The 126,277-nt window shown below is 53.0% G+C and overlaps 5 protein-coding genes and 3 long non-coding RNA genes across 18 annotated transcripts in view; 4 read left to right on the top strand and 4 right to left on the bottom strand.

The window, feature by feature from the left end:
* Positions 1-625, top strand: part of Gadd45b (growth arrest and DNA-damage-inducible, beta) — a 2,030-nt gene extending 1,405 nt beyond the window's left edge. The window contains 1 exon segment of the mRNA NM_001008321.1: positions 1-625. This exon segment is cut by the window's left edge and continues 50 nt beyond it. Coding sequence (NP_001008322.1) covers positions 1-64 — 64 coding nt within the window. The 3' untranslated portion in view covers positions 65-625.
* Positions 626-17,403: 16,778 nt separating this feature from the next.
* Positions 17,404-80,753, bottom strand: Gng7 (G protein subunit gamma 7). 6 transcript variants are annotated; one of them, XR_015624356.1, is made up of 5 exons: positions 80,669-80,753; positions 75,693-75,755; positions 63,349-63,403; positions 21,417-21,532; positions 17,404-20,536 (listed from the first exon to the last, which is right to left on the bottom strand). XR_015624356.1 is itself a non-coding variant. In XM_087558853.1 (4 exons), the coding sequence occupies exons 3-4, from the start codon at positions 21,498-21,500 to the stop codon at positions 20,411-20,413; spliced, it is 210 nt and encodes a 69-aa protein (XP_087414979.1). In that variant the 5' UTR covers positions 21,501-21,532; positions 63,349-63,403; positions 80,669-80,697; the 3' UTR covers positions 17,404-20,410. The 6 variants fall into 6 exon arrangements, 5 of the variants coding, with proteins under 5 accessions (XP_087414979.1, XP_087414980.1, XP_087414981.1 ...); XM_087558853.1 differs by lacking the exon at positions 75,693-75,755 and having other exon boundaries at positions 80,669-80,697; XM_087558854.1 differs by lacking the exons at positions 75,693-75,755; positions 80,669-80,753 and adding an exon at positions 66,518-66,666.
* Positions 56,288-65,524, top strand: LOC102553301 (uncharacterized). Its single transcript, XR_015625061.1, has 4 exons — positions 56,288-56,383; positions 56,881-57,238; positions 60,563-60,719; positions 65,033-65,524. It is a non-coding gene; the product is annotated as an uncharacterized LOC102553301 (long non-coding RNA).
* A 4,652-nt stretch (positions 80,754-85,405) lies between the features above and the next one.
* Diras1 (DIRAS family GTPase 1) lies at positions 85,406-90,261 on the bottom strand. Its single transcript, NM_001108987.1, is given in 2 exon segments — positions 85,406-87,262; positions 90,223-90,261. A coding segment is annotated over 1 exon segment (597 nt). The 5' UTR covers positions 87,208-87,262; positions 90,223-90,261; the 3' UTR covers positions 85,406-86,610.
* An 81-nt stretch (positions 90,262-90,342) lies between these two features.
* On the top strand, positions 90,343-91,262 carry LOC120093772 (uncharacterized). The gene is made up of 2 exons (XR_015625060.1): positions 90,343-90,477; positions 90,824-91,262. It is a non-coding gene; the product is annotated as an uncharacterized LOC120093772 (long non-coding RNA).
* Positions 91,263-95,060: 3,798 nt separating this feature from the next.
* On the bottom strand, positions 95,061-101,061 carry Slc39a3 (solute carrier family 39 member 3). Its single transcript, NM_001008356.1, is given in 4 exon segments — positions 95,061-95,970; positions 97,730-98,061; positions 99,155-99,242; positions 101,021-101,061. Coding segments are annotated over 2 exon segments (954 nt in total). The 5' UTR covers positions 97,940-98,061; positions 99,155-99,242; positions 101,021-101,061; the 3' UTR covers positions 95,061-95,226.
* A 6,364-nt stretch (positions 101,062-107,425) lies between these two features.
* Positions 107,426-124,140, bottom strand: Sgta (small glutamine rich tetratricopeptide repeat co-chaperone alpha). Of its 6 annotated transcripts, none has more exons than XM_087558929.1 (13): positions 123,654-124,140; positions 116,203-116,240; positions 115,885-116,016; positions 114,548-114,654; positions 114,294-114,381; positions 112,786-112,885; positions 112,244-112,348; positions 111,909-112,047; positions 111,493-111,555; positions 110,803-110,840; positions 109,559-109,648; positions 109,220-109,342; positions 107,426-108,373 (listed from the first exon to the last, which is right to left on the bottom strand). In XM_087558929.1, exons 3-12 carry the CDS (start codon positions 115,982-115,984, stop codon positions 109,225-109,227), a joined length of 948 nt encoding a protein of 315 aa, XP_087415055.1. In that variant the 5' UTR covers positions 115,985-116,016; positions 116,203-116,240; positions 123,654-124,140; the 3' UTR covers positions 107,426-108,373; positions 109,220-109,224. The 6 variants fall into 6 exon arrangements, with proteins under 6 accessions (XP_087415055.1, XP_087415056.1, XP_087415054.1 ...); XM_087558930.1 differs by having other exon boundaries at positions 114,294-114,378; XM_087558928.1 differs by lacking the exon at positions 123,654-124,140 and adding an exon at positions 122,417-122,619.
* On the top strand, positions 115,108-117,993 carry LOC120093771 (uncharacterized). The gene is made up of 3 exons (XR_015625059.1): positions 115,108-115,238; positions 116,304-116,594; positions 117,750-117,993. It is a non-coding gene; the product is annotated as an uncharacterized LOC120093771 (long non-coding RNA).
* Positions 124,141-126,277: the final 2,137 nt, after the last annotated feature.

Here is a 126,277-nt window from a genome sequence, read left to right as displayed (position 1 = left end):
TTACTGTGAAGAGAGCAGAGGCAATAACCAGTGGGTCCCCTATATCTCTCTGGAGGAACGCTGAGGCCCACTCTAAACACCTAAAGCAACTGTTGAGTTGCTGTCCCCTAAAAAAATTAAATAAAATACATATTTGACAGCGCCCCCTCATTCCCCAGAACAATCCCTCAAAAGCTACCCTACCCGTGATACCTTCCGGGAGGGGCGGAGTCACCGAGACTGAGACGAGGAGAGGGGAGTGTGCGCCCGCCCGCCCCCTGGGCTATGGAGCCAGGAGCCAGCACCACAGGTGGTCGCCAAGACAGGAAGGAGGGGACCTCAGGCTGGAGGAGACAGAGACTTTAGAGCCAAGGCCTGGCAATCATGCAGCCAGCCTCTGCACGCAGCTGCAGACGGTCTGGACACCGCCGCAGGGGTGGGGCGAGGCGTCCCCCACCCCGCTGGACAGTGAACTGTGCGTAACTCAGCGGAGGGCGGCGACCCTCGACGCGGGAGCCGGGACTCGAGCCCGGGACTTCGCAGCTAAGGCACATCTACTTTAGTATTGTGCTGAGCAAGACAGATCGCTTGCATATTTTTTAAAAATTTCTACTACAGAGACATTCCAATAAACTGGTTAAGCCTTCCTGTTCTCGTTGTTTTTCCCACTTGCCCACCGCCCCTTCTGGCTACCCTGTGTCGCGCCACCGGCCACCAAGCCGTGTTAGGAGCTCTGAGCTCCGCAGCTCCAGACGCTACTGCTGTCTGTTGTAGGCGCCACCACCCAACTCCAGCTTCATAGCAATTAAGACGCGGGTTTATTACGAAACCTGGCGGCCCATCCCCCACTGTTACCCACTGTGCTGAAGCTGGGGTCTGGGAACGCCGGGAAGATGGCTGCAATCTCCGTCACCACCCTACTGAGCGATCACCTCTCAAAGACCAGAGAGGTGCTGAGAACATCTGAAGTCGCTCAGCAGGGGCTTCTCGGGGAAGATTCCTGACCTCCCCTGGGGACGCACCCTAAGTTTCTTGTTCCTGGGATGGGCCCTGTGGATGCACAAAGGGAAAAGAATGCTTTTTCATTCTTTCCCCAAGCTTAAAATCAACAGTAGGAAACACCCTGGAAGCCTTGGCACTCGCCGCATCTCGCTCCAAAACAAAACCGTGCGGTCCTTCCCAGGGCTTCCCTTCCTCGCCAGCCTCAGTTTACCAGCGACCTTTCCACCAAACTCCTCGTGGGTGAAGAAAATCCCCGGGGTCGCCCTGGGAGTCACGCGCGGGGGGAGCCCCAAGGAGGGGAGTCCCCAGGGGCGGGGTGTAGGGTTTGGAGGAGGGGAAGGGTATCTGGGGTGCAGGGTGTGGGGGAGGGTAGGAGCTGGGCTGTTGCGTTTGCTAGAGCGCTAGCCATGGGGGCGGGGAGGAGCGAGTGAGGGGGATTAAAAGTTTTGCCACACTCGTCTTTGAGTGAGACCCAGGGACGAGGGTCACCTTGGGGGTCGCCCAGAGGCATTAGGATGCGGAAATGAACAGGTTAGAGCGGGAAGGAGTGAGAGGTGGGCAGGGGTAGGCTGGAGGGCACAGAAAGGATATGGGGTGTCGAGGTGTGGACTATTGAGAGGAGACTAAGCCTCGGGCTCCCAGTCTCGGCCTGCAGGCAATGGCCCCAGGCAGGTCCATGCTAGTTCTTCCCTTAGGGCTTGTAACCTGCGGTCCCTTTTCGGACCTGGTGGCCTCCTTGAACAAACAAGAGACCTAACACTTTTTTTTTTTTTTTTTTTTGCCTTGTCTCAGTTTCTCCCTCGGTTAAATGTCCTCCATTCCAAAGTTCTGAAGTTTTCCTGGCAGAAATCGCCTTGAATACCTGGTTCGCTGACTCAGCCATACCAGCCTAGCGTCTGCCTTCCACACTCAAAACTGCCCCAGCCTCATTTTCCCCCAGAAAAAGATACTGGCGCTCAGAGCTTAGTTTGCAGTCTGGAATTATGGGTGGGGGAGGGGGAAAACTCTAGCCGGCTGAGGAGAGACTCCATCCAGTCAGCAGGGAGAAGCTGTCCCAGGTCATCGAGCTTCGGTCCTGTCCTGGACTGCTGCTCCCCTTAGGGACATCATCCTGTGCCAGGAAACGTGGGTGTGTTATTGGACGTTAAGCAGGAAAAACTTGGCAATGCGGATTTCAGGCAGATGGGCGTGGCGCGCACGCACGCTCACGCATGCACACGCAGTCCCCCAGCACTTGGTTGTAGGAACACCAGCCCCTGCACTGAGCTACTTCCGGGTTTTACTCCTGTTCCTCTTGGCCGAGTTGCTCAACTTCTCTGAGCTGGCTCTCTGTGACACACGCAGCCCATATGAGCACCGGCTTGTACAAACAGGTATATGTTCACGCAGGCCGGTATCCCCTGGAATACAATACGACCTTCTTACAGATCCATGGCGGTCGAGGGACACTCTGCCTCAGTAGCGCCCGAGCTTCTGAGCCTCGCTTGCCAGGCACAGATGGTGAAGGTCCTGTGAACCTGTTCAGCTATACTAAGGGACCAGGCTGGGACAAGAGCAGGACAGATGAAGTATGCAGAGACGCTGGGGGAAATCATGAGATAGTTGGAATATTTCATTTCACATGGTTTGCAGGATGAGGATATGAGATGGCAGTGGTGCTAGGGGTTGGAAGGAAAAGAATTTAAGGCCTGAAAATGATCTTCTTGGGTGGGAGCTCCACTCTGACCACACCCCCAGCCCCTCATTGGGGGAGTCTAGGCAGACCACGCCCCAGCCCCCTCACTGGGGGGTTTAGGAGGGGCTCCACCCTGACCACGTCCCCAGCCCCCTCACTGGGGGATTCTAGGCTGGGTTTCCTCCCTGACCACGCCCCCAGCCCCCTCACTGGGGGATTTCTAGGCGGGGCTCCACCCTGACCACGCCCCAAGCCCCCTCACTGGGGCATTCTAGTCGGGGCTCCGCCACTGACCACGAACTCAGTCCATTTCCATTATTCTACTTTAATTCACTGACTGTTAAGGACATCCCCAGAATGTGGACACCATGATTAGTGTCCCTACTTCATAGAGAAACAATCCAAGGAGGTGGAGCCACCTGCCAGAGGTCCCATGACTGGTGACTGGTCACCTCTACAGGACAGGGTTCCCTAAACTGAGTGGTGTCACAAGACTTGGCTAGGACATAACATGCTGCAGGCTAACGTGAGTCCCTGAGGGACAAAACAATCTGTCCAGAGGCTGGGACACAGAAAGTCACCTATGCGTCAAACTCTCCTTTGATGTGACTTAATTCTTTGTGTCACCTGCATTTATGTAGCTCTGACTGTAGGCCAGGCCTTTCCTGCTCCTCTGGGAACATACAGCTAACACGGAGAGCTCAAGAAGCAATGGGATTGGCGATGCGGAGCTGAGTAGGAGAACGATGGAGCTAGAAAGGGGGTGGGCCTTGGCCAAGGGCTTCTGGGTGCCAGTATCTATGCCAGTAAAACCTGTCTAGAATCTGCACGTGCACCATGCGTGTTCCTGGAACAGTCAGTGCTCTTAACCTCCAGTCGTTTTTATTGTATTTGAGACAGGGTCTCACTATGCAGCTCTAGCTGGACTGGAACCCTCTGTGGAGACCAGGCTGGCCTCGAACTCAAAGAGATCCCAGTGCTGGCTTGGAACACTTGTGCTTGCTGTCACCGTTAGCTTTTTTTTTTTTTCCCCTTAAGAATTTTATTTTATGGGGTTGGGGATTTAGCTCAGTGGTAGAGCGCTTGCCTAGGAAGCACAAGGCCCTGGGTTCAGTCCCCAGCTCCGAAAAAAAGAACCAAAAAAAAAAAAAAGAATTTTATTTTATTTTATTTTATTTTATTTATTGCATGTGGAGGTCAGAAGAAAACTTGGTGGAGTTGATTATCTCTAGCGTGTGGGTCTTGGGGCTTGAACTCAGCATGGGCTTCCAGCCAAGCCAAGTTTACCCTCTGAACCCTCTATCCCATCCTGGCTTTCAATTTTTAATGACTTCAGACCGGCCTGGAACTCCCTGCAGATTCTGGGATCCCAGGCCTGTGTGTCACCAAGCCCCAGACAGTTCTGACTTTTCTCCCTGCTTCTCAGCTCTGGAAACATCATACGGGCCCCACCCAGTCCACAAAGGGGATCATTTCTCTCCTAGCACCACTGGGTGCTCACCCTGTCCCTAGGGGCTTGCCTAGCCCTGAAGGAGGAAGCAGATGAACTCAGATAGATAGATTTGGATGAATTGGGGTCCCCCCTATCTGGGTGAACCCTTTTCCCAAGCCCAAAGTCATGTCACATAGACTCCCTAGAGACTCTAACAACCCAGGATCACCTCCAAAACCCAGCACAACCTCCTCCCATAGCCCATGGCACACAGCCTGAAAGCCACCCCTCCACCAGGGCGGAGGAGACTTGGACTCAACCCCCCAACCAGATCCACAGTGCAGAATCCACAGGGGGGTTTCCTCTCTCTGCTCTCCCTGTTCTTTCCCTGCGCGATTCCCACCCCACCCCCTCTCCGGACTCTGCTGTTCTCAGGACCCGGGGAGTGGGTGGAGTGAGAATCTTCTGCAGCAGAAATGGAAGACCCTTGTGTGCTCCCATGGAGTGTGCGCTCCAGGTTGGACTTACGCACGCACACATGCACACGCGGGGTCGGGGGACAAACTTGAGATCCCGAGGGCGCAAGAGGACGTCGGAGTGACGTTTACGCCTTCGTATACACAGCAAGCATGGCATAAGTGCTTCTCCGCAGGCTCCAAGGCTGCGTGGAAGGGCAGAGCTCAGCTCGCCTACAGGAAAGGACGAAGGCCAAGGATTGAAGTTAACTCCTATCTCACACTGAGACGGGGAGCCCAGCTAGATGTGACTCAGTTTCCCCGCCCATGAAAGGGAAAGTGCAAGGGCCCTCCCACCTGGTAAGGTGAACTCCATGGCTTGCAGAGAGCTCAGCAAAAAGCCAGTTGCTTCCAGAACCCTCATTATGGCTTCTAGCCACCCCACCCTGCCAGACACTCTGGGGGTGGAGTGGGGCGCTGACCCAGACCCCAGGCGCCCCTCCCATCCTCCCCAGCAGGCAGGAGTCCCAGGTTCCCTGGTCCTTAAATTGGATAATTGGAGACAGAGGCGGTTGCTGGAGTCACAGACAGTGCTAGTGGGCGACTCTGCCGACGCTTGGGCTCCTCTGGCCCAACCTGGGGTCACACCGACCCATTCTAGGGCCGGTCTCGGGTGTGCCCTGAACGCACGCCGCCGACCACCTCTGGAGAGCGCTGGTGCCAGCCTCTCTCTGGTGCCCGCCTCTCTCTGGTACCCGCCAGGCCGGGTGTCTGCGGCCCGCGGGGGTGGGGGGTCCGCCCCGGCGGCGGGAGGCGGGGCGCTCGCACAGACCCTCCCTTTGTGAGCGGCGCCTTCCCTGGGCTGCTTGGCGCTCACCGCTGGGCAGAGAGCCAGTTCAGGAACCACCTCTGGACAAGCGTTCCAGCACCAACAGCTTAGCTTGCCCTGGGGCTGTCTGGGAAGCCTACTGTGTGCAGCTCCTGAGCGCGGACCGCGGACAGAGCCTACTATGTGCAGCCTTTCAGCTTGTGCAGGGCCGGTGTGCAGCCCCTGAACTCGTGCACCACAACCTACTGTGTGTGGTTCCTAAGGCATCCAAGGTGCAAAATCTACTTGTGCAATCCTAGTGTTCATGCACAACCTACAGTATGCATGCAGAGTGCAACAATTTACTCTGAAAATCCTGAGCAAATGCAAGGCCTACTGAGTGCAGTCCCAGAATGCTTGCAGAACCTGCAGTGTTCTGCTCCTGGAAATGTGTGACGTGACAAATCATCACAGGTGGTTTGCAGAGCACCTACTGTATTCCTGAAAAAGCCTGTGCATACAGCCCGCTGAGCATTGCAGGACCTACTGTGTGCAGCCCTTGAGCTCATTCCGAATCTGCTATGTGCATGCAGAGCCCACCGTGCATAGCTTCTTCATTGCATGCAACGTCTATTTGCAGCCATCCATATGCCAAGCTCAGTTCCTACTGTGTGCACACACTGACATGCTACACACAGCACCCACTGTGTGCAGGCATCTACATATATAAACGAACACCAATAGAGAGCAGATACACCCATTCAGGAGCTCTATTGGTTGCTGGGCACAGCAAAACAGCCATCAGCAGAGCCTCACACATTGGCCTGGCTGGACCAGGACTCGTCTATAAAAGCCTCAGGGTGTGCCCCAGATGCAACAACCAGGACAGAACTGGAGAGGTCTCTAAGTGTAACTGTCCACTCTGGCTGCTGGACACATGTGCATGCCTTGCAGGGGCCAGCTGTCCTTGAGTTCGGCGGAAGAAAAGAGTGCAGTCTTTGCTTTTTCCAGCGGCCTGCCGGCCTGCCGTTAGCGGCTCTGCTTTCCATGGGACTGCTTCTAACTTTGAGAGTTACTTCTAATTGTTGGAGATGTGACTAGGGAGGCCTGGCTATAGGCATGCTGGGTTGTGGGTGGGGGCTGGGCCTCCAGGGTTCTTCCAGGAAGTGCCAAAGGCAGGTGCAAGGGCAGGCAGTCTCCGTGGGCAGTGTGCCAGTCCTTGGCTTCCCTGAAACTGGGCACAGCAGCTGGGAGAGGTTTCCGGGGCCTGCCCAGCCCCACCTGGCCTGGGGCACTCTCGGGGATGGGCGGGGCTGGCAGGAGGCATCCAAGAGGCACCCGGCTCAGCCCGAGCACGTCTGCACAGGAGATACCAAGGCTGGAGCTGAGCATGTGCGTTTGAGGGGTCTGCTGGGGTGCGGTTGTTTGCCTTGCACCTTAGTACTAGCGCTCTCCCGTGCACACTTCTAACAGCCGTAGAGTGGCACAGTTGTGGGTGCCACAGAGTGGCAAAGACGTTTGTGTGCTTGGGAGAACCTTGCAGATCCCCAGCTCTGGATGGCTTATTAACACTCAGTAAATATTTGTTTAATGAACCACTGCAAGAATACACAGACATTTCAGTTTGTAAATGTGCAGTAATTATGGACCGGGCACTTGTACATCACAAACAAGATAAAAAAAAAAAAAAGCCCCTGGAACGAACAGTCTGAGCACGTAAGCGCCTACCTACACTGTCTCTGGCTGTCGGGGACTAGAGCAGGTGCGTGCACGGGACCTTCCCTGCTCATTCCTGCTGATCTTCCTCATGGGCGCCCCTTCCCTGGTCTCTCCCAAGGCCACTAAGCACCCAGGCCTGGTTTGGAAGAACATAAAGGGTGTGGTAACCCCATACTCCCTGCAAGTATTTTCATGACTTGAGATTTTATTTATTTATTTATTTATTTATTTAGTTAGTTAGTTAGTTAGTTTTTGCTTGCAGAACATTCCAGAAAACAAATGGGCATGAGTGGGGGTCAGAGCTGCTGAGTAGGCAGTGTACTGGGGGAACTGACATCCAGGCACCCTCCGAAGCCTCCTCTCCTTTCACAGTGGAAAAACTAAGGCCCATAGAAGGGAGGACCTCTCTGTCCCAGATTTTTAGGACCCTGCTGGGATGTAGGCAGTGAGGACTTGAGGGTGGAGGTGGGGGGCGAGGGACTGAGATCCAGAGAGTGGGGATGTAAGGATGGTTGTGCAGTCCGTCATTACAAACAAAAGAATACCTTTCCTTTCTTTCTCCCTTTACCTTAAATTTCGTATTCTTTCGGGAGAAATGCACAAGTGCCGCAGCGTGCTCATGGGTGGCTGAGGTGATGTGCAAGAGACTGTTCTGGCTTTCTCTTTCACCAATCAGCGCATGCTCCCTCTGTCTGCCAGGGACACGCACGCGGCAAACAGAAACGCAGATCCCTCAGCCATCCCCCACCGTCCAGGACCCACATAGAAATCCAACTGACCACACCAAGGTCATCCCAGACTCCACCCAGGCTCTCTTCTCCCCCACAGCCCCGGGAACTGACCCTGAAGGACTGTGGAGACGCAGACAGGCTGCAGACACACTAGGATGTGTTCATCTTTTCAGCCAGCCAGTCTCACCCTGACGGTAATTAGATCCCAGACTAGTGGGGAGACAGAGGACAGCCCAGCCCGCCAGTCATCACAGCGGCCCCGCCCACAGTCCACCACAGTCCGCCCACAACCGCCAGTCATCACGGGGCCCCATGCCCGCATGAGGCACCTGCAGGGTGTGTGTGTGTGTGTGTGTGTGTGTGTGTGTGTGTGTGTGTGTGTGTGTGGTCAGGGATGAGGTTACTTTGGGGAGCCCTCTCATGATTCTTGCCCCCCTTAGATCTTGAAAAATGAGATTAGGGCTTGGAAGGATCTCATGTAGCCCAGGCTGGCCTCAAACTCACTGTATAGCCTAGGATGACCTTGAACTCCTGACCATTCCACCTCCATTATCCTTGTGCTGGGATGACAGGCACGCACCGAGCTCTGTATACATAGTGACACCACCGAAGGCATTCAGGGATTAGTATCTACTGAACCGTAGCTCAAGTCTCAGAACTCGAACAGCCTGCGGGTGCACAGACCCTAATCTCACACATGCATAGCAAGCTGGATCATTCTGGGACGCCACGAAGTCACAGGTGCTTGCACGCACTGTGGGCATGCAGGCAGGCACTCAGACAGCAGCACACAGGATTTGCAGTGTGTAGAGAACGAGGCCACGCCCAGGCCGGCGACCACGCCCACTGCTCCTGGAGCCCGAAGACCTGCGCCGGCGTCACGGGTTTCCACCCGCGCCGGGATTCCCTGGCCCAGATCACCCGTGACGGTGGCGCCGTCCTGCGTGGGCCACACTGGAGCCAGGATCGGATGACATCAGCTCTACGTTTGATTCTGTGCAGGCCGAGCACATGGACAAAGAAAATGTGTCCGTGGGTTTTCGTTTGTGTGTTTGCGTGTGCATTTATAGAGAGTGCTTAGGATGGGGCTGGGCACGGCCTCGAACTATGTGACCTTCATTCCACGCATGGAGAAACTGAAGCTGGGTTCTGCCTGCCTTACCAGCTCGTGTCTGTGACAAGGTCTCAGGCTGGGGTCTCTGCACCTGATCCAGGCTTATTTAGGGCTGGAAGTATCTTAACTCTCAGTCCGTAGAACTGGGGCCAGGCACTGTGGGCCTTCCTGGGATGAAGGAACTCTGAGTTCTGTCCCCAGCATAGCATAAACCAGATGGCATGTGATACATGTCTCTCACTCCACTGCTCCTGACGCTGTGGTGGGATTGCTGTGAGCTTGAAGCCACGCAGGCTACATGCAAACCCTCGTCCCCAAAATACAAAAAATCAAACATCCTTCCCTCTAAGGGCTGGGATTGTAGCTCAGCGCACAGGACCCTGGCTCCCTTCCTAGCACCACACTCCCTGGATGTACTGGCACAGATAAGTCATCAGCACGGGAGAGGCAGGAGGGTCAGAGGTTCAAGGTCACCACAGCTGCCTGGTGAAAGTTCCGTCTGTTTTCCAAAAGACTACGGCAAAGATCTGTGCAGGGCAGACCCCTTCCCTCTGGTCACCCTCTGTCCACAAGTTGGCTCAGAGAGGTCTTTGGGTAACATAGCTACACACAGCACAGCAGGCGCCAAAGCCGCAGCCAAGTGTTCACTGCTTGGCATTCCGGCCTCTGCTGTGGCCTGAGGCCGTGCCCACACGGGAGCCAGGGCACCCGGCCGGCCGGCCCAGTCGGTTGGGGTGTGTCCCTGGCTCCTGCTGACTCCAAGCAGACAACACTCTAAATATATCCTGGGAGGGGCTGAGAACTATTTTTAGCCTGGGTGGCTTGGGCCCTCCCAGTTCCCAGGTCAGCAATCTTGAGGCCAGCCAGGACCTGGGAGAAAGGGAGGAGGTTGGCTTCATTTTCTGAGGTGCCTACATTCTGCAGCCTGGATGACAGGTGACCCTGAGGAGGAGACTCGCAGGACAGGAGGAAGGAGAGGGTGAGGGAGATCTTGGTGGAAGTGTCCAGGGGCACCTCTCTCAGACCCTCTGCTCTCTCCAGCCTGCCTGGCCTCCTCCTGGGCCAAACTGGCTGCTTTCTATTTGGAGACACAACGTACTTTCCGTGGTTATATTTAGCCGCTTTGGGGATCCCTCCACCTAGCTTGGCTGACCTGCTCCCCCTCCCCCTCCTGTCTCTCCCCCTCATCCTCCCCTTTCTTACCCTCCCTCATCCTCCCTCTCCCCCTCCCCCTCCTCTTCCTAGCTGACTGACCCAGCTTGTCTTACCCACCACACAGAACAGGCATCACCCCCTGACCTGCCACCAGCCTCAGGGGAAGGACAGCCACTGGTCTCTGATGGGGGAGTGGCATGTCCAGAATCTCAGTGAACAAGGCCTTCTGGCCTCCAGGAATCTATGACACCCCAGGACAGGGCAGGGCTTCCCTGGCTGTAACCTTTCACCTAGTTTTGGGAGTGTCAAGAAACCCAACACTTCCTTTGACTGGCGGGGAGGGTTACCTTGTCCCCACAGGTGGGCTGCAGAGTGAGGGTAAACTGAGGCATAGAAGATGCTTGGGGTAGAGGGAACGTGACCTTATTTCCACCAATACTATGTCTAAGTGCTGGGCCAACCAGGGATGGTTTATTTACTTCTCTGGGCCTCCTTTCAGGATATGTCCTGGGAATCACAATGAGGCACAGGATTTATCAATGAATGTGTTAGAGAACTTAGAATGGGATTCGCCTAGCGAACTGAGCCAGGGTCTCCAGGAGGAGGCAAGTTCAGGCATCGAAGTACCCAGTACTGGAGTACTAGTACTTAGCAATCTAGCACTTAGTACTCTATAGAGTGTCAGTACCCAAGCCCAGCTAAGGGGCTCCCAAGTACCCAAGCCCAGCTAAGGGACTCCCTCTGGTGTCTCTGCCCTTACATCCTGTGAAGCCCAGGCCTTCTGTTCTAGGACCTTGATGGGGGAGAACCCAGAGTACAGCACAGGACACTGAGGCCATGGACTGGGCTCTCGGATCTCATGATTGGTGACACACAGGCCAGCACATGCCCCTGGCTTCCCACTGGTGGTGACCTACACTTTATGCCAGGCGGCCTTGGTCATTCTGTAGCCCTGCAGTTGGATTAGCAGAGGCCTGTGTCTGTGGGCTCACTGTGCCATGGTGCTTTCTGACCGCTCCTCAGTGTCCACGTTCAAAATAACAGGATCTTGTTCTGTTTTAAGACAAAGTCCTGCTATGTAGCCCTGGCTGATGTGGAAAATACTGTGAATACGCTGCTGGCCTGCAGTTTGTGGCCATCCTCCTGCCTCTACCTCCAGAGTGCTTGGATGACAGGTGTGACACCATGACCTCATGAAGATATCAGAATTTGGGGGCTGGAGAGGTGGCTCAGTGGTTAGAGCACTGACTGCTCTTCCAGAGGTCCTGAGTTCAATTCCCAGCAACCACATGGTGGCTCACAACCATCTGTAATGAGATCTGATGCCCTCTTCTGGTGTGTCTGAAGACAGCTACAGTGTACTCATGTACATAAAATAAATAGGGGTTGGGGATTTGGCTCGGTGGTAGAGCGCTTGCCTGGGAGGCATAAGGCCCTGGGTTCAGTCCCCAGCTCCGAAAAAAAAATAAAATAAAATAAATAAATAAATATTTTTTTTTTAAAAAAAATCAGAATTTCAGTCAGGCATGGTGATGCATGCCTTTAATCTCAACACTCAGAAGGCAGAAGCAAGTAGATCTCTGAGTTCAAGACCGGCCTGCTCTACGAGTGAGTCTGGGGCAGCCAGGCCTGCACAGAGAAACTGTGTCTGGGAGAACCAAATTAATAATGATAATAGTAGTAGTAGTAGTAGTAGTAGTAGTAGTAGTAGTAGTAGTAATACTAGGTAGTAATTTGGCACAGGAATGATGCGGCTGCATTGGTAAAGGAATTTCTATGAGAGACACAAAAGCTAGGTGCAGCAGCACAGGAGGATCCCCAAACCCCGGGTTTAGTCTAATCTGCCTTCTGAGATTGTCCCTAGGCCAGCTTGTGGGTGTACCCTGATCTCTGAACTTGCCCCTCAGCAAGTATTAAAATTTCAATCCCTTTAAAATATCCAATCTCGGGCTGGAGAGATGGCTCAGCCGTTAAAGGCTAGGCTCACAACCAAAAATATAAAATATCCAATCCCTTTTAAAATGCAACGTCTTTTTACAATTCAAAGTCTCTTAACTGTGGGCTCCACTAAAAATACTTTCTTCCTTCAAGAAGGAAAAATATCAGAGCACGGTCACAATCAAAAGCGAAATCAAACTCTAACCGTCCGGTGTCTGGAATCCACTCATGGTGAAGCCCAAGGCCTTGTGCATGCTCTCAGCTCCTCACTGGGGGCTTCTGGGTAGGCTTTTCCCCTATGCAGGTGCCCTCTAAGGCCGGAGATGCTGGATTTCTTGGAGCTAGTCTGGGTGCTTGAAATCAAAACTGTGTCCTTGTAGTGACAAGTGGGGTTCACTGCTGAGGCATCTTTTAGTTCTTCCCTGATTCCCCGATTCCCTTCTCTGCTCTGTATGTAACCAGCACAAGCCTTACTTCTTTATCTCGGCCTATGCCCCTTCCTTGTTTGACCTGTTCTTACCCCCAGGTTCTGACTCCTTCCCTCTTCTGAACCGCCCCGCACACACCATTTTCACATTTAGATTTTATATACAAGATCAAACATGACGTAATTGCTTCCTGGCTCTGCCAGTGAGCGCCGCCATCTTCGCTTTTCCCCACCCTGCCCCCTTCTAAAGCCCCAAACCTAGCCAGGTCTTCTAGGCTTCAAAGCGGGGTGTGAGGGGGCCCGGGTGAGTTAAGACTCTGACTTCCCCATCTGGCCAGCAGCTTCCTCTGCACTTCCGGCCGTTTTCTCTGAAGATGCTCCATCTCCTGCCCTGCCAGGCTGCGCAAGGCAAGGTGAGCTTCCTTTCCTCGAAGCCAGGGCCCGGGGCGGGCGATCCAGCCCTTTTCTCTGAAGGAGCCTGGCCGGGCCTCAGCACCTCAACCTCCTAATCCTGCCTGATCCTGTAGGACTCTTAAAGTTATTTAGATCTCGGGGATGAGTAAGAAAGGACAGAAACACCTTGGGTGTGAAGTAAGGTCATGGGGACTGCAGCCTGAGAAGGCAGATGGATCCCGACGCCGGGCACCTGTTGCTTGGCTCGGCCCCCACGTCCCACTGGCTGGCCCGGTGTAGTCTCACATGAACAAGAGCAAGTTTCTTTCCCACCCTGAGCTTGGATTTCTTCCCAGAACGATAAATTCTGGTGAAACTGAGTGGGTGCATTCTCAGGCCATCAGCCAGAGCCGCATTCCGTCACTCTTCCCACAGTAAAACCTACTGCTTCCAAGGTTCGGGTCCCATGTGTCCTGGAGAGAGCTCACACACACACATACACACACACACACACACACACACGCACGCATACACGCATGCACACACGCACATATGCCCGCATGCACACACACATGCACTCACACACGCACACAGCCTGTATCCTTAGGTAGTGTGTTAATTCCATTTCTACTGAGGTGATAAATGATGCTGAGGAAAAGCAGCAAAGAGAGAGAGAGTTTATTTGGTTCTTGGTTCTGGTCTGTCACAGACTTTATCAAGGCAACAGGAAGTTAAAACAACCATCAAGTCAGCGAAGGGCACATGCTAGTCCTCCACTCAGTTTCTCCTGTTTGATACAGTTCAGGGCCAAGCCACATAGAGAATGGTGCTGCCCACGGTGGGCTGGGGTCTCCCCACATCAGTTAGTCAAGTAATCAAGAGGATCCCTCACTGACAGGCTCACAGATCAGCCGGATCCAGACAATCCCAGGGGACTGTACACTGTGACCAGGTCTTTGTCAGAGTCATCTGGACCTGCACTGACAGCTCCTAGGAAGCCTTAAAAATGCTTTTACTGGGGTTGGGGATTTAGCTCAGTGGTAGAGCGCTTGCCTAGCAAGCGCAAGGCCCTGGGTTCGGTCCCCAGCTCCGAAAAAAAGAAAAGGAAAAAAAATGCTTTTACTACATTTATTTGTTAAAAAATGTTTATTAGTGGCCCGAGACTTCAAATCCAGCTCTTACCAGACATAAGCAGGCAGATCTCTTTGAGATCAAGCCTGTGCTAGTCTATGTAGTGAGTTTGGTGTCAGCCAGAAAGACAGAGGGAGACGTTGCTTCAAAAAGGCTTTCTCATTTTTCATTTTTCATTGATTTATTTGTGTGCGAACCAAATGCGCTTACTGGGGCTGCTTACAGGAGCGTGGTGGTGTGGGAGCTGGTCACTGACAGCCCACAGGGCATGGTGAGGACTCACCAGAGCTGTACTGTTGGGGTTTGGGAGTGCCCTCCCCTCCTCTCACTCCACAGTTCTTTCTTGTTCACAGAAGCCCTGAGCCTAAGCTTTGTAAATGTCCTGCGAGCCACATGAGCCTGAAATATGTAATTTCCCCATGTCCTCTGGAAGAGCGGCAGGTGCTGTCGGGCTCTACCTGTTGAGCCATCTGCCCAGCCTTGAGCACAGCCTGAACACTCTGTAGTCCAGAAAGAACCAGCCCGGCCTATCATGCTAACACGGCCTGTCATGCTAACACGCCCTGTCATGCTAGGTTGCCCTCCTTTTATTCCTTTGAGACAGCATCTCTCCTGGAGCCCAGAGCTAGATGGCAGCCAGTGAGCCCTGGAAAGTCAACTGCACCCCCTGACACCATGCTGGCTGCCAGGTGTCCATGCCACAAGCTGCCGTTCACTTGTGAGCACAGGATTTGGCTCTGGCCCTCATTAGTGTGGCAAGTTCCTTTACTGAGACATCTTCCTAGCTCTTGCTCGTTTGTTTTTTATTGTTATTTAAAACAGTACATTTACTTACTGGTGGGATCCAGGTGCACATGCCAGGGAGTTAATTGTGGAGGTCAGAGGACAACTTTCAGGAGTTTTCCCACCTTCTACCATGTCCCAGGGATTGAACTCAGGCCCTTAGGCTTGGCAGCAAGTGTCTCCTCCTCAATCCCCCACCCTGACTGTACCTTTGGCCCTGTTTGCTTATTTAACTGTTTTCAATTACATCTGTACCTGCGCCCTATGGGTGCCTTTGGAGGCCAGAAGGGCACATTGTAGCCCCTGGCGCTACAGTTATGTGGGCTCTGGGAACCTAACCCGGATCCTCTGCAAGAGCAGCCATTACTCTCAACCTCTGAGCCAGCACCCTAGCTGCCTCCACACCGTTTTGTTTCCGTGTTTTTGAGGCCTTAAACTCACAACAATCCTCTTGCCTCCACCCCTGAGCGCTGGGATGACAGGTTGAGCCAGTCTCCACCCCTGTCCAGTAGACATTTGCCATAAAATGTCCGTGTAAAAGCCGCGGTGACCCTCGGGCCCTAGATGATCCAGAAGGCTCAGAACCCTCCTGCCAGGTTCTTTGCTCCTAAGCACGTGGACCAAGGCCCAGCCCCGTCTGTTTAGGTGTGGGTGTGTTTGGGGCTGTCGTCCTGATGATCACAGCCATCACCTGAGGGTCACCTGTTTTCCGTGGACTCCCACTGTTCGCCTTTCTGCAAAGCTTGCTTCCCTCAGCACAGTGTTCTCAAGTCACCCCATGCTAGCACCGTGTCCCTTCCCGTGGCTGAGTCGCATCCTTTGCTGTGAACATGTTTCCTTTCCCTGTGGCCAAATGCCTCAGATGATTCCAGCTTTTATCTCTAGAACCAGAGCCGCTCTGAACATTTCCTTTAAAAGAATCATTTATCTTGTTTTTAGTTATTTGTACTATGTTTGAGTGCAGTACCCTCAGAGACCAGAGGGGGCGTCAGATTCCCCTGGAGCTGGAGTCACGGGAGGTTGTGAGCCGCCACGTGGTTGCTGGGAATTGAAGCTGGGACCTCTGCAAGAGCAGCCAGTGCCTTAACTGCAGAGCCACCTCGCCGGCACCAGGTTCTGTAGCCTAGGCTAGTCTTGCACTCCAGATCCGCCTGCCCTGGCCTCCCAAGTGCTGCCCCTGTGTCTCTGTCTTGTGGCTGTGATCTGCCCCTGTCACAGGAAAGCTTCCACGGAGCCCTTTAGGACATTTAGGGTCTCTGAGAAGCTGTTCTGGAGGGTTTGTGGGACTGCAGAGCAGGGTGTGTGGCCTGTGATTCACGCACATTAGCTTGGTTCGGGGATGCGGCAGCATCGTCTCATACACAGCAGACACTTCTGGAAACCTGCCCTGTTCTTTTTTAACTCCTAAGCCTTCCTGGCCTGAGGCCCCTCCCACCGCCACCTTTAAAACTTCCTGCAGTTCCAGTCAACTTTGCTGTCCCGGGAAGGCTGGCTCTGTTTGGGGGAGAGGGTTATCACCGATGTCTCACAGTGTGACCTCATGTACAGAGAGCCGCTGGGAACGCTGTGCAGAGTGGAGCCCGGGAACCCATCCTCCCCTCCTCCGCCCGGAATCCCGGGTCTCTGCCCAGGTGAGTTTGTTGGCCATGGTCCCTCAGAGGTAACCACAGGCCACAGCAAGGGGTAGCTGAGTCAACAGCACACCCTTTCTAGCCGGCTCTCCCTCCCTCCTCACTGTCCCAAGTTCACCCTGGACCTCGGGTCACAGAAATGTCTGCCTCAAGCTCAGGCTCCATGGGCACCAGGCTGTAGGTGGCTGCGGCAAGCCCCAAGGACCCCCTCATCTGCACCCTCAGATGTCATGTCATCTCCCACAGCAGAGAAACGTTGCAGAGGGCCCTGTGCCGGGGACTGTCCTTGGTTATCCAGCACTTCCTGTCTCCAGTCTGGTCCTCAGGAGGCAGGTGAAAGGCAGGCAGACTGGGAGACCCTGCACTGCTGGCTGCAAAGGAGGCGGCTGGGGCTGCGGCAACTGTAAGGGACTAGTTAGGTACTTCCTGGAACTTCCTTGCTGTCCTGGACTACAGCCAAGGGATGCCCGTGTTTTAACATCTGATTGCACAAGTGTTTAGGAATAAAAGTGTTTAGGTCTATCCTTTATGGTGCTGGGATTGAACCCAGGACTTTTGCACACACGATGTGAGCTTTCTTTCACGGAGCCATGTTCTAAGCCCCTTGTTGGGTGACTCTAGGCAGGTATACAGTGTGCCTGGAAACAACAAAAAGTCCAGGGCAGGGGAGCACAGTGGGAGGAGCACTCACCCAGTATGAACAAAGCTCTGGTTCCCACCCCCAGCACTGTGGGGACTCAGCCATGCTGGCCACCCCGTCACACAGTACTCAGGAGTTAGAGGCAGGAAAGTCAGGCTAGCCTGCAATGTACAATGAGCTCGAGGCCAGCCTAGACTATGTGAGATGCTTGTCTCAAAACAAAACAGTTCAAAGAGCAGACCTAAGGTCCTCCAGGCCTGAGCCTCACGCCTCCCTCACCCCAGGTGTCCGATGGAGTCCCTGAGAAAGGGGGTGTGAAAGGCTGGGCACCATCCCTCACAATATCTGAGCCATCCTGTCAGGGAGAGAAAAAGACTTTGGAGTCAAGGCAAAAGGAAAAGAGAGGTTTTTATTGTGGAGGACTCGTCCTCCTGTGACCTCATTCCACACAATAGCAACACTGGGAGAGTGGGAATGGCACACGGGATTTTTTTTTTTTATTCAGAAATAAAAACCAGAGTCACAAAGCAGTGAAGAGGGAAGAGCCAGCCCTGGAGTGTGAAGGGGGAGGAGCCAGCCCTGGAGTGTGAAGGGGGAGGAGCCAGCCCTGGAATGTGAAGGGGGAGGAGCCAGCCCTGGAGGGTGAAGGGGGAGGAGCCAGCCCTGGAGTGGGGGCAGAATTGGAAAGTGACGTGTGACATCTGGCCGGTGTGTATGGCTTCTGTGTAGGATGCACCCCCATGCCCACCATCCTTCTTAGGTTGGAAGTCCCTCCTAGGTGGCTCAAGTTGCAGCAGGTCTGACAGATTTGGGTTTTTGTTTTGTTTTGTTTTTAGACAGTGTCTTTATAACCTTGGCTGTCCTGGAACTCATTCTGTAGACCCGGTTGGTCTCGAATTCACTGAGATCCGCCTGCCTCTGCCTCCCAAGTGCTGGCATTGAAGGCGTGGGCCACCATTCTTGGCTCCTAATTGCTCTGATGTGTTCTGGTTTCCCTAAGCGTCTCTAGGCCGAGGCAGGGCTCCAGTGCTTAGGACGTACACAGGCTACACCAGCACATCCTACCCTCCCTGGGAGCAAGAGGCCACTTTGTCCTTGGCCTGTGAGTCACCCGGGGAGGGGGAACTGGAGGTGTGGGCAGAGATGCAGATTTGAGTTTTTGTCCCAGAGCTGAGAAACAAGGCTGCGACCAAACGCAGGCTGGCCAGGCTGGCACAGCAGCCTCCAGAGGGAAACAATCAGGCGTGTTAGGAACATGAGAGAGCACACTGAGATTTCTGTCTTTGAGACATGGTCTCATGCAGCCCAGGCTAACCTTGAGCCCATCCTGTGGCTGAGAAAGACCCTGAAGTTCTGATCTTCCTGCCTCTACATCCCCAGTGCCCATGCCTGTTTTTTTGCGAGCTTGGGGTGGAACCCAGGTTTCTACCATACTGGCTGGGTGTTCTGCAGTCCCGGTCCCCAGAATGTATGTCCTTTCCTCTCTCCTCACTGTCCCCTGCCAGTGCAGCTGGAGACACACCTGCTGGGACCTGGTTCCTAGCCTAATGAAAGGTGGCTGCAGTTCTGGAGGGACACTGGCTTTTCTGATTCCACCACAGGTTCTGAGAGTCAGGCTCACCAAAGTCCTGGCCCTCTCTGACCAGTAATTGGGAGTCAGTGCACAGGAGGGGCCTGACCCTTGGTCTGTGCTCTCTGTGGCCCATGGAGGGGGAAACAGGGTCCTCTCTTAGCACCTGCAGTGCCCCTCCCCCTTAGTCACATCCCAAACTTCTTTCCCTGATTCCATCAAATGGACTGGGGAGGGGGGGGGCTGCCACCTTATCTAGGTGGTAGGTTGTGCCTAATAGGCTAGGAGCCAGATCTGCCAGCTCCATTCACTTTGCCCATGGGCAGTTTGAGCAACTGTCCAGGGATGAGCCTGGCACAGGGTTTGGGAAGCAGATTTCCACCAGAGCTGCAGGGAGTAACTGGACTGGCTTCATTTCTGCTCCCACACTGATCCGGCAGGAGAAAGAGGTAACTGGAGTCTCAAATGCTTGAGATGCCTTTGTGTATGGCTGCAGACCACACTGGCACACCTAAGCTGTGTCCTCCCTAGACCTGCCACTGTCACTGTCATAGACAGACGGTCTGTCATCTTCCGTCCAATCCGATGCCAGGCATGCAACACAGGCCTATCAGGTAGGTACTCCGGAGCCAGAGGCAGGAAGATCTCCAGTTCCAGTCCAGGCCAGCCTGGACTCTAGGGCTCTGCTCACACAATAGAGAAGATGCCCGCCTCAGAAGTGGAGTGCCATCTAGAATTTACCAGTAAGGGTCTGGGGGCGTGGTCAGGGTGGAGCCCCTTCTAGAATCCCCAGTAGGGGGCTGAGGCATGGTCAGAGGTGGAACCCCTTCTAGAATCCCTCAATGGGGGACTGGGGCGTGGTCAGGGGTGGAGCCCCGTCTAGAATCCCTCAGTGAGGGGTTGGGGGTGTGGTCAGAGATGAATCTCCCAATGAAGGAGTGCAGAAAATGGCCACAGTCCACACATTGAGGGACTTGGGTTCTAGTTAGTTAAAAAATAGTTTGACCCAGGAAGGGGGATCTGGAGGCACAGTCACGTGTGGGATGGAGAACCCCATCGGTCCTTCTCAATCACCTCAAGATAATTAAATCTGCACTTCTGCCCTCACAACCATCTGTGTAACTGGGAGAAAAACGAGGAGTCACCAATGAACACATGGATCTCAGGCTTCGGAGACAAAGTTACACACTCGGCCATACCAGCAAGTGCTTCCTTTGTATGGAGACCCAAATGCCCGTTTCTAGAATGGGCCAACTCTCTGGAGAAAGGGCATCACTGTCACCGTGCACACGACAGGGCCACTCGAGAATGACACTGGGTAGTACAGGGTGCATTGTGTGTGCCGCGTGTGGAGCCAGAGGTCAAGGCTGGGTATCCTCCTCTGCCTTGTGTTTGGAGGCATCGTTTCTCACTGTCTGGAGTTTACTGGCTGCTAGGATGCAGTCCCCAAGCCTCGGGGATCCTTCCATCTCAGCCTTCTGACACCGCACCTGCATGTTTTATGTGGGACCCGAGGACTGCAGCTATGGTCCGCAAACTTGCTAGGCTCGCCGTTGGCCAACAGAACCCTTTCCCCAGGCCAACTAAGGGGAGCTTAAAAACTGTCACATCAGTGGTTCTCGACGGGAGGGGGTGGATGAGGCTAAAGTTAGGCCAGGACGAACTCCAGCTAGGTCAGGAGGCTCCAGGCATTCACAATGGTTTCTGTTCCTTTAAAATTCAAAGTAGAAGGGATTCAAATATTTTTTTCTTACAGGAAAAACTGGACAATACCTTTGGGGTGGGGAGAAAGAGAGGGAGAGGAAGGAGGGAGGAAGAGAGAGAGAACTAGAGAATTATGCAAGGCTTTTTGTCTTTGAATGGATTTTCAGAGGCTGGTACACCAACCAGCAAGGGGTCATTCCGGGCATGTTGCTCACAGTAGCTCATCAGTTCTGACGAGGCCTTGGAGACCTGTGTAGCACAAGGAGGAGAAAGGAGAGGTCACATGGGACAGATAACCACAGCAGCCACAGGCAGGGAGAGCCCAGAGGAGGCCACACAAACTCTGTGGTACACATGCTGTGGAATATTACACAGTCATGATAAAGAATGAGGCTCTGACACAGGTTACAACACAAAGGGATTTTGAGGAACTTGTGTTCAGTGAGGGAATCAAACGCAGAAGCCACATAGTATATACTCACTCCATGATAAAGTATTTCTAGAATGAGTGAATCCAGAGATAGTAAGTAGAGAAATGGCTGCGAGGGAATGGGACGAGGTGATGGCTCTGTTAATAGGCCTTGGCATGGGCTTATGGTCCTGAAAGTGTAACAAGCAGTGAGAGGGCTGGGAGCGTGGCCATGGACTGGGTCCCACCCAGAATCCCCCCAATGAGGGGGTGGGGGCGTGGCTCAGAGTACAAATGTTCCAGGACCCTCTGGGCTCCTCTGAGGATTCTCAGCCCCTTTTTATTTACTACACGGTTCAGTTTTCTTTTGAAATGAAATGTTTCGTTTCATTTTCTTGTCATTTCAAGAAACGAAAACCATGCCAGATTGTGGAAGCAGCTGGACACCCATCTGCGCCATTCCTCTGTGTATATTTCCTGCTCCCCTCTGTGGTAACCGGAGGAAGACAAGAAACTGACAAGAGGGTGACCCGAGTCGCCTGCAGTGCCGGCCTGATGCGGAAAGCCACGTTCACCCCAGGTTCAGTCCCGACAGACAGAACACAAGCGGCTGTGGCTCGCTCTCAGGGTTACCCCTGGGTACACAGTCAGAATCTATGGCTGAGGACAGGTGCCCTCTCACAGGGTCCCCCTCACTCCCCACCCCCTGACGCAGCTCACCTTGATGCGTTCGATCCCAGCTTCGATGCGCAACTGCTCCACCAGCTTCCGGGCCTGGGCGACGTTGTTAGTACCTGACATCATCAGCCATGAGCGTGGACCTGGCGTCTAGAGAGCTGGAGAGCACAGACGGCCTGGTGTGAACCTGCTGCTTAGACCCTGTGAACCCTGACCCCTGACCCCGCTGGCCTCTCAGAGTGGCCCAGCTCTTGCGGCTGTCCATCCCTGCAGGCGGAGTGGTAAGGGGCAGAAGCCACAGGAGGCGTCAGGGTCATCCCAGCATCACCTCCCTTAGCCAGTCATACAATCACGCATTCACTCACGGAACGGGTCTAGAGAATTGTGACCGAACGGCCCAGGCCCGAGGGCTGATGATAATTCAACAAAAGGTTGTCTATTTGTCCTGAGCTAGGGGATTCAAGAACTGATGGCCTGGGCCTCGGCTGGGCTGCCTGGGTGTCGGGGCTGCCTGGGTGGGCGGGGCTACCAAGCTGGGTAAGAATTCTTGGGGAAGCCGTGGCTGAAGGGACTCTTCAGACAGCTCAGGTGGGAGGGGACTCGGAAGTGACTCCTCCTGCTGAGCCACACCCAGTCCCTCTTTTACATTTATTTACATATGTTGTTTGTGTGTGTGTGGGGGTGGGGGAGATGTTGGAGCACGTGTGAAGTCAGAGGACTGCTTGCAGTTGTGGGTTCTCTCCAGGCCTTGAAGCGAGTCTTGTAGCAAGTGCTTCACCAGCTGAGCCCTCTCAGCGGTCCTAGCGTTTTATTGCTTAAAACTATCTGTGTAGGCATGCCTGTTTGCACGTGCGTGTGCATGTGCTCGAGTGTGAGTGTGTGTACGCACGCACATTTGCATGCCTTACTGCACGCATGCAGAGGTCAGGGGACGGGCTGTAGGAGTCTGCTGTCTTCTTCCCTGTGGGTCCCTGGGACAACACAGATCCTCAGTTTTGCTGCAATCCCCTTTTCCAGCTGAGACCTCTGGCCAGCCCTCACCAGAGTTAATCAAATGCTCAGTGAAATCGCCTTATATTTTTCGTTGCAGCTTGCCATGAACTGACAGTGAGTTTTGTTTTGTTTTGTTTTGTTTTGTTTTGAGACAGAGTCTCCCTGTGTAGCCCAGGCTAGCCAGGAACTTCTGCCTTAGATTCTCAAGGTCTGGGATGATAGGCCTGGCCTAAGCCAACCATCTAGTTTAGCAATGTTCCTAACTAGTTTTCAGTTAGCGGTCATAACACAAAATCCTTTGGCCTTGCCTGGCTCCCTGGGGTGTGGGCAGACATCCAGTGCCCCTCCTGGGGACAGAGAAGCCAGCCTCTGCCTCGGTGTGGGCTGCAGAGAAATTACTCATCCGAGCTTCCAGGCAGGACATGGAAACCGCGTGGACTTCAGCCTGAGATTCCTCTTGAGCTAAATATAGTTGAGTAGAGAGAACAAGGACCAGGCACTTTTCCTGGGAAGCTGGGGAGTAGAGGGCAGGGGATGGGCCGGCTCAATCTCTGTGTGTGTGTGTGTGTGTGTGTGTGTGTGTGTGTGTCCACATAACAATGCATCCGAGTGCAGGTGTGTGTGCAGAGATCAGCTGCACAGATACAAGTGTGAGTGGGTCAGAGTCTATCTCCACATGTGTACTATGTCATGAGGATCTCTGCAGACAGGCACAGGCCATAGGCATGTCTGTATACGTGTGTGTGTGTGTGTGTGTGTGTGGCTATGTGCATGTTAAACCAAGGCTCTACTCAGGAGCCATGTCTCCAGCCCCTCACTGGGGGATTCTAGATCAGTACTTAATCATATACGCGCTCGCATGTGCATGCGTGCATATACACACACACACACACACACACATACACATACACACCTCTGCATACACACACACCCCTCTGCATACACACACATACACACACCTCTGCGCACACACACACACCTCTGCATACACACACACACCTCTGCATACACACACACACCTCTGCACACACACACACCTCTGCATACACACACACCTCTGCATATATACACACACACATACACACTCATACCTCTGCATATATACACACACACATACACACTCATACCTCTGCACGCACACACACACACCTCTGCATACACACACACACCTCTGCATACACACACACACCTCTGCATACACACACCCCTCTGCATACACACACACACCTCTGTATACACACACACACCTCTGCATACACACACACACTTCTGCATACACACACACACCTCTGCACACACACATACACACTCATACCTCTGCACGCACACACACACACCCCTCTGCACACACACACACACCTCTGCATACACACACACACACCTCTGCATACACACACACACCTCTGCATACACACACACACCTCTGCATACACACACATACACACACCTCTGCATATACACACACACCTCTGCATATACACACACACCTCTGCACACACACACCTCTGCATACACACACACCTCTGTATACACACACACACCTCTGCATACATACACACACACATACACACTCATACCTCTGCACGCACACACACACACCTCTGCACACACACACCTCTGCACACATACACACACATACACACTCATACCTCTGCACGCACACACACACACACCTCTGCACACACACACCTCTGCACACATACACACACACATACACACTCATACCTCTGCACGCACACACACACACCCCTCTGCATACACACACATACACACACCTCTGCATATACACACACACCTCTCCACACACACACACACCTCTACACACACACACACACACACACACACACACACACACACACCTCTGCATATCACCAGTATGGACATGGCTGCATTTGTCCACACATGAGTGGACATGCTTCTGTGTTCCGTGATTTTCCTGGTGTGCAGTTGGGTTTTCCTTGTGTCTGCTGACCTGAGTTGTGACCCTGAGCTATGCTTCTGCAGGCTGCTCTCTGCTCTCCAGCAGGGCAGCCAGTCCCTGACTCATACGCCAGCCCTCCCCCTCCCCCACAGGTAGTAATAGAGTCAATGCAGCCCACACCTTGAGCTGTGAGTCAGCTCTGCTCATTCCTCACAGGTAGCCGGCCACGAGGTGCAGCACGTGGCAGCTCTTGGGGAAAGACCTGTGGGTGGAGTGAGGCCTTCAGAGCTCTTGGCAGTGTTCACAGTGACCACAGCCGGATCTCGGGCAGCACAGGAGAACTCAGGGCATTGCCTGTGGTGACTGGGGATGATGACCTCTCAGAGCAGCCATTACTCTTGGCAAGGCTCTGACAGAGCATCCTGATCCTGCTAGAGTTGGAAGCCAGGGCTGGGGTTTACCTCCCCAAGTGGGGAGAGATATAATTACACCTCCCCAGTGCTGGGGAGGATGAAGATGGCCACCCCAGGACCATGCATGGAGAAGACAGAGTAACATAGAACTGAAGAAGCACAGGGATTGTGAAGGAATTCACCTAGTTACCCAGAATGCTCTGCATGGTGCCTGCCTCCACCATTCCAGCCAGGAGCTCCCCTATGACCACCACACAAGTCTCTGGGGGCCCCGAGGAGCCCTAGCATTCTCTTTTTGGTTCTGCAGATCCCAAGAGACTGCAACTTGGTCACCGGCCCTGCTGAGGCCATGGAACTCCACATGCTGAGAGGGGAGGGATAGAAGATGCCCCAGAAGCTAGGGTCCCCTAGGTGGACGTCTTTGGGGGTCTAATAGGGCAGGGATGCCAGGCAGGTGTACCCAGGCTCTGTGGATGATCCTGGACAGTTCTCTATGCAGCTGAACAACGATCACAGCCTTATACAACCCATCCCAACAACACTGGGGAGGCAGAGGCCAGCCCGATCTACACGGCAAGTTCTAGGATTACCATGGCTACACAATGAGATCCTCTCAAAACCCCTAAATAAACAGGTAAGTGATGAGGCTCTTGCTGACCACGGGAAGACGGAGCCACGGAAACCAGAGAGACTGGCCAGAGCTGCTCACACAGGAAGTTCTTACGGCAGACTAGAGGTGTGTGGCTTTACCCCAGCACTCAGAAGTTGGAGACAGAAGGATCAGGAATTCAAGGTTATCTTTGACTACATTGTGAGTTCAAGGCCAGCCTTAGCAACGTGAGTCCACATCTAAAACAAAGCAACACCACAACCACTAGCAAAAGCCAGAGGCGCCTGAGAAAGGGAGGTGTATAACAACGGCATTTGTGTTGGTTTGTGGTTGGGTTTGTTTTGTTTTTTGAGACAGGGTTTCTCTGTGCTGCCCTGGCTGGCCTAGAACTCACTGTGAAGACCAGGCTGGCCTTGAACTCACAGAGATCTGCCTACCTCTGCCTTCCTTCCCAGGGCTGAGATCAAAAGCGTGCGCCACCATGCCCAGTGAGAGCTACCGTTCTTGGACTCTGTTTTTTTTTTTTTTTTTTTTTTTTTTTTTTTTTTAAAGATTTATTTATTTATTATATATAAGTACACTGTAGCTGTCTTCAGATACACCAGAAGAGGGCATCGGATCTCTTTACAGATGGTTGTGAGCCACCATGTGGTTGCTGGGAATTGAACTCATGACCTCTGGAAGAGCAGTCGGGTGCTCTTAACCGCTGAGCCATCTCTCCAGCCCTTGGACTCTGTTTAATAACAAGGTTTCTATTAACAGTGAAACCCTTTTATGTTCCCAGTGGACAGGGTTTTAGAAGGACACACGGCCATGTGACAAGCCACCAGGACACAGGCCACTTCTGTTGCCCCAGCTACTGCACCGCACTGTGTCATGGCAGCTGACCTCAGTGACCTTGAATCCAGTCTCCATTTCCTTGTAGGCTGAAAATCCTGGAATCTCACACTGCCAAAGGCCTAGCCTTTCTCCCAGCATGACATTGCTTCCATTCACACACTCACGTGCTGTGATCTTTCTCAGGAGTGAGTAACAACCCATCAAGCACACACAGGCCAGAGACTCAGCAGGTCATGGTGCTACTTCCAAGTCTGAGAACCCGAGTTCAAGCCCTGGGACCACAGGGTGGACAGTAAGGATGGATTTCCTGAAGCTATCTGAGCTACACACACACACACACACACACACACACACACACACACACACACACACACACATACTCTATCTCTTTTGCTCCTGCTTTGTTTTGTTGTGACAGTCTCATGTATGTCACCTGGGCTGTCTCCCTCCTGTGCTCACTCACAGCTGAGGAAGACCTGGTGCCCCAGCTTCTGTTGTGCAGCACCAGGCTGACTGGCCTGGGCTTGTTGGAAAGTTTTTTTTTTTTTTTCTATTCTTTTTTTTGGAGCTGGGGACCGAACCCAGGGCCTTGCGCTTGCTAGGCAAGCGCTCTACCACTGCGCCAAATCCCCAACCCCTGTTGGAAAGTTTTACTCTGGCAATTACAAAGTCACAGGCCTAGGTGTGTGGCGCACATGCCCTAGACCACAGACGACCCCAACCTACGACACTGGGACCCCCTTCCCACTGCCCTCCACCTTGCCCTGGGCTGGTGAGCAGGGTGACAGGCTCATGGATGGGGCCGACCAGGCAGCAGGCTGCTGGGGTCCCTCAGGTACAGAGCATGCTGGCCTGACTCCCGAGCCCCACCCAGTGTTGTGACAGAAGTGACATGTTGCTTGGGGCAAAGTCTAGGTTTGGAGGACTCCCAGAGCAGAGAAACCCTGTGACCCCAACAGCTCTGTAGGTGAACTCTGATGACTTCACAGGACCAACCGTTTGATGGGACAGAGCCACCTCCAGCCAAGTCACTGTCATCACCAAAGGCCTCTGCTAAAAGCGCCTGCAGCTCAGCGGACGCAGCTTGCTCAGTAAGCTTGCAGCTGAGTTGGGAGAGCACACAGGAGACCCTGAATTCCATCAGATCACCCCATCAACAGGGTTGAGCACACTCAGCAGAGGATCGGGAGTTCAAGACCACCCTCAGCTACAAAGCCAGTTTGAGGCTATTGTCACCACGAAAACAAATCATAAAATATACAGAGTCCCTGTGTGGTTACAAGGGAGGACACAACGGAAGGGAGATGGATGGAGCCCACAGGCATAGGCAGAATGGTGGCAGGGAGCGTCTCCGTCTCTAGATATCCTGTGGGAAATCTCTAGGTCCCTGATCCAGGGGAAAGGGGACCTGAGCAGCCACAGCCATCCTGGAAAAACATGCACCATCTAGATCCAGGTCAGGATTCAGACGCAGCTCTGCCTTGAGCAGAGGTGACTGCTACCTGACAGCTGGGCCACCAGTGCTTCCTGCAAATGTGGCCAGTTTGATGCTTCTATTGAGAAACCGTGTGCAGGGTAAGGCCTCTCCCCTGGCCCGTCCTGTGTCCTGTGCAAAGTCTGTGCAGAGAAGTCACAGGTCCCAGCCAGGCCCAGGGGGACCTGGGAAAAGTCAGGGCCCAAACTGAGCCCAGTGGGCAGGGTACTTGCAGCTCCGTTAGCAGAGTGCTTAAAGCTCAGTTGCTATAGTGCTTGTGGCTCTGTGCTTGCCTAGATGAATGACATCTTAGGTGTGGAGCCCAGCACTGCATATACCTGGTGTGGTAGCACCCCTGGGGAGGTGGAGGCAGGAGGATTAGGAGGCCAAGGACACCCTGGGCTACAAGTTCTTTCCGTGAGCCGGTGTTACTGAGCTGCTTATAAATGGATAGAACTGTCCCCTGGAACTCCCGTTGTATAACTTCATGGCAGAGTCCACAGGGCGGCCAGGTTCCTGGGCACGACCACGGACCTGGCTTTGTCACAGGTCCATGCAAACATGGGTTTGAATAATACTCTGGAATCCCCTCTTTCCTGTGCCCCAGATTCGAATTGTGCCTTCTCTAATCGGAAAATAGTGGCTTTGAGATGGGGCAACAGGTCCATGCTTGTCCATCTGCACCCAAGGCAGGAACCCCACATCCATGACCTCTTTCTGTGGACTTTGAGGGAAATACTTGCGGCTCATCGCCTTACACAATCTGGTCAGATGATGAGCTCAGCTCACCTGTTTGTGAGCAGAGAATGAAAACATGTTCTGGGATGTGCTGGGGTTGGCGGGGGGGCCAATATGGTGAGAAGTTCACAGCCAGAGACATAGGGAGAACAATTTAGCCGACAGGGTGCTTGTAGCTCAGTAGGCAGGGTGTTTGTAGCTCAGTGGGCAGGGTGCTTATAGCACAGTGGGCAGGATGCTTGTATCTCAGTGGGCAGGGTGCTTGTAGCTCAGTAGGCAGGGTGCTCGTAGCTCAGTGGGCAGGGTGCTTGCCTGGCATGCTGAAGCCCTGGGCTCCATTTCCAGCATGGGGCATGGGGTTGCAAAATTGTCATCCAAGAACTTGGGAGGCAAAGGCAGAAGGATCAGGAGTTCAAGGATATTCTTGTCCACATAGGACGTTTGAGGCCAGCCTTGGCTACATGAGACTCTGGCTCAAGCAATACTACTACTACTACTACTACTACTACTACTACTACTACTACTAATAATAATAATAATAATAATAATAATATCATCCTTGCTCAAGTAACAACAACAACAACAATGAAGGGTCATTCTAGGGTGGCGAAAATTTCTGTGACACGGTTGGTCTCAAATTCTGCTTTGCAGTAATCCTCCCGCCTCGGCCTCCCATGTAGCTTGGAGTTCTTTGTGTGACACTGTCACCAGCTCATTTGTGTGTGTGTGTTTGTGGACACAGCTTTGCTCTTTCCTTCCAACAGTGGGTCCTGAGGAGGAGTGAATTCTGGTCATCAGGCCTGGCAGCAAGTACCTTCACCACTGAGCCCTCTCACCAGCCCTCTTTCCTCTCCTTGCCAGGCCGGGGTCTCATGTAGCCCAGGCTAGCCTTGAACTTCTGACTTGCTGGGATAGACCAGGGCTTCAGCGTGCCTAGCAAGTGCTCTGTACTGAGCCCAGCCCCAGGCATGAGTAACTCAATTCACCCTCTGCAGTATCTGTCTACCCAGATCCGGAAGCTGAGACAGGGGGATTGTCACAACTTTGAGGCCAGCCTAGTGTCATCAGTGAGACCGAGGCTCAAAAGAAAAACAAAACTGGAATTAAACCAACGCGCTGAGTGAACTCAGGCTGGGAGCGTTGACCTCGCACTTGATTGAACTCAGGTCCTTTACCCACAAGGCTGTTTTCCAAGCGCTGCACTTTGCAGCATTAATTGGTGATTGATTGAGACAAGGTTTCACCAGGTACCAGGCTGGCCTTGAACTCACACAGATCCTTTCGCCTCTAAGGAGATTAAAGGCACGGTTCACACTGGCTAAATTTTGTTTATGCAGTACAGTTGGCCGAAAACTCACGACAATCCAACTGCCTCCGCCTTCAAGACCTTGTGTACTTCCAGGAGAGGCCAGAGGGGGGCGTCGGGCCCCCTGGAGCTGTAGTCACAGAGGGGTGTGAACCCCAGGTGGGTACTAGGAACCGAACCTGAGTCCTCTACTGGAGCAGCCAGTGCAGTAACCGCTGCGCTTTCTCCCCAGGCTACAAGGGCTCTAAAGTAGAGTTTGAGGGGCCATTCCCGCCCCCACCCCCAGACACTTTAGGAAACAATGACTTTCAGACCCAAAAATGCTGGGGAACCTGTGGATGCCGGGCATAGCTCTCATAGCTGGGACACTGCCACTCCCACAGGCTGGGAAAGCACAGCGCCCCTCCCCTCCCGCAGTCTTCTCTACTGCCGAGAAAGTCCCAGGCCAGCTTGGAATCCTGTGTCAGGGGACAGGAATGTGGGGAATGCAGGGGCGGGGGCAGGGAAGGGGGGGGTTGCAAGCGTCCCGCCAGGTGGAAGGAGGAAGCCAACCTTGGTGAGGTCTCAGCTGGGAAGACATCCCCTCCCTCTCTCCCTTCAGGGCCTGGATCAGCAAACTGGAGGGAACTGGGCTGTGTGTCTGCTTTCCAGTGCAGCAGCCAGAAACCGCCAATCGAAAGGATTCTTTTTTTTTTTTTTTGGTTCTTTTTTTCGGAGCTGGGGACCGAACCCAGGGCCTTGCGCTTCCTAGGCAAGCGCTCTACCACTGAGCTAAATCCCCAACCCCGAAAGGATTCTTTAAGATCACAGCTTCGGTGGTGTGGTCCAGGTGGCTCCCTGGGACCCCCTGTGCCAGTCCCACCCCACGCCCGCGTGTTCATAGAGGGATGAGATGGCAGTGGCTGGGGCCCGTGCTTGGTGGCCAGTTTCTGCAGGCAGAGGCTGGAGGATGGAATCCAGGGTCACCCAGAGTGAATGTGAGGCCAGCCTGAGCTACACCAAATTAATGTCCAGACTGGGTCGGGTGAAGGTTAGAGGCTGGATAAGCCTGGGGTGAGGGGAGTGCTGGGGGGCTGGACCTGGGAGATTCTAGGCTCGATCTAGGTTGGAAGGAGTGGACCCTATCCTTGGCCACCCCCACAGCCCCTCACTGGAAATTCTAGGCGGGACTCCTCCCCTAACCACGCCCCCAGTCCGCTCACTGGGGGATTCTAGGCAGGGTCCACCCTGACCACGCCCCTTTTATTGTTTATTTTAAGACAAGGCATCCCAGAGCTACCTAGTTTGGCCTTGAACTCCGTTTTTTTTTCCCTCAGTCTCCTAGAGCAACATGTCTCACTCCTGTCTTCCTGTCAACATCCAGGAATCTGGTTCACTTTTCCCTCCCTGGTTTCTCGTTCTGCCTGCCAAAAAGAAGTTAAGAAATAAGTGGAAAACAAACACAAAACACAACAAAACCACGAGGCCGGATGGGCAGGAGGCAGACGCAGGACGTCTGTTCGCTCCCCAGCACACGGTGTTCAGAAAGGAGCTGTGTTTACAGAGCCCAGATCAGAAGCCAAACCAGGCTGATGTCCTGCGGCTGCGCGTAGAGCCTGGCTTTAGCCCCATGCACCTGCGCAGCCTAACACACACCACTGTATACAAAAACAGTCTCAGCCATGATTGCACACCACTGTATATATACACAGGGGTCCCAGTGATGACTGCACACCAATTCTGAATACAAGGTCTCCACAATGACTTCACACCACTGCATATACAAGTATCTTGAACACAATTGCACACCAACTGTATACACCAGAACCTTGGTGATGGCTGCACGTGCCTGGGGCATGTACACAGGAAGGAGCTCAGGATTGGGGAGGTGGGGGAGAGGGATTTCAAGTTGCTGGGTCATGTGGTTGATTGTACTTGGTTTGGCTTTTTTTCCGGAAATTGCCAAACTGCATTCTATGGCAGCTGTAACGTCTCCTCTCCTCACCCGTGCAGTTTATTTTTTCAATTTAGTTGTGCAATTGTTTGCACTGCTCTTTTGGCTTCTCCTGGCCTGTGTTCATTCAGTGAGTCCTGGCCTAGGGGCTCCCATCCAGGGTGACTATGACACTTGGGGAGCCCCTGGTATGGAGTGGGTGCAGCCTCTATAGAGAATGCTATAGAACAATGTCCCTAGCACCCATGGGGATCTCAGCTTGGCTTCATCTCCATAGAGACTGTGATGGTCACCACAGATGCTGGCCTTGGCCCTGAGCAAGCCTCTGAAGGACCACTCCTTTGTGCTTCTCCTGGCAGCTGTGATGGGGAACCTCACTGTGTCCCCTGACCCCAGGCAGGCTCTCCTGTCACAGGGGACACTAGAGAAGGCCAAGAGCCATGGATGGAGGTTGACACCCTCTGTCCAGCCATAGGAATGCATGCATGCTGGGATTCCCTGGTGACCCCTCCTAGGATGGATGGACCCAGCCTGTAGCTTCTCAGGGTCATGGCGTGGGGTTGGCCACGTGAGGACAGTGTGTGACCTCACAAAAGGACTCGGAGGAGGGGGGATGTATTTCCGAGGGAAACCACTGACCCAGATGAAAAACAGCATCTTGTGACTCTCTGTCAGCCGTGGCCCCTTTGTTCACAGAGTAAATGGGTCCCTGTGTGGCTATATTTAGAAAAGGGCCAAAGAACAGCCATGAGTAAAATGTCCACGAGAGGCAAAAACAGCCAGGCAGGCTCCTGCTCCCAGCACAGGCCCCAGAATGAGCTGATTTGTGATGACATGGGTGGGGACTGTCACCTTAGTGACAGGAACTGGAGAGAAAGGACCTCTGTTTACCCATCTGGCACTCTGGGGGCAGTGGGTAGTGGCCTTTGATCCCCTCTGACTCTCTGTGTGTGTGTGTGTGTGTGTGTGTGTGTGTGTGTGTGTGGTGTGTGTAGGGTGGCCACAATCATGTGAGAGTTTGTAACCTTGGGAGTGGAGGCTGGGCCCCGTGGCTCCTGTCACCCACTCCCAGCTTCCTGACCCTGAGGAAATGCTGTCACCCTGGATCCATGCCAGGGCACAGGGCAGCTCTGGTCTTGTGAGCCTGTAGCTTCTGGGCTGAAGGGAGGGATGGTTGGGTGGAGAGAGGAGAGGTCTATGCTGGGGACTCAATAAACTCCCACACGTGTCACTAAACCCCCTCTCTGTCTCTCTGCAGCCTCTCGGATGTTACTTTCCCACAATCACAGTGCAATCCCTCCAAGAAAGATCGACCACGTGCTTGGCTCGGTAGTGGGGGCATCAGGCACAGCACTGCTTCTCTGAACATCAGTCCCACACGGAAAAAATGAGGCAGACCCCCACCCCCAGGGGCTCCTGCCTATCCCAGCATCTACAGGCCTCACATGCCTTGGCCTGAGGCCCCTTCCTGTCTTGTCAGAGCCATCAACATGGAACTTCCTGGTCTCTCTGCCTCTGACCCCTTGTCTTGCTCTGAGGAAGACCACATGGAGACATTAAGTCCTGGATGATGCCGGGTGGCCCCCAGCTCATTTGGAATCTACTTGTTATGGGAGGGGACAGGCAGTCCCAGGCCTCAGATTTCACATGGACGTTTACAGAGCTACCCTCTCCAACACGTTCTAGAAGCTCGTATCCAGAGCTGGCTGGCACCGGACCGGTCGATGTCAGGGACAAACATACCCAACTCCAGGGACTCATTTTCAACCCTGCTTTCATTGAGCTGATTCTGTCCCCAGAACCGCTGTCTATCCCAGGACCGCGGCCCCACTGCCAGGTGCCTGGAGTGGAGCTCACGGCACACTCGGAGTTCAGTGAGTGCCACACATGGCCTTGGTTTGGCTGTGCAGGAGGTGACAGCCCAGCCAGAGAAGGGAACAAGTACTGGCCTCTGGTGGCTGCTCCTGTGCTGTGGGAACCTAGAAGTCCCCACACTGCCCTACAGGGCTGGGGTCTGCTCCCTCGGGGGAAGAACTCTAAGAGTCTCATGAACATCCTGCCGAGTGGCTCAGTGAGGCTTGCCCAGTGAGAGTGAGGCAGGAGGATAATAAACACCAAACAAGGGAAGGACTGGAGACATGCCAGGGGTAAAGCGCTTGCAGAGCAGAGCAGGCAGTCACAGGTTCAAACCCACATAAGGATCCAGGCCATGCAGTGCAGATCTGGGGTGTGTGCTGGGGGCAGAGACAGGAGGATTCCTGGGGTCACCCTGCCTCAGGAAACATGGGCCTCGGCTTGTGAGCCCACCCACCAATGCACGCACACACAAACAATAGCAAATGTATTTTAAGAGTGGATAGGGCTGGAGAGATGGCGCTGTGTCTATGACTACTGCTCTCGCAGAGGACCCAGGTTCAGTTTCAGCGCCCACATGGGCTTCACAACCCGTCTGTGACCCCAGCTCTGGAGAACCTGACGCCCCCTGCTGGCCTTCGCAGGTCCTACACTCAGGTTTACAGAATAGCATGAAGGCAAAATACACATAAAATAATTTTATGAGACTGATCCCCAACCTCCTGTGCTGAAGAGGCTCCTTCATAAAATAATTTTGTAAAAAAAAAAAAAAAGATAAGTGGTATATCTGTATACTAGTAAGTTAGACAGTTGGCCTAAAAGACAAAATATTAATTAAAAAAAAGACAGGGCTGGAGAGATGGCTCAGCGGTTAGGAGCACTGACTGTTCTTCCAGAGGTCCTGAGTTCAATTCCCAGTAACCACATGGTGGCTCACAACCATCTGTGATGGGATCTGATGCCCTCTTCTGGTGTCTGGAGAGCGACAGTGTGCCCATATAAATAAAATTAAAAATTCTCAAAGAAAAAAAAAAAGACAAACTGCTGAATCAGGCATGACTCAGGCGAAATTTAAGAGATTGATTGATTGATTGATTGATTGATTGATTTCCTACACGTATACACCCTGGGGCTGACTGACAGCCCTGGGGGTGCAGCGACCGAGCCGGGTCCTCCTCAGGAGCCACCAGGGTGTAACTGAGTCACTCCAGCCTGTGCTGCTGCTTTGGCCACATTCTTACACAGTAGAGCGGATAGGACCTACCCGCGTGAGGCAGAGCTGACCCACAGGAATCTGGATTTGAACTCCCAGCTCTGCGCCTACTCTGAGATGACAGAGGTCCCTGTGGGTCATGATCGAAGGAGAAGCTGTGACTTCTGTCTCAAGCGTTGCAAACCCAACCACACCTCACTGGCTCCAGCCAGCTTTGTCTTTTTCTGTCTGTCTGTTTGCTTGCTCTGGTTTTTAGGGACAGGGTTTCTCGGTGTAGACTTGGCAGGCCTGGAACTCACGACATCCGCCTGCCTCTGCCTGATGAGTGCTAGGACGAATGGCGTGGACTAACCACCGGCCCGCTCTAATGCGGCTTTTTTTTTTTTTTTCTTTTTTTCTTTTTTTCGGAGCTGAGGACCGAACCAAGGGCCTTGCGCTTGCTAGGCAAGTGCTCTACCACTGAGCTAAATCCCCAACCCCGTCTATTGCGGCTTTTAAAAGAGAAACTTTGCAACTTTGCTTAAAATAGTATCAGTCCTGTGACACAGGACCCTAACTCTGCTTTCCAGCTCCTGGGAATTCAGAGAGGTCAGGCGCTGCAGGCAAGGTGACAGAGGCCTGACACCCAGGCCTCAGAAGCCGAGGCAGGAGAGTCAGGAGTTGTGGCCCAGCCTGGGCTGTGTGAAATGCTGTCATAAACAAAGAAAACGAAACAGAGGAATGAATGAACGAAATTAAAGACAGATTGCATCCCTCCGCAGATGGGCACCACGATATTCTCATTTTGTCTTCCAGTTTGTTTTATCCCACAGCAGTCCCTGGAACTCCCAGCCAAGGTCAGAGTGCACAGAGGCACGTGCACCAGCTGAAGGAAAACAAAATTCCAGGGGCCTGTGGCTGCATGGAACATTCGGGAGGGCTGCCGGCTGCTTTGATGTGAGCTACTCGTGGTAGGGCGGGGAACTAGAAGTTAGGTTAAAGCCTAACCCAGGGCCCACAGCTGATAGGTGACCGGGACCAGGAAGCCAGGACGGCTGCAGGCTGGGTGGAGAGCCAGGGAAGTGGGACGCTTTAGGGGAGCACTGACTGTGGGCCATCCATCTTGGCAAGCTGTGGTATGTGTACACACCACACGCCCATACACATACACCACACGAACACACACGGGAACATGGCGCACACACACACACACACACACACACACACACACACACAGAGGAACACAAACCACACCACACACAGGAACATATGCACAAACACATGAACATGTACTCACTTATACCACACACATGACACACACAAACATGCACACACATGCACAGACACACATGAACATTTACATACACATGCATGTGCATGACAATACACGCACACACATTCAAACACACACACACACACACACACACACACACACACACACACACACACAGGGTCTTACTCACTATCCCGGCTGGCTGTGTTTTGTGTGCTCATGCACGTGAAGGCCAAAGGAAGCCCTGCCCTTCTCGGCTGCTGTCTGTCTTGTTTATTGAGAACAGTGGGTTGGGCGGAGCACTTCAAGCTTTAGGATCCTGTTGCCCTGTCTCTCTGGTTCTGAGGTTACACGGGTACTGGAGATCCGAGCTTGGGCCCCCATTTTGCACAACTTTACCAACATAGATGTCTCCCCAGCCCCTAGGCTGGCCTTGAACTTGGGCTCAAGGGCTGCCCCCTCCCGATCTGTAGGACACTGGGTGGAGCTGGGTTGGAGAGGGGACGGACAGCAGGGGTCTTGTCCTTCTGTTCAGGCCTTAGCTGGCAGATTTCTGGGGACTGACTCAAGCTGAGGTCCCTGGTGAGATCAGGCAGTTAGAAGCCGGTCATCACTCCTGGGGGATCCCCATCTCTGAAGCTGCTTCTGCAGTGGGCTGTCCCTCGTGAGGCCAACCCAGGGTGGACTTCCTGCCCAGGTTGGGCTGGTGGCTCACGAGGCAGGAGGCTGCTGCCCTCTGACTGGGACAGTCCCTGTGACTCCAGCCGCCCACCTCAGCCCCTCTTCCATTACAAACAGTGGACGTTCTCACATAACAACAGGGGTTTTCCACCCACACAATGGGTGGCTGCTTAGCCTGAGACCAGCCTTCTCTGCTGGAGAAGGAGGCTTAGGGAAGCCTGAGGCCTGAACCCTTCATTGTGGGGAGCAATATTCCTGGGCTCCACCCTCTCTATGGCCACATGCATAGACAGACATCTCTCGGGTACCCCAAATCACACAGTAGGGGCTGAGGCTCTAGGACATTTGTCACCTCACCTTAGATATGACTGACACCCAGATGCTGGAGGTGACTTCTCATCCCACAACCCCAAACGCTCTGCAGGGCGCCTACGGTGACCCCGATCCTACCTCTGGAGGATCAGGGTCTGGCTCCACCACACTCAGCTTCTCATTTTTTTTTTTTTTTTTTTTTTTTTTTGAGGCAGTTTCTCTGTGTAGTCCTGACTTGTCCTGGAACTCACCCTGTAGACCAGGCTGGCCTTGAACTCACAGAGATTCGCCTGCCTCTGACTCCAGAGTGCCAGGACTAAAGCTGTGCCCCCCACCTCCCCACAACCCACCCGTGCACCTTCCTATTTTGAAGTGCAGATTCACAGAAGCTATCCCTGTGCTGTCCCTGTGCCGGATGGTGTCGCACACTTGTGTCCTGGTCACCCTCAGTAAGCTGTGCTTCAGTGGGTAAGACCACGTGCTTTGCAAGGGCGAGAAACCCAAGTTTGAGTCCCAGGCATGGCTGTGTGGATCTCTAAAACAGAACTGAGGTCGAGATGAGAGTCTCACAGGCAACAAGCCCAGCTCCAGGTCCAGTGAGAGACCCTGTCTCAAGGTGACAGAACTTGACTTTCTCAGACCTCCACACGTGTGCATCTGCATACCACACTCACACACATGCACTCACAGATCGCCTGCCCCCAAGGTTCCCAGTACCTTCTCCCAACATGCACCAGGACACGGACGTAGTTGTGATCCCCCTCCTCAGTGCCTGAGGACACATCCCAAGACCCTTAGCGATAATGAAAAAGAAAACAGAACCAGACATTATAACCATCAATAAGAGACACAAAGTCAACTACAATTGTAACAAAATTACCACATCTCTACCAATCAGCACAGAGGTTCCTGCCTACCAGTCCCTGGCTCAGGAAGCTGAGGCACAAGGTGGCCATGAGCTTGAAAACAGCCTGGGCTGCAGAATAAAGCTGTCCTACTGAAGACAAGTGGGCAGACGGGAAAGAAAGGGAAAGCCACCGCGGAGGGTGAGGGCAGCAGGTAGCAAGGGGAAGACATTTTGCCTTTGGGGCAAGTTGATCACAGCAGCTCCCACTAATACCTTCAAGGACACCAAGCCTGCTGTGGTCTGAGACACTGTCTTGCTGTGGGGCTCTCCGACCATGACCTGGGTGAGCCATGGCAGCTGGACACTTGGTGCCAGGCTCCTCGCTCCTCTTTAAATACGGGGTGATCCAGAGTCTTCAGATACTCTCTTCCTGCCTCTTCACAACCAAGATTCCACTTAGGATGCAGGGAGGATGGAGATGCTTGCTTGGGTGACTGAGTGAGGGGGACAGAGTGGACTCTCTTCCCAAAGCTAAGACGGGCAGAGACCTGCTCTGACCCTAAGCAGCCTGGGTAAAATCTGGGAACGTGGTGTGTGCGCACGTACATGTGTGTACACACGCATGTGTATGTGTGTGTGCATGTGCGTGCGTGCATGTGTGTACATGAGTGTGTATACACACGCATGTGTGTGAGAGTGTATGTGTACATGTGTGTATGTGTGCCTGTGTACGTGTGTCTGTGTGTATGCATGAGTGTGTGCATGCAAGTGGCAGGCACACCGGGTGGGGCTTGGAATGGGAGGAAGCAGGGACTCAGCTCAGACCCACAGGCTCAGGCTCCACTGGGGGGACAGCTTCCTAGTTGACATTTCCATGTTGCCTCTGCCTGCTCCCCTCCCAGTCCCACCTCAAAGTCTCCAAGAGCCCAGACTCTGAAATGTCAGTGGGTAGCCTCCTGGAAGGATCTGAAAACAAAGAATCCTCACTTCTCTTTTTTCTGCCCCTCAGAAACAACCAAGGAAGCCAGCCCCGGTCTCACCAGCTCAGCAAGGGCATGGGAAACCCCCAAGACTTTTCCTGTGTCTTCTCAGGAGGAGGTCGGACGTGAGAGAAACTCCAGAGAACCTGAGGGGTTTTAGAGCTGGGCTTCTGAGTCTCCTGGGACCCAGGGCGGCTGGGCTTCCACCTTTTGTGGATAAGAGTCTCATGTAGCCCAGGCTGTCCTGGAACTCTGTGTAGCTGAGGATCTGTTTCCACCTCAGGAATCCTGGGATGGTAGGTGCCACTCCCCGGCTTGGTTTCTGGGTACTGAGGGTGAAACCAGGACCTCGTGCACACTGGGCAAGGGCCCTGCCCACTGAGCACCAGAAACGGGGCCATTTTACATAAGAGGAGGCAAGTTCATTGACTCAGAATTTACCGCTCAGAGCATGAGCATCCTGCCAGAGCTGAACAATGTTTGACCATACTAATTCCAGAACATTCCATCACCACAGAACTGGCCCTACTTCGATAAGCTGTTCCAATTAAGCCAGGTGCGATGGCATATACCCGTCATCCCAGCACTGAGAAGGCTGAGGCAGGGGGATTTCTGAGGGGGAGGTTAGCCTGGACTATAGAGTAAGTTCAAAGCTAGCACAGGCTGAAGAGTGAGGCAGCTTCGACCCAGAAACGAATCACAAAATACACATAAATAAACAGGCTAGACCCTCAGGTGGGCCAGGCTCGGGAGAGCCATTAGATTTCTGGTTTGACGACAGAACACACTCTGGCTAAACCTTCAAGCTTTACTTACTCCCGGGCTGGCAAGGTGGCTGAGTGGTAAAAGGTACTTGTGGCCAACCCTGACGTGATGACCTGAATCCCAGGTCTGCGTGGTGAAAGGAGAGAGCTGCCATCTGACCTTTGGCCTCCAAATGTGTGCCCTGGCTCGTGCCCACACATGAAAGAGATAAACGGGAGGAAAATTTTAAAGCAAAATCTTTAGTTCTTGCTTAGGCTGCTTGGGAGAATAGTAGGCAGCTATGAAAAAGGTCAAGGGTAGATGAAGTTCTGGGGTGAGGGTCATGCTGGATCAGAAGGAAGGGTCGACAGACATGTGGGGAGGGGAAAGTTCCTTATAGGGAAGCCAATGGAAAACAGGGACTCACCAACCCTGTCCTGGATTGGCTGTGAATCTGGGTAGAAGCTGTGTCCTTTAGAATTATCTGAACGTGACCTCTGCCTACAGGGGTAGGGTGGAGTGTGGTTCAGTGCGCTCCTTTTTCCCACGAGTCTGCCACACACAAGCTGCACAGATGCTGGGTGGAGACAGCCCAACCTTCCCTCCTTAGGGTCCTGAGCTCTCTGAGGACGTGCACATGCGGTCCTGTGCTGGGGTGACTGATTGGTTGGTAGAGTGATTGCCTCACACATGGAAAGTCTTGAGTTCTACCCCAGTGATAAGGGACCATGAAGTGTGGGCTCTCACTCAGTCATCCAGGTCTGCCTCAAATTCATAGTGGTCCCCCTGCATCAGCCTCCTGAGTACTGGGATGACAGGCATGAAATATGATGCTCAATTCAGAGAAATTAGCTTTGTGTTTGGAGACAGGGTCTCAGGTAGCCCAGGCTGGTCTAGAACTCAGTATGTAGCTGAGAATGACCTTGAACTCCTGATCCTCCCGCCTCTGAATCCTCAGTGCAGGGGTGACAGGTGAGAACCTATGTCACAGAGCATGTGTCCATAAGAGTCATCTATGTTGGAGCAAGCAGTAGAATGAATGCCCTTCACTTTTTATGGCTGAGTAATATTCCACTGTATGGACGTACCACCATATGGGTGGATGTTGTTTTTACTTCTCAGCTGTGAAGACGCATGTGCAACCACCTGTCCCCACCCTGGCTTTCCATTCTTCTGAGGATACAGCAGGGTGGAGTGGGGGTGAGGTTATTAGGAAATTCTGCACTCTCTTTAACAGCCAGCTTCCCTGTGTGAAGCTGCGAAGTTCTCTTAACTCGACAGACAACCCCACGCTCTCCTTAACCCTGCACCCTCCTCTGCTAAAGCGGCTCAGGGTCCGTGAGTCTCCCGAGTAGGCTGAGGTAGGGGTGCCCTGCTGCCTCTGCACAAATGGCTCAAGCTTCCTGAAATAGGACAAAGGTCACCGTGAGCCCTCAGGCGGGAAAGAAAAGCAGGCGGTGACTTTGATTTCTTTTTATTTGGCCTCGCTCCAGGATGCGTCTGGGAGGCTTCTGGGAAACTGAACTGCCCAAGAGAAGCAGAGCCAGCCTGAGACGTGCACGCGTGCAGCCACTAGCAGCCGCGCGCAGTTACCCACGTCTGTATGCTCTCTCGCTGCCCTAGGCAGAGACCCGGTGCACAGGCGCACAGGCGCACAGGCTCCCGTGACTTGCCGCAGGGCTAGCCAGAGACAGTCAGCCAGGTCACCTCCTGACGCACACGGGACACCACCATAGGCAAAGCCCCAGGGACTCCGCTGTCTCCGCAGATCTGCAGAACATGGGTGAAATCCACACATTCTGCAGACACCGGGCCTTAATTGTTGAAAATCCCAAAAGCCAAAAGCCAGGGTGTCACCTTCCTTGCAGGAGGGAAGCCTCAGTACTTGTCAGCAGGGTGTTTGTTTTGTTTTGTTTTACTGATAGTGACAGGGATGAAAGCCAGAATATCAGCCAGCTAATAAATCTAACCTGGCCTCTTCAACCCCTCTTTTTAAGAGTCTTGCTTATGTAGACCAAGCTGTCCTGGAAATTGCTGTATAGGTAGACCAGGCTGGCTTTACCTCCGAGCTAAGGGACCCGCTTGCTTTTACCTCCGAGTGGTTCACTACAAACAGCTCCCAGACCTCTTCAGTCTTTATTTTGAAACAGGAATTCACTGAGGATCTGGGCTGGCCTTGAATTTACAACCCTTCAAAATGTCATTCTTCAAAATGCTGGTGTGGCACATGTGTGTCAGCCACCCTTACCTTGGCTGTCCAAGGCAACCGTCAGTTTTCTGTCTGGGTTGCAGCCTGAGGTCAACAGGTTCAGTCAGAACCCTCTCCACCGCACATACCAGGTTCCTGTACCATAGACACACAGATACACACACACACACACACACACACACACACACAGAAACACACACATATAGACACACACACATAGACACAGACACACAGACACACATAGACACAGACAGACACACAGACACAGACACACACACACACAGACACACACATAACACACACACACACACACACACACAGAGGCCTGGTTCCCTGGGGACATTGGTTGGGGTCATTCTCTATGGGGTGCCCTGGGCCCTGCCCAGGAACTCCACCATCTTCTTGCAAGGGGGGTGGAGACATCGCTCTAAGAGATTTGGGTCACACGGCTGGTTGGGGTGATCAGATTCTCCGGTCTTTGTCTACAGGCTGTAGTTGGGAGGATTTGCACCTTGGACGAACTCCCACACGTGAAAAACCTCCGGCTGGCATGAAGCCAATGTCCCTGGCCTGTCTGTGACTCGTCTGCCTGAAGTCAGGAAATGGCTGGAGAGGCAGTGACTGTTAAGGAAAACATCCCAAGAATGTAAACTTCCCTTCTGCCGCTGGCTCCTGAGACAAGCTCTGGAAGGCTCCGCTCCGGCTCCCGGTGTTCCCAGCTACAGCCAGGCACCTGCAGGATTCACCGCCCGTGCAGGGTTCCAGTGACAGTTATCAAGCAGAGGCCCCTGTGGCTCACCTCCTAGGGAAGCTGGCTGTGGCACAGCTGGCTTCAACTGAGGCATGCGGGTGGGTGTGACCTCATCTGGCCATCAGGCGGGGCAGTGACAGGTGGGAGAGCATGTGTGGAAACACAAGATGCACAGAATGTGTGCTCTCACACACATACATGCATGTACACGCATGTTATACATACATACACACATGCACAAAACATGCACACATGTGCACACACATGCATACACCATGGACACACATACATGCACACAGATTATGTGCACACACACACACACACACACACACACACACACTGCTTGGGGCTTGTCTCCATTCCGCCTCTCAGGCCTCTAAGAGCCACTAGGGTGCAGGTGCCCTGATATCCTAAGTCTATGGGAGTCCCAGCTTCACATGGCCTGAGGTCTCCCCCACTAGTCCACCCTCTTCACCATCTTTCCTAAACAAAAGACTCCCAGTGCCCCCGAGTGACCATTGCTCACTGGTAAAAGACTGAGGAGGCTTCCTGGGAGGGGCAAAGAAACACGGGTTCTCACACAGCAGGACTGCAGGCCTAGAGGGGAGGGGTGGAGTGTGCAGACTCGGTGGCCCCAGGAGGCCAGTCAGTCAGATCTGAGCTCGAAACAAAGCTGCATCCATCCTGGGGTCCTAGAGCCTGTCTGCAGGGTCATGCAGTCACCTGGCAAGGCCTCTCTGCTCCGAATCCTGACACAGAATAGGGTGTCCACCTCCCTGGGCTACTGAGATGGCTTGGCAGATAAAGCGGCCTGCGGCCAAACCCGGCTACTGAGAATCATCCCTGGACACACAGAGTAGAGAGAGATCCATCTCCCACAAAAGTTTGTCTTCTCTGGGTTCGGTCCCCAGCTCCGAAAAAAAGAACCAAAAAAAAAAAAAAAAAAAAGTTGTCTTCTCACCTCCACATGCATACCCAGCCACAGACACACACAGCAGACACCATACCCACAAACCACACACACACAGCACACACCACACAGCACACAGCACACACACAGCACACAGCACACACACAGTACACAGCACACACAAAGTACATAGCACACACACAGTACACAGCACACACACAGCACACAGCACACACACAGTACACAGCACACACAACACACACAACATACACACAACACATACCACATACACAGCACCCACCACATAACACACACACATACCACACATACCACGCACAACACAACACACACATACCACACATAACACATCACACACCACATAGCACATACAAACTCACTCAGTCACAACCGCCTTGTACGATAGAATGAAATCCTGTCACTATGGCCTTTCCTCACTGGGGACAGATAGTGAGAATGTTTGGGAAGGAAAGGAAGGATTCTCCATCTCAGGCTCATTCGTAAACCAGCACTTGGTACCCAGTCTGAGATCCCAGCATTGGGAGGGTGAGGCAGGAGGATAGCATATTTGGGTTACTTAGAGAAGCTGTGTCAGAAGGAAGTCACGCAGCCAGGCGGTGCCTTTAATCCCAGCAGAGGCAGGCGTATCTCTGTGAATTCGAGGGCAGCCTGGGCTACAGAACAGCCAGGGCTACACAGAGAAATCCTATCTTTTTTTTTTTTTTTTTTGGTTCTTTTTTTCGGAGCTGGGGACCGAACCCAGGGCCTTGCGCTTCCTAGGTAAGCGCTCCACGAGAAATCCTATCTTAAAAAAAGAAAAAAAAAATCAAATTAAAAAGTATGCTACGAAAAGAAAAGACAGCACATCCACTGACATGCTGCAGCCTCATCTGTCCTCCGAGCACGGTTGACACCGAAGTAGACTTTAATGGCCAAAGTTTCAGCTTTCCTGCGAAAAGTTACATGCATGTGAGCGTCCATGTAGACATCTTACAGTGCACATGACTGGGAAAGCTATAGGTAGCTAAGTTTCCCTAGAACTATTTCAGGGCTGGTACGAGACACAGTGGCGCAAGCGCAAGGCCCTGTGTTCGGTCCCCAGCTCCGAAAAAAAGAAAAGAAAAAAAAAAAAAAAGAGACACAGTGGCGGTACAGTTGTAGAGCTCAGAAATTACAGCAATACTAGGGGTGTGGTCAAGGTGAAGCTCCCACTGAAATCCCTCAGTGAGCGACCTGGGGGCGTGGTCAGAGAAAGTCCCGCCCACAATCCCCGCAGTGAAGGGGTTGGAGGCGTGGTCAGGGTTGCACTCTGTTTTAGCATGAGGCATGATAGTTTCCTCTCCCATTACTGCAAAATAATAGCCAAAGCGAGCTAGGAGGTAACTCCATACACTTTGGAGACAACTAAGAGAATTAACGTCATGCAAATGTCTGCACAGCTGAGCGCGAATGAAGGAACGGACATAGCCTTTCCTGCAGCAGATGGCCAGCGGGAACTTCTAGAAGGAAATTGAAATTAGGGAATCATTAACGGATTGTAGCAGTAGAAAGGTCAATCCCGGGAGTCCACTCGTGCGCTTAGAGTATCTTCACACAAGTTACTGATTGACAGCAAGGGAAATGCAAGAGTAATTAAAGCTGAGGTGTGTCTCTGTATCCTGGAACACAGGACAGCAGGGACTCCTGATGCTGCGCATGTGCACAACGGTCTGCACTTTCTGCAGGCACGCAGCACCCAAATACAGAATCCCAGAACTTCCTGGGAGACATTAGAAAACTCCTAACTTGGGTGGTGGTGGTATTTGTACTAGCTGGTTTTGTGTGTCAACGGACACAAGCTGGAGTTATCACAGAGAAAGGAGCCTCGGTTGAGGAAATGCCTTCATGAGACCTCCATAAGGCATTTTCTCAACTAGCGATCAAGAGGGGGAGGGCCCAGCCCATTGTGGATGGTGCTGTCCCTAGGCTGGTGGTCTTGGGTTCTATAAGAAAGCAAGCTGAGAAGCCAGGGGAAGCAAGCCCGTAAGTAACATCCCTCCATGGTCTCTGCATCAGCTCCTGCCTCCTGACCTGCTTGAGTTCCAGTCCTGACTTCCTTTGTGGCAGTGTAAGCTGAATAAACCCTTTTCTCCCCAACTTGCTTCTTGGTCCTGATGTTTGTGCAGGAATAGGAACCCTGACTAAGTGTTCTTGTCTACAGTGAGTGGTTTGTCCCCAAGAGAAGGTTAGAATCAAGAATGTGAAGGGGGGGGTTGGGGATTTAGCTCAGTGGTAGAGCGCTTGCCTAGGAAGCGCAAGGCCCTGGGTTCGGTCCCCAGCTCCAAAAAAAAGAACCAAAAAAAAAAAAAAAAAGAATGTGAAGGGGCCAAGGACACGGCTCAGTGGGTCAGTGGATTTTACAGGCCTGAGTTCAAATTCCCAGCAGCCACAGAACATAGGCCTGGGGCTGTGCATGCCTGAACCCTGAACAATGGCACTCACTGCCTGCGGAGACAGGAGGATGGCTGGGCTGCTGATCCCTGCCCAGCTCCGTGAGTGAGGCTCTGCCTCATGGGGATAAGATGAACAGTGACGGAGCAGGGAACCCAAGTCCTCTTCTGGCCTCTGTGTACACACACTTACACACTCACACACTCACACTCTCACACACTCACACTCACACACCACACACACTCACACACCACACACACTCATACACTCAAACACAGACTCACACACTCACATATACCACACACTTTCACACATGCCAAGCACACTCATACACACACATACTCACACTGACACACACAATCACACTGACACAGAAACACTCACAGACACACACACATATACTCACATACACATACACACTCTCACACACTCACACTCATGAAAACACACTCACATACACACACCCAAACACACGCACTGACACACCACACACATACACTCACACACACTCACACACCACACACATTCTCACACACACCACATGCTCACACTCACAGTCTCACACTAATGCACACACACTCATATACACATTCTCACACACTCACACTGACACACACACAGTCACACTGACACACCAAACATGCACACTCACACACATTCACACAAACACACTCACACAGTCACACTGACACACCACACACACTCACACACACACCACACACACACTCACACACACACCACACACACACACTCACATACTCATACACTCACACACACAGTTGTGTGTGCCTGTTTTCTGAGCACTGAGGCGAAGGCAGGAGGATCTTGTTTTGAGATCAACTTGGAGCTCAGAGGCATAGAAAACCTAACAAATTAAAAGTGGAAAAGAAAGCAACTGCCCCTTTGCTGGGGAGGCCTGTCACCTGGGTGCTGTGTAGATCCCGGACTGGGTGAGCCCAGGGAGGGGTTCACAGTAAACAGAGGCCAGAATGACATGGGCCTAGGCCTCACAATCGCTGCCCAAGGGGGCTGGGACAGACTCTCACCAAGAAAGACAATGAATGGGGACTGGAGAGATGGCTCAGCGGTTAGAGCACTGACTGCTCTTCCAGAGGACCTGAGTTCAATTCCCAGCAACCACATGGTGGCTCACAACCATCTGTAATGGGATCTGATGTCCTCTTCTGGTTTGTCTGAGGACAGCTACAGTGTACTCATATACAAAATAAATATTTAAAAAGAAAAGAAGTCCTTCTCCCTCGACACCTCCGCCTGGCCAATGCCATCCCTATGCAACCTCACAGGGCCGGGCCTCAATGTCAGCATTACCATCACGGCTGTCTCTCATTCACCACGCAGTTAGGGAACAGCACTTTCTACATCCTCACAGGGAGCAAGCTGATGTCCAGTGTAGCAGATTCCACTGATCCTTCTACTGGTGCTATTCTGGGTAGCCCAGGGGTGGGGGGTGGGGGGTGGGGGTGGGGTGGGGGCTCAACTTTCCTAACCCTTAAACCATGAAAGGGGCAATACAAAAAGAGGGAAAAAATTAAAAAAAAATAAAAATAAATTAAAAAGGGGTTGGGGATTTAGCTCAGTGGTAGAGCGCTTGCCTAGCAAGCGCAAGGCCCTGGGTTCAGTCCTCAGCTTCGGAAAAAATAAAAAAATAAAAAAAAAATTTAAAAAAAACAAAAAAGAGGAAATAGGGCTGGGGATTTAGCTCAGTGGTAGAGCGCTTACCTAGGAAGCGCAAGGCCCTGGGTTCGGTCCCCAGCTCCGAAAAAAAGAACCAAAAAAAAAAAAAAAAAAAAAAGAGGAAATAAATACATTTTTTAAAAAGGAAGAAGACGAGAAAAGACAATAATGTCCAGAGAGAAGGCTCACTGAGTTAAGGTGCTTGTGGCTAAGTCTGACCACCTAAGGACCCCCGGCCTCCTCCTCCACTTCCATTAGGTACTGGTCTGGAAATGGCAGCCGATGTGATGGGGCAAGAGGGAGATAAATGCTAGGCGAATGGGGACAGAGGAGGTAAGGCTGCTTGTTAAAGGTCTCCTGGAACCTAAGGTCTGTGGTCCTGCAGAGGCACTGCAAGACATGGGTGGCTGCCTCAGGGCCATGGAGAAACAGCAAGGAGACAGCCTGCTCCAGGGCAGTAGGATTTGCATATTAATCAGATCCTCTGAGGAGGAAGAGAGGACCTCAGAATGTCAGTATCCCGAGGCAGGAGGGTCTCTGAGTTCAAGGCCAGCCTAGTCTACAGAGGGAGTTCCAAGACAGCCAGAGGAGCACAGAGAAACCCTGTGTCAAGAACAAAAACTAAACTAAACAAACAAACAAAAAAAGTAACAGAGACCAAAATATAGTATTCATGGGTTGTTTTCCCTCAAAACTGACAGCTGGAGACTTGCACAGAGCTGGGCTGGGGTGTGCCCAGGAAGGCTGAGGCTGGACGCTGGCCCTGTGGAACTTTCTCCTGTCAGCGACCATATTTCTTCTCCACCCTCCTCTGACCTTTGCTCTTCTGATGACGTAACTCTCCTTGGCCTCTCTGTGGGAACTCGAGTTCACAGTGACCGGCTTACACCGTGGCCTGGGTGACGCACCCATCTGAGCTCTCACGTTCTTCAGCCCAGGTTGGTTGGTCACACCATGCACTGTAGCACAAGTCACCTTCCCGGGGAAGCCAGCTTCTTTTCCAAGACCACCCTCCGGCCCAACCTTCTGATTGATTGATTGATTTTGTGGTCTGTTTGTTCAGGTGTGATTAGAACGCCATCCCTGAGATCTCAGGTTCCTGCCTCTTCTCAGATTTCTACAGTCTCATGTTTGGATGGGCTCCTCCACCTTTGTGTGGAACCTGTGACAAGAATCGGGAAGCCCCGATTCCACATCTACCTGTCACTGAGGGTGTCACCCAGTTTCTGCCACAGTGTGGAGGGGTCCTGAGGACATCTGAGACAGACACCCAGACACGAGGGCCACACCATGTGGACTCCAAGACAGGAACGCCGAGACAGGAAGTAGCTTTCAGAGTGTTGGAATGGAAGTGGCCGGGGACAAAGCGGGAACTTTGGGCTAGCTTAATATTCTGGGAATGGACCGGAAGGACAGGCACACAAGACTGTATAAAGTCTTTATCTTAATAAAGTTGCTAGAAGTAGACTTGGGGGCATAGCCTTCAATCCCAGGCAGAGCAGGCAGATCTCAGTGAGTTCTAGAGATCAGTACAAGCCGCACAGAGAGAACCTGTCTATATAAACAAGACACACCCACCCGAGTCTTCCATTCTCTCTTCCTGAAGACCTTGGATCATCCTATTTCCCCTTTCAGACTGCTGACCCAGGTGCCCTGGCTGTGCCTCAGGAACTCTTGGCTGCAAAGGAAACCGGAGACTTGAATTTGATTCCTGAACCCTATGAACCGTCCATCAACCTGTTTGGCCACCCATCCATCCATCCATCCATCCATCCATCCATCCATCCATCCACCCACCCGTCCGTCCATCCATCTACCCATCCACCAATCCACCCATCCATCTATCCATCCACCCATCCACCAATCCACCCATCCACCAATCCACCCATCCATCCACCCACCCACCCGTCCGTCCATCAATCCATCCATCCACATATCTGTCCATCCATCCATCCACCCACCCACCCATCCATCCATCCACATATCTGTCCATTCATCCACCCACCCACCTACCCACCCACCCATCCACCCACCCACACTTACACACATGAACACCCCATTTGTATAGCACTGATTCTTATTGTTTCTGGACTTTGATCCCTAGTTTCTCTTTCTGAGCTGAGTGAGATCACAAGAACTCTGACGCCTTAAGTCACCTAGCAACCGCACACATATCCTGAGAACAGTCAGGAAGCTTCTCGAACAAAGTGTAACTCACACTCCCGCACTCACTGCCACGGCAAAGAGAAGATTAAAAACCAACCTTCCCTCCGGTCTGACTGAGTCTCCTCCCCCCTTCCCGCCCCCACCCGGCCAGGGCAGGCTGAAGAGTGACCTGCAAGGCTGCATGCCAGGTGCAGGATTGGGGACCTACTAGGGTACAGGAAGCTGTGGTTTCAGCATCTCTGAGGACCAACTGAGGGAGCATTGTGTCAGGGCCAACTTGACCTCTGTGTCACTTAAAAAAGTCTGACCTTGAGCTGCTCTAAGGATTTCCCACTGTCTTTGTGGAAAAGTTTTGAATATTTTTTCTTTTTAATCAGCCAGGTGTGTGATGGCCATGAGGGTTATTCCAGAACTCAGGGAATATATGTGAGACCATCTCGAAAACGTGTGTGTGTGTGTGTGTGTGTGTGTGTGTGTGTGTGTGTGGTTATGTGCAGTGTGCATGCGATTGTGTGTGTGTGCACTTGCAAAGGTTAGACGATGACTCACAGAGTCACAGCTGCCCTTCCCCAGGCACTGATCTCAGGGGTCTGGCATGGGGAAGCCGCCTACCCACTGAGCTGCCCATCTTCACTTCTCACAAAAGTTATTATTTTTTTCAGGGAGAAATTATGCAAAAACTATGACCTTGAGTTTGTCTCTCTCCCTCAACTCCTTGCTAAAGATTTTCACCTAAAGAAGCAATGAAGGAGAACATTCTATCCCCAGGATTCAGACGGGAGGGACACAGATGAGTCGTAGAAGGAGCTAGACGGGTAAAAAGCTAGAAGAAAACCATCAATCACAGTGTCGTTTGCCTGTCAAATGTAAAAATGTAAAAATCGCAACAAATCAATAACAAAAATCCTAAGGAAATATATTCAGAGTTCTTAGGAAACCTGCTGAGGCAGTTAAGTGTGATAGACACACAGTCATCATTCGAATACTCCGGAGGCAGAGGCTGAAGGATCAGAAGTTCATGTTCATTCATCAGACAAACTGTGATTTTACAGGCCAGCCTGGGCTACATGAGACACTGTGACCAAAAACTCAAAAGTAAAACAAACTCACTTAAATACAAGCCAGGGACTTCCTTCTGTGATGACTGTTTCCGAGGGCAAAGATGGAGGCTGGGTGAGCCTACCATTCAGCCACCCAACACACGCACCTGCACACGCGCGCGCGCGCGCACACACTCAGACACGCGCGCGCACACGCGCGCTCACACGCACACGCACGCACCCATGCACGCACGCACGCAGCAAGTGTGGCTGCAGAGTCATGGGGTGGGACCTTATTCCTTAGACTGTGGGGTCTTACGGGGATATGACTTGGCCGGAGGGACGCCGACATTTATTTATGTACTCGGCAAGGTCTGATGTAAGAGAAAGTTCTAGAAGCCGAGCAGGATGCAGCCATCCTAGCGCTTAAACTGAGGCAGTGAGCTCCCCATTTGCTGCAGATTGGGGTATACAGCAAAACTCTGCCCTAGAAGCACAAACCTAGGGGCTGGGGTGGCGGCTCCGTGGAAGCCCTGCCCTGCAAGGATGAGGGTCTGTTAGAGGCACCAACCTTAATTTTCAAAGCTGGGTTTGGGGTCGTTGAGGTGGCTCAGCGGGTTAAGGGCGCTTGCAGGGCCAAGGCTCAAAACTCTGGGCATCAGGACCCACGTGGTGGGACTCCAATAGGTTGTCCTCTGACCTCCATAACACATTAAAAAATAATGGTGTAATTTAGGGTGTTTAAAAAATATTTTTGGGGGTTGGGGATTTGGCTCAGTGGTAGAGTGCTTGCCTAGCAAGCGCAAGGCCCTGGGTTCGATCCCCAGCTCCGAAAAAAAGAATAGAAAAAAAAATATTTTGTATATATGTTTGTGTCTTTGTGCACACGGGTGTGACAGGCCAGCCCCCACAGGGGTCGGATCCCGTAGAGCTAGAGTCACACGCAGTTCTCAGACCCCGACCCGCGACCTGGGTGCTTGGAATTGAACTTAAGTACTTTGCAAGCAAGGCTGGCTCGCTCAAACGTTGACGGGAGCATTACCAGGAGGGTGACAGAGGGCTTGGGCTGCGCGCGGCGGGGTGGGGGGAACCCCTAGCCAGGTTACGGGGGGGGGGGGCGGTACTCGTTCATCATTTCTTCCCTTTAAATGTCAGCCACAGCTGTTAGAGCGAGGGCCCGCAGGCCCAGCACAAAGAGACCCGGGGCAGCCCCAGGCTGTAGGAGCTGTGGCAGGGGCTACTGTCATTTGCGGAGAGGTGGCGGGTCCAGGCTCTGGGGTGCAGGGGTGGTGGGGAACAGAAAAGGCTGGCGGAGCCTTCCGGCTGCCACCGGTAACAAGCACATGGCAGGAAGGCCTCGGTTTTGAAATCTGGAAAAGGGTAACCAGGTTCTCGGGTGCCCCGAGGTGGAGCCTGAGCCGGGAAAAACCCGGAGTCCCCAGTGACGCAGCACATTCCAATCCGCACCCCAGCCGGGTCAGGTGACCCCCCACTCCGCTCTTCCCCGCGGGATTCGGCATCTGGGGCCACGGCGAGGTCTCCCGGTGCTCACCGGGACCCTGCCAGCCCGGGAGCGACCTGTTACTCTCCCCCAGTGACGCAAGTGCTTAATCCAGCAGCGGCTGGCTCACGTGTCCCTGAGCAGGTGCACCTGTGACAGCTTTGGTGCTGTCCCCACGCTACCTCACGGGACAAGGGACACCCGCAGGGCTGGACACTGCCGCCCTAGGGAGAGTCAGAGAGAGTCTCAGGGTCCCTGCAGGGTCCCAGCCAGCCCAGACTCATAATCTCAGGTACCGCCCTCGGGGCAAACCCTGAACAGTTTCTTTCGTGTGAGTTTTTTGTTTCGGTTTTGGTTTAAGTTTGCAGAGTACAAACGAGCCGTTTGTAGGCGCATGAGCCAGTGGTATTTAAGTTCACTCCCGACACTGTGCAAGCTCCAGTCCTAAAATACCACCCCAACCCCCCCCCCCGCAAAAAAACCCTTCGTCCTGGCTTTCACTCCGCCTCTATCCAGCCCCCCCACCCCACCCCTGGCGTCCACCAATCCACTTTCTGTGTCTAAGTTCCCCAGTGTGGGGCTTTGGTGTCTTGAGCATTGTGTCCTTAAGGTCCCCCAACATTGTGTGGTTATCAGAGGGTTGCATGTTTTTATCAGAGCGGTGCTCCTGTTTATGGCTGCATAATACTTCATGAAGTGAACGCTGGGAGCTGGCCTTTCCCACTTTTGCCTGTTGTGAATCTCTGTGTGAGCACACAGGCAGGGTTGAGCCTCCCAGGACCCTGGCCCTCCCAAGGTCAGGCAGAGAGTGTAAGGGGATCCCTGAGTCATTCACTAAGGGAGATGTATCTTATTGAAGTCTGCTGTTATTTTAGTACATTTGTTGTAGTTTTTGTCGTTGATGTTATTTCATAGACCCATGTAGCCCAGGCTGACCTAAAATTCCCCACATAGCTTAGGCTATCCCTGAGCTCTGATCCTCCGGCCTGTGTATTTTCATTACTAAGACCACACATGTGAACATGACTAGGGAGGACAGGAAGGTAGGGTGACCCTTGAAGAATTTCTGACCTTGCAGTGTTCCCATGAAGCTTTGGGAGCCTGCCAAGACCTCCTTAGGACACTGTCAGCTTCGAAGACAGCACCAGTGAGCACTTCCTGCTCTGGCCAAGGGTCACAGCCTGTCCAGCTGCCCGTGTGACCTGGACTGTGTGTGCCCTGCACCTCCCTGTCAGGGGTCAGAACAGGAGTAGGGTACAGGGCTCGGGCTCAGGGACTAGAGGCTGAAGTCTCTCCCATGTGAATGCTTTGACTCTCAGGTCCTTAGGACATGCTACAAAGGGAAGACAGGCAGGACTGGCTATCCAGGCTCTCTGAGGGCTAAGAGCGCAGGATGTGAGTCCCAGTGAGCTCCAAAGTAAGACTTTGTCTCCCCTGTGGTGGTGCGCACACCTTTAATGTCAGCACTCAGGAGGCAGAGACAGGAGGATGGCTGCAAGTTCGAGGCAGCCTGATCTACAGAAGAGAGTTCCGGGACAGCCAGGGCTACACAGAGAAACCCTGCCTCAAAAAATAAATAAATAAATAAATAAAAGACTGTTTCAAAAAGTAAAGAGATGGCTCAGTGGTTATAAGCGCTATCCTGAGTTCAATTCCCTGCAAGCACATGGTTGCTCACAACCATCCAGAAGGGGATCTGATGCCCTCCTCTGCCATGCAGGCATACGTGCAAACAAAGTCTCATATACATAAATAAGGGAATCTTTAAAAAAATATAAAGTAGAAAGAGGGCTGGGGTGTGGTCAGTGTGAGTCCCGCCTAGAATCTCCTCCTCCCCTGTGAGGGTCTGGGGGCGTGGTCAGCAGTACTGTGTGTCCTAATGCAAGGTCCCAGTCATCTCCTGGGTCCGTAAAAGTGTCCCTTTCCCTTTCTTCATTGTTTTGGATTTCAAGGTGCTGTGGTTGGAGCCCAGTGCCTCACCTCCTGCACTAGGCAGCAGACACTATGAAGCCACATCACAGCTCCAAGACACCTTTTCCTATTTGCATGGCCCAGGCCCCAAGGGAGCTGTGAGATTTGTCTCGAAGGCTTGGTTTCTGTCTGGCTAGGGCGCCCACAAACACCTGCTTCTAAACTGTAAACCTGAGTCAGGACAGGACAGAAACTCAGCCTGTCCCCAGCCCTGTGGCCAAAGAGGGAGCCTGAGAGTCCACCTAGCCCTCCATCCAGGGACCTCTTGGTCCTCCTGCCACACAGGACCTTGCAGAAGGCGGGGCACCTCTGTCCTGAAGTCTCCCCAAAGGCTCCCCAGCCCTCCTGAGCCCATGCATGGCCAGACAGCAGACTGGGGAGGGATGACAGGGCTGACTTCAGGGGAGAGGAATTCCGCCCAGCCAGTGTCTAGACTGTGGGACGCAGGCTGCAGGGACCCGGCGGGAGCAAGGCCAGCGGCGGGATGTGCTGCCACCTGGTGGCCACACCACGCACAACCTTCAGATTCAACACTGATCTCTGTCAGGGGTCCCAGGCTGTACGGAGCCCACGGAGAGTATCAAAAGAGGAAAACCTATATGTATTTCACAATTTAATGATGCAACTGATGAACGAAATTTTGGGGTCGCTGCTCCGTGGGTGGAGCCCGGGCTCGTCCAGAGCGCAAGAAGCCCTGAGTTCCACCCCCAGCATTGCAAAAACCAGGAGTGGCAGGTCACACGCCTGTCATCTTAGCATCCCAGATCCTCAGGCAGGAGGATAAGGAGTTCAAGCTTAGCAGGATGCTGAGCCCAGTCTCTGATGCTTACCCGTTCCGTGCAAAGAGCTCCTGAATGGGACAACCACATGTGTCCCAGACATCACCCACAGTCCCCACAAAACTGAATTAACCCTTTAGCCAGAGGATTCCATTACTTTAAGGGAATCTGTGGCCCACAGTCACCTAATCTAGCTCCTGAGGATCAAGCCACACTTCTCTGTGAAGGACTGGTCAGGACCACACCTGCCCCTCTGAGATCTCAGAACCCCGGGTCTGCAAACCAAGGCCTGTCTGTCTTTCTTCTTCTTCTTCTTCTTCTTCTTCTTCTTCTTCTTCTTCTTCTTCTTCTTCTTCTTCTTCTTCTTCTTCTTCTTCTCCTCCTCCTCCTCCTCCTCCTCCTCTTCCTCCTCCTCCTCTTCCTCCTCCTCCTCCTCCTCCTCCTCTTCCTCTTCCTCCTCCTCCTCCTTCCTCTTCTTCTTGGAGCTGGGGACCGAACCCAGGGCCTTGCGCTGGCTAGGCAAGCACTCTACGGCTGAGCTAAATCCCCAACTCCCTCCTCCTCCTCCTCTTCCTCCTCCTCCTTTTCTTCTTCCTCTTTTTTTTTTTTTTCTGGTTTCTTGAGCCAGTATGTTCCTGGCTGTTCTGGAATCGCTTTGTAGACCAGGCTGGACTTGAACTCAGATGACTGCCTCCTTCTGCTTCCCAAGTGTGCTGGTACTAAAGGCTAGTACCACTACTGCCCAGTTCTGTTCGTGCACTGATACAGGGTCTCATGTAGCTGAGGCTACCCCTCCTGCCTCCAAACTCCCAACTGCTGGGACAACAAGTGTGTCTGTCCTGCTATATCCAGTTTTCACGGCTCTGGAGACAGAAACCAGGGCCTTGGGCGTGCTGCGGGGCACTCTGCCCACTGACATGGAGGAGGACAGATACCAGGAGTCAGGCTTGGGGTTATCTAAATTTAAGTTTCAGAAGGAAATCTGCCGTGTACACAACCAGCTGCAATAGGGGAGCCCTGGACCCCTTGCTCAGCCCTGGGCTCCCATGTGACTGTCCACACAGACTAAGAAGTCCAGCTGCCGTGGGACCTCTGTCCACCCGGCTCTCTTTTGACACAGGGTCTCATGTAGCCCAGGCTGGATTTGAACTCCCCATTCAGCCCAGGATAACTCTGAGCTGACCTCCCTAGTGCTCTGATTCCTGTGGAGATGGGGGTGAAGCCCAGGTCCCCTGCCTGCCTGGCAGGTGCTCTGCCCTCCGAGTCCCACCCACATCCCTCTAATTTGCATCATTTTCTCAATTATCTTTTTTTTTTTTTTGACATCCTGTTGATCTGGTGGCTTGAGTAATTCCCACAGTTGACACTGTCCTGATGTGGGCTGAGGTTGGCTCAGGTCTGTGGTCACAGAGCATCACAGAAGAGGAGGTGAGGATACACCAGGCACAGGGACAGGATGGGGGTGATGTTCTGTAGGAACCGTGCCCAGAGGTTGGGTTTCATTTTCTTTTTTTTTTTCCTCCCCACCCCTCATTTTCTTAAAATCATTTATTGATCTTTAATTCCACACATCATAAAGTGGACTCGCAGTGGGTAATGTCACTTAACGGAATTGAACCCACTTCTCCCAAGACAGTTCAGGCTAGTCTTCCCAATACTCAGGAAGCAGAGGCAGGAGTTCAACTTCATCTGTGCCTCGGAGGGGGTGTGGGGGGCGATGGATTCTGGGAGGGGAGCCGAGCGCCGGGCTGTGGCTGGGAGGGTGACTGGGTCCCTGGTTACACGTGCATCCGAGGCTTCACACCCCAGGTGCAGCTACTGAAGTGTGCAGTTCGCCGCTCTTCACACAGCTGCGGGGGCGGCGGGGGTGGCAGGCGGCAGCTTGGTCTACCGATGTGTTCTCAGGCTCAGCCACTCCCACACAGGGTCCAATGCCCGGGGACGCAGGTATTGAGATGAGCCAGGAGTGGTGATCAGCAAGGGCCCTGGGAACGGGCTTACACTGGCGTCTCCATAGCAACGTGGTTCCCGGAAACCAGAAACCAGAGCCTAAAGTGTCCATCAACAGACATAGTCCATCCCCTCCGGACTCCTTGGTCATGAGAAAAAAGTCACACGACACTTGTTCGTGGAGGGATTTCAAGGCTCAGTGGCAGGAGCCGGACACACAGCAACACACCTGGGATCCACTCCCAGGATGCCGCGGGAGCCCTGGGACGCAGAGACAGGACCGGGGAGAAGAACTGGCCTGCGAGAGGAGGGCGGAGCTTCAGTCTGGGAATGGTAAGTTCCAGAGATGAAGGCAGCGAGGGCAGATGTATCCTTATAAATGATCTTCACGCTGCTGATCTAAGACGGCGGGCGGGCATGAGAGATTTTATGCGTTGTGTGTATTACCATGGATTTAAAAAGAGAAATATTGGGCTGGAGAGAAATAACCTCTGAGAGAAGGCTCAGAGGTTAAGAACACCTGCTACTCTTTCAGAGGTCCTGAGTTCAATTCCCAACAACCTTATAATGAGATCTGGTGCCCTCTTCTGGCCTACAGACATATATGCAAGCAGACCGTTGTACACATTATAAATAAATCAAAAAGAGAAATATGAAGCCCTGTGCTGCTGACACACACCTTTAATCCCACCACTTGGGAGGCAGGTGGATCTCTGTGAGTTCGAGGCTAGCCTGGTCTAGAGCTAGTTCCAGGATAGCCCGAGCTACACAGAGAAACTGTCTTGAAAAAATAAAAAAATAAAAGATAACATGGATCCCACATCCTCCACCTCACCCCGTTATCCAGCACGCTTAGCCAACACCTGTGGGTTCAAGGTGACTCGATGTCAGGGCTAAGGGAGAGCACATTCTGTCCTCAGTAATCTGAGAACCTGGGACAAGGGCACCCTTTAACCACTCTGAGCCCCCATTTCCTTGTTTTTCAGTCAGGAATGTTAGATTTCTCTCACCATAAGACTAGAATATCAATGTCACTTCCTCTAGGAAAGTCACCTTGAAGCTCTGGGGTCTGACCCAGGTTGTCTCTGCCTACCAGGGGACTCCAGATGGACTTCTAGGGATATTGTGGCTGTCACACTGGTGGAGTATCTACTTGGAGCTGCTCAGCACCCTGCAGGGCTCAAGACATCCTACCCTTGAGACCAAGTGGGTCCCATACACCAGGAGCAATAGGAGTCCCCATGCCTCTGGCATGGCGTCCCAGGACACAAGGGTGTGCTAGGAGTACCATAGCTGCGTCTCTCCCCATCTTCTCCGAGCAAAGCCAGAGTCTCTGACTTCAAGGATCCATGTCCACCCCTACCCTGTTCTCTGTCCCTCCTGCTCTTGCTGGACTCCTGGGCTCCCCGGGGTCATGGGGGCTGAGTGCCCAGCACAGTTCTGACTCAGCACAATGTGTCAGGGCGATGGGGACAGCATGTGGCATTCCAGGAAGCCGTGGGATCCTTACTCCTCCTTGGGGTGTGACAGGCAGGCTGCCCAGAGGCTCCATTCGCTCCCTGTTCTCAACACATCAGGTGTGGTCTTGCCCAGGGCCATGGGAGGCTCCTCAACCTTTTTCCTTCACCTCAGCCGTCAACTTCAGTTGCTCTGTGCCTTGCTTCTTCTTCTTCTTCTTCTTTTTTTTTCTTCTTCTTTTTTTTTTCGGAGCTGGGGACGGAACCCAGGGCCTTGAGCTTGCTAGGCAAGCGCTCTACCACTGAGCTAAATCCCCAACCCCTGTGCCTTGCTTCTTAAGACAGGGTCTCAGCCAACCTGAGGTTCACCTGTTAGGCTGGACTGTCTGGCCAGGATTCCAGGCATCCTCCTGCCTCCATCTCTCCAGTGCTGACTAGAACTACCACAGGTTCTGACTGTAGCCAGCTGTTTGCATTCATGCTGGAGACTTGAACTCAAGTCTTCATAGTAGCCCAGCCAGCAAAGACTATACACTGAGTCACCTCTCCATTCCCAGCTAGTAACCAGAACTCGTTGGTGGGTAACTTGGGATAAATATCAGGCAACTAGAGGACAGAGGCCCAACACACACACACACACACACACACACACACACACACACACACACGTACACACGTACACACATAGGCATGCATGCACACATGCATGCACACTGGGATGAAGCAGACACCCATGCAGACTGCAGGCTGGGCTCTCTGCGCTCAGCTGCTTGGAGCTTAGGATGTCCCTGAGCCATAGGGCAATGAGGGGAGGGTAAGAGGGTGGTGACACATCAAGATGTGTTATCCAGGTGGTGACCCAGCGGCCGCTGTGAACTAACTCCAAGAGCACAGTGGGGGCAGCGATGCAGGGCACCTTGGCTGGGGACCCTGGCTGGGGACAGATGGCTGGAGATGGAGGAGCCCTGACTGCTCTTGCAGAGGGTCCCACATGGCCACTCACGCCACTTCTGGCTGCTGTCGGTACTGCATGCCCTTCCCACACACGAGTAAGAATGACCTTAAACCAAGGCAAGGGTCTAGCTCTGCAGACGCTGTCGTGGACCTGGGGTGTTTTGGGATGCTTAACACCCACTTCGGGTGAGCTATGTCTAGCCTCTGCTGGCTCCCCTGTGTCCCTACCACCCTTGCCACATCATCATACACGCCTGTCACCCCCATGGGTACTGAGTCAGCAGAGGCTAGGGCCCAGCAAATCCAGGAATGACCTACTCCTGCATCAGCACCACTCTGGGGGAAGCTGATGCTTCAGGTGGTTGCTTAGCAACAGCATCCACCACAGAGGAAACTTCTAGCTCTTTCTGTGCAGACTTCTCTGGGTCTCCATTTTCAAAGGGTAAATTGGGTGCATGGGGTTTCAAGGAGGGAGCTGTTTGCTGGGGCTTGGGAGGGGACCAGAGGGCACTGCAGAAAATAAGAACAGTGATCCCGAGATGGGCGCGCAGCTCGGCCAGCAGGGTGATGGCAGCTCGGTTGATAGGTGTTTGTAGCTCAGATGCCTGTCATCCGTGAAGCCCTGAGCTCTGTCCCTAGCACGTGGTGGCACACACCTCTCAGAAAGCACTCAGGAGTTGCAGACAGGAGGATCAGGAGCCTGGGTCATCATTAGCTACATAAAGAGTATCTGAAGCTAGCCTAGGCTACAGGAGACCAAGTCTCAAACAACAAAGAGGCTTCCTCCATGGCTAGGTGAGATTTCAGTACAATAGGGGCAGTCCCCACCCCCAGAACTGTGGGTGTCTGGGGCTGGGCCATTCTTTGTCAGCGTCTTCATTAGCCACTCTCTATCTGTTAATGGTCTCCCCCAGTTCTGCTGGGCAGCCTGTCCTCAGCACAGATGCTCTGGCTCAGGGGTTCTCAGGAACCCTGGAGACTGTGCCACCCAGGCACCTGCTTCTACTGAAGTCCTGCTCACATGGAAATGCACACACTGAGCCATGAGGGAAGGAGCCTCCCCCACCCCGTGATCACCCTTGAAGTCCTCAATGCTCTGAGAAGTTTCTGGAATTCTGAGTTGCAGACTGTGCAAGGAGTCAGTTCTAGGCACTATGGGCGACATCAGGGGACACTCCTGGTGGGTCACAATGTGTCCCCTGATGACATGGTGACACGGCGCTGTCTGTGTTTGCTGTTCTGGCAGCTGCTGTGACCGTGTGAGCCAAGCACTGCATGAGGACCTGTATCGCGGTAGCGCGTTCCCAGGACACCCGATAACAGCACAATTTTAACGTGCCTGGGACAGACCCGGAGGGCGACCAGCCTTGAGCCACCTGCACCAAGGCAGCTCCTGACAAAAGGTACCAGTTCCCACATAATTGCCCCCAAATCGCAAGAAAAAATGGGAACCTGAATAAAAAACACCTCGTGCTGGGGCCACTCTAGGGCTCTGAGCTCATGTGGATCCCTGAGAGTCAGGGTTTTATGGAGAAGGGTTCCCGTGAGGCTTCCAGGCCATGCCATGTCATCCCCGGCCCCGCAAGGTGCTGAGCTGACTGTGTCTGCCTTTGTGACTCTGTGACAGGAGCTTCCCGCCCACCGGCTGTTGCCTTGGGTGGCCACATGTTCTCGTTTTGTCCATGGCGTTGGGGCACATGGAGTGGTAATTGTCACCCCAACCTTCTCCTTTCCTTTTCCAAGCTTTGTCTGAGAGCTACACCCATTGAGGCCTTCCCTGCGTGCTGCGGTGCAGAAGCGCACGGATCTCTCCTGTCTCTTAGTGGCCACATGTGGTAACAGCAGATATTGTTTACTATCCCCGCCAAACTTGCACAAAATGATGAGGGAGATGGCCCAGCAATAAAAACGCTGGCCACCAAGCCTGAAGGCCTGAGTTCGACTCCCCATGGAAAGGAGAGGCCCGGTTTCAGTAAACTGTCCTGTAAATTTCCACGTGTTCCAGGACATGCGCACACGCCCGAATAAGAACATGTAGTGCTTTATTTTGTAAAGTGCCCATACTGGACTGAACTCAGTAGTTAGAGCAACAGCTGCTCTCATAGTGTATGCTGGTTAGTCACCAAGACCCACATGACAGCTCACAAACACCCATAAATCCAGTTCTAGGGGAGCGGACACCCTCACTCAGACACGAATGTAGGCAAAACAGCAGTTCACATAAAATAAAAAAAAAATTTAAAGATGCTTGGGTGTGGTTGTACATAACCCAATCCCAGCACTTGGGAGGCAGAGGCAGGCAGATCTCTGAATTGAGAGGCCAGCCTTGTCTACAGAGCAAGTTCCAGAACAGCCAGGACTACAGAGAAACCCTATCTTGAAAAACTTAAAAAAAAAAAAAAAAAGGAAAAAACCAAAATTTAGGAGTTATCTAGCATCCCACTCTGTGAGGGGACCCTGAGAGAAAGACTGCTTCTTCCGCAACAGAAAAGTCATGTCAGGGGCCCCTTGATAGGCCCCAAAGGTCAGGGCCTCAGACCTGGATAGAGGCTTCTCTGTGGGGCACACTGAACCCCGAGTGCCACCCACAGCCTCCTGTCTGCTCCACATCAGGGGCTCCCCAGTTATGCCCTCCACAATGTGCCCTGATGTCACACAGGGTTCCCTGACAACATAAAAGCCAAATTTAATCTTTCGGTTTTTTTGGTTCTTTTTTTTTTTTTTTTTTTTTTTTTTTCGGAGCTGGGGACCGAACCCAGGGCCTTGCACTTCCTAGGCAAGCGCTCTACCACTGAGCTAAATCCCCAGCCCTATCTTTCGGTTTTTTGAGATAGGATCTTACTGTCTAGCCCAGGCTGGCCTCAAACTTGCAGAGATCCTCCTGCCTCTGCCTCCGAGTGCTGGGACTAAAGTTGCGTGCCACCATGCTGGGCTGACTTTTTAAATTTTACTTTATTTTTTAGAGAGAAAGGTGGCCCAGGCTGGTCTCAAGTTCAAATTCAACTTGTAGCTTGAATTCCTGATTGTCCTGCTCCCACCTACAGGTGTCAGGAGACAGGAGCACATGATTGTGCCTTATCCCATTTCTCTAGCCCGGCAGTAGGAATTTGTTTAATTCCAACACTCAAGGGTCCCCAAGAAAGAATTAGTGGCTGCAGATGAAGGAAGGCTGTACCGGGTAGTGGCACATGCCCTAGTACTCAAGAGGCAGAGGCAGGAGCATTTCTGCAAGTTCTAGGCCAGCCTGTTCTATATAATGAGCCACTGTCTCAACACAAAACAATAAAAGTCCGGCCTGGCTTCAGTCTGCTGCCATGTGATCTTTCCAACTGGACACACTGCCCTCCCTCCCTCCCGAACCTTGCCTCTAGAACTGAGAGTCGGAACAAATGTTTTCTTTATAAAGTTTCCAGCCTTAGGTAGTTTGTAACAGTTCCAGAAATCAGATTAAGACGAAGCATCTCATACACAAGCCTGAGCCTCAACAACCCTTTTTCCTCCTAAAGCAGCTGCAGCCTTGGGTGCTTGGACACAGGCACAGAAACAGACTAACTGCAAGTTTTCAACCCCACTATTAGCCAGAGCGAAACCTTCTACAAAGTTATCAGTCTTGGATGTTTCCTCACAGGCACAGCAAACAAAGCCAAATTTCAAATGCATGTAGGGACCGAACACATCCAGTTAGGTCTAAGAACGAGCCTCACAACCTGTGAGGTCAGGAAATGGGGTGCAGGAAACAGAGGATGTGGGAAACGGGGTGAGCAAAACAGGTTGTGGGAAATGCTCTGCAGGACCAAAGAATCTGGACAGGCTGACTGCATGGCTGCGACCTTTGCACCCTGACCCTGACTGGGGTCAAGGTCACCCTACACAGCACCACAGCCTCCCTCAGAATATCTTGATGTTGCCAGACATCAAGACCCATCCTGTCCTTTCCCCGTCTCTGCACGATCCTGACAGCCCGATGCCCCCTCAGCCACCTTGACGCCCAGTCTTCAAAGCTGCGAGCGAAGCGCAGAGCACAGCACCTACCTGCTCTGAGTCCCACTGTCCCAGCACCGAGGTTCCAATAGGAAGGCTTCACACCCTGGAAGAGAAATACTGTGCATTAATTTGGCACCGCAGGGTGCCAGGCTGGTGTCTGGGTCTGTGTGGACGGGAGGTCACACCCGGCCCAGGCAGCGACAGGAACCCTCAGCCAGCTGCTCCGGAGGCCCCGGCAAACTAGGGTTTGGTGCCTGCGTGGGCGACTTGATGGGAACAGCAATCTGCTAAAAGGATGAGGCGGAATTCATAATTAATCTCCCGCGCATTTGAAAGGGAAATCACGGGTGGGAGTGGGCGAGCATGAGACATGTGTCTGCAGAACTGGAGAGAGGATCAGGGGAACAGAGGCTGCCCATCTTGGCACTGCAGGGTCAGAAGTCTGGCACTTGGCCTCTGCCTGGGCGCTCAGGTTCACGGTGTGCCTCTTCTGCCGCTGTTGCAGGGACACGCGCGAAAATTCCCAGTTGCAGGCACGCTCAGTACTCACAACCTCTTTGAGGATTAAACCAGTTCATTTCTACAAAGCAGGTTGTATACAGTGGGAGCTCAATAAATGCTGGGTTTGCCCAACATGATTCAAATCCCTGTATCCCCAAGACGGTTTTCGAGTTTGTTTTTTTGTACATTTATCCGTCCGTCTGTCTGTCTGTCTGTCTATCTATCTATCTATCTATCTATCTATCTATCTATCTATCTATCTATCGAGAGGGTTGGTGGTTCTGGGACTCAATCTCATGACCTCAGGCTTGACAGCAAGACCCTTTTATCTGTTAAGCCGTCTAGCCAGACCTTATTTTATTTTATTTTTATTTTATTGAGACAAGATTTCATTATGTAGTGACTATGTATAACTGGCCTTAGACTCACTATCCTCCTGCCTCAGATTCTTCGGTGATGAAATCACATGTTGTTTTTGTTTTGTTTTGTCCTCACTAGGCTGACTTATATGGTGCTGGGGCTACCCGGGGACCGGTGCATTCTGGGAGAGCGCTCTACCCAGAGTTTTTGCATGGTGTCACAGACAGCTGTGATGCCGGCCACCGCCTGCAGATGGCAGCGTCGCTGCAGGAAGCGGCCAGAACGTTGCAGGCGCCGAGGCTAGTTCAGGCAGAGATTGGATGGGTAATGAACGTGCCAGAGCCGGGGCCCTGGGTGTCTGCCATCCAGCTGTCCCGCAGTCACACTTCAGGAAACTGAGTTTCACACGTGCTCAGACACAGACTGGACAGCGTCATTTAGGAGGAGTTGGGGTGCGTTTTGTGTGGAGAAGGAGTTTATCTCAGAAGCTAGGGTTCCCGGAGAGATACTACCTGTCCACACGGAGTGTGTGCAGGGGCCTATGCTGAGCAGAGAAAATGTTCCTAAATAATTAACTCAGGGTCCCTCCTAAGCGCCGTGGCTTTGGCCTGGTTCCCTGTGGGGCGTGCAGCAGCCCCACTCTGCCAAGAACTCCCGGGTGTCCCCAGACACCGCTGCGGGTCGCCGAGCTGCCCTGGTGCCCTGGATATCTTGTCTCTGCCCTCTTTTAGAACCTTCGGGTGGTCTCCCTTGCCCGCGCTTATTCTCAGCAGTCTCAGACGACTCCAGGTCCCCTTGGACGACACCAGACTGACAACCCTCCTTGTTCCCTAGACTCTGACTCATGATCCCTTCCCGCCCTTGTCTGCAGTGGGCAGAGAGTATCGTCTTGGAGAATGAGGTCTGTTGGAAGGGACATGAGAAGACACCCAGCAGCGACACGGAGACACACCCTCAGCCCTGCATCCTCCAGACCGGATCTAGGGAGCATCCCCAGGGTGGTCACCCAGGCCGCAGCATCACGGACTTCCACCCACTCCGCACCTAGGGTAACAGACACGCGTGTCCCCGACATCTCAAGGTCCCGTCGTGGAGACTGAGCAGGAACAGCCATGAGGAGGTGACCGTGAGAAAACTTACATACACATGTTCACGCACAGCCATGCGCATATATTGGCCAAGTGCATGCAATGCCCTCAAAGTCCAGAAGGGGCATCAGAGCCCCGGGGAATGACGTCACAGACGTTAGGGATCCTTGTCGGTGCCAGATACCAAACTTCAGGTCAGAAGCAAAAACATATGTTTTTAAATCCTGCCCATTGCCACCAGTCCCAGTCAGACCCATTAAAATTTTTTAAGTACATTTTTAGCTCGTATAAGTCCCAACAGCCGTGGTCCCAAATTTCATCTTCCCATTAACCTACTGTGATACCTAAATGGACAAGATGCTTGAAATACTCGAACAAGCCAGGTGGTGGTGGCAGCAGTGGCGGATGAGGCGCACGCCTTTCATCCCAGCACTCAGGAGGCAGAGGCGGGAGGATCTCTGGCCTATAGAGGCTAACCTGATCTACAGAGCGAGTTCCAGGACCGCCAGAGTTACACAGAGAAACCCTGTCTCAAACAAACAAACTACAAACAAACATCCCTGCCCAGTGCACCCTGGGAATAGACTTAAAGAAACTTAAATAACCGTTCATGCTTAGGAAGGCCCACCGATCACGCATCTGCTGGTTTATTGGAACCAGGGTTCCCACTATGCAGTCCAGGCTAGCCTCGAATTCAGTTATCTTCCTGTCTCAGTGTGATTTTGGTGTTAATCTTCACTGTCACCTTGAGAGTGGCAGTGAATCAACAAGGAGACAAGCCCGTCTGAGAGGAAGTCTACATCTGGTTAACTGATGTGGGACCCAACCTGACTGGTGGCGCCATCGCACAAGCTAAGGTCCTGGCCTGGCTGAGTAGGAACGAGACAGAACACAAGCTGAGCCCCAGTGGTCGGTCACCTCTCTGCTTCCTGACTGAGGACCCCGCCCACCTCCGCCGCCACGCCCACCTCCCGCCGCCACGCCCTCCCCGCCAAGGTGGAGGTCAGTAACTCCCCTCCCTCTCTTAAGTTCCTTGTGTCACAGCGACAACGGGAGTCTCAGTTTCCCAGTGATTAGCCCATGGGCGCTGTGCACACGGTCCTGGGTCATCTTCCGTGGGTGCTGTGGGTCCCGAAGATGCTTAACAGAAGCCCCCCACCCCCTACATGCCAGGTACTTCCTGAGCTGGGGCAGTGTCCCCTGGAAGACATAGTCACCGTCAGGTGAGACCGTTCTTCCCTGCACATCTCTCAAGGTGACAGGCATACCTCTGAAGCAGGTCGCGGCTCCTCCGCAGGGAGTGAGTGGGTGGGTTGGGCTGTCTGAGCCCCCTTCCCTTCCCACGCTGACATGGGCACGTGGCTCAGGCACCGGTCTCCTGCAGGCTCGATATAGCAAAGCAGGGCCCTTCTTTTGTGCCACATGAAGCTGTCAACATCATCACCATAGCAACCATCTAAATATGTCACCCAGGAACACTGATTGCCGAGGCAGGGAGCAGAGGGTGACGGTTCCACTCTGGATGGGGTGCGGGGTGCAGGCAAGAGAGCGTTGACGCACCAGAGATCAGGGTGTCAGGTGACCAGGACCCAGAGCTGGCTGTGTCATGGCCATGAGTGGACAGGGCAGAAGGACAGTTGAACTTAAGGACTGAATGCCCCCCATTCAAAGTATTTTATGCGTTGGGCACCATGGTCAGGTTGAAGTCCTCCTGCCTCAGCTCCCAGGGTGCTGGAGTGACACATCCACGTCCACAGTGCCCAGTTTCCTGTTTGTTCTTGAACATTCCTGTCCCCACCCTCCAGCCGGCAGCTGGCAGGGCCCTTGCAGTCCGCTCCACTTAGCTGGAGCCCTGCGCAGTCAAGATGAGGTCTCCCTAGGGTACCAGGCACTCTTCGCGTGTGTGGGGGTATCCTGGACCCTGCCAGTGCCAGGCAAGTCCCTGGCTTCTGCTAACTCCATGCCAGGAGCTCCCCGAGTGTGACATGGCCCGGGATCCGGAGGGAAGAGCCACCCCACAGTGACAGTGTGTAGAGACGGACACTGGATAAGAAAAGAATTCAATTCTATCCCAAATGAAAAAGAGCTGGGGCCGGCAAGGTGGCGGGGTCGCCAGGCCTGATGAATGACTCAGGACTCACATGGTGGGGAGAGAATCCACACCAAGAATCACCTCTGTGTCAGGCACTCACCATGGCGTGAGCAGACATACTGCAGAAGCAGGAGACAACTGAATGTAAAGAGAAGAAAGAGGTGCGTGGGGACCCACAGTCACCTTGCAAAGATGCCTGATGGTGAACACACACACACACACACACACACACACACCATAAACATCACACATACACCACACACACATACCACACACACATGACACACACCATACACACCACACACACACCATAAACATCACACACATACACACACACCATAAACATCACACATACACCACACACACATACCACACACACATGACACACACACCATACACATCACACACACACCACACACACCACACACATACACACACACCATAAACATCACATACACCACACACACACATACCACACACACATGACACACACACCATACACACCACACACACACCATAAACATCACACATACACCATAAACATCACACATACACCACACACACACACATACCACACACACCATAAACATTACACATACACCACACACACACATACCACACACACCATACACATCACACACACACACCACACACACACCACACACACATACGACACACACATGACACACACCATACATATCACAATATCACACACACATCACACACACTATACACACATGACACACAAGCTACACACCACACACATATATGACACATACCACACATACACCACTCACATGACACATCACAGACACCCACACCCACACATATCACACATCACACACACATCACACACACACACACACACACACACACACACACACTCCAGCTTATAATCAGGGCGGCAGTGGGTGTGGGCAAATACGTGTTTCCTTTGGTTTTCCCTCGTAGTGCTGGGGTTGAACTAACCCCATGCACAGCAGAACTCACAGCAGAGAGCGACCCAGCCCCTCATTGGGAGATTCTGAGTAGAGACCTCTCTGGACAAGATCAGTAACAGAATATTGGGCAGCTCCCAGAGCTACTCGGGCCTCCTGAGCACAGGCTATGACCTTGTCTCAGGCCAACATCAAGACTGTCAAGAGAGGGCTCATCAGACCCTGACCCGCTCTACTGTCCGAGGAGAGCGGACAGGGCTATCCTAAGACCTGAGTTGTGGAGACACCTTTGCCCTGGGCTCAATTAGCTTATTCTCAATCTATTCCAAAATGTAAAATTCATTTTAACAAAAAGCAGAAAAAGAAGATGTGCAATTAGCTTCCAGAAGAGACTCTGAAATGGGAGTGTTCGGTTCCTATGACAGCTTTAATGACAGGATTATATAAAATCCAGAGAGGCTAAAAACAGAATATGCAAATTAAGAGGGGTGGGTCCAGGAAGGAGACAGCTAGGGGAGATGATCCCCCCATGCAGGGGGGCTGTGCTGGAGGAAGCTTCCTGAGCACTGAGGGTGGATCAGGGCAGCCCGGCACCCTCACCCATGAGCCAGACACTCCTGGGCCTTGTACAGGGCGCAGCTGGGACTGGACAGCAGCCGCTGTATGGGTGGAAAGAGCTAGAAAACCAGAGCCGATCTGAATTATTGAAAGGAAGAAGGTTCTGGAATGGTGGCCGTGCAAGCCGGTCATCTTAGCACGAAGGAGTGGGGAGGCTAAGGCAGGAGGATTGCTGTGAGTATGAGGCAGCTTGGGCAACATAGCGAGACTCTGTTTAAAGAAAATGAAGCAAGCGACAATAACTGAGCCTCATGATACAGACGGAAGCCGACTTCTTAAATAAGACGGTGACAAGGCTAGCCTCAGCCACAGAGCAAGTTCAGAACCAGCCTTTGTGTCCGAAATAAAAAGCGAAAGGGGCCAGCGAGAGGGCTCAGTATTTAAAGGAGCTTGCTGCCACAGCTGATGACAAAAGTTCAGCTCAGTCTCCAAGACAGGTCTTACTCTGTAGCCCCGACTGTCCTAGAACTCGATGTGTAGACCAGGTTGGACTCCAAGTCACAGTGATCCTCCTTCCTCTGCCTCCTGAGGTGGGAGAGTGCCTGCCTGGTATGCATGAGGCCCTGGGTTCAAACCCTAATATTGGAAACAAACCCACCGGAGCCACTGTATTCAATAGTGCAGATTTGGTCAGAACTCAGACCAGGTCACGTGTGGCCTTCGGTTTGCTCCTGCCATAGCCCCCAAGGCACAATGGCACTAGGTCCTTCACCGCTGTCTTGGGCAGGTGTGGGCGGCATCGGGAGAGCTGAGAAACAGGGACCTGGCCAGCAAAGCCACAAGTGTCTCCTCTGAGACCCTGTGGAGTGTAGTGTGGCCTCCTTGTACGTCAGAGCACCGTTTCACAGAGCAGCTTCAGCCAGAGTTCACCAGCGACGGCACAGCCCTCAGCGCGTGAAACACAAAGCCATATGCACATAGACCAGGTATGATGGCACTCGCCTGCCTGTCACCCCTGCACTCAGGGGCTGGACTGTCAGCCCCTCATACCCTCATCCAGTCCCCGGGGAGCTAATGACATGGGCCTGCGCTGGGGACCCACAGGAGTGACTCTGCAAGGTCACCCTCTGAACCTGCTGAGCTGTTGGCCCTGGCTCCCTCCGCATGGCTGGTTTTCCACAAAAGACTCTCTCATGGCAGAGTCACTGTCCCCTGGGGCCCCTCCTCCACCTGGGCTCGGCAGGGAGCTGAACACAGTTCCTAGCCCCACTTAGCCCAGGACGATGGCGCCTGCCCCATCCTCCCTCTGTGGCAATCCGAGCCTGTCTGCGTCTGAGGCTTTAGCATTAAGTTACCAAACCTTCCAGGGCCTGACATACAGTCCTGATGGCCACCGTGATTTGTGGAGAAAGGAAGGGCTGTCAAGCCTCTCTAGTCACCCCAGAGGCTGTGGACTCTAACCTCCAGCAGCAGGGACCACGGGTGCACGTGGGCGTGTGCTTCACGTCCAGCCTGCAAGGTGACTGTGTTCCACACTATCCAGCACTCCTCTAAGCTCTAGAAGATGCCTTCAGAGGGGTGCCTGTCTGGCAAGGACAGGGTGGCTTGGCCTCAGGGCCCTGAACTTGAGGTCAGCCCCAAGCAGAGCTGGAGAGACGACTCAGTGGTTCAGGGCACTGATGGTTCCTGAAGAGGACTCAGTTCCCAGCACCAACACATCGCTAGCAACTGACCGTGACTCCGTCCCAGGGGACCCAGTGCCTCCTGGCCGCTACGGGTACTGTATGCAGCATGGCACCCAGACAGACAGACATGCAGGCAAACACCCACGCACAGGAAATAAAAAGAAATGTATGTTACATCCTGTGTACTTACACATATGTATGTAAAGGTATATTTACTATTAAAGAAGGATTGAGGCTGGGACCCAGTGGATAGAACACTGACTTAACCTACGTGTCGCCTGGGGTTTCGTTCCCCGCATGAGGACCAAAGCACCTCGTTCTTTTTTTTTTTTTTTTTTTTTTTTTTCCCCCCGGAGCTGAGGACCGAACCCAGGGCCTTGCACTTGCTAGGCAAGTGCTCTACCACTGAGCTAAATCCTCAACCCCGCACCTCGTTCTTTTTCTCATGGGACATTTGAGGTTCAGGGATGTCATGGTTCATCACGATGACACGCACCACCAAGAGGTACTATCCAGGTGGCTGTCCTTTCTTGTCCTATCTGAAGGCTTCCCACCCCCATCTCTCACTCTGCTCCAGAGCACAGGTAACTGGAGGTAAGAGACACAGAGTGCAATGCATCACCCAGGCCCGAGGAGGCTTAAGCAGGAGGAGCAGGAACTCAAGGCCAGCCTACAAGGGACATCTCAACTTCCTATATGCCCATCCCTAAAGCTAGCAACTGGTGAACTTCCCTGTAAATAGTCACCTTGAGCAACCCTTTCTCAGTGAACACCGTCATGTGACATCTCTGGAAGCAACAGACACTGGTCACGCACAATAGCCCAATTGTGCAGCCCAGCTACACAGAAAATTGGCCCAGCATCAGCGGGGCACCTGAAGAAGAGCTAAGTCTAAATCCAGACCTTTCAAAACCTTTTCAGATCTGTGTTTTGCAAGGGTAGATTTGGCTCTCAGACTTGTACAAGTACAAGTCAGCTAACACCCTGTAACACACAGCACCGGTGTTGTGGATTGAGAGGGCCTGCTGTCTGTCGTATCACAGCTCCCTAGGGTGGGACTCTTCCAGGGGTCCCTGGGTTACATGTCCGCAGCCTCTCCAGTGATAACCCCAGATATCCATAACATCCTACTTATGGATGACCCCAAAGAGCCCAAACAGAAGATCGGCTAAACTGCTCCTGGAGAGCACGCTACAATAAGCATCAAATGTTTGAATTGTTGGGAAGCTGGTGCTGCTCGTTACACAGTGTTGGCTGACTGATACAGCCCCTGAGATTCAAATCCACCCTTGTGAGACTCCCATCCTTAATGGCAATCCGGAATACACAAAGAGCTGCTCACATGTCCTTACTGTAGTATCCTCACTCCTCAGAGTTTCTCTACTTAGCCAGGCTTGAAAATTGAGCATTTTTGAGAACTCTGTTGGTTAGAAAATGACACCAGGCTGTTATATATACTGTGACACTTCTCTTAAAACAGAAGTACGCTAACACCTCCCCATCTGGTTGAGATGAGAATAAGCTTTTTAAAAATCTGGAGCTTTACACACTTGGGGACAGTCACACTATCACACGTAGAAAGTGCCATAGAGACTACGTCAGACTATGCGCAGCTGCAAACCGTCTACACAGTCTTCAATGAACCATTCTCAGACACAGTCGCAAGCGCGAAGAAAACACATCATCCCCTCCCCCAAAATACAACCAACGCATCCATACCCTTCTGGAGCACAGCGCGCCCAATTTAGCTGTGGCATCCCATTCAAGCGCCTGGGCTGTGGGAATCTTAGCTTTGTGCAATCACTGAGCTCAAGAAAACCCTCGCAAGGGACCCCAAGTCCACGTGGGTCTCATGTAGCTCAGGTTGGTCTCAAGCTGGCTACGGAGCTGAGGATGACCTTGAACTTCTTTTTTTTTTTTTTTTTGGTTCTTTTTTTTTTTTTTTTTTTTTTTCGGAGCTGGGGACCGAACCCAGGGCCTTGCGCTTCCTAGGTAAGCGCTCTACCACTGAGCTAAATCCCCAGCCCCGACCTTGAACTTCTGATCCTCCTGCCTCCATGCCCCATGTGCTGGAATGGCAGATGGACACCACGAAATACAGCCACAAAGAAGGACTTGGAACAGTATAGTGTCTACAGTGCCCAGGGCAGAGACAGCGGGTTAATTTAACTATTAAATATCCTGAGAATATTCTGGGAGACACGTCAGAGGTCAGCACGCTTGGAAAAAGGGTCTTCAGAAGACAACATGGCAGATTGGGAAGAGTCCTAAACTAACTGGCAGCGATTGGTCTAACAAGACAGACAAGACTGACACACAGGGGGTTGGGGATTTAGCTCAGTGGTAGAGCGCTTGCCTAGGAAGCGCAAGGCCCTGGGTTCGGTCCCCAGCTCCGGAAAAAAAAAAGAACAAAAAAAAAAAAAAAAAGACTGACACACAGGAACAGTAGCAGAGGCTGTGAACCCACAGAAATTACAGCAGCCATAACCTGAAGACCCCGAGGCTTGCTAGGCCGGTGCTTCACCCTGACCACGCCCCAAGCCCCTCACTGTGGGGATTCTAGGCGGGACTCCACCCTGACCACGCCCCAAGCCCCTCACTGTGGGGATTCTAGGCGGGACTCCACCCTGACCACGCCCCCAGCCCATCACTGTGGGGATTCTAGGCGGGGCTCCACCTTGACCATGCCCCCAGCCCCCACTGTTGGGGATTCTAGGCGGGGCTCCACCCTGACCACGCCCCTCATCTGCTCACTGCGGGATCCTAAACTAGGGCTCCAACCCTTACCAAGCTTCCAGCCCTGGCCTTTCAAACTGAGGAAATAAATTTCTGCAGTTTTGAGTGCCCTCAGACTGTGCTCCTGAACAGGGCATCTGCTGTGGTTTGGAGATGTGGCTTCCGCTTCACCCACTGCGGCTCATGTGTGGATGGCTTGTTCTCAAACTGATGGTACTGAGGGTAGGTAACGGGATCACGGCAGCACTCGTTTCATCCGTGGGTGAACCCATCGATCAATCATAGGCGAATGGGCTGTCGGAGGCAGAGCCTGGATGGAGGAAGTGGGCAGTGGAGGAAGTATCTGGCTCGCCTTACACTCCATCACAGTAGAAGCCAATGAGCCTAGAGTCCTGAAGCCACGAGGAAACCTAGCTGTCTGTCTCAGGCTTGGCACAGTGGCCGATCCACACTAAGCACCCTGTATAACCCCTCCATCGATGGCCTTTCCCGATGCCTCTCCTGGGTAGATTCCCACAGCCCCACACAGCCCCACACAGCCCCACACAGCCCCACACAGCCCGTGGGGCCCAAAGAGCGTTGACGGCACTGATCCTGCACCCCGAGTTCCAGGCTCTGCAGCTGGAGGGGGTGATTTTCACGAGGGACACAAGGGAGACACACTCAGACATAGAGATCTCACATTGATGTCCCCAAAGCACCCCCCCCCCCGTCTCTCACTCTTGAATCACTGTCAGTTCTGAAGGGAGGGACAGATCTGTGTCACTGCCCCAGAGGAAACAGAGCCACTTAATTACTTCTCTAGCCATGCTGCCCGCCCGGGACCCTGGTCCATGTACCCAGTTGGGGGAGGACCTGGCCTGAGTCCAGGTCTGTGCCTCTGAGTCAAAGGTGACCAGAGATATTGTCATTCTAGGGAGCTCCTTGCACAGAGTGGGTCTTGAAAGCAGAGACAGTGAGTGCTCAGGACCCTGCAGGACCTGAGATGCCACAGCTTTAGGAGGTTTGCATGCCACAGTCCAGGCCTTCCATCACGGCCCTCAGCCTTCATCAGGCCACCTTCCCCATCCCAGAACCGAAGCATCACTAATGGCCCCTCCGGTTTCTAAAGGAGTCCTGCTGCAGCTTCTACCTGTGGGTCCCTTAATCCTGTCACTGGTTTAATAAGTTTTAACATATTAGATATACAGGGGCTGGAGAGATGGCTCAGTGGTTAGGAGCACTGACTGCTCTTCCAGAGGTCCTGAGTTCAAATCCCAGCAACCACATGGTGGCTCACAACCATCTGTAATGAGATCTGATGCCCTCTTCTGGTGTATCTGAAGACAGCGACACTGTACTCATATATAATAAATAAATAAACCTTTAAAAACATATTAGATATACAATAGTCATATTAACTTATTACAGGGGCACAGTTTCAATCTGTCAGAGTAGCCCAGGCTGGCCTTGAACTCAGAGACCCGCCTACCTCTGCCTCCCGAATGCTGGGACTAAAGGTGTGTACCATGAAACCCATCTTATATTTTACTTCCTTTATATCTTGCTCTCTTGAGTTCTATTTCCTGAGAGCACAGTAGTCATCCCCTCAGACCACATCTTCACTTCTCTGTCAACTTCCTTCCAATGATCCCGATGTTCCCTGGAGTCTCCCGCTTGGACATTTCTTCTCATGGAATTGCATAGTCAAGTAGCCTGGGTCTCTCCACCGAGCTGGCCAGTGAGCCCAGTGATCACCCGTGTCTGCCCTTTTTTTTTTTTTTAAGATTTATTTATGTATTATATATAAGTACACTGTAGCTGTCTTCAGATACACCAGAAGAGGGCATCGGATCTCCCTACAGATGGTTGTGAGCCACCATGTGGTTGCTGGGAATTGAACTCAGGACCTCTGGAAGAGCAGTCGGGTGCTCTTAACCGCTGAGCCATCTCTCCAGCCCCATGTCTGCCCTTCTAATGCTGGGATCACAGACATGTGAATTCACACCCAGCCTCTACATGGGTGCTGGGGATTGAACCCCAGCAACCTGTGCAACTCAGGTGCCTTAAGCACTTGTGCCATCTCACTGGCCCCCAGGACCTGCTCCGCCAGTGCTGCAAAGGTTCCATCAAGACAAACTGACGGGGCACATAGCCACTTCCATTGTGGGGACAAAACACAAGCAGAGACAAATCTCTGGAACTGGCTGGTTCCACAGGAGTAGGGGCACAGAGGACAGAGAGGGGAATTCAAGCCCGAGGTTGAGAATTGGGTGGAAAGACAGGGCTACAATGGTCTCATCTTTACAGAGACCCCAAAGCTGCAAGCCACCTCAAAAGACCCACTGATGTACAAAGAAAACTCCAGGGGTTAAAGACAACACAATCTGTGGCTAATGGCCCCACTGGGCACTTCCTTCTGTGTTCTCAGACCAAGTAAGATAAAAACACTCACCCTCAAACAATAAACAACAACAATCTTGTATCCATGGCCCCAGCGAGGGATAGGGAGTATGGCCTGCAGGAAGAAACGGCCCTTTAAAAAACTTCAAATGCATGAGCGAACCCACACAACCAGCGCTCCACACAATGGAAGAGCATCAGGCTGGAAAGCAACGGCCCCAAGGTGCACTCTTAGCCTTTCGAAGGGATCCTGTGGATCAACTGGGAAAGCTCTTGGCACAGACCAGCGGAGTCCAGGGACTCAGCACCAATGAGGCCCAAGAAAACCCCCCAGACACCCCAACTGAGGATGCTAGTACCATAACCAACCACTGTGGGTTGACATGAAGGAGACTGGGAAACTGAAGGGGCTCTGGCCACCCCTTTTATCTGGCCAAGTAGTACTCCCTCTCAAACTCCTGCTTGGAGTTATAGGCCCCAGACCCACCTCTCTGCCCCAAAGCGATTATCCTGTTAGGTTAAATATTGTTCTGCATGCGTGTAGATGGTCTATACTCAGTGCCCTGCACACATAATGGAGGCTGGAGGATGATGCTGGGTATCTTCCTCTATCTCTCTCTGCCTTGTTTCCTTGCTTCCTCACTGAACCCAAAGTGAGGCTGGACTTCAGCAAGCTCCCCTGTCTGGAGTGCCACAGTGCTGGGGTCACTGGGGTCTGTGTGGCCATGCATGGCTTATATGAGGGTCCCTGAGATTTGAACTTGCGTGCTCATGCTGTGCAGTAAGCAAGACAGAGCCTCCCTCAGCCCTATTTTGGGTTTTAGACAGGATCTCATCATTGTAGCTCAAGCTGGAACTCACAATCCCCCTGCCTCAGAGACCCAAGTGTTGGGATGACAGGCAAGTCAATGCCCCATTCCTAGTGTGACCCTTAGGCACACTTGCACACACACACACACACACACATGCACACCACACACACATGCACACCACACACCACATCACACCACACATACATGCACACCACACACACAACACACATGGGCAACACACACACACACAGCACACACATACACCACACACACATACACACGCACACCACAACACCACACACACACACACACACACACACACACACAGGTGCGCGCGCGCTCACTCGTCCAATCACATGATCTGGGACTTGGCATGGGTACTGAGAACAGAACAGGCTGACAAGGCGCCTTTGTTGGACTGGGAAGGAAAGAACGTTCTCAGAGCAGAGGGCAGCAGGAGCAGGAAGCTCCACTTGTCGGGGGGTGGGGTATGGAGGAGGCAGTAGGGTCAGGGTCCTCAGGCGGACCGACCGCCGAGGTCCTAGTGAGACTAGGAAGCTGATCTCCGATCTGCGTATTAGCCGCCATCGACTAAACCCAGCAAGAGGCTGTGGCTCTGAGCTCCCGGGCTTTGGGATGAAAAGGACCAGCACAGGGAAATGGATAAATTCACACCTTCACCTCAGAAAGAAAAGAGAGAAAGGCCTCAGACCAGTATAGTAAGTTATTATGACCAGGACAAGCTCACTTCAGAACAAGTCAGTAGCAGTCCAGGTGTCTACGAATGTATGGTGGAAATACAGCATGGTTGGTCCACACAGCAGAGCACCACAGTGAGCTGGAGCTCGGCTCTGAGGAACGCAAGGACATGGAACTCAGTGAGGTAGAGACCAGGGCAGAAGGCCGCACAGCCTGCGACTCCATGATGGGAATGTCCAAACCAGGAGAAAGCGGAGCCTGGAACCGTGTCTGTGGGTGCTGGGCTGGGGCGGCACAGGGTTGCCGGTAGAAGACATCTTCCTGGGGTGAGAACGTGGTATTAGCCTGTCATGTACAGATCATGGCTGCACCTGGAGACGAGCCCAGGAAAACCCTGAATTATTGTGCTTAAAATGTTGAATTTTAAAATATGCAAATCAGACACGAATTTAAAACAGGAAAAGCGATCAGATTATCTACTTTCCAGAGTCCTCAGGAAGAAGTTGGCAGGTGTTTTAAAAGGCTCTCCGATGTCCCATCCCCAGCCACCAGAGGAGACTAAGACAGGACCGGTCCTCCCAGGATCCAGGGAGAAAGTGGCCAGACCACAGGGAGGGGGAGACCCGAGGGAGCAGATTGAGGTGTCTCCTACTCAGTCACAAATGGTGGCTTTTACCTCCCAGTGTGGGAGCGGGAAGGAGGCAACAGAAACGAGTCCTCCATCCAGGCCTCATTGCCACAAGCACCTGGAATTGCCAAGGTGAGACAATAAAGGACTCAGGCGTGGGACAATCTTCCACAGAAGAGAAGCCAGCAAGGGGTGACTTGCCAAGCCCCTGTCATATAGTCACAGCAGCCAGAGAGAAAACAAAAGGGTCTGGACTTTCAGCCCACGTCAACCACAACGGATGCTGCAGTGGCTAGTGGCTGTGGCAGCCATTCTTTCTAGAAAGTTCTAAGGTCTTACTGTGTAGCCCAGGATGGCCTGGAACCCACTAAGTAGTCCAAGCTGGGGGCTGGGGATTTAGCTCAGTGGTAGAGCGCTTACCTCGGAAGCGCAAGGCCCTGGGTTCGGTCCCCAGCTCCGAAAAAAAAAGAACCAAAAAAAAAAAAAAAAAAAAGTAGTCCAAGCTGGCCTCAAAGTCACAGAAATCCACCTGCTTCTGGGATTATGTTATATTTATGAGGTACTGGGGACAACACCGGGGGCCTGGTGCATGCTGAGACGTGTCCCCAACCCAGTGAGCATCATTCCAGTCGCTATTTCTAGACACAAAGAAAAAACCTGTGACAACGTCTTGCGGGGGCAGCTTTCTTTCCTGTTACTACTTGGTGTACCAGAGCAAACGACAGTTCTGTGCCGTGTGGACAAAGATGGGCACCCCACTGGGTGTCCCTCGCCTGGGCACAACGGACTCACCAGGGGACCCCAAGGATCCTTCACGAAAGAAGCTGTGGGTGTGGGCAGACTTCGCTCAATCACTCACAATTTCAAAGTCACACAGAACTGGGTGTGATGACCACTCCATTAAAGTCCAACACTCAGGAAGCAGAGGCAGGGGGATCTCATTGAGTTCCAGGCCAGTCTGGGCTACACAGTGAGACCCTGTCTCAAAAAAGGAAGGAAGGAAGGAAGGAAAGAAGGAAGGAAGGAAGGAGAGAAGGAAGGAAGGAAGGAAGGAAGGAAGGAAGGAAGGAAGGAAGGAAGGAAGGCAGGCAGGCAGGCAAGCAAAATGAAAGAAATCGGAGTGTGGGCAATCTACACAGGGCCAAGTGTGGTGACCCCTACCTACCCTGTCACTCAAGAGAGAGACAGGAACAGGAGAGAGAGGTAGCCTAGGCTACAAGGAGAGCTTGTTTCAAAAACAAAACTGGACAGGCCACCTGGAAGAACTAGGTGTCATAACAAATGCCTTGTAATCCCAGCAGTGGCGAGCCTGAAGAAGGAGGATGAACATGGCTTTCAGCCCCAGTGCCTCCCTGGGGGATTCTAGGCAGGTGCTCTCCACCCCTGGGCTCTGTCCCAGTCCACACCCTGCCAACCTGGCTGCATAGATCACAGATTTCCTTGTCTCTGGGCTACGGGCTCTGGGCCTGTTCATTCTCTGTGGGACGCTCTGGGCCCCTCGAGGTGCTGTGCAGTCTTAGGCTATACCCTGCGCACCAGGACCTCCCGGATTTAAAGCAGCTACACATGTCCCTGGATGTTACCCAGTGTTCCCTGCACAACGGAGTCACCCAAGCTCAGAGACAATCTTACACTAAACTGCAGGCTGACTGTGGCGATTTTGAGACAGCATCTCACTATGCATTTGTGGCTATCCTGGAACTCACAATGTAGCCTAAGCTAGCCTCAAACTTTCCATTTCTCGGACTCAGTTTCTTAAGGACTGGGAGACCATGCCTGCTGCCACCAGGGTGAAGGGCACCCCAAGACGGTATGGTGGGGGTCGAGGGGGATTCCCTGTAGTCTTTCTATGACAGCTTGCACTAGGATGGGCTTAACACACACCTTCTCTGGCCAGTACTGCAGGGAACCTACCTAGGGCTAGCTGCCATTTCCCTCACTGGGGTGGGGTGGGTTGGGGGAACTGAAGAACAGCAGGTGACAGACAGAAGCAGAGTCCCAAAGCCACTGAGAGCACTAGACCTGTCTGCAGCTGCAAACCGGTGAGCTTGGTGCCTGGTTCCCTGACACTTGGTCACAGTTTCAGTATAACAAGAGATCCCCCAGCCCTGTCAACCTCTCTCCCACCTCATCCCCCATCCTTACCCCAAACCCCACAGTGGAGAGCCACCCACACACCTTAACACTATTGCCCCTAACACTCCCACAGGAAGATTCTGAAACAACCAGTCAGCTATGAGATTGTGCACCCCAAGATCTAAACCTATGTACCCTGAGTCCCTGAGAGGGACACACAGGTACCTCCCCTGCTCCATGTTCTTGTTTCCAAGGTGTTCGTACCATGTGCAAACAGACAGCAGACAAGTAGTGCCACACTCCTCCCGGACTGCACCCCACCCCTCCCGAATTGCACCCCACCCCTCCTGGACTGTACCCCACTCCTCTCTCACTGCATCCCACTCGACTGTACCCCACTCCCCCCTGACTTCACTCCACTCCTCTCTGACTGCACCTCATGCCTCCCCTACCGCACCCCACTCCTCTCTACACCTCATTTCTCGCTAATTGTACCCCACTTCTCCTGACTGCACCCCACTCCCTTGACTGCACCCCACTTCTGTCACCTCACCCCATACCTATCTGACTGCACCCAACTCTTGTCTGTCTGTACCCCACTCCTCTCTAGCTGACTGCACCCCACTCCTCCATAACTGACTGTAACCCATTCCTCCCTGATTGCACCCCACTCCTCTCTGCGACCCAACTCTCTCTGACTGCACCCCACTCTTGTCTGACTTCGCCCCACTTCTCTAGACTGCCCCCGCCCTCTCTGAGGCAGCCCACTCCTCTCCTACAGACCCGGACTCTCTTCAGCACGCCCGAGCTCACCTGCCTCCCGCCAGTGTCTCAGTAGCCGCGCTGCCAAACGCACCGCGGGGCCTAAAGAGGGCTCTTCCATGGGGCGGGGTTCCCCGTGATGAGGGCGGAGCCTCTGTAGCATTCGGACCAATCAGAAGCCAAGATGGCGGAGGTTGGTCCAGAGGAGGAGCCTTGGGCCGAAAGTCTGGTAGGCTTAGCTTTGCGGGGGAGCAGGGCGGGGCTTTGGGCACGAGTGGGCAGGGCAAAACCAGCAATGGCACCTTCACGGGCCATTCACAAGCTGGAGGGCGGGGTTATGTTTCTAAAGACTGGCAAGCAATGGCGCAGTGGGAGGGGCCTCTCTGAGGAGACTGCCTAATCTTAGGCCTGTGTTATGTCAGGCGTTCTGTTTTGGCTTTTCAGTTTATTTTATTGGCGTGTATTCATTGTACAGCATAATGGGTTTCATTATGACATTTGCATACATTTATATCCCATATTCATCCTCCGTGCATCATTTTAGCAATAAGAAAACACCAACTAAACTCCCCATCTCAGCCCACATCTAACAAGACAGCAGGGGCCAGTTAGAAAACCCAGGAGATGGGGTTGGGGATTTAGCTCAGTGGTAGAGCGCTTACCTAGGAAGCGCAAGACCCTGGGTTCGGTCCCCAGCTCCGAAAAAAAGAACCAAAAAAAACATGCTAACTCAAGCGTGTCTGTATTGATTCCTTTGGGGTTGGGGATTTAGCTCAGAGGTAGAGCGCTTGCCTAGCAAGTGCAAGGCCCTGGGTTCGGTCCCCAGCTCCGAAAAAAAAAAAAAAGAAAAAAGGAAAGAAAACCCAGGAAAGCCAGGACCGACCGGGAAGCTCACTTGCGGTTTTTCCCAAGTAGGGACCCAGGATAGAAAGGAACTATTAATTTTTCATTTGCTTGTTTATTTATTTTTTTCTGCATTCCGATGTTTATCTCCAGTTTTTTCTATTCTCTCTGTTACTTGGGTTTTTTGGGTCTTGCAGTACTGGGCTTGGGTTATACCTTCAGCCATCTTTTTTTGTCTTTTATTGTCAGACAGGGTCACAGTATACCCAGGCTGGCTTTGAATTCACTGTGTAGCTTAGGATGACTTTGAACCTCCAGTGGGTGCAGGGGCACCAGGGAATCATGCTGGGAGCCCTAGTCCATGGGTCTGCATTCTCCACAAGTTCTCTTGGTGACCTCAGAGACATCTGGAACATTCCTGCAGATAGCAGTTGTCCCAGGGAAAGACCAGGGCAGCCCCTCAGTGGGTGACCTCAAGATTCTGGTCTGGAGAGACATTCTATGACAGGCAGTCTGCTGGCTTGGCTCCCTGGGCTCATGTCACACACACACACACACACACACATGCACATGCATACATGCACACACATACATGTACACACATACATACACGCACATGCACACACACATGAGTGCCCCCACCACACACATCCACGAACACATGCACAGACAGACACACGCATGCACATGCACACATGCACACACACACACACACACACATACATGCACAAACACTACATTTCGTGTTGTATAGAGAAAGCCCAGTACCTTCCTACAGCTCTCTTCCTTTCCAGACTGGCACATTACATCCAGGCTGTGTCTGGACCCTACTACTGTAGAAACCGGAGTCATGGTTTGTAGTCCGCCTGGTAATGTTGGAACTCCATATCCTTTAAATAACTCAGATGCAGACTTGGGCTATGTTCCAGCACTTGAGAGAATGAGGCAGAAGGATTGCTCTAAGTTTGAGGTCAGGTTGGGCTACATGGTGAGTTTGAATCCCCTGTAAGCTATATGAGACCCTGTTTCAAAAACTAATGCTGGACAGTTCGCTCAATGGTTAAGAGCACTAGCTGATCTTCCAGAGGTCCTGAGTTCAATTCTCAGCACCCACATGGTGCCTCACAACTGTCTCCAGTTCCAGGGGATCTGACACCTTCACAGAGACACGCACACAAGCAAAACACTAGTGCACATAAAATTTACATAAGTAAATAAATAAATACAAACATTAAGAGGGGCAGGCGAGGTACTGCAATAGGAAAAGTATCTGCCGCCAAGTCTGAGAGCCCGAGTTCCATCTCCGGGAAGACCAAACCACTACGTCATTACGTCCTCTCATCAGCACACACATACTGGAGCGTGTGTACATGAGCGCGCGGGCACACGCATACAAAAATTTCCCAAATGTAATTCAAAATAAGATCCACAAAAATTATGCTTTTACGACATGCGATTGACTCTAAGTCGATCCAGAAGGCCGCACTGCGCCCAATGGCCATCAGGGGGAGCGCTGGAGCTGCCCGCCATGGACACACCCCCTTCCTCTCTGTCCTGAGCTCGTTAGGCTGCCCCAGACTAGTCCAGTTATTCACTTTATGTGTACGGATGTTGTGCGTACATGCACGTGTCTGTGCGCGCACCGTGTGTGTGTGTGTGTGTTTGTGTGTGTGTGTGTGTGTGTGTGTGTGTGTGTGTGTGTGTGTGTGTGTATGTGTGTGTGTGTACACGAGACACCATACGCAGATTATACAGAACTGGAAATGGCATCCAGGGCTTCATCCACAGCAGGAGAGCACGGCCAAACTTCATATTATTATATGAAAGATAAACACACCATTGCTTTTCCGGCCTCCCACTGGAGGATTCTCGACTGAGGCTCTACCCCTGAACACGCCCCCAGCCCCTCACTGGGGATTTTAGGCTGGGGCCCCACCCTGAGCACGTCCCAGCCCCTCAATGGGAGATTTTTTTTTCTTTTTTTCGGAGCTGGGGACTGAACCCAGGGCCTTGCGGTTGCTAGGCAAGCGCTCTACCACTGAGCCAAATCCCCAACCCCTCAATGGGAGATTTTAAGCGGGACTCTACCCACGACCACACCCCCAGCCCTTGGTATGTATGGTTTTTTTTTTCCCTTTGTTTTGTTTTCTCTCATTCTGGTCTTTATTTCTATGGTTCTGTGAGGCTTATATTTTGGGGTTTTTGTTGTTGTTGTTTGTTTGTGTCTGCGTAGGCACTGGTGGATATGCCCATGGCAGAGGCCAGTGGAGGGTGTTGGTGTCCTCCTCTTTGACTCTATGCCTATATCTTCCAGTCAGGGTCTCTCCCTGAACCTGGATCTCATGTTTTCTATCCTAGGCTAAAAGTGGAGTGATGCTTTTTCCTCAGCTTTCTTGGCTAGGGTTACAAGGAATCCTGGCTTGTTACAGGGAGCTAGGAAGTGAACTTTGGTTCTTTACAAGAGCTGCAAGCATTTTTAATCACTGAGCCACCCCTCCAGCCCTTGTTGTTTCTGTTGGATTCCTGGCAATGTGCCTCCCTATTTGGCCTCCAGTGCTGGGATTAGAGGCAGGGGCGGGCAGCCATGCTCAGTTGTATGTGGTGACTGAAGGTGAGGGGCTGAAAGGCAGGCGCCCTGCCTGTGCATGCTGTGGCTGTGCCTGGTATCCAGGTCAGAGCCAGGTATACAGTGGTGCCATTACACACAGTGAATGGGCAAATGCTCACCCAATCTGTCCTTCAAATGGCAGAGGGGAGCTTGGGGAAGGGAAGGACTGGGCAGAAGACATGGAGAGATATCAAGTGAAAAGCTGAGCTACTGAGACAGAATCCAGGCAACCTTGCAAGGCCCAGAGGAGGACCAGACACTGTTTTCATGGCCCAGGAAGCTTATTCCTGACCTTGGCTGTGACATCCGCTGCATCCCACCCCATTCCCCCCCCCCCATGCCCATCCTCCATTTCCAGCCCTCACCTGCAGCGGGCAACTCACAACCCCACAGAAGCCACGAGGCACAGGGGAGGCAGGATCCACATGTTTATTGCAGGAAGACAAGGTCTACAAGAGAACGTACACAGACCCCACATGGGACGGGGCTCCCACATGCGGGGGGCAGGGGTGGGTCACAGCAAGCGCCTGGCGGGGTCCCCAGCACCAGAGATGCCTGGGCAGGTTGGCCAGCAGCCAGGGTGGGCTCCAGCCTCCCCTGCCACCCAGCCCGATTCTCCCCAGGATGGGCAAGGCTGGCCAGGAGAGGCCTGGGGTGGCCCAGAGATTGTGCTATCAGGGTGTGTCCCTGAGAAAGGGCTGTGACCCCCTGTCCAGCCAGGAGCCACTCCCGAGGCTTGGGAGCAGGTGGCAGCTATGGGGGCCCTGGACTGGCTGGGGGTCAGGGCTCAGCTAAGCTCAGGCTCAGGCTTCAGGCTGTGACCTCCCTGTGCCTGACACAGAGAAAGGAGCACAGTGAGGTCTGGCCCACTTGGTCATCTGGCTTCGGCCTTCTTTCTGCCTCTCTGTCTCTGTCTCTTTGAGTCCATCTCTCTCTGTCTCTCTGTCTCTCTGTCTCTCTGTCTCTCTGTCTCTGTGTGTCTCTCTGTCTCTCTGTCTCTCTGTCTCTCTGTCTCTCTGTCTCTCTGTCTCTCTGTCTCTCTCTCTCTCTCTCTCTCTCTCTCTCTCTTTCTCTCTGTCACACACACACATCAGGACTCAGCTCGCCTGCCCAGGCCACTGACTGGTCTGCAGCCGCTGTGAAGTGATGACCTCGCACTGAGGCCTCTGTACTACGTCCTTGTCACTTCTGAGCCAGGAGCCAGCTCACCACAGCCTGGAACAGGACCCGTTGACCGTCGGACAGGCCTGTGTCACCCACCCCTGAAAACACAGAGCCACACAGACATACCACAATGTCTAGGTGCCCTCCACAGCCACATACACTGTGGTCTCACTAAGAACACCAAGTGGTGCAAGAACACCCCATCCCCAGACAGACACACACCCATCCACACACACGGTCACAGAAACACACACTTCTAAGTCACCCTCATGTGGGTGGGACACAGGCCCAGGAGCCGCTCGGGGTCCCAGACAGTCTCGCAGATACCACGGGGGCTCCGTAACTCAGGGCGGACGTGGGGAACAGGCTCTGGAGTACACGTGACCAGCAGAGGGGCTCAGGTTCTGTCAGAGCCTTGGGGCAGCAGCCCCTGTTCCATCACCTCCCACAGAGGGGCTGATAGTCCCTCACCTGGGCACCCCATCACCAACGCCCCAAACCCCCAGTCGGGGTGGCCATGGAGGCACCACTGTGCCAAGGTCTCTGTCTCAGCAGAAGGCAGTGTCCAGGCAGCCGCTCCACACTCCAGGCTCAGGGTCCCCATGCACCTCTCCTGAAGGGCAGTCCTGGGCTTGTGCTGTGGGTGTCCGCCATTCCAGAGGCGGTGCTCTGGGCGGGCATTGCTGCAGGCCCTGTGTTTATTGCCTGGGGCCTGAGGCCCCGCCCGCGGGCCCATCCACCCTGGTGTGCAGACAGGAGAGGACAGGGGTGTTCTGGACCCAGGGAAGGACACAGGTCAGAGGTCATGGGGAAAGGCCAGGATCGGGTGAGAGAAATAAGATATTAGTGAGGGAAGATGAGGTCAACGGGAACTCCCCGGAGGTCACAGTGATAGAATGTGGACATGGCTGGGAACACCGGGGGAGGGGGGGGAAAGGGCCAGAGATGGAGAGGCAATATGGCCTCTCTGGTCCTGACTGGGACAAGCAGTTCCTTAGCCGGGTCCCTGTTTTCAAATCTGCAGGGATCAAACCCCCCAGTGTGTGGTTGTGGGGTACAGATAGAACGGGGGTGGGGGGGAGCAGAGAGAGACACAGAGGGAGAGGTCGGCAAAGGATGAAGCCATGGAGGTGTGAAGAGCGGGGATGGAGCCTGACCCTACTGTAGGCTGGTGGGGATGGGAAGAGGGAGGAGAGATGGCGGGAGGGGGAGGAGGGATGGGCAAAACGAACTAAGGAAGGAGGAGCAGGAGCAAAGAAGGGAGGGACAGAGAAGAGAGAGGAGGGGGAGGGAGGAGAGGAGTACTAAGAGAAGAGGGGAGGGAAGGGAGGAGGGAGGGGAGCAGGAGCCCGGGAGGCCCAAGCCGGCTCTGGCCGGCTCACATGAGCGCGCACTTGCCCTTGATGCGGTCGGCCCTCTTCTGCTTGTTGGAGCGTTTGCCGTCCACGCTGAGGCTGACGCTGCGGCGCGTCTCGAGCGTCAGCAGCTCCTGGAACAGCTCCTTCACGTTGTAGTTCATCTTGGCCGAGGTCTCCATGAAGGCGCACTTCCACTCCTGTGCCACGGCCTGCGCCTCGCGGGTGTGCACCTCCCGCTGCGTCTCATCACACTTGTTCCCCACCAGCATGATGGGGATGTCCTCCACGCTGCCCTTGATCTGCACGATCAGCTTGTAGATGGGGCTCAGCTCGTCCAGCGACTGCTTGCTGGTCACCGAGAACACCAGGATGAAGGCGTGGCCCTTGGAGATGGACAGCCGCTGCATGGCTGGGAACTGGTGGCTGCCGGTGGTGTCCGTGATCTGCAGTGTGCACACGCTCTTGTCACAGCTGATCACCTGCCGGTACGTGTCCTCTATGGTGGGGATGTAAGTGTCACGAAACGTCCCCTTCACAAAGCGGAGCACCAGGGAGCTCTTGCCCACGCCGCCTGCGCCAAATACGACCACACGGTAGTCATTGCTCTGTTCTGGCATCTTCTCTGAAGCCGGCTGGGAGGACAGGGCCGGCTGCTAGAACCCCAGACCGACCCTGTTGGAGAAGGGACAGTAAAATATGTCAGACCACATGAGCCCAGGATAGCCCCCTGACCCAGTGGCCGGGTCCCGGCGGTGCTGGTCTTTCCTCAGCCAAGTGTCTCCCAAGTGGCCCTCACAGCCACTCTGGCTGACTGCAACTTCAGGAGGGCTCCCTGTCAACCTCTCAGCTTCTTTCTCTCCGAGATCTAGATCTGTAAAGCCCGGAGCTCTCCGAGCCGGGCGGCAGAGGGAGCTGCTGAAGATGGTGCAGCTGATGAGGCCAGGATGCAAAGATGCCCACGTCAGCAATGGGTCCCACCTCAGGCCTGACTTCCACGGAGCCCCCAGGTCTGCACCGGTATAAGTGCCTCACTCGGAGCTTCACCATCTTCCTGCCCCATCCTCACCCCGTCTCAAAACAAAACAGAACAAAAAACCAAGATGGGTGTTGGAGAGCCGGCTCCCCGGTGACAGCATGGGCTGCTCTCACAAAGGACCTGATTCTGTTCCCAGCACCCGCTCACAACCACCAGGGGATCTTATGCCTTCTTCTGGCCTCCGAAGGTGCTACACACATGTAGAAAATAAATAGAAAAGAATGCAATGAGCTGGAGAGGTGGCTCAGTGGTTAAGAGCACTGGCTGCTCTTCCAGAGTCCGGAGTTCAAATCCCAGCAACCACATGGCGGCTCACAACCATCTGTAATGAGATCTGGTGCCCTCTTCTGGAGTGTCTGAAGAAAGACAGCCACAGTGTACTTATATATAATAACTAAATCTTAACAAAAAAAAAAAAAAGGAACCCCATTGTGAAAAATCAGACGTGGCAGTACACAGCCATAGTCCCGGAACTGGGGAGGCTGAGGCAAGGGCATAGTGAATTGTGGGCTACTCTGGGTTACAGAGCGAGACTGACTAACACATCCTCCGGTCATTGAGGTGGCCCACACCTTTGGTGCAGTGCAGAGGAAGCGGCAGGAGTGTCTCTGTGAGTTTGAAGCCAGCCTGGGCAAACTGGGCTGAATATCGAGACCATGTCTCCAAAAAACAAACAAACAAACAAAAACAAAAAAAAAAAGCAAAGGGAAAAACAAGACAGTAAGCAGGTGTCAGACCTGTGACAACCGTCACAACAAACACGCCCAAAGTGCGGCCCAGGGCCTCAGCCTCAGCCCTTCATGTCCTGAAGACTGGCCTCCAGCCTGGCTCTGGGAGCCTGCCACATGAAATAGCCTCCTAAAAGACTCCGACACTGACACTGGGGACATCCAGGAATTGAATGTGTAAATCCTGAGTCTCTAGAAGCAGTTCCTGGGACAAGGGGACTCTCAGCTCAGCCTTGAAGATGAGTGAGGCCTCCCTGTCCCTTTGCCCGTGCCTTGGCTTCCTTCTCAGGCCGCTGTGTGCTCAACAGAATTCCTGGCAGGGATTCCTTGGGTTTCTCTCCTGTTTTTGCTCAGAGAGGTTCATGGGTCTCAGAGGGTCACACAGCATGAGGATTCCTAAAGTAGCAGAGGTGGGGAAGACGTGTGTGGAGGGGAGATTAAGGAGGCCTGTCCCTACTACTGTCGTCCCTCAGACAGAGTCCTTTCCCCACCTCTTTCCCCCTCAGACACATACAGAGAAAGTTCAGAGGACTCCCCTGGAGTCACTGAAGGAGCAGCTGTGTCTGTGGGGTTCAATTTTGTCTTCTATGGGATGACAGGCACCCAGGCCTAGCCTGGGAGAGGGGACCAGAAATATGGTTAGGGGTGAGTGCCTCCAGCTCAGCCTGCAATGAGCCCCAAAGCTATAGCAACCTGTGGTTCTGGGGTGAGGAGGAGCGCCCTCCATGGGGTCTGAAGGTATATTCGGAATTATCGAATGTGCCTAAATAAAAGGAAAATGCAACAACTGGAGCCAATGCTAGTGACACCCAAAACTCTCAAGCTGGACACTTACCCAAAGTGTCCCTGGATTCTACACAGGGGACTTCTTGGCCTGGGGAAGAGCTGGAGGTGCTGGCATGGTGCTACTGTCCAGCCCAGCACTCTTAGCGTTTCTCTTGGAGGGTAATGGGAGGGGATACCCAGAGACAGCACCCCACTGCCCTGGGGGATCTAAGGCGGCACATGGAGGTGGGATGTGTGCCCCTCAACGTGACCCCATCTTGGTGGTGGGCCCGGGAGTTGCAGTGCCCACTTAGATGGGTGCTGAGGTTTGGGCCCCTGACTAAGAGAGTCCTGTGCAATCCAGGTCTCCTTCCTCTGGGGATCAGGGAGAGGGCCCTGAACTTGCATTGAGAAGAGCTTTGCTCAAGGTCATATCTAAGAGGTGGCATGACTCAGAAGGGACTTAAAACTGGGCCCTGCTCAGCTGCTGTGTCCAGGGGGCTCAGAGGTGCTTGGCCACCCCGTCTGAGTCACCCCAGCCCCGGGCCAGCCTGGCCAAAGCCTCTCAATCCACAGAGCAGCACAGGGCAGGGCCCTGGGACCATGAAGCCACCTCAGGTGCAAAGAGCCAGGATGGCCTTGGCCAGGGGGAGTCTGGGGGCAGGGGCACTGACTAGTGTGGGTGGCTGATCTAGGGGCTGCAGACTGGGGCTATGATGAAGAACGGGCAGCTTTAAGGACTCAAGGGAATGGTGGGGCTCCCCAGGAGTCAGGAGTGGTCTCAGAGGAAAGAAGGAGTCCTGAGAGAGGGGCTTGGTCACGAGGGTGCAGGGCTCTATGGGTGGCAGTGAGGGACCCGGGCCTTAGCAGGCAGTTCGCAGAGGGCATGTATGAGGCAACTAGGGCCCAGAAGGTCCCGAGTGATGCTCTGCGTGGCCAGGCAGGGGTGGGGCGACCGGGAGCTGTCCATGGTGACCGCTGGACTCCCGGGGACAAGCAAAGCCTGGCATGGTGGCCCGGGAGGGTGGGGCCGGAACAAAGGGATCATGGTGGCTTGGGGACCCCTCCCCACCCTTTATGGCCGCGGCTGCCCCGCCGCCTACCTGGGCCGCTGTGGTCCCCGCCGCTGCGCTGCTGTCCGCGCCGCCGCAGTCCCGATGTCCCCGCCCCAGCTGCGCTCCGCCCCGCCCGCCCCGCCCGCCCCGCCCGCCGGACCCGGGCCCAGGCAGCTGCAGCCCCAGGTCACGGCCAAGCCCGCCTTGGGTGTCCATCAGCAACCCGCGGCATGCAGAGCTCTGGGCATCGGGACACCCACACCCACGCGCACCACGTGGCCACCTGCACCGCAGGGAACGCGGGTGGGTGACAGGACCCGTCATGTGAGGTCCTGGAGACACAGTGACCGATAGTCGGGGATCGCACTGAGAAAAAAGAGAACTGGGAATTGGGGGGAAGTGTGACACAGGTCAGATTAGCGAGGGGCAGAGGAGGTGGTGGGGAGGGTGTGAGTTGGGTACATAGACCTTCATAAAGTGTCAGCCACACCAGGGAGCCGGAGGCAGGGGAATGGCTGTGAGTTTAAAGCCATTCTGGGATACAGTGCAGAGACCTCTGTGGGAGATAGAAGGAAGGGTTCTGGGAGAAAGGGAGGGAGAGAGAAATAAAAGACAAAATAACAAAAGAACTCCATTATTGGGGTTGTAGCTTGGATCCGCTGCAGAGGCCCAGTCTGAAGGGGTTGGCCTGCCATCCCAACGTTGGAGGCAGAGGCAGGAGGACCAGGAGTTCGAGGTCAGCCTCCGCTACATATTTTCTGGAAAATATGAGACCTTGCCTCAAACAAACAAACAGAAAGAAGAACGGAAGAAAAGATAAAAGCCCGCTGTTCTGGTGTGTGGTCTAGGCGTATGCCCTTGCCCAGCTGAGGCCCTGGATCCACCCGCACACTGGAAGGAACACGTGACAAAAGTTTACTTTGTATCTTTAAAGATTCTGCCCAGCCTGACAGCCTAGGGCGGATCCCTGAGACCCACTTAGAAGACAGCGGGACAGCTCCAACAACTTGTCCTCTGATTTCCACACAGAGAAACTGATAAAGAAAATGTTATTTAAATTTCATTTTAATTATTAGATTTATTTATTTGGATTTTCTGTGTATGAATGCTTTGTCTGCATGCCAGATGCCCTCCGATACCAGAAGAGGGGCATTGGGTCCCCTGGAGCTGGAGTTATAAACAGTTGTTAGCCACCATGCAGGTGCTGGGAATTGAACTTGGGTCCTCTGGAACAGTTGTTGACTACTGAGCCAGCTATCTGAACCCTACCTAATTTTACAGTGTTTTTGCTGTTGTTGTTGTTTGTGGTAGGGTCTCCCTCTATAGACACCCAGGCTCACCGGCTCCTTCCCTGCTCACTTCCAACATGGCACTTCTCCCTGGGTCACAGCACATCTTCCTGGCTTGTACTTAAGGATCTCCACGGTTGGCCTGGCTCTTTCTTGGCTGTTCATGCCCACTCATCCTAGGCTGCCTCAAGCTGCCACCTGAAGAATTTACCTCCTTCTTACCCTGGCCCTGGGAGTGTCTCAGAAGGTGGCTCCATCCTCCGACCCTGCCTCAAGATGGAGTCAGCCTAGTGGGAAGCCAGAGCACAGAGCTGTTTTACAGAAGCCCCAGCTTACAGCTTCACCTCACCCTTGGAGTAGCTGGAAATAAACCCATAGGGTGGCCCCCTTTCTTGGGTGCTGAGGATTGGGGTGGGGGGCTTGGGACTAACAGGCAGGCTTCCTCTGTCTGTGACAGCTGCCTGGGTCTCCTGAGAGATGGGGTGGGGGCCTCTCAGCCCAGCTCTGACCAGCTCCTTGGCTTTCCTTTGGGCACTGGCCCAGGCTGACTCACTGGAAGGAGCCTTTCCACACGAGGATGCTATTTATAGATGCCAGGCCAGGCTCTGGGCGTCAGGAGTCACTGAAGACAACCTTAGTTGCTGCCTCCCTTCTGCAGTAGCTCCTGTGTGGGGATGCTGTACTCTGCCCTGCCATACGGAGCTGTATCAGGCAGATGCACTGGAGTTGGGACTTAGGAAGCTGAGACCGGCCAGCCTGCACTGCGTTTTGAAGTTCAAGCCTGTCCATCACATCCTACCCCCATCACTTCTTTTAAAAGCCATGCCATGTCCCCAGCAGCAGAGGTGGGTGAGGAAAGACCTGGGGGAGGGCAGATCTGCCTGTAAAGTACCTGCCTGCACACACAGGTGGCTTGATCCAGCTGTGGGAACATGGGGAGCGGGTGGGACAGGAGGATTCCTGTGGTGTGCTGACCTGGTGAACTAGATAAATCTGCCACTCCATGATACTGACACCGTGTCTTAAAAACCAAGGTGAGGAGTCGGGGTAGCTCAGCAGTTGCAATACCAGCTGCTCTTGCAGAGGACCTGGGTTTAATTCGCAGTACCCACATGGTGGCTCCCAAACTATCTGTAACACCAGTCCAAGAGGATCTGATGCCCTCTTCTGTCTTCCATAGGCACTGTGTGCTCACTCACATGCTCATGTAGACACACACACACACACACACACACACACACACACACACACACACACACACACACACACTGTGTCACCATACAGCCCTCGGCAAGCAGCCTGGACTCTATGGAGACCAGATATGCTGCTGTCTTCTGGTCTCCTTGAGAACAAAGGACCATGTGGTGTAAGACATCTATTCACAAAAAAACAAAATAGTTTAAATCTCCATTTGTTTATTTATTTTGCAATAGGGCTCACTCATAACCCTGGCTGGCCTGGAACTCACAGAAATCCTTCTGCCTCTGGGGTGCATGGATTAAAGGTGTGGACAGCCATGCCTAGTTTAAAAACTGTTATTACATACATTGGGGGTGTGGGACGAGCACACACAAGTGTGTGCATGTGTGCCACTGAGCACCTGTGGAGATCAGAACAGTGAGGAGGCAGCTCTGTTAGCACACGGGTCCCTGGAATTGCACTAAGGTCTGCCACGCGTGGTGGCGAGCACCTTCACCCACTGAGCCCCTCACCAGCAGTGTCCCTGGGTTTTTCTTTCTTCTGTGGGAGCACTCACTAATGATGCATTGGCGTTCTGATGTCACTTCTCTCATCACTGGGGGGTGAGTTACAGGTGGGGAGGACTGCGCATGACATCTGGGACACATGCAATTGTCCTCAGCCATGGAGCTCCTGGCTCACAGCAGGTGGACTCCAGAGACAACCTGTGGGGTGGGGGTACGCCCCACAGAAAATACCCTAGCCCCGTGGGACAATACCAGGCTTGAAAAGCTTCCTTGGGCAGGTGGGATGCAGGGCAAAGATCAGTCAGGTCCCTCCCTGCAAAGCTACAGGGCAGGATGCCAGGAGCTGGCTGTGCCTGGTCCCGCCTGCACTAATAACTTGTTAGGGGAACACAAACAAGCCATAGGAGACGCTGACACGCTGTTATTACAAACACAGAGCAGCAGTGAAGCTGGGCCACCCGCACCACCCTCTCTCTCCTCCTGCCTAGCTGGGTCCCTGCTGTGTCCCCCACAGGAGACAGTGTGTGGGGGCGGCCTGGGCCCTGCAGCACCCTGGGCCTCCTCTTCCATATCCATTCATGACATCTGTCCTAGCATGGCCCAGGGTCTCCTGGGGGCTGGGGGCAGGGGCTGTCAGCTAAACTGACACTCAGTAAGAGATACAGAGCCTCCCCACCCCCAGTGGCCAGTGAGTTGGCACTTAGGATGACTCTCAGAGACCCTGAGGTCTAATGGGGAGGGTCCAGGCCCGCAAGTTGCTGTCCCCAGGGGCAGAGCAGCTGGTGCTGGGAAGGAGAGATTTTATGCCATTTTATGCACCCATGGGGAAGGTGCAGACTCCCTGTTGGGATGGTCAGACAAGGGACCTGGCTCTTCTTACCCTGGACTAGTCTTTGTCACCTGAACCCATACCTACAGGGTCTTGGTGGCCCCAAGGGAAGCTGGAGAACTCTTTGGATGCCCCACCCCCAACCCCATAGTTAAGTAGGGGTGGAAGAGAACTACAGTAGGCCTACGTGGCATTGTGGGCAAGTCTCCTCCATGGTCAGGGTTTGATGTCATGGGGCTCAGCAGTGACTCCTCAGGAAAGAACCCCAGAAACTGCTAGGAGAGGCTTCAGCCATTGGCAGAGTGGGCCCCTCACTGGGAGCCCTGAGTTCCTGATGTCTGCAAGTAGAGTGTGAACTCAGGTTTATTACAGCACTAAGACATGGGGTCTGAGGACAGTGCCCAAACCCCAGCTGTCCCCAAGGCCCTGTCTCTTTGTGCCTTGTATCATCTGAATGTAGCTGGGTAGGGCCACACTGGACAAGTCATTTTGGTAACCTGGCCATGGTGACAGGGCACTAGGGAGGAGTCTGACATCCGGCATCCATGTGTTGAGGTGAAGCCTGGTAAAGAGACCCCAGGTTAGGGGAGGTGGTGAGCTGTGGCAGGCTTCTGTCCCCAGAGGAGAGTCCTCACTCAGGCTGTCCCAAGATGCTGGTGTTACCACGGTGACATGCACCATCATCGTTGCCAGGTGCTGAGTCTCCCCGGCTCCTGCCTTTCCCTGTGTGCAGGGGAGGCCCCTCCACTCTGGTGATCACAACAGAGCAAGAGAACAAGAGGGGCCATTCCTGAGGGCCAGGCAAGCATCTGGGCTGTCCCCTTGCTCATATGACCCACATGTACTGTTCCTTTCATAAACTGTCACCTGTCACACAGGAGCAACCAGAAAAACTCAGGGTGATGGGGGTGAGCAGGGCCTTGGCTCCAGGGAGAACATGGCAGGACCCCTGGGGTTGTTGCTCCCCATCTGCAGTCCCCACCCCTGGCTCCATAATTGATGGCTCAGGAGCGACAACAAAAACGGGAAGGGTGACGGGATATGAGGTAACATGGCCACACAGGCTTTGGTAAAGAACTTTAAGACGTTTTTAAAAGCAATGTCTGTAGAGCCAGGTTCTGGAGGAGGGCAGAGAACGGTGACAGCCCAGGAGGCCCCTGTGTGTGAACCGCCGCCCTTGAGCATGGCTGGTGAGGGACGCGCTCTGTGTCCTTTGGGGATTCAGGGCTCACCACTTGAGAAAGACCATGCCGGCCAGAACTGCGTAGCCCAGCACCAGGAACAGCACCTTCAGCAGCTGCTCGCTCCTCTCCTCCAGTTCCTTGGCCAGGATCTCCAGGAAGGTGACGAACAGGAAGGTGCCTCCAGCCAAGCCCTGCAGCAGCGCCGATGCCACGCTGCTGGCCACGCTGCGGGCACTCTCGATGCCCAGGCCCAGCCCAATGCCCACCGGGATCATGGCGCTCACGGTCACCGCCAACTTGGCCGCGTCCCTCAGGGGTACTGCACTTCGGGCCATGCTGATGCCCAGGGCCACAGCCACCAGCGTCTCATGGACCGCCACACCAACGAACAGGCTGACCACACGCTCACCCTCCTCCTGCAGCCCCAGCGCCAGGCCCTCAAACACCGAGTGTGCAGACAGCGCGAAGACCAGGCTGAGCAGCCGCAGCGGCCCAGGGCGGCCCAGCTCCCGCAGCCGCAGCCCTGTGCCATGGCTGTGTGCAGTGGGCTCGGGGTACAGGCCGTGGTTACGGCCGCCCACACCCACAAATGGGCTCTCGTACTCCGAGTCGCTGCCGGCATCTGAGCCAGCATTGAAGGTCTCCAGGTCTATAAAGGGAGGCCGCTCCCGGCGGAAGGTCAGCACCAGCTGCTCCACGAACACAGTGAGGAAGAACCCCACCATCATGAGGGTCTCGGCCAGCGGGTAGTCAGTGCTGATGTGGCCCAGGCTCAGTACCTGCTGCAGCTGTGGACACAAGGCCGGGTGAGCTGCAGGCCTCCCTTTCAGGCAAGGACACTCAGGAGGCTAAGGCAATTGGATGGCAAGCTCCCGGGTACCCGGGCCCCAAGGAGACCCCACCTCAAGCAATCAGACAACACAGAGAACAGGACATACTGATGCATGATTCTGATCCCAGCACTCAGAAGCAGGCCATGGCCACACAGAGAGACTCTGCCTCAACTGGACAACAAAAAGACACTGCCCAAGTCATACCAAGGTTAAGCAGAGAGGGCCAGAGTGTGACACAACTGTCTTGCATGGCTTCCATTCCCAGCATTGGAAAAACCACGTTTATAACCTGGAAAAAAACCTCCAACCCCCCTTGGTACTGACTTGATGGAAGGCAGAAACCAACTCAGAAACTCTCTGCTGTCTGCATGAGCAAACCCCACACACGCATTAATATTTATAAAAGGGAAAACAGTGCTGAGCGAGAAACACCAGACAAGGCTGCTGGCTGGCCTTGCCCGGGCTGTCCCCAGAGATGATTCCAGCTGTGAAAGACAGCACTGGATGCCTGGAGGCAAGCCCTACAAGGGGGAGCTGTCACATGTGCACCTGAGGCCACTGAACAAGTTCAGGCCCAGGAGATGAGAAGCTAGGTGCTAGGTACATCACAACAGCATGGGGGACTCAGGCCCAGGGTCCCAGCATGAGGAGGCTGTGACAAGAAGCTACAGAGCAAGACCTGGTCCCCTCGAACTCCTAACTAGTACAGACAGTGAGCACTGTAGCCCGTGGTGGGCTGGGCTCTCACCAAGGGTCCCAGGAACAGGAATCTTGCTCACTTCTGGCCACGGATGCCCCGGCCCCAGGTCTTCCTGTGCTCACTGCAGCCTTGACAGAGGCTTTCTCGGGCTACAGGACTGAGGTACCCAAGTCCCTAATGGCCAGGGCAGCTGCTGGGAGGCCAGGCTCACCCAGGTCTGATATGACTCCCTTCATAGTTGCAGAGCTGGCAGGCCTCACTAACTCTGCAGTCTCAGTCACAACCGTGACGGGAAGGAGGTTCTGCTGCCTTCCAAGCTGCTCCTGACCCATGCAGGCACACTCATGGTGACAGGCTGGGGCTCTGACCACAGCCACTGAGAAACGGGTCCCAAGGCTGGATAACAAGGGGCCAGGATGTGAACCTGGCCACCTCCAGCTGCACAATGAGATGGGGCCATAGGCCAGGATGTGTCCTGGGTCCAGAGAGGATCAGACAGGAGTAATTGCACATGGCCTGTGTACTCCGGAGTGGGCGACTGCTCTGTCTGAAATGCACTGCCCACTAGGCTCACCTGTGGAAAAGGCCCAGTGCCCAGGTGAGTAGATAAGGCTCAGAAAGGGAAGCCCTGACATAAGGTCACAAAACAATTTGCTTTCTCCCCCGTCTTCCTTGAGCATCTGTGTTGAAACGCATTGGAGCTTGGGATGCACTGATGCGCTTTGCCACACGAGCATGAGGACCTGAGCTGCAGCCCCAGAACCCACTGGGAACCTGGGTGTGGTAGCCATACAGCCTGAAGCACAGGCCGGGCCAGGGCAGGGCAGGGCAGGGCAGAGGAATCCCTGGGGCTCACTGGCCCCCTCTTCCTCAGCAAACTCCAAGTTCAAGAAGATCCTGCCCCAGAAAACTGAGGTGAACAGGACTACAGAAGACACCGACCTCTGGCCTTCACACTCACTCGCATGCACAGCACTCGAGCCCCCCCTCCCCAGCTCCCCACCGAGGCCTCACCTTGTCCCTCACTGCAGGCAGCAGTGCATTAAAGCATGTAGCCAGGAAGACGCCACCCCCAAAGGTGTTACAGAGGGAGAGGACCTTCTTGGAGCGGTGTGCCTTCTCGAAGTCAGCCTCGATGACCTTCACAGGCAGCAGAGAGCCCAGCAGCATGAAGAAGAACACACCCACCATGCAGAGGACCTTAGCCACCAGGAGCTGTGACATGGTGGCCGCCTGGGTCGCACTGGTCTCCACAGGGCCAAAGCACAGATAGAGTCACACACCAAAGCCTGTGGGGGCTACCGGCCCCAGTTGCAGGACTGGGCTCTCATAGCTCTGCTCAGCAGCTGTGGGGACAGGGCAGACATGTCCGCTGTGTGGTCACTAAGTAGTGGTGGTGACAGTCGGCCTGCTATTCTACTCTAGGACTCACGGACATGGACACACACTTGTGTCCTGAAGGTGTAACTGAAGGTGAGGACAGAGGGCTGGGGAGGTGGTGGAGACAGGGACGGGCATGTGCTACAAGTGTGAGAACCTCAGACAGGAGGCTGCCTGGGGCCTGCTGACAGCCAGCCATAACCAACCAGTGAGCTCCAGGCTCATGAGACCCTGACTCCAGAACTGAGGTGAAGAGCAACTGAGGAAGACACTGGATGTTGACCTCTGGCTTTCAGTACACGCACGGTCACACACATGCACATTCACACACATGCACACACTCACAAACATGTACACACATGTATACACTCACACACATGTACACACATTCACACACTCGCACATGCACACATTCACACACACACTGATACATATTCACATACATCCATGCACATGCAAATTCACACACTTGCACACACTCACAAACATGTACACACATGCATACACTCACACACATGTACACACATTCACACTCACACATGCACACATTCACACACACACTGTTACATATTCACATACATCCATGCACATGCAAATTCACATACATGCCCACACTCAAACACACACACGCATATACATTCACACTTACATGCACACAGATACACATGCATGCAGGGCACAGGAAATTGAATTCTATTTAGCATCTGACTCCCTGCTACTAGGTGCTTGGTAACCACCTGAGCTGAGTGGCTTCCAAGTTAAGTACGGAACACTCATGGGGTACTGCTGACCTGACAGAGAATCTCAACCTGCTACCCCAAGGTTAGGCCTTACACAGCTGATGTGAACTCAACTCAACTCACACCAGCCTGCCAGAGTCTTGATTGCCAAGATGGTGTCAGCCCCAGGGTTTTCGCACAGAGCACTCCCTCTGCCTGGAGCATCCCCACCCCACCCCACACCCCTGGACCCTCCAACATGTATCCTTATACTCTGTCACTAGAAAGGCCTCCTGCAGACCACCTGACTCCTGCTCCCAGCTGCATCCCCAGCACCCACCTTGAGGCTTGGTGCAGAGCAGGTGCAAGGCGACAGCTGGCTCAGTGGATGTGGTGGCCAAAATGTAGGGTTGTTCTTATGTATTCTCCTGCATCAAGAAGCATGGGTCATTAGGAGCCGAGCTGCTTCCTGCTTGCTGCTGACCACATCCCCACTCACCCTCAGCAGTCAGAACCATCTTGTCCCTGCCCCAGCTCTGCCCCTTCTACTGCATCAAAAGAAACTGTATGGGCTGGAGAGATGGCTCAGGGGTTAAAAGCACTGACTGCTCTCCCCAAGGTCCTGAGTTCAAATCCCAGAAACCACATGGTGGCTCACAACCATCTGTAATGGGATCGATGCCCTCTTCTGATGTCTGAAGACAGCTACAGTGTACTCATGCATGAAATAAATAGATAAATCTTAAAAAAAAAAGGAACTGTATATATCTGAGTTGTCCTGGAACTTTGGAGGTGGAGACATGGGACCCCTGGCCCCGTCAGCAGCTCTAGGCTCAAGTGGGAGACCCTGCCGCACTATGTAAGTGGAGGCTGAGCTGACAATGGTTAAAACACTGGGGGCCTTTCCAGAGGAACTGGGAACTTTGGTTCCCAGCACCCATGTGAAGGACCACGACTACCTGTGACTCCAGCTCCTGGATGTCAATGTCCAATGTCCCTTCTGGCCTCTGCAGGCATCAGGCCCATATGTAGTGCACAGCCATGAAAACACACATACATGTAAAGTTTTAAGTTATGGGAGTGATCAAGGAAGACACTGACATTAATGTCTGGGCTCCCGTGTGTGCGCGCACCCTGTCTGAAGGGATGCTCCTATCATCTTAGTATACAGAAGGGTAAGGCGGGACTAGCCTGGACAGTGAGGAAGATCCTACCTCAGAATAAAGTAATACAGCAAAAATTAAAATTAAAATTCAATTAAAAATGGGACAAAAGAATGAAACCAAGCTCATAAGGTGCTGGTGCCAAGCACCAGGACCTAAGGAAAAGAGAGAATGGATTCCCACATGTTGTCCTCTGACTTACCCCCACCACACCACCCTCCCCAATAAACACACAGACTTTTAACCCCAGCACTAGGGAGGCAGAGGCAGATGGATCTCTGCATTTGATGCTAGCCTGGCCTACAGAGTGAGTTCCAGGACAGCCAAGCTTACAAAGAGTAACCCTGACTTGAAGAGAAATATAAGTAAATAATAAAATAATAAAATAAAATTATAGCAGCGGAACAGCTCAGTAGTTGAGAGCACTGGATGTTTTTTCATAAGACCTGGATTCCATTCCAGCCCAAAGGGATCTATTCCCCTCTCCTGGCCGCTTTGGGCACTGCACACATGTGCATAAACACATACAGACTCATAAAATAAACTTAAAAAATAAATTTTAAAAATGAAAATAAAATAACGAAAGAAAATTAAGTTCATTAGGATGAAATAAATAAGGCTAAAATTAAGTTAAACTTTAAAATTAAAATACTACAGTAAACAGCTTCGAAAAAATACTATAATAAAGAAATATTATAAAGAACATAATACAATTTTTAAAAATTGAAAACAAAAATAATTTCCTTAAAGTCCTGCCCTCCGCTTCGGTGAACACAAGGCAAAGTGCATACAATAGGCGTCCAGTTGATGCCAGAAGACCGGATGGGGTAGGGATACCTCGGGTGCTCTCAAAATCGCGCCAGTCGGGGCAGGGCTGGCGGGGCGACAAGCTCGATCTTTCCTTAAGCATTTATTGAGCGCCTACTGTGTGTTTCATGCAGACTCACACTGGAGCAAGGACTCTGTGAACAGGCAGGCACTGTCCGCCAGGCTCCTTGGCTCCGCCACGCCCCTGCCCAGCCACGCCCAGACCCCTCTTGTACCTCTGACAGTCCCTCAGGCCTCCAGCCAGTGCCACCTGCCGCCAACTGCCCCGCGGTCCAGACCCCGCCGCAGCGGACCAGCCGAGACCCCCGGGCTGCGAGCCGCTGCCTACGCCCCGCCCACGTCGGCGTCTATTGGACACTGTCAGTGCCATTCGACAGCACCCATAGTCTATTGGTAGGAACTACTGCCAATCATTCTGCAACGCCTACCGGCTCCGGAAAGCAGTTTCCTCCTTTCTAAACTTGAAAGCAGCTACCAAATGGTTCCGATAGGAAACATGTACTTGGTGACATAGTTCCGGAAGGAGGGCCTACATCCCGGAGCTGTCCAGGGTCGCGTGGTACTGAATGAGTGTGGATGGAGGCTTGGCAGGAAGCGATTTCCTCCAGCGAATGGAACATTCTTGAACCCTTCCTCGTGGCTTAAGAAGAAGATACAGGCATCCATCAAATATTTGTTGATAGCCAGGACAAATTCAAGCTCAAGGGGTCTACTGTGCTCCTCAATCACTAGTTACTAACATTGTAATTTACCTACAGCCCAGGAAGTGTCTCCTGAAGTAACATGACACCTGAGTAGAACCTACAGACACCACACAGTATGCCTTATTTTTATATTTATTCATTGGTTTGAGCTACGGTCTTGCTGGGAAGCCCAGGCTGAATGGCATGCAGGTAGCTTAGAATCCATCTGCATCAACTTCCCAAGTGCTTGGCCACCGTACCTGGCCTCCTGCTGTATCTAGAGCACCTCACCCAATGTAAGTGCTATGTAAACAGTGGTTTTACCGTGCTACAGAACAAAAGTGGCGAAGAAGCTTCTTCTTCTCTGCAGATCAAAGCTTTACAGAACATTTTATTTTTACACATGGTGATGCATGTTGGTCATCCCAACACTCAGGAGGCTGAGGCAGAAGACCAACATATTTCAGGACTGGCCGAAAGAGTGAGACACTGTATCAAAACAACCAAGCAAGGCACACTAACACATGAGCTTACCCTGATGTACCTGGCCTGAGCTTCTAATATTTTCAGTTATTTAAGTATTTATTTAGTTCTTGAGACAGGGTGCCTAGCTGTCCTAGAACTCACTCTGTATACCAAGCTGGCTTCAAACTTAGAGATCTGTGTCTGTCTTCCAGAGATTTCAGAACAGAAACATGTGCCACAGTTACCCATCTTAGTTACTTACTTGTTTTAAAGATTTATTTCGTTTGATTTTCTGTGTATGAGTGCTTTGACTGAAAGTCTATGTGCTGTGTGTGTCCCCGGTGCCCAGAGAGGTCAGAGGAGAGTGTTGCATGCCCTTGGAGCAGTCACAGGTGGTCCTGAGTCACAATGTGGGAACCAAACGTTCATTCTCTGCAGGAGCAGCCAGTCCTCTTAACTGCTGAGTTATGTGTCCAACCCTGGATCCTTTCTAATTGCTAAATAATATTCCATTGTCCAGATTAATTCGATCTGCTTGAATGTTGCTGGAGGTCCAGGTGTCTTCAGATAAAAGTCATTTCTAAACTAGCATATTTAAAGTCACTGCGTGAAGAACAATGAAGTCTGGGGACTTTCTCCTTCCTGGCTACCAGACAGTACAGATGGGGTCCAATGTTGACTCGTTCTATGGCACAGCCACACCCCTGTGAAGCAAATACGACTGGCAGCCCCATGTGACTAATGGTCTGAGTTCATCGACTGCCATTATAACATCCCGAACCGATTTGTTTGTCCACCAGTTTCGTTTTATTCAGACAGGGTTTCTATGTGTAGCCTTAGCTGTCATAGAACTTGCTTGCCCATAGAACTTGCTTTAAAGACCAGGCTAGCCTCAAATTCAGAGATCTGCCTGCTTCTGCCTCCCAAGTCCTGGGATAACACACCCAAATTATCTTTTTTTTAAAGGCCTAGAAGAAATAATGGCATGTGCCTGCCATCCTAGCACTTGGAAAATTGAGGCAGCCTCAGTTAATTCCTAAGATCAAGGTCAGGCAAAACCATGTGATGCCCTACAGGGAAGGGCTAAGGAGATGTTGAGATGTGTCAGTATGTCAAAGGAATTTGGCTCACAAGACTAGTGAAGTGAGTGCAATACCTGGGACCATCCAGGGTTGGAAGAGGAGAGACTCTGACCTCCAAACACATGCCACATATGTGCCTGCGCCCTCACTGTGGAAGCCTACACAGAATGATAACAATTTAAACATTTACTTCATAAGTGTATGATTAGCCAGGCATAGTAGTGCGAACCTTTGTTTGCTCCCAGCATTGAAGACAGAGTACAGGCAGGTAAATCTGAGTTCAATACCAGCCTGATTTACATAGCGAGTTTCAGGACATTCAGGGTTACATAGAAAGATTGTAATAGTTTGAGTACGTATGGCCCACATACATTCATGCGTTTGAATGCTTGGCCATAGGGAGTGGCACTACTAGAAGGTATGGCCTTGTTGGTGGAAGTGTGTCATGTGCAGGTGGGCTTTTGAGGTTTCCTATGCTCAAGCTCTGCTCAGTGTGGATTCAGTGTGTCCTCCTGGCGCCTTCAGATATAGAACTCTGGGCTCCTCCAGCACCATGCCTGCCTGCATGCTGCCATGCTTCCAGCCATGATAATGGACTGAACCTCTGATCTGTAACCAGTCCCAATTAAATGTCCTTTACAAGAGTTACCTTGTTCATGGCATCTCTTCACAGCAGTGAAACCCTAAGACAAAAAAACTGGTCTCAAAATGGGTTGGGAGTGAGTGGTTCCCAGCTGAAGCTCTGGCATTTGAGATGTTGAGGCTATCCTGGGCTACAAGATGAGACCTATCTAAAGATTTTTAAAAGATACAAACTGGGGGTTGGGGATTTAGCTCAGTGGTAGAGCGCTTGCCTAGGAAGTGCAAGGCCCTGGGTTCGGTCCCCAGTTCCGACAAAAAGAACCAAAAAAAAAAAAAGATACAAACTGGCAGCTCACAACACACAACTCGAGATCCAGGGGATCTGCTGGCAGATGGTGACCTCCAGGCTACCAGGCATACATGCAGACAAAATACTCATACACTCAACTAATAAAATCACGTTTATAGATATAATTGGTTCTGGGAGACAGCTCAGTGGTTAACAGCACTGTCTTCTCTTGCAAAGGAATTGGACTCAATTCCCAGCAACCACATGGTGCCTCACCACAGTCTTAAGTTCTATCTGACCTCCTCTCACAGCCTCTGTGACTCCAGGCAGAAGTGATGTGCAGACAAAACCACCATATATATATATATATATATATATATATATATATATATATATACATATATATATTAAACTATGGAGGGGTTGGGGATTTAGCTCAGTGGTAGAGCGCTTGCCTAGGAAGCGCAAGGCCCTGGGTTCGGTCCCCAGCTCCGAAAAAAAGAACCAAAAATAAATAAATAAATAAATAAATAAACTATGGAGTTCAAAAGCTGAAACCCCTAATATCCATTGAGGAGTAGATAAAAATACTGTGATAAGCCTATACATGGAAACAGTATGCAGCAATCAGAAGGACTGAACAATGTGCAACATTGTTGAATCCCTCCAACCTTGAGTTAAGGGAACCCAAACACAAGAGAAATGTGCAGGGACAAAGGAATGCAGTCCATCGGTTGGCTGGGGCTGCAGAGGAGTTCAACTGTAAGTACTGTGAAAGTCTGTGGCTAAGGTCACATGACTGTTTATCAGGAAGGAAGGAGGCTTCGTCTAGCTATGAGCAAGCATGCAAACTGTTGACCTATTTTGTTTGAATTTTGAGACAGGGCCTAGGTCTGTAGTCCAGTTTGACCTTTGGTCCTCCTGCCTTAGCCTCCCTAGTGCTGAGATGGCAAGAGTGGAGATGGTTCAGTAGTTTGGACGTTGAACGGAAAGGGAAGGTGGGAACCAGCCTCCTAAAGGAGCTCACAGCCCTACGAATGACCTTTTCGGCTGCACTGCACACGTTCATATGCAGGCCCCAGCTACCATAGGCAAAGTTTGCTGTCTGTGAGTCTGCACCAGCCAGGTCCTGTCACGATCACTCTGTGACTTGTGAATGGGTGGCCAGCTGAGCCACTTCAAGCTGGAGGGTCTCCCCGCCCCCCACTGTCGATGCCCAGAAGAGGGCATCAGGCCCCATTTCAGATGGTTGTGAGTCACTATGTGGTTGCTGGGAATTGAACGCAGGACCTCTGGCAGAGCAGTCAGTGCTCTTAACCACTGAGCCATCTCCAGCCTGAAGGACGTCCTCTTGTTCCTGCAAGGACGACCTGCTCCAAGAGTACAAGGCTCGGGGCTGGGGATTTAGCTCAGTGGTAGAGTGCTTGCCTAGCAAGCACAAGGCCCTGGGTTCGGCCCCCAGCTCTGAGAAAAAAAAAAAAAAAGAGTGCAAGGCTCACGTGTGTTTCTACGTTGCAGGCCTGATGGCTAAGCTGTTTTCTGATGCTGCAAGAATAGATGGGGAGTCAGGAGGCCTGGAGGCTGATGCGCAGAGAGCCCCCTGCTAACCACAGTTGGAACAACCCCAACCTCTCTAGGTGGAGTTCTTGAAATATTTTGTCAGTGACAGGCCCAGACATCCACCGACTTTCCTTTCCTTTGAGCCAAGGTCTCACTATGTAGCCTGGCTACCCTAGAACTCACCATGTAGGCAGGCTGGTGCTGGAATCCAGAGATGTACCGGTCGGGTGTCTCCCCAATGCTGGATTCATTTCCTTCTGTGTGTGGATGTTTTTTGTGCATTCTTTGCAGCGCTACAGGGGGCCAGAGGGGGCAGCACACCCTCTGAACCACAGCTTTGGTTGTGAAGAGCCACTTAGGCACTGGGAACAAAACCGGAGTCCTCTGAAAAGGTGGTTCAGTAGTTAAAAGCTCTTCCAGAGGTCGTGAGTTCAATTCCCAGTAGCCACGTGGTAGCTCATGACCATCTGTAAAGGGATCTGACACCCTCAAGACTAGACTGCAGCTGCTGATTCCTATTTGAATGGAACTGCTGATATTCTGACAACAAAGAGTGAACTCCTACCCAAACAACTATTTCTAAACATGTCCACTTCACCCATTTTTTCTTCTACTACCTCTGGTGGGTAGTTGGCTAAAGAGAGGGTGGGGAAAGATATGGGCAGTGACCTCAGAAGAGGTTAGGCACTATAGGGATCCTCAAGGGGCCAGCAGAGATGTACCTGCTGTGAACATCAGAGAGCTGTTAGAATTCAGAAGCACAGGCTGAATGAGCTGATCTTGGCTAAGTGTGGCCTTGAACTCTGATTCCCTAAGTCCTCTGAGCCCCTGACCTGTTGTTGAGCTTTCTTTTGACTGCAATGTTGAATTTCAGATGGGCATGGAAACTTGGGCCTCTCATGCCAGCACTCAGGTTGAAGCAAGACCCTGAGCTCATGACTTAGCCTGAGCAGTACCTAAGAGCATGTCTCAGGAAACCCAACTACTATGGGGCTGCAAGGCTCTAAGCAGAGGCCAAACTGCTCTGTTTACAGAATTAACAGAGGCCAACTTGGCTTCTGTTGACAATTCTTGGAGAAAAGATGCTCCGAAATGAGGATCTTCACACAGGTAGGACAAAGTCCTCAAGGGTGGGCCAACCGGAGGTAAAGGGGGCTTACCATTGCCTGATGACCTTAGTGCCACCACTGGGAGAGGACCAACCATACACACCCTGTAGCACAGGTTTTCTCCCCACAACTTTTTTTTTTTTTTTCCGGAACTGGGGACTGAACCCAGAGCCTTGTGCTTGCTAGGCAAGCGCTCTACCACTGAGCTAAATCCCCAACCCCAACAACTTATTTTTAAAACAGGGTTTCTCTGTCACCCTGATGGCCTGCCTCTGCCTCCACAGTGCTGGGTTAAGGACTTGCACCTTGCCCAGCCAATTAAAAAATAGTGATCATGGTTTCTGATTCAGGGCACACGAGTATATCTGGTTGGGTATGTGACAGGCACATAGATGAAGGCCAATGCCCTCACGTTCTGGGGTGCCCGTCACTTACAATTCTCACTACTACACCCCAGCTTGGCCAGCCAAGTATCTGCATTGCCAACAAGGATGGCCTAACACTGTGGACTGACTGTAGTTACACCCAGGCTGAGGTCTTTCTGGCCACACAGAAGCTGGGGTCCCCACATTGCCTGTGCCCACCATTTTCCTGTCATCTATGGAAACTTGACCGCAGGCACCCTCTGAGTCCCAAATGCCCCCTGCAGTGTGGTCCTCAGCAGGGGACAGGCAGGCGGCTGGCTTCTTGGTGGCATGGCTAGGCCTCCAGGCCTCTTTTCCCACGAAGTGTGCAGGCTAAACACTCAAGAGCCCATGTCAATTGCATCTGAGGTCTGCTGTTCCCTGCCCCTCCATGTTGTGTGTGTTAGCTCTCAGGGCATTGGGGCTCAGAGGCGGACACAGGAGCAGAGCGTCGTCACTGTCTTTATTCCCGAGGTGGGCTGTGCCCACAGGGCCCATCTTCCTACTGGCTACCTACGACACACTCTGCTCTGACATTCCCTGCCACAGCCTGGTGCCATCATGGCCCCTACCAGGTCAGCTCTCTTTCGATCTCACCACCTGTTCCCAGGGCCAAGAAGGGGCGTGGGAATACCCACGTCCACTGGACAGGCTGACCCTTAACAGAAATGGTGCTGGTGGCTGTTTCAGGGCTGATGGCACAGTCCGAGGGCCAATACTCCAAATTCCCTGTAACCCCACACACTGAATCCCCATGAAATCGAGAACAGGACAGGCACAGAGGGGTCAACGTCTGTGTCTGCTGCCTAGACGGGGATGGAGCAGGACTGGACACAAAATAGGACTGGCTGATGTCTGTGAAGACGGAGGGAAGCTGGAAGAAGAGACACGGATCGTCGGTCCACACGCTGGGCACAAGTCACAGGCCTCAGTCCTATGTGGCACAGGCCACTGGAATAAGGCAGGCAGGGGCACCTGCTGGGACCTGCAATCCAAGCGTGGGTGGGCATGGGATGCTGGCGCCCTGCTGGGCTGGCAGTGGATGCTTGGAGGGTTGGAAGGAGGGGGATGAGAGTCAGCTACTCAAGTCCCTCTAGGAGGAACCTGAAGTGTGGGGCTCAATGACCCCACACACCCACCACAACCCCTCCCCCTGCAGCTTCCCTAGTGGCTGGAGGAACTGTGCTGGTTTGTAGTCAAATGTAGACTCTTCCAGGAAGGTGTGGAGCCAGTTACGAGTACAAAAAACAAAGGGGGAGGGATGAAGAGAACACAGGGCGGGGGGATGAGTCCGTCTTAACATGCAGGTCCAGTTTCTCTCTTGAGCAGCCCGATGGAGAAATTGCTAAAACACCAGGAGGCCGCGCGCGGAGCAGAGGGGCCACTCGGGTCAGCTGCAGACAGAAGACGGACAGTGAGAGTCACAGCCAGACAAGGAGTCCATTGAGGGACAGCCAGGGACTCCATGGCTTCAGCAAAACTTTTGATATGCAAACGTGGTGGCACACACCTATCATCCAGCACTCTAGAGGAGGAGGCAGGGGCATGCACTTTTGGCAGCTCGAGACCAAACACCAAAATGACACAAAGCTAACCACCAGAACTGGGGAACCATATGACTAGTCAAGCAGTGGAATAGGAGGCGGGGACCACAGACCCTGGAAACCGCCAGTCACACAGCAGCTTGGAGAACTTAAAGCTCCAGGCCAGGCAGTTCCAAAGGTGCTGAAGCTGACACCTGAGAACGGCCATGACCATACATGTCCATGCACACAAACACATGAATAAAAGAATACAAACAGAGCTGGGGCATAAGCAGGGGTACAGCCCTGCCCCGGAATCCCCCACCTAGACCTTCCCTCCCTGTAAGGGGCTGGGGGTGTGGTCAGGGAGGAACACCCGCACATATGAAGCCCTAGGTTCACCTGCCCTACTACTGAGATTAAAAAAATGACAGAAAGGGGCTGGAAAGTTGGCTCCATGGTTAAAAGTACTGACTGCTCTTCCAGAGGTCCTGAGTTCAAATCCTAGCAACCACATGGTGGCTCACAACCATCTGTAATGGGATCCAATATCCTCTTCTGGTGTGTCTGAAGACAGCTACAGTGTACTCGTACACATAAATAAATAAACAAAAATATTTACTAAAATGATGGAATGATAAAAGTGGGGTCACCACTCCATTCTGGACAGAAAATCCCGGGGTCCTCACAGGCAAGGACCCAGCACAGTGGTCTCACCGTTGTCACTCTTGCTGCTCCTCGTGGCTGGCACTGGGTGTCCGGCTGCGCACCACCTGGCTCCGGATTTGCTCCACGAACTCTGGGTTCTGCTGCTGCATCTGCTGTGCAAACTGCTGGCCCCTGCGATACCCAGGACACAGACTATGCTTCCCCACTCCTACTGGGCCCTCCTTACTAGGCCACCCTCCCACGCCCTGCCCTCAAGTGCACGGGCCTTCCTTGCTCAGGCCGTCTCTCCCATTCTCACACACACACCCTCCTGCTGACTCCCTCACACACCCGAGTCGTGAGTGCCAGCCCCTTCCCAGCCATCAGAGCCATCCAAGTAGTACTCACGCCTGGATGAGACTGGCCAGGTCACTGTGCTGTGGACTGCTGCCTGGGGTGCCCAGAGGGTTATGGCCTCCAGAGATCATTCCCGACATGCTGCAGGGGAAAGAACTGAGCACAGGGCCACAGCCACTGCCCGCTGCCCCCCATAACTCCCGGTCCAGCCCCACTGCCACGCCCCCTTCTTTCTCAGGTTCTAAGCTGGGTCGACACGTGGTGGCCATGGCTGACACTGTGGGGAGCTGCCAGGAAGTGAAATACAACTTGGACACCCCATGGAGAACAAGCCAGGAACACCAACAGTGAGTGATGGTGAGAGAATCCTGTATGGCTGGAGAGGAAAACCAGCCCCGCTACTCTTCACCAAGGCCGAGCTGCCCCAGGGATCCCAATCTGGGAACAAGACTAACATTACCATGTTCACAGTGGTCAGAACAAGACACACTGAACATTACACAGTCCTGAACAGGAACATGGCTCTGACTCACACTGTAGCACAAAGGGACACCAAGAATGCTGTTTCAGTGTGAGAGCCAGGCCCGAGGCCTGCATTCGATGAGGGTCAACGGAGAGACAACATACAATTGTTGGGGTTGGGATGTGGGGAGAAGCTGGACAATGGTTCATGGGGACAGAAGGCTCTCCAAGTAAGACAGTAGTAGCAGCTGAGTGACACTGTGGCAGCCCACAATGCCAGTCTCATTCGACGTAAATGCTGGGCTAGTCCACTTCATCCAACCGGCTAGTTCAAGGTCAGCTTAGCCTACAGAGTTCCAGGCAAGCTGGAAAACTCAGGCTTTCTCTCATCAAAATACATTAAAAAATAAGGATTAACTAACTAAATAAATAAATAAATAAATAAATAAATAAATAAATAAATAGGGAATGGTTCTACAGTTGGAGCTCTGGCTACTCTCATTTAAAAAAAAGATGAGGGGGTTGGGGATTTAGCTCAGTAGTAGAATGCTTGCCTAGCAAGCGCAAGGCCCTGGGTTTGGTCCCCAGCTCCGGAAAAAAGAAAAAAGAAAGGAAAAAAAAAAAAAAAATGAGGGTCACATGCCCCGTGCAGTGGTCACAACCATCTAACTCCAGCACCAGGGGACCTGATGCCCCATCTGGCCGCATTGGGCACTGCACACATAGTACACAGACTTACACACATCCACACACATAAAGTAAATGTTAAAACACCAGAGACACACTGCTGTCACTGTGTTGTAGTACAGAAGCACCAGGGCAGGGTCACTTACAGCTGCTGGAGCTGGGGGCTGTTCATTAAGCTCGAAGCCTAAGAAGAACAGAAGGCATGGGAGTCAGCAACCTCGGAGGCAGGCAGACAGACAGACTCACTCCCTGGGCAGTCTCTCACAGACACTAATTCCTTCCTCTGCAATGCTGAGAAGGGCTCTGGTCCGCACACCTCCCACATGCAGGACACCAGAGCTGTGCCCACGCTCCTGCGGGGTCACACCCAGGCTGGTCTGAACTGGTCATCCTGTCTCCGTGCCCCAGTGACTCTCAGTCCTGTAGCACCATGCCGAGCTGAAGTCTGCCTAGAAACAGCTATGTGTGCTCCCGAGAAGCCCTGGACTACACGGATGCTGCTTCAGTCACACACACAGCAGCAGGCAGAGGCCACACCCCTCCTAGGGGCGTCCCCACCCCCCTTCTTCCAAGAGTCCTGCTCCAGACAGAACACATTCAGCAAGGATGCACAACAGCTCCTCCTAACTGATGCGGCGGCACCCACGGTACAGAGAGAATGGTGAGACCACAGCTGTGGCCTTGCAGGGACCCAGCAGGCATACTGTGCCGTAGGCTTGCTCTTCCTGCAGTGAGGCTCCCGATGCACTCCCCGTGGGCTCCCGTGGGCCCCGGATGTCCTGAGATACCTCACCAGGAGGCAGGCCTGAGGCAGGGAGCTAAAGGTGCGTGCCTACCATAGTGATGAAGTGCGGGTTGTTCAGCAGGCCAGCGATGTCTAAGCTGCCCACGCCGCCCGTCTGCAGGAGAAGCATCAGTCAGTGATCTAGTCTGGAGCCAGGCTGGCCACTCTGGTCCCAACAAGGCCGCCCGTCACTGTGAACACAGGGCAGGCTGCACCGTGTCTGTGGCCATCGCACCTATTACCACCTCACAGACCAAAAGGTCCCTGCTGCATGGCCCCGGCTCCATGACCCAGCGTCCTGCCCTGTGTCTGAGGACCCATGAGGAATGTCTGAACGTCATCCTTGCAGATATTTCTACCCACAGTATCCCAGGTATCCTCACCAGCCTCAGCACTACCCTTCCCACGCCCAGAGCAGGGGCTCCAGCCTGCCCCCCCTCCATCATCCCCCTCAAGGGATAGGCTCACAGGGCTCGGCGCCTCCCGTAACTTCAGCTCTGCGATCTTGAGGTTGGACTTGTACGTGTCGTTGTCAGGGTCCAGCTCCAGGGCCTTCTTGTAGTACGCCACAGCCTCCGCATGTTTGTTCAGGCTGGACAGCGCAAGGCTGGGGAAAAAAAAAGAGTTCCAGGTGAGCCACAATGGGGGCCAGATGGGACCTAGTGCCAACCCACCCTGTCTAGGTTGGGGAAAACAATGAATTCACACGGGAGGACAGAGAGCCACACAGGGGAAGGGCTCTACACTGGTGTGGGGGGACCTGCTGCTGACTGTCCAGCTGGACCACAGCTCGCTGCACTCACCCCATGCGGCCATAGGCCTTGCTGTACCCGGGATCAATGCCAATGGCGCGCTCACAGTCCTGTACCGCCCCCACGTAGTTTCCCAGCTTGCTGTAGGCCGCAGCTCTGGAGAGAGGAAGCCATCAGTAGGAGACCCCAGGGCCTCCACAGCAGGCCTCGCTAGGCGCTGGTCTGTGGCAGGAAGGTGGGTGCTGTAGCCCACCACACTGGGACCAGAGGCTCAAAGCCCACACAGGACTCGGCAGGTGTGCAGGGCTCCGTGACACCCTGCCTCACACTAAACCAAGCTGGAGGAGATCACAGCAGCTGAAGGGTAGCCTGCCTGTCAACCAGAGCCACAAGGACAGGCACATCTGCGCCATCCATGTGTCTGCTGGACTAGACTGGCTACACAGCTCAGGATCCCGTGTGAGCGTCATGTCACCTCAAAATGATGTCACTCCTGACCTCCGCTCTCAGCGCTGAGCTGTGGCTCTGCAGTCGGAACCCCACACCCACTGCTCCCCCCATCGCTCCCCCGTGCCCTCTGACCCCATCCACACCTGTTACAGAAGTAAACGGCGTTGGCGGGGTTGAGCTCAATGGCTTTGCCATAGAGGTGCACTGCTGCCTCAAAGTTTTCCAACTTCATCTGCTCGTTACCTGCAGGGAGAGACAGGAGCCCAGGCTGGCCCATGCTGCCCATCCAGCACCTATCTCCTCTGGTCTAAGAGTCCCAAAGGGAGATTCAATCCTCAGGTGACACTGGGACTATTTTCAGGTGCGGGGTCGTGCATCCTAGGCTGTCCTCAAACTTATGATGCAACCAGCTTCTGATCCTCCCCACCCCCACCTCCCCCTATGTGGAGATGACAGATATGACACTAAGCCCGGTGAATGTGGTACTGGGGACAGACACCAGCTTCATGTGTGTCGGGTACATGGTGGTAGTGCCGGGTGCATGGTAGTTCGCTGCAGCATCTGGTGACGACAAAAATCCAGCTTAGGCAAGCTTGTTTTCCAGCCAAACACATCCCATGCAGAGCCATGGATAGGGAGGGCCAGCCTGGGTTAAATGCCAAGCCCCCCTGCTCTGGGGGTCATTCCTGGCCTGCAATAAAAGAACTGCTTGGGGTCTGCCTGAGCATGTGATTGGGGTGAGACCCACTAGCCACAGGCCATGGGGCTTTCTCTGTTCCTTCTGGGTTGCCTGAGATAGGGTCTCTGTGTAGTCCTGTCTGTCCTGGGACTGCTCTGTAGACCAGGCTGGCCTCGATCTCACAGAAATACTCCTAAGTGCTCTGGTTAAAGGTGCGAGCCACCACACCACGCTCTTTCTTAATTTCTTTTTAAAATATCTTTTCTGTTTTGTTTTGTGGATAAAGTCTTTTTTTTTTTTTTAAAGATTTATTATATATGAGTACACTGTAGCTGTCTTCAGACACACCAGAAGAGGGCATCAGAGCTCATTACAGGTGGTTGTGAGTCACCATGTGGTTGCTGGGATTTGAACTCAGGACCTCTGGAAGAGCAGTCAGTGCTCTTAACCGCTGAGCCATCTCTCCAGCCCCGTGGATAAAGTCTTATGATGTAATTCTGGGTGGCCTAAATGCACCATGTGGATTGGGCTTGTCTTGAACTTAAGAGATTTGCCTAAGTCTGCCACTTTAAAGCTGGATATACATATATTATTCTGAGTGGTGTGTGTGTGTGTGTGTGTGTGTGTGTGTGTGTGTGTGTGTGTGTGATGTATGCAGGTGCAGTGAGTGTGTGTGTGTTTGTGTGTGGGGTATATGCAGGTGCAGTGCCCACAGACACCAAAAGAGGGCACTGACCCCAAAGCTGGGTTTAGCACCAACTGTGAGCTAGCTGCCCAAGAGAGTACTGGGAAGCTGCCCAAGACCCCTGTAGGAACAATGCATGTTTCTAACTGCCACACCATCTCTCCAGCTCCCCTCGACCCCATGCACTTCTAAAAGCAGCCCCACCCCCACCACTGGGACCTCGATGACCTTGGCTATATCCCTTCAGCACTTTGCACAGGCCCCATGGGGACATCTGTCTCCCTCACCTTCTGTTTTAAGGCGCTCTGCCTCAGCTGAGTCCTCCTCAGAGGGTGGTGTCCTGTCAGGGCCCCTCGGGTCCTGTGGCATCTCCTGCTAGGGGTAAAACAATCCCACTGTGCCCTGCCACACCTGCCCTTGCAGGATGCCACACAGCCCAAAGCACTGTCAAGCCTCAGCACAGGATGGCTGGTGACCTGGTCAAGTCCAAACACCCACGCACGTTGTCATCGTGACCACAGTCAAGGGAAGCCGGGCTCACCTTGCTGGCAGTGGCTGCTTCAAATATCTCTGGCAGGGTCTGCGGGAGAGCAAGGTCACTGTCCTCCAGCGTCACCCCAAAGGCTGTTTCCAGACACTGGATGGCAACTGTGTGGGATATGAGATAAGCCAGCCTCACTGGAGCCCACAGGAAGTTCTGGCATCTTCCATTTTCCTTGAGATAGACGCTCATGTAGCCTAGGGTGCCCTTGAACTCTCTATGTAACAAGCACGTCCCAGAAACCCTGATCCACTTGCACCCATTTCTGAGTGCTGGGTAACAGAGGTGCACTCCCTTACACACAACTAGGTCAGTGCTCTTCCCACCAAGCCCCAGCCCAGCTGTCATGTCTCCAAACAGGCCTGAAGCACCTGGCCCTGTACCTCAGTCCTTCTCAGTCACCCCCAGTCAGTCTCTCAAGACACACATGCTCACTAGTCTGCTCCTGTCGAGTTCCTGAAGGCAGAGGCCCAAGCGGGGTGTACCCTCTGTGGGGTCACAATGCTGGGGCTTGGTGTGACCTCAACTATCAGCAAAGGTCTGTCTTTGGGAACAGTGCAAGGCACTGTGGAGAGGTTAGTGTCCCTATGGCCTGGGGCAGCCACCCTTCTCAGAAGTGGCATCCATGCTGTGGATATGCAGTTCTTGGAGAGAAACTGTCATGCTGCAGGGAAGTTGGCTAAGACAGGAAGTGAGTAACTCGAGTTTCTGGAGCTTCTAAACAGAGCAGATGTAGGAGGCCCTCTCATACACATAAGGAGGAAGGTTGCCCTGAGCTTCAGAGATGCGGAGTTTCAAGAAAGGCCTGCCCCAAGCCTGCAATCTGTGGCTTAGGGAGCTGCCACCCACGCTGGGATGGTCTCTGGGGTCACAGCAGTCTGGAGTGGTTTCTGCTCCTGTAAGTGACTTACTGGGCTTTTTGGTGCTTATCTATGTTTGGTTTATCCCATCAGAGGCAAATGCATGTCACGTCTCCCCAGGAATATGCTAACAATGGGGGAAGTACAAGCCATGCCCTCAACAAAGGAGGCCCATACCAGGGCCCACTGGCTACTGAGGCTGCCCCCAGGAACCACTGTCCTGTGAGACATGGGTCACGGGCACATTAGGGGCTGAGGAGCACGAACACGTACCTCCGCTGCCCACAGAGAACTGGGGACTCAGTCTGCCAGAGAGGAGAGCAAGGAGAGCCAGGGCACCAGCGAGGTGTCAGATACCCACCACTCTCACCGTGAGCCAAGGAAGGGTACAGGAGCCCTGGAGGCTGGAGCCCACGGGCAGGCTGGCTGTGGTGTCTGAGCCCTGGCAGAGGCTGGCAGGGCAGAAGCCCAACTTACCCTCTAGGCTCTCCTGGGCGTCGGACGAGAGCCCACCGTGCCGCAGCTGGCCATGCAGGAACTGGATGATGGCATAGGCCAGGCGCTTCCTGTTGTCCATCTCGAGGCTGGTGAGGTGGCACTGCTCAGGATCTGTGGGGAGAGCCCAGAGTGTCAGGCGAGGAGCCAGCGATGAGAAAATCTGTCCTTGTGTCATGGGTCCCTGGCACCTGACCACTACCAGAAATGGTCAGTCCTAGTGTCAGGGCCACTGTGTGGAGCCTTCCTTCCTCCCCCATGACAGGTGGGGACGCCCTGGGCATGGAGCCACAGACTTGCCTGTCACACAGAAACGACTCCATCACTGCAGCATGGTACTGGAGAGGAGAGTACACCTTGAGCTGACAGTGCTGCCTCTGGGCTCTCTTTCCTCAACTCAGCCTTCTGCAGCATCAGCCAGTCAGTGCACCCAGCATGGCGAGCAGGGCTGTTTGCTGGGAGCCCCAGCTTGTCGACCCACCCTATACCCAAAGCTTGGGAGGTGCTGCAGCTCACAGCCCTGGTCTGCAAGGTCCCTGCCAATGCTGTGTGGTGACACCAGGACAGTTCTGGACTCCAGAGGGACAGCTAAATGTGGCTCTTGTGACCACCTAGGAGTGACTTCAGCCCAGGAAACCTTCAGAGGCAGCAGGTGTCTTCAGTTCCCCGGAAATGAGCTGACCTGGCACCAGGTGAGCCAGCAGAGAAGTGGGCACGATGTCGAGGCCACACCCCTGAGCCTCAGAGGGAGCCATTAGGGGTGGGCTGGCACTGACAGGCGCCCTCGGAGAGAGTGTGGACAGCTGCACAGCAGCAGACATCACAGGACAGAGGCAAGGGCACAAAGACAGACACTTGGAAGCTGGAGGGATGGGGCTCTGCCATGCCAGTTCAGACTTGTGGCCTCTAGTCTAAGACAGAAACTGGCCCAGAGTTTTGGCACCTAGCATGTGATCACATGACAGCCACCATAGTCCTACATGTAATCGAGAGGCTAGCTCAGCTCTGGGTCAAAAACCATAGGCATGGGACTCTCAAAGCCAATGAGTAAGAGGCTCTGTGGGCCTCTAAGCTCCACGTCATAGCCCCCTGTGTGCGGCATCTGCGAAGCGTGGCTTATAGAAAGCTCACAGCCACTCAATCGTATGCCCAGCTCAGCACCCCATGCCTCAGTTTCCTTCTGTCACCTATAGACATGAAGCCAACAGATATTTATAGGTGGTGGGTGAACAGGGTGGCAGATTCTGGAGTGGAGGCAGTGATGTGGGTACATCCTTCTGTGGCCCCTGTTCCCACCAGGCTGAGTGACTTCAGGCACTGGTGGGTGCTGGTCAACTACTACAGACATGCTTGCCTGGCCTGGGCGGCCCAGCATGAGGCCATGCATGCCAGCTGCACCAGCTACTGCTGTGCTCTCAGCCCCTCAACTAGCACCTAAAAGAACATTCTAGAAACATTCTTGGACCAATACCTGAGAGGAGAGGAGTCTGATCTCAAGCTAACACGAAGAAGCATTTTGGGAGACTGCTCCCAGGCTGGTACCCACAGCCCTGGATCCCATAAGCATCACCTGCCACAGTGTCCCCATAGCTTCTAAATGGAGAGCCTGAACCACAGAAGCCAAGTATAACTGCCTGCCTTTGGAGACAGGGTCTTCACAGAGATGACCAGGTTAAAGTGAGGCCAGAGTTAAACAAGTTAAAACAAAACAGAAAAATGTAGATGGGCACGTGGCCCAAGCCTGTGATCCTCAGGTGTCTGAGGCAGGAGAGCAGTGTTGAGTTGTCAGTCTGAGTTGACCAGTAAGGACTGGGATGGTGTGTGCTGACACACATCTTTATTCCCAGCACTGGGGAGGCCGAGGAGAGCAGACTGCTGGGAGTCAGAGGCCAGCCACGGCGACATGAGGAGACCCTGGCTCAAGACAAGTAAGAAAACACATAGCTGAAGGCAGAGAATGTCTCAGAGGCTAAGCTGCTCTTGCAGAGGATCTGCACCCCCAGTTCCCCGCACCCACAGATCCAGCCCCAGGGATCTTACACCCTCTGCCCTAGACACAGGCACACAAATAAACAAGCTTTTAAATCCAGCAGAGGTGGCCGCTCAGTCCCTAGTTCTTGCCTGGCAACTTTTAGCCCTAGCCTGAAAACATTACTATAATGTATATTTGAGACCCTTCTCCATGGGGACCCTGTATGAAGACAGAAATGGAATGGGCCTGCAACAGCCGCTCCCCTCAGAAGCCACCTGCCCGCCACCCAGGATCAAGAGTGAGTTCTGGGGGTTGGGGATTTAGCTCAGTGGTAGAGCACTTGCCTAGCAAGCGCAAGGCCCTGGGTTTGTTCGGTCCCCAGCTCCGAAAAAAAGAAAAAGAAAAAAAAAAAAAAAGTGAGCTCTGCTCCATCTCTAGAGGACCCTCCATCCTCCTGCCAGTGCTCTACGATAATACAGCTAGCTCAGACCTGGCCTCAGGGTCCAGCTATAAGGACAGATGGACCACCAGAGACACAACCTAGGGATCAAACAAGGGCGGTGGGCTGAAGTCAGAGGACAAAGCTGGACCTTTAGCTCTTCCAAAAGGAAGCCTCTCCACACAAGCATCCACTGGACAGGAGCCTGCCAGGCAGGACAGACCCACCTGTCCTCCCAGCACTCTGGAGCTGAGGCAGGGACAGCAAGCTCTAGGCTGGCCTGGGTCATGGTGAGACCTTGACTAAGTGGGCCAGAAAGGTGGCTTAGTCGATAAGCGAGCTTGCCCAAGCCTGGGTCCCACGGAGGAGAGCTGACTCCTGAGCTGTCCTGACTGTCACACGGACAGTGCTATGGCACCCACACATACACGCAAATGTAAGCAATAACTGGAGCTGGGAGATGGCATAGTGGGCACAATGCTTGCTCTGCAAACATGAGGACCCGAATTCAAAACCCTAGCACCCATGTATGAAGCTAAGCATGGAATACACTTATCACCCAGGGCTAGGGTAGAGACAAGGAACCCAGGGTGATGTCTGACCAGGGAGCACCCAGTGTGGAGTGGGAAAAGATCAGGAATATATGTTCGTCCTGTCAGAGAACATCTGTCTTCCATGGAGGACATGGAGATCCTCTGAGTGAAGAGGTGGGGCTTGCTATTGCGTTACCAGACCTGATTTGCGGGTCCACAACATGGGTCTGTGAGCCAGCAGGCAGTCACCACTCAGGAGGGACAGTAGCCCTAACAAGGCCCCACCCCACCCAGCTGTGACCCAATGACCCTTTAGGCCACAAACTGCCTCCACTGGGGGTGTCCAGCACCTGACATCCATTGACTTCCCTCTGCGGTCATGAGGGCCCAGTTCTCATAACCCAGGCCTGTGGGTTTGGCGAGGTTCTGGCTAAGGGACAAGACTCTCAAAGGCCTATTATCTCAGAACAGTGTGGGTTTCATGACTGCAGCTGCCTACCACCCAGGCATGGTCTGGGCTGTGGGGCACAGGGGTGAGAAGGCAGCACCACCTAGTCCCAGGGTTCCCCTGGGAGAACAGTCCAATACCCCTCACTGCTCATGCACATCTCTGTCCCTCCTGTTTGTTCTGACACACAGTGTGGCCATGCAGCCCCAGACTCACTGTCTCCACCTCAATCCAGCTCACTGAGGACGGAACCAAACCCCAAACCTTGGCACACACAGGCCAGGTGGCTAAGTGGGAAAGACCCTGCTAGGCAGGTGGGCAACCCTGCTTCAGATCCCCAGCACCCACCCAACACGCTGGCTGTGTTTGTATGAACAGACCAGTGACCTTGGCATCAGGTGCGTGAGGGGACACAGGAGCATGGCTGGATTTTGCTGGCCACCAACCTAGTTCCAGCGTCAGAGGTGCCTGCCTCAAGGGAAGAGGCTGGAAAAGTCTGAGGCTAGCCCACTCAACAAATCAAGGTCCATCCCAGCTTGTGCAAATCCAAACCCAACCCAGCACAGCTCACGAGTGTCCTTACCTAGGCCCCTGTCCAGGACAAGGAAGCTGAAAAGGCAAGCGAGCTCACAATGAGGGGCATCACCCCAGAGACCTTGCAGGCCCTGCCCTTGCCTTGCCTGACTGCACCCAGCCTCCTTCCATATACAGCAGCTCCCCAACCCACACTCCCTGTCCATCTGCAAGGCAAGAAGATGTCACAGTACACAGCCCCAAAGACCTTGGGAGACCCTACACATGTACCTGCTGTGGGGACAGAGGTTGTGGCACTCCAAACCTCCCAAAGATCAAGGTCGGCCTCCCCCACACCAAATTAAAAACCTGAGAGCTGGGCTGGAGAGATGGCTCAGTGGCTAAGAGCACTGACTGCTCTTCCAGAGGTCCTGAGTTCAAATCCCAGCAACCACATGGTGGCTCACAACCATCTGATGCCCTCTTCTGGTGTGTCTGAAGACATCTACAGTGTACTTATATATATTATAAATAAAATAAATATTAAAAAAAAAACAACCTGAGAGCTACACCACCCAGTCCTACCCTGCTCCCACACCTGTGACAGCCTCAGGCCTCATCTCAATCTGTGTACCCAGAACACTCTGGAGTTGCTCGAACCCCAGGTCCCATCCACATCACAGTAGTGGCAAGTGGCAAGCTGAGAAGGCAGGTCTCTAAGCTACGTGAAGTCTCCTGGGGAGAAGAGCCCCTCACCTTATGAAAACCTAGCTGGGCAGAGGCTGAGACCCAGGCCTGTGATCCCAACACTCAAGGATGCTGCTCAGGGGGTTGGGGATTTAGCTCAGTGGTAGAGCGCTTGCCTAGCAAGCACAAGGCCCTGGGTTCGGTCCCCAGCTCCGAAAAAAAGAAAAAGGAAAAAAAAAAAAAAAAAAGGATGCTGCTCAGAAGCTTAAAGCCAGCCTGGGCTGCACAGAGTTTGTCTCAGAAAACAGAGCAGGCGGTAGGGACAACTCACTGCTCAGCACTGCTGCTTTTCCAGAGGGTTCAGTTCCCAGCAACTACACGAGCCATTTACAACCACCTGCAACTCCAGCTCCACAGGACCGAACACCCTCTTCTGGCCCCCGTAGGCTCTGTGCGCGTGCATGCACTTCACGAGTGCGCACACACAAAATCAAGAATAAATCTTAAAACAAAAAGCTGAGCATGCCCACACATGCCTGTCATCCCAGCACTTGGGAGGATTAGGGGTTCAATGCTAACCTCGGCTACAGTCAGAGGGCAGCCTGGATTACATGTGGCTGGTGTGTGACACTCTGCCAGGAAATGCTATGATGAACCCTTGGCCTGAGTCCTTGGCACTCAGAACTTCCTGGGTCCCCAGTTCCACACTCAGGAGTGCAGGATCACGTCAGGAAACGCTCCAGACAGGCAGCCATTGCACCTCCAGCACCAGCAAAGCCTGAGTACTTGGCAGGCCGAGGCAGGAGGACTCCCGTGAGTACAAAAGTGGCCTGGCTGACAGACTGTCTCTGCCTGCTCCCCTAACCTCTCAGCTTCCCTGAAGGTCAGTGTGGCAACCGCTGGCCTTGGCCACAGAGTCCCACTGAAGTCTGGTGAAGCTGCCTGGGCCAAGTCCCAGTGGCTGACTGTCGATCAGTTAAGCCCTTGCATGCAAGAGACCCTGTCTCCAAACAAATACCAGGAAGGCCTGGCACATAGCTCAGGGGGAGCCAAAATCTTGCCACAGAACACCAGCTGGGCCCTCAGACAGCAGCTCCGGGATGCAGTCCAGTAGACGATCCCTTATCCTACGAAACAGGTGCACACACAATCTTGGGACCAACACAGCCTACGTAGAGGCCTTGATGGTGAGGAGCCACTGGGCTTGGGCTCCATTTTAACATCAGCACTCAATATGCACCATTGGCTAGGCTCGAATTTAGGGCCATCCCCCAAGTCTGCTTCCGGAGTTCTAGAATTATAGGTGTGCTTCACTGTCGGCTACCAGTGCACTGGTGTGTGTGCATGCTCGCATGCGTGTGTCCATGTGTATTTGAGTGTGTTTATGTATGTATATGTATGGTGTGTGTGTGTGTGTGTGTGTGTGTGTGTGTACCTGAGTGTATTGGTGTATATGTGTCTGTGATGTATGTGTTTATTACGTGTGTATGGTGCATGTGTGTGTATGAGTGATGTGTGTATATGTGGTATGCAGATGTATGTGGTGTGTATATGTATGTGTGTGTAGTATGTATATATGTGTGTGCATGTAAATGTGTATGTATACCTGAGTGTATGTGGTGTACATGTGTCTGTGATGTATCTGTGTGTATTTGAGTGTGTGAGGTGTATGTGTGTCGTGCATGTGTGTGTACATATAAGTGATATGTGAGTGACTATGATGTGGTTATGTGTGGTGAGTGTGGGGTGTGTATGTGTGTGTCCACACACATATGGAGACCAGAGGTAGATCCCCTCCAGGCAGCATGTCATCTTTTAGAGACAGTGTCTGTCCCCGGGACACAGGGCTGAATGAGGGAACGAGGCAGGTTGTCCCAAGAGCCCAGGCTGTCCCGAGAGCCCAGGATCTGCCCACCTCCTACCTTCCCTGCACTGAAATTCCAAGTGCCTCCAGCACTTTTGGCTTTCTCATGGGTGAGTGCAGGCACGTTGCTCACTGAGTTGTTTCCCCAGTAGAAGCACTGTTCTGTGGGCAACGTTCCCAACCCCATCCAATGTCAGTGTCCCATCAGATGCCCCTTCAGTTACACCGATCACTAACGCCCACGCGCACTGCCCAGGGTCCCTGTAGATGAGAACGAATGACCAAGAAAAGGAAAGACGGATCAAACACATAACCAGAGATCGGGACAGAGCAAAGCAGGAAAGTCATCTCAACACTGGTGTCCTCACCAGGCCACCAGACCTTTGCTAATGGACCATAGGACAATCAACCTCCAGGTGACAGAGACATGACTTTGTTTTTATCCTTGCTAACATTTCATTTTGGTTTTCGGTTTTTCAGGACAGGGACTCTCAATCTGGCTGTCCCGGAACTCACTGTATAGACCAGGCTGACCTTGAAATCTGAGATCCTCCTCTCTCTGCCTGCTGAGTGCTAGGATCAAAGTCGGGCACCACCATGACCTAGCTTTTGAGACAGGAGGATTTCACCATGTAACCCAACATGGCCTTGAACTCCACTCCCATCTTTCTGCCTCAGCCCCCTACAATCTGAGATGACAGCCAGCAACCCAGCCCACAACTAAACGGAACCACACTAACATACTTTTGAAATTGATTATGATGCCAGATGTGGTAGAGCCAGGTCCAATCCTGGGCAGAGGCAGGAGTTAAGACCAGCCTAGTCTACATAGTGAGTTCCAGGAGAGTTAGAAACAGATGAAGACCTTGTCTCAAAAAACAAACTAGCTAAAACTAATTAGGCTATTCATTTTCAAACAGGGTCTCACATTGCCGTCCATGTAGGTATCCAAGGCTAGGTCTTGGCTATCCCAAGCTGGGCCTGAACTCCCAGTGATCCAGCTGCCTCCCTCTCTCAAATGAAAGACTGGATTATACACAGGTTATGGACCAAAGGTCCAGGCTATTCCTTAGAGCCTTTGCTTTTGGTTGTTTTTGTTTTCTAAGACAAAGTATGTAGTCCTTGCTGGCACGGAAGTCACCACGATCCTCCTGCCTCTGCCTGTGTGTCAGCACACCTGCCTTACCATGATTTAGGAGAACAGCTCCTCAGAGAGGATAAGCGACCCTGTCCTAGAGTGCACAGCAGGCAGACAGCTGCTGGCTCTCTGCCCTTCAACCCCACACGCTGCCTACCTTTGGCACCCGAATCAAACACACCCTCCAAATGGGAACGAGCACCGACAACCGCTCAGACGGTGGTGACAACGTCCATTGTACAGAAGAGGAAAACTGAGGCTGTGAGCAGGCAACAGGCTAATCAAGGTCACCAGGGTGAGGAATGGCGATGTGAGAGGGTCTTAGACCCGAGGGGCCCAGAGGGGCCCCGAGGAAACTGAGATCCGCCCCTCACACCTAAACGCTGGCCTTTTCGTGAGAAAAAGTGACGGGGGGTGTAGGAGGGTGCGGGACGCCGCCTGCCTCAGTTTCCCTTCTGAGCCGCCCGCTCACGTGACCCCGAAGGGCGAAGAAGTCCCGATCACAAACCACCTTTGTTTCAGGGGTTTCCAAGTGCCGCGAAGCTACACCCACAGACACCTACGCCCACCCGGGGCGCGGCGGAGCCCCCAGCCTCACCTCTCAGTCGACCGAAGACCCGACCCACCGACGGCTGCGCCTGCGCACCGCGGCGCAGCCAAGCCCCGCCCTCAGGATCACCACGCCTGCGCAGAAAAAAACATTTCCTGTGTAGATTCCTTTTGCGCATGCGACCAAGTGCTCCCTTCGCTCTAAAACAGAAGTGACATCACACGAAGGCGGGCACAAGATGGTTGTTATGGAAACTGCCCTCTGGAGACGTCACGAAGACCGGAAGTTAGTCTGACGGGCAGCAAGCGGGTCAGGCCTAAAGCGCTGTGGGGCGGCGGCGGACCCCAGAGGCACTAAGGCAGACCACGTGGTACGGAGTCGGTCACGTGATTTAGCTGCTTTCCTCAAGTCTGATTCAAAGCCACCAACTGGTGCTATGAAGTTATTGGTTTTGTTTTCTTAATTTTTTTCTTTTTTCTTTTTTAAAATGACAGCCTCACTAGCCCAGCCTGGCCCTGAACTCTTCATCCACCTCGCCAATCTTAGAAACTGGCATATCCCACTTTCTGTGAAAGTAGTGTTGATTACCACTAAGCAATCTACTTCAGTCATTTTATTTTATATTTGAGACCTGTTTACAGATTTATCTTTTCCATACCTCAACTTCTTTCTGATGCCTAAAAGAAAAAAATTAATGATTATCAGCCAGGCAGTGATGGTGCACACCTTTAATCCCAGCACTGGAGAGGCAGGGGAATGGCTGTGAGTTTGAGGCAAGTGTGGTCTACAGAGCCAGTTCCATGTTATCCAAGGCTACACAGAAAAACCTGTCTCAAAAAGTAAAAATGGTTTACCTTTAATTTTGAGTTGTGTCTTTGTGTGGGTGTCTGCATGGGAATACAGTGCCTGCAGAGGCCAGAAGAGGGCATTGGAATTCCCAAGGCTAGAGTTGGGAGCAGTCCCATCCAGACCCTTCTGAAAGCTATAAGCACTTTTTTTTTTTTAAGAGACAGTGTAGGGGCTGGAGAATGGCTCAGCGGTTAAGAGCACTGACTGCTCTTCCTGAGGTCCTGAGTTCAAATCCCAGCAACCACATGGTGGCTCACAACCACCTGTAATGAGATCTGATGCCCTTTTCTGGTGTGTTTATATATAATAATAATAATAATAATAATTATTATTATTATTATTATTATTATTATTATTATTATAACACAGTGTGTCACTCTGTAGACTAGGCTGGCCTCAAACTGCACTACCCAGCTTGCTATATGTACTCTTCACCAGTGAGCTATCTCTCCTATTTTTGTTTTGCTAGGTCTTACTATACAGCTCAGGCTGACCATAAACTTGCAGAAATCCAGGAGGGCTGTCGTGGTGCTCACCTTTAATCCCAGCACTCAGGAGGCAGAGGCAGGAGGATCTCTGTGAGTTCCAGCACAGGTAGGGCCACACAGAGAAACCCTGTCTTGGAAGCAAAAAAGAAAAACATGAACTTACGTCCATCCCCCTGCATCACTGTCCAAGTGCCGATATCCCCTCCTTCTGTTAATCCCCTACACACACACTCTACCATTGATATGGTGCAGTTATAATTACAACACTGGGTGTCCGGGGTTGGTTAGGGATGTGAGATGTGCAGTAAGTCAGGAGAGAAAACCTGGGCAGTGGTGAGGGACCTGAGAGGAGAGAAGATGTGGCCCCATTCACAGTCAGCTGCAGCCACTCCAGGGCAACTACCAACTCTTTAAGGTTTCTCCTCTTTCCAGGCTGATAACATACTATTTTCCAGAAATCTCACCAAGAATTCCCTTTACAGGGAAAGGATATAGACTTAATGAAACACCTGTGATTTCTGATTTTTATCACATTAGCTTAGTTTTAACTTAGAATCACTTAGCAAGAGTCTTCACGAAGTGCCTAGATGAAGTTGGTCTGCTGATGGGGTAGCCGTGATGTGAGAACGCCCGGGTCCATTGTAGGTGGTGCCATGCCTTAGGAAACAGGCATGGAAAGACACTGGCATTTGTCTCTCTCTGCTTTTGACTGTGGATCTGTGTAGCCTGTTCCAGGTCCTGCCTTGACTCCCACTGCCCCCGTCCCATGACGGTCTGTACCAAATCATCTCATCGAATCGCAAATCTGCTTCTTGAACTAGCTATGTCTTAGTCAAGGTTCTCTAGAGTCGCAGAACTTACGGGTAGTCTCTATATAGTAAGGGATGGCTTACA

This window comes from Rattus norvegicus, chromosome 7, assembly GCF_021556685.1.
Source record: "Rattus norvegicus strain SHRSP/BbbUtx chromosome 7, alternate assembly SHRSP_T2T, whole genome shotgun sequence".
In the NCBI taxonomy this organism is placed as follows: domain Eukaryota; kingdom Metazoa; phylum Chordata; class Mammalia; order Rodentia; family Muridae; genus Rattus; species Rattus norvegicus.
Note: the sequence above shows the minus strand (reverse complement) of the source record. Positions and strands in the feature narration are given on the sequence as shown.

Excerpts from the sequence above, each read along its gene's own strand:
- Gng7 (XM_087558853.1), bottom strand. The coding sequence starts at position 21,500 with ATGATGTCAGGTACTAACAACGTCGCCCAGGCCCGGAAGCTGGTGGAG. Across the intron at positions 20,537-21,416 it reads CTGGGATCGAACGCATCAAG|GTCTCCAAGGCCTCGTCAGA; the intron begins GTGAGCTGCGTC and ends TGTGCTACACAG.
- Sgta (XM_087558929.1), bottom strand. The coding sequence starts at position 115,984 with ATGGACAACAGGAAGCGCCTGGCCTATGCCATCATCCAGTTCCTGCAT. Across the intron at positions 114,655-115,884 it reads CGCCCAGGAGAGCCTAGAGG|TTGCCATCCAGTGTCTGGAA; the intron begins GTAAGTTGGGCT and ends TATCCCACACAG. Across the intron at positions 109,649-110,802 it reads AGCCCCCAGCTCCAGCAGCT|CATGTCGGGAATGATCTCTG; the intron begins GTAAGTGACCCT and ends TTTCCCCTGCAG.